Source organism: Mustelus asterias, chromosome 12 (genome assembly GCF_964213995.1).
Source record: "Mustelus asterias chromosome 12, sMusAst1.hap1.1, whole genome shotgun sequence".
Lineage (NCBI taxonomy): Eukaryota > Metazoa > Chordata > Chondrichthyes > Carcharhiniformes > Triakidae > Mustelus > Mustelus asterias.
The window spans coordinates 35,197,061-35,307,689 of NC_135812.1; the positions used below are offsets into that span (position 1 = coordinate 35,197,061).

General features: G+C 44.8%; 3 protein-coding genes across 4 annotated transcripts in view; 2 read left to right on the forward strand and 1 right to left on the reverse strand.

The window, feature by feature from the left end:
* The window catches only part of rnf43 (ring finger protein 43), a 180,867-nt gene extending 172,747 nt beyond the window's left edge, over positions 1-8,120 (forward strand). The window contains exon 9 of the mRNA XM_078225020.1: positions 7,270-8,120. Within this exon, the coding sequence (XP_078081146.1) occupies positions 7,270-7,313 (44 nt within the window). The 3' untranslated portion in view covers positions 7,314-8,120. The remainder of the gene's footprint in view (positions 1-7,269) is intronic.
* Positions 8,121-23,619: 15,499 nt separating this feature from the next.
* hpda (4-hydroxyphenylpyruvate dioxygenase a) lies at positions 23,620-89,821 on the reverse strand. The gene is made up of 14 exons (XM_078225021.1): positions 89,773-89,821; positions 87,020-87,046; positions 86,847-86,909; positions 77,833-77,937; positions 76,794-76,836; positions 68,997-69,079; positions 64,559-64,648; positions 63,110-63,216; positions 61,199-61,276; positions 59,611-59,773; positions 36,926-36,997; positions 35,153-35,275; positions 27,222-27,338; positions 23,620-23,977 (listed from the first exon to the last, which is right to left on the reverse strand). Exons 1-14 carry the CDS (start codon positions 89,773-89,775, stop codon positions 23,864-23,866), a joined length of 1,188 nt encoding a protein of 395 aa, XP_078081147.1. The 5' UTR covers positions 89,776-89,821; the 3' UTR covers positions 23,620-23,863.
* Positions 89,822-110,296: 20,475 nt separating this feature from the next.
* mtmr4 (myotubularin related protein 4) overlaps positions 110,297-110,629 on the forward strand; it is a 176,186-nt gene continuing 175,853 nt past the window's right edge. Inside the window, exon 1 of one of the 2 annotated variants that reach the window (XM_078225024.1) lies at positions 110,297-110,398. The gene's annotated coding sequence lies outside the window, so the exon portion shown is untranslated. The remainder of the gene's footprint in view (positions 110,399-110,629) is intronic. The other variant, XM_078225028.1, reaches the window with a different exon arrangement.

Genomic DNA, 110,629 nt, shown 5'->3' on the forward strand with positions numbered 1-110,629 from the left:
GCTCAGAGTACTGATGGAGGTTGGGAAACTGCTCCTGCTTTTATTATGATTCCCTATAACGATGAAATAGGCAGTTTACACTCGTCGTCTAGAATCACACATGATGAAAGTCTACTTGGGAAAGTATTGAAGAGTTTCTGTCACCTGGGACTGTACTTCTGCAAGCCTTGAGGGAGGGGATGCAGCAGGAAGCGAGGCTCTGGCTCCTGGCTTTGAGGGTATGAGTTGGGACCAATGAAGTTATCACTGCCATGTAAATATTGCCTTGTTGCAAATGATTAATTTGTCTGTTTATTAATCTCGGATGATTGTGCAGTCCCTCCTCGGTATTTAGAGCAACTGCTTTAATAGTAGGAGCACTGACACTCTGTTGGAGAGCACAGTGGGTGATCTGTGCTGTTACCCTGTTGGAGAGCACAGTGGGTGATCTGTGCTGTTACCCTGTTGGAGAGCACAGTGGGTGATCCATGCTGCCCATTACCCTGTTGGAGAGCACAGTGGGTGATCCATGCTGCTGTTACCCTGTTGGAGAGCACAGTGGGTGATCTGTGCTGTTACCCTGTTGGAGAGCACAGTGGGTGATCCATGCTGCCCTTTACCCTGTTGGAGAGCACAGTGGGTGATCCATGCTGCTGTTACCCTGTTGGAGAGCACAGTGGGTGATCTGTGCTGTTACCCTGTTGGAGAGCACAGTGGGTGATCCATGCTGCCCTTTACCCTGTTGGAGAGCACAGTGGGTGATCCATTCTGTTACCCTGTTGGAGAGCACAGTGGGTGATCCATGCTGTCACCCTGTTGGAGAGCACAATGGGTGATCCATGCTGCCCTTTACCCTGTTGGAGAGCACAGTGGGTGATCCATGCTGTTACCCTGTTGGAGAGCACAATGGGTGATCCATGCTGCCCTTTACCCTGTTGGAGAGCACAGTGGGTGATCCATGCTGCTGTTACCCTGTTGGAGAGCACAGTGGGTGATCTGTGCTGTTACCCTGTTGGAGAGCACAGTGGGTGATCCATGCTGCCCTTTACCCTGTTGGAGAGCACAGTGGGTGATCCATGCTGCTGTTACCCTGTTGGAGAGCACAGTGGGTGATCTGTGCTGTTACCCTGTTGGAGAGCACAGTGGGTGATCCATGCTGCCCTTTACCCTGTTGGAGAGCACAGTGGGTGATCCATTCTGTTACCCTGTTGGAGAGCACAGTGGGTGATCCATGCTGTCACCCTGTTGGAGAGCACAATGGGTGATCCATGCTGTTACCCTGTTGGAGAGCACAGTGGGTGATCCATGCTGTTACCCTGTTGGAGAGCACAATGGGTGATCCATGCTGTTACCCTGTTGGAGAGCACAGTGGGTGATCCATGCTGTTACCCTGTTGGAGAGCACAGTGGGTGATCTGTGCTGTTACCCTGTTGGAGAGCACAGTGGGTGATCCATGCTGCTGTTACCCTGTTGGAGAGCACAGTGGGTGATCCATGCTGTTACCCTGTTGGAGAGCACAATGGGTGATCCATGCTGTTACCCTGTTGGAGAGCACAGTGGGTGATCCATGCTGTTACCCTGTTGGAGAGCCCAGTGGGTGATCCATGCTGTTACCCTGTTGGAGAGCACAGTGGGTGATCCATGCTGTTACCCTGTTGGAGAGCACAGTGGGTGATCTGTGCTGTTACCCTGTTGGAGAGCACAGTGGGTGATCCATGCTGCTGTTACCCTGTTGGAGAGCACAGTGGGTGATCCATGCTGCTGTTACCCTGTTGGAGAGCACAGTGGGTGATCCATGCTGCCCTTTACCCTGTTGGAGAGCACAGTGGGTGATCCATTCTGTTACCCTGTTGGAGAGCACAGTGGGTGATCCATGCTGTCACCCTGTTGGAGAGCACAATGGGTGATCCATGCTGTTACCCTGTTGGAGAGCACAGTGGGTGATCCATGCTGTTACCCTGTTGGAGAGCACAGTGGGTGATCCATGCTGTTACCCTGTTGGAGAGCACAGTGGGTGATCTGTGCTGTTACCCTGTTGGAGAGCACAGTGGGTGATCCATGCTGCTGTTACCCTGTTGGAGAGCACAGTGGGTGATCCATGCTGTTACCCTGTTGGAGAGCACAATGGGTGATCCATGCTGTTACCCTGTTGGAGAGCACAGTGGGTGATCCATGCTGTTACCCTGTTGGAGAGCCCAGTGGGTGATCCATGCTGTTACCCTGTTGGAGAGCACAGTGGGTGATCCATGCTGTTACCCTGTTGGAGAGCACAGTGGGTGATCTGTGCTGTTACCCTGTTGGAGAGCACAGTGGGTGATCCATGCTGCTGTTACCCTGTTGGAGAGCACAGTGGGTGATCCATGCTGCTGTTACCCTGTTGGAGAGCACAGTGGGTGATCCATGCTGCCCTTTACCCTGTTGGAGAGCACAGTGGGTGATCCATTCTGTTACCCTGTTGGAGAGCACAGTGGGTGATCCATGCTGTCACCCTGTTGGAGAGCACAATGGGTGATCCATGCTGTTACCCTGTTGGAGAGCACAGTGGGTGATCCATGCTGTTACCCTGTTGGAGAGCACAATGGGTGATCCATGCTGTTACCCTGTTGGAGAGCACAGTGGGTGATCCATGCTGTTACCCTGTTGGAGAGCACAGTGGGTGATCTGTGCTGTTACGCTGTTGGAGAGCACAGTGGGTGATCCATGCTGCTGTTACCCTGTTGGAGAGCACAGTGGGTGATCCATGCTGTTACCCTGTTGGAGAGCACAATGGGTGATCCATGCTGTTACCCTGTTGGAGAGCACAGTGGGTGATCCATGCTGTTACCCTGTTGGAGAGCCCAGTGGGTGATCCATGCTGTTACCCTGTTGGAGAGCACAGTGGGTGATCCATGCTGTTACCCTGTTGGAGAGCACAGTGGGTGATCTGTGCTGTTACCCTGTTGGAGAGCACAGTGGGTGATCCATGCTGCTGTTACCCTGTTGGAGAGCACAGTGGGTGATCCATGCTGCCCTTTACCCTGTTGGAGAGCACAGTGGGTGATCCATTCTGTTACCCTGTTGGAGAGCACAGTGGGTGATCCATGCTGTTACCCTGTTGGAGAGCACAGTGGGTGATCCATTCTGTTACCCTGTTGGAGAGCACAGTGGGTGATCTGTGCTTGTTACCCTGTTGGAAAGCACAGTGAGTGATCCATTCTGTTACCCTTTTGGAGAGCACAGTGGGTGATCCATGCTGCTGTTACCCTGTTGGAGAGCACAGTGGGTGATCTGTGCTGTTACCCTGTTGGAGAGCACAGTGGGTGATCCATGCTGCCCTTTACCCTGTTGGAGAGCACAGTGGGTGATCCATGCTGCTGTTACCCTGTTGGAGAGCACAGTGGGTGATCTGTGCTGTTACCCTGTTGGAGAGCACAGTGGGTGATCCATGCTGCCCTTTACCCTGTTGGAGAGCACAGTGGGTGATCCATTCTGTTACCCTGTTGGAGAGCACAGTGGGTGATCCATGCTGTCACCCTGTTGGAGAGCACAATGGGTGATCCATGCTGTTACCCTGTTGGAGAGCACAGTGGGTGATCCATGCTGTTACCCTGTTGGAGAGCACAATGGGTGATCCATGCTGTTACCCTGTTGGAGAGCACAGTGGGTGATCCATGCTGTTACCCTGTTGGAGAGCACAGTGGGTGATCTGTGCTGTTACCCTGTTGTAGAGCACAGTGGGTGATCCATGCTGCTGTTACCCTGTTGGAGAGCACAGTGGGTGATCCATGCTGTTACCCTGTTGGAGAGCACAATGGGTGATCCATGCTGTTACCCTGTTGGAGAGCACAGTGGGTGATCCATGCTGTTACCCTGTTGGAGAGCCCAGTGGGTGATCCATGCTGTTACCCTGTTGGAGAGCACAGTGGGTGATCCATGCTGTTACCCTGTTGGAGAGCACAGTGGGTGATCTGTGCTGTTACCCTGTTGGAGAGCACAGTGGGTGATCCATGCTGCTGTTACCCTGTTGGAGAGCACAGTGGGTGATCCATGCTGCTGTTACCCTGTTGGAGAGCACAGTGGGTGATCCATGCTGCCCTTTACCCTGTTGGAGAGCACAGTGGGTGATCCATTCTGTTACCCTGTTGGAGAGCACAGTGGGTGATCCATGCTGTCACCCTGTTGGAGAGCACAATGGGTGATCCATGCTGTTACCCTGTTGGAGAGCACAGTGGGTGATCCATGCTGTTACCCTGTTGGAGAGCACAGTGGGTGATCCATGCTGTTACCCTGTTGGAGAGCACAGTGGGTGATCTGTGCTGTTACCCTGTTGGAGAGCACAGTGGGTGATCCATGCTGCTGTTACCCTGTTGGAGAGCACAGTGGGTGATCCATGCTGTTACCCTGTTGGAGAGCACAATGGGTGATCCATGCTGTTACCCTTTTGGAGAGCACAGTGGGTGATCCATGCTGTTACCCTGTTGGAGAGCCCAGTGGGTGATCCATGCTGTTACCCTGTTGGAGAGCACAGTGGGTGATCCATGCTGTTACCCTGTTGGAGAGCACAGTGGGTGATCTGTGCTGTTACCCTGTTGGAGAGCACAGTGGGTGATCCATGCTGCTGTTACCCTGTTGGAGAGCACAGTGGGTGATCCATGCTGCTGTTACCCTGTTGGAGAGCACAGTGGGTGATCCATGCTGCCCTTTACCCTGTTGGAGAGCACAGTGGGTGATCCATTCTGTTACCCTGTTGGAGAGCACAGTGGGTGATCCATGCTGTCACCCTGTTGGAGAGCACAATGGGTGATCCATGCTGTTACCCTGTTGGAGAGCACAGTGGGTGATCCATGCTGTTACCCTGTTGGAGAGCACAATGGGTGATCCATGCTGTTACCCTGTTGGAGAGCACAGTGGGTGATCCATGCTGTTACCCTGTTGGAGAGCACAGTGGGTGATCTGTGCTGTTACCCTGTTGGAGAGCACAGTGGGTGATCCATGCTGCTGTTACCCTGTTGGAGAGCACAGTGGGTGATCCATGCTGTTGCCCTGTTGGAGAGCACAATGGGTGATCCATGCTGTTACCCTGTTGGAGAGCACAGTGGGTGATCCATGCTGTTACCCTGTTGGAGAGCCCAGTGGGTGATCCATGCTGTTACCCTGTTGGAGAGCACAGTGGGTGATCCATGCTGTTACCCTGTTGGAGAGCACAGTGGGTGATCTGTGCTGTTACCCTGTTGGAGAGCACAGTGGGTGATCCATGCTGCTGTTACCCTGTTGGAGAGCACAGTGGGTGATCCATGCTGCCCTTTACCCTGTTGGAGAGCACAGTGGGTGATCCATTCTGTTACCCTGTTGGAGAGCACAGTGGGTGATCCATGCTGTTACCCTGTTGGAGAGCACAGTGGGTGATCCATTCTGTTACCCTGTTGGAGAGCACAGTGGGTGATCTGTGCTTGTTACCCTGTTGGAAAGCACAGTGAGTGATCCATTCTGTTACCCTGTTGGAGAGCCCAATGGGTGATCTGTGCTGTTACCCTGTTGGAGAGCACAGTGGGTGATCCATTCTGTTACCCTGTTGGAGAGCCCAGTGGGTGATCTGTGCTGTTACCCTGTTGGAGAGCACAGTGGGTGATCCATTCTGTTACCCTGTTGGAGAGCACAGTGGGTGCTCTGTACTGTTACCCTGTTGGAGAGCACAGTGGGTGCTCTGTACTGTTACCCTGTTGGAGAGCACAGTGTGTGATCCATGCTGCCCTTTACCCTGTTGGAGAGCACAGTGAGTGATCTGTGCTGCCCTTTACCCTGTTGGAGAGCACAGTGGGTGATCTGTGCTGCCATTCATTTCCAGAAAATTAGATTCCACCTTTCCTAAAGTGATGCTTGTATAAAAATCAGTAAGTACCTTGTTCCTCAATACCATTGAGGAATATAGCTACGTTTCAAAGTTGAAATCTATGCTAGATATTAATTACAAGTCACTGCTCTGATAAGCCCACACTGCATCCACATGGATAAAGAGTATACTTCCATTGTCCCAATATCTAGTTATATGGTCCAGGTGCGGAATAGCTTTGTTGTATGTAATGCATGCCTGATTATCTTACCTTCCACAAGACAGACAGAGCACACTCTGGCTGATTTCTTTCCCAATCAAAACTGCTTCAAATGGTTTAAACCATTAGAGAGAGAGAGAAAGTGAAAAGTTTCATCCTCCTTCTAACTCTGTGTCAAAGATTGCCTCACTGAACTGCTAATCAAAAATAGCATTGCATACCCCTCAGATGTTCTCATTGTGTTGCATCTCTGGAAACAGCAGATCAAAACCAGTCCAGATCAACAGCAACTTGCATTGATGAAGCGCCTTTAATGTAGTAAAATGTCCCAAAATATTTCACAGGAGGTTTATCAAACAAAATTCAACATCAAGCCACGTAAGGAGTTACTGGAGCAGGTGCCCAAAAGCATGGCCAGAGTTGGGCTTTAAGGAATATCTTAAAGGAGGAGAGAGAGTATGAGAGCTGATTTTTAAGGAGAGAATTCCAGAGCTTGTAAGACTGGATGAGCAACTCCTTTCTGTCCACTGGTTGTAAGCACCCTGCATGAAGGGTGTTTTGGCAGTCTCTATCCAATTCCTCATGTAGACGGGCCATAGCACAAAGTGCCCTCACTACAAGAATGTGGCTAGCGTGGAAAATGGAAACGTGGCAACTGTTACAGCCAGAATGCTCTTTTGTTGGGGATCTTTACTTTGTATCTAATTATATTTTTATCCTTTCATGGGCTGTGTGTGTCACTGGCAAGATCTGCATTTATTACCCATCGTATTGCCCTCGAGTAGGGGGTGATGAGCTGCCTTCTTAACCATAGTAGCCCATTTAGTGTGGGTATGCCCAGTGTGCTATAAGGAAGGGAACGCTAACTGTGCTATACTTTACCTAGACCGCTTGCTGATAACACTGTACAATAAAAATGGATAGTCATTTCCCAGAACTTATATACTTAATTTTAATCGTTTAGTCATAAAATAGGATTGAAACATTTTTGTTTTAGCATGGCGATTATACTCCCATGTCAAGGAAGGTGTCCATGTACAGAATACACCTTTAATTATGTTTTGGTGGGTGGATATCTGTTTAGTCTGGAAGTTCTCCTATCTTGTTACAAGGTTATTTCTGCAATTGTAGTCAGTGATTCCTCAGCTCAGGACGTACACTGTCCATGTTACTTAGGAGCTCAACTCAGCTGAACAGAATCATTCCTGTAATACACTAAAGGTTTTTCAAAATGCCTGAAAATGTTTTTCTGTCCAACCAGGTTCGGAATCAAACGTGGAAGAGATCTGTGAAGAAGCCGTGTAGTTAACTGGACAAAGAAAGCAAGTCTGAAGAAGCTGTATAGCTGGCAAGATGAAGGGCACAGGAGTGAGGAAACCATGAAGCTAGCAAAATGATGGACATTGGTGTGAAGAAGCTGCAAAGCTGGTGGGATACGGGGGCAGGTGTGAAAAAACTATGCAGCTGATGGGATGAGGGAGAGGTGTGAAGAGACCGTGTAGCTGGTGAGATGAGGGGCTTAGATGGTAGAATGAGCCTTAAAGGAGGATGTAGCAACAAGGCAAAGAACAAATTATTTCAAGGTTTGAAATACTCAATCCAGGAGCATGAATCTTCAGAAGCAGCTCTTCATGCATTGGTGCTTGTTATTCATTGCCAACTATCTACTTCACCAGAGACATGGGGACATATGTAACCTTCCATTAATTTGGAGAATTGAAGGGCTTTTTGAAGGGTTTATTCCAGGTTGTTTTTGTCTTCCAGAATAGCCCAAGGTATAGCAGACTTCCAGCACTTGTGACCAGACCCTAACTGTCAGATAGTAGAAGCACTTAAAAATAAATGTAGCCTTACAGAGCCTTGTATTTACCAGGGCTCCTCAGTATATTTTGGGTACTCTGAATTAAGAGAGAAACTTTTTAAAGTGTTGTATTATATTTGTATAGAAAGACATTTCATTATGGTAATATGTTCTTAATATATTTATTTACTAATATATTTATCCTCTGCCAGGGTGTGTAATGTAAAGTGCCTTATAAATGATCAGTGCTGTCACTAACCTGATGGTCTGGCCCTATTCAGATTATGCTCAAATAAATTATTTTCAATTACAAAGGTTGTTGGATTATTTTGTATACTGTGATTGTAGCTGGAATTCAAGATTTAGAACATAAGAACATAGGAAATAGGAGCAGGAGTAGGCCATCTAGCCCCTCGAGCCTGCCCCGCCATTCAATAAGATCATGGCTGATCTGAAGTGGATCAGTTCCACTTACCCGCCTGATCCCTATAACCCTAATTCCCTCACCGATCAGGAATCTATCTATCCATGATTTAAACATATTCAACGAGGTAGCCTCCACCACTTCAGTGGGCAGAGAATTCCAGAGATCCACCACCCTCTGAGAGAAGAAGTTCCTCCTCAACTCTGTCCTAAACTGACCCCCCTTTATTTTGAGGCTGTGCCTTCTAGTTTCCTTTCGAAGTGGAAAGAATCTCTCCATCTCTATCCTATCCAGCCCCTTCATTACCTTCTAGGTCTCTATAAGATCCCCCCTCAGCCTTCTAAATTCCAATGAATACAAACCCAATCTGCTCAGTCTCTCCTCATAATCAACACTCCTCATCTCAGGTATCAACCTGGTGAACCTTCTCTGCACTCCCTCCAAGGCCAATATATCCTTCCCCTGAGCTGATATTCAAGAACAAGACTGGCTTTGAGATCTTTGGGCTTTTACAACATGGTACTACTAAGTAACATATAACAATAGATACTACATGATCATAGGAACCCAGTGTTTATTGTAAGCGTATTAAAGTCCGATAAATGTATTTATTTTAAGAACAGACTTGAGAAATAAGGATTGCACTTAACTGAACAATTCTTCACGTCACTAAGTCATCTAACTGAGGTAAAGGCGCAAAGGGATCTAGGGAAACTAATTCCAGAAGTTCCACGATTTTGACCCAGTGACAGTGAAGGATTGGTGATAAAGTTCCAAGTCGGGATGATGTGAGATTTGGAGGTGTTGGAATTTAAATGCGTCTGCTGCCCTTGTTCCTTCAGGTGACAGAAGTCGTGAGTTTGGAAGCTACAGCTAAATGTGAAGCACAAATCTTTGGTATCACAGCAGGATCGTTGTCGAGGCCCGTAGACTTAGCTGTATCCAGTGTTTTCAACTGTTACTTGATGTCACATGGAGTGAACTGAACTGTCCAAAGACTGGAATTTTTGACAGTGGGGACCTTGGGAGGAGGCCAAGATGGATCATCAATCTTGCTGAAGATGGTTGCAAATGTCTTTTTTTGCCTTGATGTGGCACTGCCATCATTGAGGATGCAGATGTTTTTGAGCTGCCTTCTCCAGTTAATTGTTTAATTGCCCTTCACCATTCATGACTGTGGTAGGATTACAGAGTTTTGATTTGATCCATTGGGATCACTAAGCTTTGTTAGCATGCGGTTTCTGCTTTTTAGCATGCTTGTCCTCCTATGTTGTAGATTCACCAGTTGGTATCTCTTTCAGGATGCCTGGTGCTGCTCCTAGCATGCTCTCTTTCACTTCTCATTGAGCCGGGGCTGGGTCCTTGGCTTGATGCTAATGGAAAAGTGAAGGATTAGCTTGTGGTCGAATACAATTCTGTGCTACTTTGGAGACTAATGACATGGATACTAGATAAGTACATAAGGGTGAAAGGATAGAAGGATATGCTGATAGGGTTTGATATGGGGACAGTGGTGTAGTAGTAACATTACAGGAGAAAAATCCAGAGACCAGGCTAATGTTCTGGAGACATGCGGAGTCAATCCTGCTTAGGAGTGAAAGTAATAGGGCAATTGTTATGGGGGATTTTAACTTGACTAATATTGACTGGAATTGTTATAGCTCTAGCTCGTTAGAGGGGTCAGTTTTTGTTCAAAGCGTGCAGGAAGGTTTTTTGACTCAGTATGTAGACAGGCCAACTAGAGGTGAGGCTATATTGGATCTGGTGCTGGGAAATGAGCCAGACCAGGTGCTAGACTTGGAAGTTGGTGTGCATTTTGGTGATAGTGACCACAATTCGGTTACGTTCACCTTAGTGATGGAAAGGGATAGGCATGAACCTCGGGCCAGTGGTTTTAGCTGGGGGAAGGGTAATTATGAGGCTATTAGGAGAGAATTAGGAAACATAGGTTGGACTAGGAGATTACAGGGACTGGGAACGTCCGACATGTGGAGTTTTTTCAAGGAGCAGCTACTGCGAGTCTGTGATAGGTATGTCCCTGTCAGGCAAGGAGGAATTGGTAGGGCTAGGGAACCGTGGTGCACCAAAAAAGTTTCTTTGTTGGTTAAAAAGAAAAAGGAGGCTTATGTTCGGATGAGACGTGAGCACTCGGGTAGTGCACTAGAAAGCTTTAGATTGGCTAAGAGGGAGTTGAAGAGCGAGCTTAGAAGGGCTAAAAGGGGACATGAGAAGACTTTGGCGGATAGGGTTAAAGAGAATCCTAAGGCGTTCTATAGGTATGTCAAGAACAGAAGGTTGGTTAGGGCAAGTTTAGGGCCAGTTATAGATGGCAGAGGGAAGTTATGTGTGGAACCGGAGGAGATTGGTGAAGCATTGAACCAATATTTCTCTTCGGTGTTCACGCAAGGGGACATGAATATAGCTGAGGAGGACACTGGGTTGCAGGGGAGTAGAATAGACAGTATTACAGTTGATAAGGAGGATGTGCAGGATATTCTGGAGGGTCTGAAAATAGATAAATCCCCTGGTCCGGATGGGATTTATCCAAGGATTCTCTGGGAGGCAAGAGAAGTGATTGCAGAGCCTCTGGCTCTGATCTTCAGGTCGTCGTTGGCCTCTGGTATAGTACCAGAAGATTGGAGGTTAGCGAATGTTGTCCCATTGTTTAAGAAGGGGAACAGAGACTTCCCCGGGAATTATAGACCGGTGAGTCTCACTTCTGTTGTCGGCAAGATGTTGGAAAAAATTATAAGGGATAGGATTTATAGTTATTTGGAGAGTAATGAATTGATAGGTGATAGTCAGCATGGTTTTGTGGCAGGTAGGTCGTGCCTTACTAACCTTATTGAGTTTTTTGAGAAAGTGACCAAGGAGGTGGATGGGGGCAAGGCAGTGGACGTGGTATATATGGATTTTAGTAAGGCGTTTGATAAGGTTCACCATGGTAGGCTTCTGCAGAAAATGCAGATGTATGGGATTGGGGGTGATCTAGGAAATTGGATCAGGAATTGGCTAGCGGATAGGAAACAGAGGGTGGTGGTTGATAGTAAATATTCATCATGGAGTGCGGTTACAAGTGGTGTACCTCAGGGATCTGTTTTGGGGCCACTGCTGTTTGTAATATTTATTAATGATCTGGATGAGGGTATAGTTGGGTGGATTAGCAAATTTGCTGATGACACCAAAGTCGGTGGTGTGGTAGACAGTGAGGAAGGGTGTCGTAGTTTGCAGGAAGACTTAGACAGGTTGCAAAGTTGGGCCGAGAGGTGGCGGATGGAGTTTAATGCGGAGAAGTGTGAGGTAATTCACTTTGGTAGGAATAACAGATGTGTTGAGTATAGGGCTAACGGGAGGACTTTGAATAGTGTGGAGGAGCAGAGGGATCTAGGTGTATGTGTGCATAGATCCCTGAAAGTTGGGAATCAAGTAGATAAGGTTGTTAAGAAGGCATATGGTGTCTTGGCGTTTATTGGTAGGGGGATTGAATTTAGGAGTCGTAGCGTTATGTTGCAACTGTACACAACTCTGGTGCGGCCGCACTTGGAGTACTGTGTGCAGTTCTGGTCCCCACATTACAGGAAGGATGTGGAGGCTTTGGAGAGGGTGCAGAGGAGGTTTACCAGGATGTTGCCTGGTATGGAGGGGAGATCCTATGAGGAGAGGCTGAGGGATTTGGGATTGTTTTCGCTGGAAAGGCGGCGGCTAAGAGGGGATCTTATTGAAACATATAAGATGATTAGAGGTTTAGATAGGGTGGATAGTGATAGCCTTTTTCCTCTGATGGAGAAATCCAGCACGAGGGGGCATGGCTTTAAATTGAGGGGGGGTAGTTATAGAACGGATGTCAGGGGTAGGTTCTTTACCCAGAGGGTGGTGAGGGATTGGAATGCCCTGCCAGCATCAGTTGTAAATGCGCCTAGTTTGGGGGCGTTTAAGAGATCCGTAGATAGGTTCATGGACGAAAAGAAATTGGTTTAGGTTGGAGGGTCACAGTTTTTTTTTTTAACTGGTCGGTGCAACATCGTGGGCCGAAGGGCCTGTTCTGCGCTGTAATGTTCTATGTTCTATGTTCTATGAGTTCAAATCTCACCACGGTGTCTGGTAGAATTTAAATGCAGTTAATTATACTGGGGATTAAAAAGTTAGTCTCAGGAATGATGACCATAAAGCTATCAAATTGTCATTAAAAACCTGACTCTTTCACTAATGTCCTTTAGGAAAGGAAATCTGTCGTCCTTACCTGATCTGACCTTGTCACTCCAGATCCACAGCAATGTGGCTGACTCTAAAGTGCCCTCTAAAATGGCCGATTTGTACTAATGTACCACTCAGTTGTACCAAACTATTATAGAAATCATAGAAACCCTACAGTACAGAAAGAGGCCATTCGGCCCATCGAGTCTGCACCGACCACAATCCCACCCAGGCCCTACCCTCATATCCCTACATATTTTACCCGCTAATCCCTCTAATCTACGCATCCCAGGACACTAAGGGCAATTTTTAGCATAGCCAATCAACCTAACCCGCACATCTTTGGACTATGGGAGGAAACCGGAGCACCCAGAGGAAACCCACGCAGACACGAGGAGAATGTGCAAACTCCACACAGACAGTGACCCAAGCCGGGAATCGAACCCAGGTCCCTGGCGCTGTGAAGCAGCAGTGCTAACCACTATGCTACCGTGCCGCCCCAAATTATAGAAAAATTGAAAAAGAATAAACCCAGACAGACCACCTGGCAGCAACTTAGCACTGGAAAGATTGTGGTACACAACCTGACCAACTTGATCCTGCCAAGTCCTCCTCACGGACATCTAGAGGCTTGTGCCAAACTTGGGGAGAGCTGTCCACAGACCAATCGAGCAGCAGGCTGACATCATCCAGGCCAAACTGTACCTTACAACCAATGTCCCAGCCTCCACCATTGCCAGGGTGTTATTTGTTAACCAGTTGTGAAGAAAGCCTGGAAAGTTACATTATCAGAACTGTAATGACCCGAGGGGGAGAGTTTTGTTGAAATGTGCCTTGCTTATGATACCAATGAAACTTGACAATGAAAGCTGTTGTCGGGTAGTACTCCCGACCTACCCCACATGAACAAAGAACAGCACTGTGCAGCTATGAACTGCCATGTTTGCGTGGGAGTGATGTGAGGACCCCTGTGATTGTGTAAGATGTATCTTTGTTGTATTGACTATTGAAAGTGAAATTTACCTTTTTATTTAAAGTATAATTTGCCCGTTAATTCATCTTTAATTTGGGTTGGTTCTAATTCCTGTTAAAGGATACAAAAGGGGAATCTTGTTGGTAATTTCTTCATTGAGGGCTATTTGATAAATTTAGTTCGTTTGGTTTAGGATTCCCCATGGAAATCGTAATATCGTATCTCGCATAAGATGGCTGTGGTGATTAGAAACCAATCATCTGAGCCCCAGGACATCTCTGCGAGAGTTCTGGGTACTTTCCTTGCACTAGTCATTTTCAGCTACTTCATCAATGACCTTCCCTCCATAATAATAATGTTGGAAGTTGAGATGTTTGCTAATGATTGCAAAATATTCAGTACCATTTGCAACTCCTCAGATACTGAAACGGTCAGAGTCCATATGCAGCAGGACCAGGACAACATTAAGATTTGAGCAACCACACAAGTGCCAACAATCATCTCCAGCAAGAGAGAATATAACCATCTCCCCTTGACAGTCAGCAGCATTGCCTTCACTGAATTCCTCACTATCAACAGTCTGAAGGTTAGCATTGACCAGAAAGTGAACTGGGTCAACGTATAAACACTGTGACAACAATGAGAGGTCAGAGGCTGGGGATTCTGTTGCGAGTAACTCGTCTCCTGACTCCCAAAAGCCTGTCCAAAGCACAATTCAGGGATATAACGAAATACCACTTGTCTAGATGAGTGTGGGTTCAACGACGCTCAAGAAAACAATCCAGAACCAAGCTGATTTGATCAGCAGCACATGCCCTCCCTCCACCCCTGGCTCTCAGTGGCAGTAGCACACCACACACAAGATGCACGGCAGTGGCTTGCCAACCTCCTTTGATAGCACAAACAAAACCCATGATTGCTACCACCGTGAAGGACAAGAGCAGCAGATGCCTGGGAGCACTTCCAGTAAGTTCCCATCCAAGCCACACAATGTCCTGACCTGGAACTATTATCACTCTTCCTTCACCCTTCCTGGGTCAAATCCTGCAACTTCCTTCCCAGCAGCACTGTGGGTATATCTACACCAGATGAATGGCAGCGATTCAGGAAGGTGCCACACTACTAGCACTTCGAGGGCAATAGAGGATGGGCAACAAATGCTGCTTTGTCAGTGACACTCACGTACATGAAAGAATATGAAAAGGTGGGTTGTAGCTTAGGCAAAGCACACAAACGATAGCATTGACCAGCTGGGCCAAAAGGCCCGTTTATGTAAATTCTATGACATTGTGTACTAGCTGCACTTAGTAATTTGGCTAGGAAGATGGTTCTGATACACGTGCTTGAGCTCCACAGCGTGGTGTTGTAGGGGCCCATGACCCTCTCCGGTGTACTCAACTGTTTCTTAATAACATTTTGGACTGAGTTGGATATCAACATCTGTGATAGAGACCACCAGGAGCCAGAGGAGGATCTTTACGCTTTGTATTTTTGATTGAAGATTCTTACAAACACTTCAGCTTTTTGTCTTGCCAGTAATGTGGGAGGGAGAGTAGATATGTGATTCAGGCATGAACATATTCTGTATTGTTCCATGCTGAACAGAAGTTTATCGATAACCAATTCAGCAAATATTGCAACCCAGGTTCAGGTAGGTCACCATCTGGCAGATTTGTCAGCCCCTTTAAAGGACAGAACAAATGAAAGAGGGAAAAGCCTAAAGCTAACAATCGCAAATGGGGAATCGGGGCTGAGAGAGATACTTTAGAAATAAAAATGGATGGAAGACTGTAGGTTGCTTTACAATTATCTCATCAGGAATTGAAAAAGCATTAGAAAGATAAATGTGGTGTGAAATTTCTCCATATTGAAAGGGGATGAATTAAAGTTGGATTGGAGCAATGTACAAGGAGACAGGGAGACGTAAGGTCTGAAGGCTTTTGATGTAATAGTGTGGTAGTTCAGGTCTGAAGAAGTCTTTGCAGTCATGAGTAGGTTAACTGTAAGTTTCTATTGGCTGCAATTTAATGGCCCCACCCACCCCTGGGGGGATATTATGGACCCGCCAAAGTAAATGCTAATTTAAATGGCCAACTCCGTCCACTGGGGAGGGCCACCTGGTCATAAAATAATGACCATTCACTTTTCCAAATATTTATAAGCTAGGAGCTGTCTCCGTGCTGGCTGGTACACACAGTTCTGTCAAACACTAGGCTGACTCTAGCTGTAGATCATACGTTCTCTTGCATCACTATGGACAGTACTGAACTCAGTCTCCGTTCCACGTTAACCCTATACGTGCCAGATCCTTACAACAATCATTCTCACCCCCTCCCCCCGCCCACCCCAATCTCTGCATTGCATTTGACATCTATGACATCATTCCTTACTTTATGTCTTATGTTATTATGATCACACATTTACAGTGTCATTGCTACATTATCACCACCCCATTTCTCTCCTTCAGGTCCTTGAATTCAATGGTTCAGCTGGTTTAGAAGCCTTTATAACCCTCCCATTTCTCCCGGCAGATGGTGAAATTTGAATTCAATTTTTAAAAATCTGGAATTAAGAATCTACTGATGACCATGAAACCATTGTCGATTATTGGAAAACCCATCTGGTTCACTAATGTCTTTTAGGGAAGGAAATCTGCCGTCCTTATCTGGTCTGGCCAACATGTGACCCCAGAGCCACAGCAATGTGGTTGACCCTCAACTGCCCTCGGGCAACTCGGAATGGGCAATAAATGCTGGCCAGCCAGCGACGCCCATGTCCCACAAATGAATAAAAAAGACTCCAAGATATTTTACTCAATATTCTATCTGGAAACCTGGTAAACTTCATTGTTGTGTGTGAGGATTCAAGTTTTAACTGGGATAATAATTCTCATTCCTGTATGTTGTTATATTTTTATCTATTTATTTCAACAGAAATATCAATGTAAATTACTTTGACAAAGATCCTGAGATGGGAGAGTTTTTAATTAAAGGAGTGGGTTTTGAATCTTTAACTTCCTGTTTGAGAGTTATAAACTATGACATTTGTTCTACAGTACATAACAAATAAGGATTCATAGAATCCCGACAGTGCAAAAGGAGGCCATTTGGCCCATCGAGTCTGCACCGACCGGAATCCCATCCAGGTCCTATTCCCGTAACCCCACATATTTACCCTGCTAATCCCCTGACACTAAGGTCAATTTAGCATAGCCAATCCACCTAACCCACACATTTTTAGAGTGTGGGAGGAAACTGGAACACCCGGACGAATGTGCAAACTCCACACAGACAGTGACCCGAGGCCGGAATTGAACCTGGGTTCCTGGCGCTGTGAGGCAGCAGTGCTAACCACTGTGTTGCCGTTTGAGGGAGGAAAACTTCAAGTTTGAGGGGGGAAAACTTCAAGTTTGCTTTTCAGGCTGTACTGTCATTTCATCTCCCTTCACCTTTAAATTCAAATTAAAATGCACTTTCTTTATAAAATTAATGTAGCAAATTCTGAGGTAGTTCAATGTGTGCTGTTTTTGACCTTGCTGTACATTCTGCCTTGCTGAGGTTGGAAAACAGAAAGCCCGATACAAATCATTTAAATATGTTGATTGGATATGTTTGGGCTGGTAGCTCCCCCTTTACCTTATAGCACACGTGTGTTTAAAAAAACAGCCTACATTAACATGTGGTGTGCAATATACTGTTACCATGATAATGGACTTGAGAAAGGAACCACACACACTTCAAAAATATGCAGCCTGACCATTTCAGTTATACATCTATAACTCATTTAAAATGGTGCTGAAAACCTAAAAAGCCTTGGTAAGTCTTCGAGCTCGATTAGAGGTTAGTCCTTTTTGGGTCCATGTTTTTTGGTGAAACTTTCAGTTAATTTCTATGCTTGGGGAAATTGGGGTAAAAATACTTTGTGTATTAAAGCTATTTTATAAAATGCTTGCTTACTGATCAGGTCTTTGACTCTTATATAAATAACTAATAGAATTTTCACTATAAATATATAGCATGGCATACTTGCTTATCCTTTGTTTAATTAATGTAATAGTTTAAATGGAGAACACGGTCCAATAATGTGCTCTTAGGCTTTTCAGGCACTGGAGTAAGACCCTATAGAGGCATCGGATAATTCCAATAAAAATAATGAACAGATATTACCAAACACAAGTTCAATAATCTAGTGAAGTTTACACACAAACCATAGGGAGTTCATGAGAGTTATCTAGGGTACAAGGGTTTAAAAGAAATGCAGCACAGTCAAGAGTAAAAAATACCCAGACAGTAAAACCTCACTTTAAGTTGCCCCACTGAACGTTGTTTCATCTTAACATTGTGTGTTGTTTACAGCCAGACTTTTCCCATTTGCATTGTCATTCCATTTGCACTGTACCTGCCGTCCCGACCTCTCACCACCACCACGACGATGCACTCTGGGTCAGTTCTGAGGTGTCACTAGAAGCTGAGGCTGCAGGGAGAGGACGAAGACCATGACCCAGGAACAGGGAGCAGGAAGCTGCTGATTAGATGGCGATATGAGAGTAACCTGGGCTGGGGGGAGAACGAGTTGGAAAGGAGAGAGAGAGAGAGAGAGACCGAGTGGGAAAGGAGAGAGACCGAGTGGGAAAGGAGAGAGACCAAGTTAGAAAGGAAAGCAAGCTAAAAGTTGAGCTAAGTTTCAGGAGTGCTGTGTTACTTGGGGATTGTTTAGGTAGTTTAGTATTATCTAACATAAATTTTTACACTATTTCTGTTATAGCAGTGATTTATTAGGCAAGTTATTCCAGGTAGTCTGATGGCAGCAGGGAAGAAGCTGTTCTTGAGTCAGTTTGTATGTGACCTCAGACTTTTGGATCTTTTTCCTGTCAGTAGGTAAAGAGAGAATGTCCAGGGTACGTGGGATGCCTGGTGTGCTGCGTTGACCTCCACAAGAACGGGTTACACGTAGACAACTAGAGTTAAGCTGCCCCTCAATCTGGCTTTTACGTAGGAGCAGAAGAATTTGTAGAGAGTTAAAGACTTGCTCAGACTGTTGAGCCTCATTTTAGACTCTGGCAAGTGCATTGTTGTAATGTTAAGTCCCAAATACTCAAAATCTCAACTTTATCTGTCACTCTATTGCCTGAGATTTAACCTTGATCTCCAACAGTGGAAATCTTTCATCTTCTTTTGAAAGCCCCAGCAGGCTTTGTGTTCACTGCACCAGGTGGTAGCTTATTGCTCAAGTCAACAGCCCTGAGCCAGCACTCTCCTGTGTTTGAAACAATGACCCTCATCGTTTATTCAATGTAAAGAATTTTACTCATTTCCACCTTTGTCTGCTTTCTTCATTCTTTCTGAATATGAATCACATACATTCTTTATACCAGTTAGACAAAGCTTTGTTCTCCAGACCTGCCTCCACAACTCAGGAACTTTCTTTTTCATGTGTCAACCAGGCTCCCCATGTCTTGCCAGGTGGACAAGGCAAAAGATGAGATCATGGTTCCAATGTTTGGTTTGTTGATCGTGCTCAGAAGTGTTTATCACCATAGTGTGTTAGTGGGGTAAAGATGAACCACTTTTTAAAAGCAGAATTTTTGAGTGCACTTAACATTTTAGAAATTTCTCTTCAGCTCACTTAAAACTGCAAATTCTAGGAATTGGCAATCCTGTTTTAAATGTATTTTTCTTGCCACTTTCCCTCCCTCTTTCTCAGCAACTTATTGACTGTGTTGTCCAGCACTACTACCTTGCTTAGGTGTCATTATTCAGAGAGCCTTGGCTACTGGTCTTGGTCTTCGTTTTGGGGGGGGGGGGGGGGGGGTGTCTTGTCTTTCCTTTCCTTTCCTTTTTCCTTTTCTTTCGTGATGGGCACTGGTGTGGGCTCAGCCATGATGCCCTCCATTGTTGAATAGTCTACCAGATTCTCAGTGGCAAAACACCAAAGAGCAGCGAGTACCCAGGGAAGCTTTCTCATGTCAATACATGGGGCAGGGAGCAGATTAGCAAGGAAAAGTGTATTGTAAAGGGGAAATAAGCATTAAAGCTTTAGATCATTCCGTCCTTTGGCATTCTATAGAACTTAATAGATTCTTCCTCATATACACGATATCTAGATACAGTTGAACACACTTTAAAATGATGGAAATTACTGGGACAGCCATTTGAGTTTGACATGTAGGGGTTCTTGTGGATAGCCAATTCTCCTCTCCAAGAGATACAGATTGGATTGTGACCCATGAGGAAATGCTTAGAGTAGTTCATGGCTTCATCCAAGAGTTCAGGGTTTTTGCAAGACTGTCAACCACAGCCTCATTCTTCCTCCTTAAGGAAAGTGGAATCTTTGCAAGTGTAATCATAATCATATCTTGCATTTTATCCAGGACGTCCACTCTAATTCCCAAGAATGGTGTAAGGATAAATGGGAGACTTAATGAAGTTCTTTCTGTTGAAGGAGGAAGGAGAAAAGTTTGTTCACTGTCACTTGTTTATTAACTCAGATGGAAAGAAGAATCTGGAGCAATATAAAACGGGCTGTTGATTTAATGTCATTCGTGCTGTTTAAAATGATAGACAACATCTGGGAATGAAGGAGGAGGAAAGACCAGCTTGTCATGGTATAATTTCCAGCACCCAGCCAATCACTTTCAAGGGACAGAAAACCAAAAAGTTTTTTTAAATTACCCTAATGTTGGGAAAATGCTGGAAAATTCCTTTCTGCTATCAGCGTCAATCAAATGATTTTCAGATAATTATAGTGTCAGAGTGGCACTCGCTATCCAACATTCACCTACATCCTGCACGAGGTTATATTGACCACGCACAGGAACTTGTCCAGCTCCTTTTTGATGCACTCACTGCTTCCTTCAGGTGTACACTCTTCTATTGTTGAAGCACTATTGTGCTAACTAAGTGTTTTTTAAACCCGGCATTACTCTGTTGGACATTGTCAAATCTTTTCCAGCAACTTTATTAATCACCATGTGAGGGGACAAAATACTGGACCTGATCTGAGGTGAGGCCTCCTCATTTTGTTTTTAGTCATGATGGCAATACATCCTAACACACTATTTTCTTTGTTCTTTTAGTGGCTTTTAAGGGGCGTCTTGACAAGTACATGAATAGGATGGGAATAGAGGGATATGGTCCCCGAAAGGGTAGGGGATTTTAGTTAAGTTGGGCAGTATGGTCGGTGCAGGTTTGGAGGGCCGAAGGGCCTGTTCCTGCGTTGTAACTTTCTTTGTTCTTTGTTCTTTATTTGTAATAGCCTCACAGCACTAACCGCAATCTTCCAATCATTAATCACTCTCAGGTCTTTCATCTACTCATCAGCCTTGTACATGCATTCCTGTAGGGTGTATATATCATTGATTTTGTCCCTATCTAGGTATCTAATGTATGTAAAAAGACAGCTGCCAGATATGAACCCATTTCTCCATCGTACCTGGATCTTCCTGCAATCTATTTTTCTCATGATGTGGACATGCCATCGTTGGACTCGGGTGGGCACAGTAAGAAGCCTCACAACACTAGATTAAAGTCCAACAGGTTCATTTGGAATCATGAACTTTTAGAGCGCTGCTTCTTCATCAGGTGAGTCTTTAACCTGGTGTTGTGAGACTTCTTACTATTTTTTTCATCTAAGTACTTTGATGTTTGTATCATCTGTGGGCCTGCAGACAGTTCCTTAGCATCTTTGTGGCCATACGGGCCACCTAAAATGGCAATTTGTAAAGCACTCTGGGACAATTGGGCAAGAACTAAAATGACAGGCTGCAGCCTAAAAGACAGCGATAAACAGGCTGCAACCCAGACGACTGAATACACAGGATCTGGGCCATCTCCCGGACTAAAGGGACTTTCTGGTCAAACTGGGTTGTTTACCAGACATAGGGGCGCCGTAACCCCTTTGGGAGGGAGGTGTGTGACCTTCGTGCTTCCAGCACCTACAGGCATGGCCGTTGGGTACACACCCAGAGATCGGTATGGCAGCACCTGATTGGACTCTTATCGATCAGGGTGATCAAGCCCTGATCGATTCATTGACAAGAATCAGGAGACCGCCCTAAAAGGACACAAAACCAAGGAGGGATAAAAGGTGCTGTACAACAGAAGAAGCTCTCTCTCTCTCTCTCTCTCACACCCCACGAATGAGCTACAACAACGGTGACCGTTGCCAGCAACGACCAGCATGAGGAGAGCCACCACACCTGAGAAGGAAGGAAGACCAGTGCCAGAGTGCCAGACCAGACCAAAGGACCAGACTACGCAGAGGACTACAGAGACCAGCGCACAGATAAAGACCAATATCTGCTTGGGTACTTGCCAGTCACGCAAAGTTAAGTCAAGGTCTCGTATTGGACTTAAACTTTAGTATTTTCTGTAAGATAATTTATTGTTTGGTTGGGTGGGTGATTATTGATTGTGTGTTTTAAATAAATATTGATTGTACTAACAAGAAGTCTACTCGCAATTTTTTGTCCATCGTATAAGGGTTAAAACAGACTGTGCGGCAGGCAGAACGCCTTCATCCAGATTACTGATAAACGTGGCGAGCAATAGCCCTGATGCTAATATCTGCAAGACTCCATTACGACCAGCCCCTGACAAAGCCATTGCTGTCTATGTGAATTCAGTAACACATTGTACAGAAACATGTGAGAGTTTCTTTTGAAAATAAAGGTACAAAGTCGACTGGACTATTGACCACTACCAAGCTAGGAATTTATTTCAAATAATTCCGCCAGTTTGGTGAGCTAGGAGCCATGTTGAGACTCTACGAGCTCTTTCTCTCTGGAGGTTTTGGTACAATGGAGCTATAATGATTCTTTCTGGAAATTTGCCAATCATCAATTATTGTCCCAATATCTTTGAGCAGCTTCTGCTGAATGTCTTCAGGGCCAGCAACCAATGTGTTTCAAGATCCTTTCTTCTGGTCTAGGACTATGTCATCTATATTTATGATGAACTTTTGGCTTCTAACTTAAAGTCTTGCGTTCATGTTATGCTTTTCACGCCTCAGGACATACTATTACTTTCTGAAGGGCAGTTACTGTTGTAGGAAACATGGCAGCCAATTTGCCCACGGCAGGCTCCCAAAAACAGCAATGTGCTCAATACCAAATAATGTTTGGGTGATGCTGAATGATTGGTCGAGATCATTGAGAAAGACCATGCTATTGCTGCCACAGCAATCTCCCATAGTCATCTGTCCCAACATCACCTGCTGTGGGTTAGTGCCAAGTTTTGCTTTATAATGCTCTTGTGAGGCACCGTGGCTTGTTTTGTTTTAATTAAGACTGTCTTTGAATATAAGTTGTTTTATAGGGTCTTGTGGACCTTCGCTGGAGTGTGAATTAATACACACGGGGTTACTGTAACTGTCCATGAATGCTTCTCAGTAAAATATAGATAGAACGGTTTGTGAAAATGTTAAAATGATTAAATTCAAAACTGTGTCATTGAGTATGAATATTAATGAGCTCCCCCCCCGCCCCAGTATCAACTATGAAGTAAAATGCACAAAAGCAGGTGTTGGGGCCATTGTGAAGAACAGGATATACAATATCCTAGGCTGATCTGAGAGTATATTTCCCATTAAATACAAATATAGGAATGAATAAGGCTTTGGAAATGCATAGAATGCACTGGACTAATACCCTACACAAAGCATCTTAAATATCAAAACTGATAAAACTGGTATTGAGTTCCAAATGGTAAAGTGTTCCATTTGGCAATTTGTTAGGAAGGACCAAGGGTCACAAATTTAATTTGTTAGATATCAGGAGCCTGTTCTTAATGAATAGCTCGTTCTGATGTTTTGTGTGGCAATCACCAACTTGCTAAGTTCCTTCCAAGTAGAACTTGTTTCTGGTTGGATGAGCACATTACCTCTAAAGGTAAGGGTTTCAGGGCCTGTGTGATCTCTTGGATTAGCTTTGATCGCCCAGATAGCCGAGAGAGGGATTTCCGCAATTCCGCTCCCCATAGTTGGCCTGGATTTTTCTCTAGTTTGTCACCTCATCCAAGAGGCTGCATGGTTTTGGGTGGAATTGGGAGTGTGTACATCACAATCATGTGGGTCAAGCTAAACAGAGCAAAAGGTCACTGTTGTATGTGTGTATCACCAAATTGCCATAACTTCTCTTTAACCAGTTGAGGAGACACAGAGATTTGGGTGTTCCAGGTCCATCTCCACTGTTAAAGTTATAATATTGAATAAGAGTCACCAGTGAAGCAGGTAGGTGGTTAGGTTTATTAAATACACTTGTTTCACAAGTTAAATTCAGCCATTATCCAGTCGGGAATTCCTGTCTGATTGTGGGTGCAAGAAAGATGAATTAAAGACAAAAATTAAGTGGTGCCAGGGTCATGTTTAAGTTCCAGAAGACTATACCATGAAGGAACGGCTGAAGAACGTGAAGAGTTCCTCAGCACAGAGCTCCTCTTTCTAAGCAGGTTTGCTGGCTGACTATTTCAGTAATATCGATGCTCTTTTCTGTTAGCCGTGAAAACAGTGAGGTTTCCCCTTGCCTCCTGATCATTTTCAATAGCTTCAAACAATGATTTGAAGTTTCCAGCCCCAAAGCCCTGCAAAGAGAAAAGGAATCCCGTATAAAATACATTGTTAGTTAAAGATGATCTTCACAGACAGTTTAGCAGCTAAACATTTGTATACGGTTTTAATGTGAGAGTGTGGAAAAGAGTAATAACTTGGGTTTAAAGGGCGGCACGGTGGTTAGGCTGAATGGGCTGAATGGCCTCCTTCTGCACTGTAGGGATTCTATGATAAACATGATGGCCACTCCACGATGCACCAGCAATGAATATTTTGTGTTACTGAGTTCTCTGTGAGTCATTGATTATTGTCTGGTGAGATCTGTCCATCAATTTAGTTGCATTTGTACATTTCCTTTTCACTTGCTGACACTCACAGCCAAGTGAAATGTCCAGGCATTGACTTAAGCTCCAAACCTCTTCCCCCAACAATGGTTTAGTGAATAAAAACACCAAACTATAAAAGTCAGAACGCTGAGGTTCACACTCTATGGTCAGTTATCATTTGCAGGGATTGGCTCCAATCTCCCTTGATCAGCGTCTTCCTGCTCCTGATCACTATCCAGTGACTCCGACCAGAAAATGTGTTGGATGAGGCTCAGCTGATAGTCCCCACAAGTGAAGAGTCTGCCCTAAGTCAGGGTCTAGTCTCACACCTGAAGCATGGTCACAGTGGTCTGGGAACGGTGAGGTAGGTCACGATCAGTGTGGAGTTTGCGGTTTCTGGTAGGGTGAGGGAGACGGAACAGGAAATGTGTGGTCCGCCCATTCCCGCCCCTGCCATTTCCACACAACGAGTGTCGGACAGCGTTGGGAAGAAGGGGCTCAGTGTCCCATCAGCATTTAGGGCAGGACTTGAGTTAGAAGAAGAATTAGGCCATGCCTGGAATTTGGTCACGGCCTCCAATTTAAAGGCCCTCTGCCCTCTCACTCCTTATTTGTTGTTGGCCAAAAAAAAACCTGAAGAAATAAAGTCTACCAGCAGCCAGACTCTGCCACCTTCACCAGCCAGACTCTGCCACCTTCACCAGCCAGACTCTGCCACCTTCACCAGCCAGACTCTGCCACCTTCACCAGCCAGACTCTGCTGCTACCTGCAGCCATGGTCCCATTTGCCGGCCTTTTAATCTGCCCTTGTGTCACCTCCTCATTCCTGGCATAAATCATTCCCAACATTTTTCCAATACAACTATTGAAAAATGGAATGCACAAGATAGAATTGCATCAATTTGCCTCTTTAATAAGTTTAGCAGTCTGTTCACTGTGCTTTTCAAAATTTCAGGTGGGCTTCAGGTTTTGGTGCTGACTCGCCCTCCCGAATATCGGAGTCTGGAGAATGACGTTGGATTGGTGATCCGACATCATCACACTATATTTTACATAAGCACAGGGGTGTGCTTGCCTGATTGATAGACATATAATCCAGCCTATGGAAATATACCTCAGCAATTGTCTGCAGCTTCAAGGAAAGGAAACAAGGATTGATGACCTGGGTACAGTGAGGGCCTGGCCACAGTGAGGGCCTGGCCTCCGACACAAACGGGTCAGACTTGTGATTAACTTTCTTGTAGTCGTGAAAGGATGTAGAGAACGCAGTTACTTATGATAAATAATGTCTACACTTGGGATATGTTGTCCCTGGTGCAATATACAGATATCCACATTATATCACTATACACAGTTCTAAGTTCAAACTCGAAGCGACTGGGCAAAGTGAGCAAGGGGAAGTTGAGGTCAGGGTACGTCCTAAACACTTGGATGGAATGGAACAATAAGGAAGTTGGGAAAGATCAGTTTTTGGAGATGTTCAGAGAGGAATGAGATTGAAAAAGAAAATGATGGTTTAGGAATGGACATGACAATACTGTTTATTAAGGTGATGAATTTAAAAGGAACCTGCACAGTATTTATTTACATGATCACATATGGGACGTAGAAATACGATTACATAATAAAGGAGAGATGGTGGTAATATCCATTTAATGCACATCATTACAGGTAAAGAACATTAATGTGCAGCTCTGCAGGTCAACCTACATGATTGCTAATAGGTGATGTAACATTCTGGGTAAGGGCTGGGGTGGCAGGGGTATCAATGCTGTGGGTGGCCACTGCAGGGTGAGGGAATGGCATCACATGGTGATGATGTTATCAAGCAAGGAGACATCATCGTGCCTGGAGAGCCACAGTGCTTTGAGATGGAAGAGACACACCGGACATCATCGCGCCTGGAGAGTGGACGGGATTTTACGATCTCACTCGTCCCAAAACTGTAATAACCCGCCCGAGGTCAAAGAGACCTTTCCATGGTCCGCCCGTGCCTGCTCCAATTCCCATGGCAGGTGGGGCGGTAAAATCCCAGCCAATGGGCAGCAGATAAAGCTGATTTGCAGGTAAATACAGTAAGAAGTCTCAGAACACCAGGTTAAAGTCCAACAGGTTTATTTGGTAGCAAATACCATAAGCTTTCGGAGCACTGCTCCTTCGTCAGATGGAGTGGTCTCTGTTCTCAAACAGTGCACAGACACAGAAATCAAATTACAGAATACTGATTAGAATGCAAATCTCTACAGCCAGCCAGGTCTTAAATGTACAGACAATGTGGGTGGAGGGAGCATTCAACACAGGTTAAAGAGATGTGTATTGTCTCCAGACAGTACAGCTTGTGAAATTGTGCAAGTCCAGGAGCCCCACAGCTTGCCTCCTGGACTTGCACAATTTCACAAGCTGTACTGTCTGGAGACAATACACATCTCTTTAACCTGTGTTGAATGCTCCCTCCACCCACATTGTCTGTACATTTAAGACCTGGCTGGCTTTAGAGATTTGCATTCTAATCAGTATTCTGTAATTTGATTTCTGTGTCTGTGCCCTGTTTGAGAACAGAGACCACTCCATCTGACGAAGGAGCATTGCTCCGAAAGCTTATGGTATTTGCTACCAAATAAACCTGTTGGACTTTAACCTGGTGTTGTGAGACTTCTTACTGTGCTTACCCCAGTCCAACGCCGGCATCTCCACATCATTGCAGGTAAATGACAGACGGTGCGAGTGGGAAAGGGCGGTTGGAAAACCAATGTTCTGTTTTCAGTGTTGCAATCAGTTTGGGAAGGTAATGATCAGAGGGAGGCCCCTGCCTGTGCTTCACAGGTTTACTAAGCTGCAAAATACCAGACCTAAAACCTTCCAACATTGGCGCAAAACCAAGCTGTCCAGTATCAAATTGGACAAATAGACATCCTACGCACAGGTGCACTGTTGGATGGACTGTACTCACGTTGTGATTATTTCTCTGTATCACCTCCAGGAAAAGTGTGGGCCTGTCTTGGACAGGTTTGGTGAAGATCTGCAGCAGATAACCTTTATCATCAAAATCCACAAGAATCTTGAGTTCCTGTTACATACAATGAACAGTTCTCATTATACACACTCCCTCACATCAGTAACTATTTATCATACTATAGACTAAAGGAAATTACACTAACTATTGCAGACACAGTGCTCTGTGTGGCAGCTTCCAATAGCAGACCCAGTCACTTTGAGCATGTAATGTTCATATTCATCTGGCACACTGTGATTGGAAAACAAGATCGACAGAGCAGCCCATCACAGTTTCCTATGGGTAACAGTGCCAGCCTTCAGGCATCCACTGGGGAAGTGGAGGAGCTGGAGCAGCCATGCCCCATCTTACAAAAAGAAAATGCTGGAAAATCTCAGCAAGCTTGGCAGCATCTGTGGAGAGAGTAAGAGTTAACAGGCAGAATTTTCCCAAAATTGCACAGAGTGCTGGATCAGGTGAAAAAAGCAGTGTGAGACTCGCTGGTTTCACAGCTACTTTTTCACCAGATCAAACTGCAATTTAATTGTGGTGGCGAGGGTCACACAGCCAGCTGGGGGAAAGGGTGGGGGGGGAGGTGAGGGCAGGGCCTGAACTCAGCGGCAAAGCTAGCATTCAGAGATCAGGCTCCCCCAACCCCATGGATATTGGGACCCCCCCCCCCCACGAACTTCGGGACCCCCAGCAGAACACCTCTAACCTTAGCACATGAGGGCAAATCCCCTGTCACTGAAAGGTTGGGGCAACAATACCCAACCTACACTAGGTAAGCATCAAGGTGATCCGACCGACGCTCCCCCACTAGCATCAGGGCACCCTCCCCTCTTCACAGTATCTGGCCCCCATCATTTAATGCCCACCCCCCCCCCAACACATAAGAGGAAGCCCCCACCTCCCCCCTCACAATGGGGCTGCACAGAGGGCCTGCCCCTGGCATTGCTAACATAAGAACATAAGATCATAAGAACATAAGAAATAGGAGCAGGAGTAGGCCATCTAGCCCCTTGAGCCTGCCCTGCCATTCAATAAGATCATGGCTGATCTGAAGTGGATCAGTTCCACTTACCCGCCTGATCCTTATAACCCCTAATTCCCTTACCGATCAGGAATCCATCTATCCGTGATTTAAACATATTCAACGAGGTAGCCTCCACCACTTCAGTGGGCAGAGAATTCCAGAGATTCACCACCCTCTGAGAGAAGAAGTTCCTCCTCAACTCTGTTCTAAACTGACCCCCCTTTATTTTGAGGCTGTGCCCTCAAGTTCTAGTTTCCTTTCTAAGTGGAAAGAATCTCTCCACCTCTACCCTATCCAGCCCCTTCATTATCTTATAGGTCTCTATAAGATCCCCCCTCAGCCTTCTAAATTCCAATGAGGACAAACCCAATCTGCTCAGTCTCTCCTCATAATCAACACCCCTCATCTCTGGTATCAACCTGGTGAACCTTCTCTGTACTCCCTCCAAGGCCAATATATCCTTCCACAATTAAGGGGACCAATACTGCACACAGTATTCCAGCTGCGGCCTCACCAATGCCCTGTACAGATGCAGCATGACATCTCTGCTTTTATATTCTATCCCCCTTGCAATATAGGCCAACATCCCATTTGCCTTCTTGATCATCTGTTGCACCTGCAGACTGGGTTTTTGCGTCTCATGTACAAGGACCCCCAGGTCTCTCTGCACAGCAGCATGTTGTAATCTCTTTCCATTTAGATAATAATCCAATTTGCTATTATTTCTTTCAAAGTGAATAACCTCGCATTTGTTAACGTTATACTCCATCTGCCAGATCCTCGCCCACTCACTCAGCCTGTCCAAATCTCTCTGCAGACCTTCTACGCCCTCCACACGATTAACTTTTCCACTTATCTTTGTATCGTCTGCAAACTTTGTTACCCTACACTCAGTCCCCTCCTCCAGATCGTCTATATAAATGGTAAATAGTTGAGGCCCCAGTACCGATCCCTGCGGCACGCCACTAGTTACCATCTGCCAACCAGAAAAGCACCCATTTATTCCGACTCTCTGCTTCCTGTCGGATAGCCAATCCCCAATCCACGCTAACACCCTACCCCCAACTCCGTGTGACCCAATCTTCTTCAGCAACCTTTTGTGAGGCACCTTATCAAACGCCTTTCGGAAATCCAAATACACCGCATCCACCGGTTCCCCTCCGTCAACCGCACTAGTCACATCTTCATAAAGATCCAACAAGTTCGTCAAGCACGACTTTCCCCTCATGAATCCATGCTGCGTCTGCTTAATCGAACCATTCCAATCCAGATGGCCTGCTATTTCTTCTTTAATGATGGATTCCAGCATTTTCCCAACTACAGACGTTAAGCTAACCGGCCTGTAGTTACCCGCCTTTTGTCTATTTCCTTTTTTAAACAGTGGCGTAACAGTAGCTGTTTTCCAATCAGCCGGCACTACCCCAGAATCCAACGAATTTTGATAAATAACCACTGACGCGTCCGCTATTACCTCTGACTTTTGTTTCAGTACCCTGGGATGCATTCCATCCGGGCCCAGGGACTTGTCCACCTTCAGTCCTGTTAGTCTACCAAGCACTGCCTCCCTGGTAACATTAATTGTATTGAGTACCTCTCCTCCTACCAGCCCTCTATCGTTAATATTCGGTAAACTATTTGTGTCTTCCACCGTGAAGACCGACACAAAAAACTTATTTAAAGTTTCAGCCATTTCCTCATTTCCCACTATTAAATCTCCCCTCTCGTCCTCCAAGGGTCCAACATTCATTCTTGCCACTCTATTCCTTTTTATATATTTGTAAAAGCTTTTATTATCATTTTTTATATTTAGAGCTAGCCTAGCTTCATAACCTATCTTTCCTTTCTTTATCGCTTTCTTAGTCGTTCTTTGTTGTTTCTTAAAGTTTTCCCAATCTTCTGATTCTCCACTATTTTTGGCCACTCTGTACGCATCGGTCTTTAATTTAATACTCTCCTTAATTTTCTTCGTTATCCTCGGCCGGTTATCCCTTTTCTTACAGTCCTTCTTTATCACCGGAATATATTGTTGCTGAGTACTGAAAAGGATCTCCTTAAAAATCCTCCACTGATCCTCAGCTGTCCTACCTACCAGTCTGCTCTCCCAGTCCACCTTAGCCAATTCAGCCCTCATCCTATCGTACTTCCCTCTGTTCAAACAGAGGACAGTGGTATGGGACCCTACTTTCTCCTCTTCCATTTGTATCAGAAATTTGACCATATTGTGATCACTTGACCCAAGAGGGTCCTTCACAAGAACATCCTTAATTCTACCTACCTCGTTACACATTACCAGATCTAAGATAACTTGTTCCCTCATCGGTTCTGTAACATACTGTTCAAGGTAACTACCCCGACAGCATTCTAAAAACTCTTCCTCCATCCCACCCCTTCCAACTTGAGTCAGCCAATCAATATGCAGGTTGAAGTCCCCCATGATTATTGCCGTTCCGTTTTTGCACGCATCCATTATTTGCTTGTTTATTGCCCTCCCCAACTCAACATTATTATTTGGGGGCCTATAGACCACACCTACTAGTGTCTTTCTCCCCCTACTATTCCTTATCTCTACCCATAACGATTCCACGTTTTGTTCCTTAGAGCCTATGTCATCCCTCACTACTACCCTGATATTATCTTTTATTGTTGTGGCGATGCCGGCGTTGGACTGGGGTAAACACAGCAAGAAGTTTAACAACACCAGGTTAAAGTCCAACAGGTTTATTTGGTAGCAAAAGCCACACTGGCTTTTGCTACCAAATAAACCTGTTGGACTTTAACCTGGTGTTGTTAAACTTCTTGCATTATCTTTTATTAACAGAGCTACCCCACCACCTTTTCCTTCCTGTCTATTCTTCCTAAATGCCTGATACCCCTGGAAATTCATCTCCTAGTCCTGGTCTCCCTGCAGCCACATTTCTGTAATGGCCACTAGATCATACCCATTTGTGCTGATTTGCACCATCAACTTTGTTCCGAATGCTTCTTGCATTCAGGCAAAGTGTCTTTATTCTAACTTTCATCTGGACCCAATTTGATGAAACGCTATCAACCTCTCCCTCACCCTCTACTCCTTTAACTACTTGAATGCCCTCATTCACTTGCACTCGCTCCCTCTCCTCTCCCATTGATTTTGTAATTCCTCTTACCTCTGCACCCTCCCCCCCATAAATTAGTTTAAAGCCCTATCTACAGCCCTAGTGATACGATTCGCTAGGACTCTGGTCCCAGCACGGTTCAAACGGAGACCATCCCATCTATACAGGTCCCATCTGCCCAAATACTGGTGCCAATGCCCCATGAATTCGAACCCATTCCTCCCACACCAGTCCTTGAGCCACGCATTCGTCTCCTTAATCCTATTAACCTTGCGCCAATTCGCGCGTGGCTCAGGTAGTAATCCAGAGATTACCACCTTGTTGGTTCTGCTTTTTAATTTGTTCCCCAGCTCTTCGTACTCCCTCTGCAGATCCTTAGTTCCTGTTTTGTCTATGTCATTGGCACCTACATGGACCACGACAACTGGATTTTCACCCTCCCACTCCAGATTCCTCTGCAGCCCAGATGATACATCCTGGACCCGAGCACCAGGCAGGCAACACAACCTACGGTATTGCTTCTCTTGGTCACAGAGAATAGTGTCTATGCCCTTAACTACACTATCCCCAATTACTACTACATTTCTCTTTGATTTCTCCGTTGCAGCAGCGCCCTGCACCCTGGTACTGCCGACAGTTTGCTCGTCCTTCTCGCAGTCATTTTTCCCATCTACACTGCTGGCAAGAACCTCAAATCTGTTGCAAAGATTTAAGGGCTGAGGTTGTTGGGACTTTACCCCCCGCAAACTACTTCCTTTCTTCCCCCCACTGCCCGCCTTCTTCCCCCCACTGCCCGCCTCACCTGCAGCCACTCCCTGTTGTCCCTGACCCCCAGCTAAGTTAGTCAGTCTAAGGGGCGTGACTTTCTCTTTATACACATTATCCAGATAGCTCGCCCCTTCCCTGATAAGCCTCAGTGTCTGTAGCTCAGAGTCCAGTTCATCTACCTTGAGCTGGAGATCCTCCAGCAACCAGCACTTACTGCAGACATGGTCCCTGGGGTCCACCTTGGGGTCCACTTGTTCCCACATCATGTAGAAACAGCACATTACATATCCCGCCATACCAATTTACCTTGTATGAGTTGGTGTAATTTAAAAGTGAAACCCTACCCTGCCTCTGCCTGTCCTCGCCGAAGCCCTGTGAGCCAAAGCCAGTTCACACTCTACTCCCCACTCACTCTGCTGCCCGTTCCCGACGCTGCCCGTTGTATAGAGTGAGTTTTATACTAAAAAAACATTCTCCTAGAATCCCCTGCGGCCTACTCCCACTTCCCTTAGTTTAAACCCTTGAAAAAAAGCCTGCGAAAAAACGGATTAAATAAATAAATCACAGCACTTTACTAACCTAGCAATGCCAGGTGTCCTGCCATGAATCTTACCACCTGGGGCTGTACTCACCTCTGTCCGCCCCCCCCCAACCCCCCATGTGGTGATCGTTGTTTTCGAAAGCCAGTCATGGTTCCTGCCGGTGTGACATGATGTCAGCGGCGGGGGTGGGGGGGGGAGCATTCAACGGTCAAAGAACAAAGAACAATACAGCACAGGAACAGGCCCTTCGGCCCTCCAAGCCTGCGCTGCTCCCTGGTCCAAACTAGACCATTCTTTTGTATCCCTCCATTCCCACTCCGTTCATGTGGCTATCTAGATAAGTCTTAAACGTTCCCAGTATGTCCGCCTCCACCACCTTGCCCGGCAGCGCATTCCAGGCCCCCACCACCCTCTGTGTAAAATACGTCCTTCTGATATCCGTGTTAAACCTCCCCCCTCCTCACCTTGAACCTATGACCCCTCATGAACGTCACCACCGACCTGGGAAAAAGCTTCTCACTGTTCACCCTATCTATGCCTTTCATAATTTTATACACCTCTATTAGGTCACCCCTCATCCTCCGTCTTTCCAGTGAGAACAACCCCAGTTTACCCAATCCCTCCTCATAACTAAGCCCTTCCATACCAGGCAACATCCTGGTAAACCTCCTCTGCACTCTCTCTAAAGCTTCCACGTCCTTCTGGTAGTGTGGCGACCAGAACTGGGCGCAGTATTCCAAATGTGGCCGAACCAACGTTCTATACAACTGCAACATCAGACCCCAACTTTTATACTCCATGCCCTGTCCTATAAAGGCAAGCATGCCATATGCCTTATTCACTACCTTCTCCACCTGTGACGTCACCTTCAAGGATCTGTGGACTTGCACACCCAGGTCCCTCTGCGTATCTACACCCTTTATGGCTCTGCCATTTATCGTATAGCTCCTTTCTGGGCATGGTCCTAATTACATTGCCAGCTGGGGGTGGTGGTGGGATAGATCTCAAAACTGAGATCTGGCTGCCACAAATCCCGTTTTGGCCCTCTCGCCAGAGTTAACGGCCTGTGGATCCTGAGAATCTCACCCAACATTTCATATCTGTGTGACTCTTCACTCAACGCTGTTTCTCTCTTGATTTAAATGCCTCGTGTTGGTTTGGTATAGTCACGGGGTGGAGCTGTTCTTTCCTGTCCCACAACGACGAACAGTAACTTACCTACTGGATCTTTGTTTGCCAAACCACCAGCTGATATTCGCACTCTGCCCAGCACTCTGTATATGTCATCAGGCTCCACGCCACCCCATTTATTTCTAAACGTGCTGACCGCGTGACTCACGCAGGCAATCTGACCACTCAGCAGTAGGCCTGAGGGGGCTGGGTTGGTCACAGTGATGACCGTTTCTGGTCCAAAAGGGCTCAGTTAAAGCGAGACAAAATCCCTCAGAATCTACCCCTGGTCTCTGTGACCTACTGAATGAGGCATTTTCGTTCCATCTTCTTTCTCAATGATATTTCCCAATAACCTGATGTCTGGACAAGCAGAACCTCCGGAAGTTGTGGCGTGGGTGGAGTGCTTATTCAACCTGTTGCTCCATTCTTTGGGACAATGACGGGTCTGTGCATTTCGAAATACGGGTTAGTTTGAAGGGTTTCCTCTCATTTTAAGAAATGCTCCAATGGACATTTATTACTGACAGGAATTGGTCGCAGCAACTTGGAGCACGTGGTTGACAATTTGTTGCAGTCTCAGGGTTCGAGACAGAAGTTCAGCCTCTGACAGGTGTCAAAGAAACAGCTGGACATTTCCGCAGATAGACAGTCTGTACTGCCAGGATTGTTGACTCTACAATGCATAAGTTCTTTAGCATTGCATTACAATTCCAGGCACTAATTCAGCAATGGCATGTGGCCCAGGAAGCTTCAAATATACAGGAGTTTATTTTTTATTTCTTTGTGAACGTTGTGGGAACACAAAGGCTAATTTTATGCTGTTATGGTGGAAATCAATAAAATGAAACATTTGAAAACCTTTATGACCAATGTTTGTCAAAGCGTGACTGAAGGTTTGGTAGAAATTAATGTCATACATGGATTTGCTCAAAAGTTGAATTTGTAGTCCAGCTCGTGCCCAAAAAAATTTAAACACTGGAACAGAGACTGTTCCTACCCATCACCATTAGCACTTTGAGCCTGCTGGAAGGGGATGGTGTTCCTTTGTTGGAGGTTGTGGTGTTGTTTCTTTCATATACCAACTTGCCTTCCAGAACAGGTTTGCACCACCCCCCACTGAGGATTGTACAAGCATCATCAGTGCACATGTCCAAGTTCCTTTTTGTGAAACCTAATGCCACTTTTGATGTTTCCTCATTGCTGGGACTTGCCTGTTGAATTGTTGGGCTGTGCAGTAGATTTAGACTCTGCCCTGTGGGGTCACTTCAGACGTACCTGTAACTTCTTCAGGTCCTCTTTCACCTTGATCTTTGCAGTCTTTAATTTTTCTTTCAGCTGCTCGTAGTAGGAATCTGGAGCCAACAGGAACTCCAGCCCTCGACTTTTTAAACTTATGATCTACCAACAGATGGGAACAGTTTTCAGTGCGAGTTATAACCACAGCTCTCTGCTCTCGATAATTAGAAATGCCACCAAAACTTGAGGATGCTACAAAATCACTGCATCGTAACACAGTCCTAGGAGGGGGTAGGAGAGAGTCACACAATCCAAGCGATGGCCACTGGGAGACAGTCACAGTATCAGCCCCTCTTAAAGCAACCTAAGAAAATGGCACTGGGGGACAGGCAAATTATCACTCGCTCTTCACATAATCAATGATTTGAAAAGGTAATTCGATAGGCATTAAGGGCTATGGGTATAGAGTGGGGGAATGGCATTGACTGGATAGCTCAACAGGGAACCAGCATGGCGTAAATGGGCTGAATGGCCTCCACGATCATAGGGAAAAGGTCTCTTGCACCAAATGCAAGTCGCACCAGATATTCCTGCAACTGTTCTCTCTCAGAGGTCTCTGTCCTTAATTTAGATTTAAAGTGCAGCAGAGAAATGGGAGGGGCTCGGGGGGATGGGAAGGGGAGAATGAGGAGGGGCTCGGGGGGAATGGGGAGGGGTTCGGGGGAATGGGGAGGGGCTCGGGGGATGGGAAGGGGGGAATGAGGAGGGGCTCGGGGGGAATGGGGGATGCTCGGGGGGAATGGGAGGGGCTCGGGGGGAATGGGAGGGGCTCGGGGGGAATGGGAGGGGCTCGGGGGGAAAGGGAGGGGCTCGGGGGGAATGGGAGGGGCTCGGGGGGAATGGGAGGGGCTCAGGGGGAATGGGAGGGGCTCGGGGGGAATGGGAGGGGCTCGGGGGAATGGGAGGGGCGCTCAGGGGGAATGGGAGGGGTGCTCAGGGGGAATGGGAGGGGTACTCAGGGGGAATGGGAGGGGCGCTCGGAGAATGGGAGGGGCGCTCAGGGAGAATGGGAGGGGCGCTCAGGGGGAATGGGAGGGGCGCTCAGGGGGAATGGGAGGGGCGCTCAGGGGGAATGGGAGGGGCGCTCAGGGGGAATGGGAGGTTCAGCAGGGTGGATGTTGTTCCAGTTGCTGCCAGCAGGGAGCAGAGTGTTTGTTTAGTGATTTGTCAAAAGCCTCACCACAGTGTAAAGGCGCCACCTGCTGGTGGGGGTAGGGTACTACACAGTGAAGCTGAGAATCAGAACCTTGCTCCATTTATTTTATCACCCTGTCCCAGCCAAGACAATCATTACCCCCACTGTCTGAGTGCTCCCACTCCCTATAACAGGGAAGAGACATTAGGAGGACTTCGCTCTTGCCTCTGCATAGTGAAGAATTTGGGCTTGAAATAAATTGTATGCTTTAGTATTTCTTAAAGTTGTTAAATGACTGATACTGCAATTGTAGCAGTAGGGAATGGGAAAAAAAACAAGATAGCATTTAATGGGAGGCAACAATAGACCAAGTGTTAATATTGAGTGAAATACAGAGTGAAGTCCATCATAAAGCCAACCATTGCTGTTCCGGTACAAAGGTTCATTGGATTCATCTTTACGACGGAGCTGCTCTCAGGAAAAACTATCTGCCATTAAATACGTTTTGTCTCTATTTGCCTCGACATATAAGTGATACAAAGCACAGTGCAAAGATTACGTTGGGGCTGCATTGGATGAATTGAGGACGAAGGAGGAAATATAATCATTTGACTCACAGACTGAATGATATCAGGGGTATTCAGAGCAATGTGCTGAACTCCAGGACCCCCATAGAAATCCACAAACTCCTAAAGTGAATGAAGGACAGAAAATGAGAGAAATCATTCAACCACGAGGCCCTCCCAATTCAAACACTGTCGGGACACAAGGGTTTCACTGCCTTTCACTGACATTCCAAGTCACACTGCCATCCCCAATCACACTCTATATAATAGACACTGCCATCCCTTACCACAGTAAGAAGTCTCACAACACCAGGTTAAAGTCCAACAGGTTTATTTGGTAGCAAATACCATAAGCTTTCGGAGCGCTGCCCCTTCGTCAGATGGAGTGGATATCTGCTCTAAAACAGTGCACAGACACAGAAATCAAGTTACAGAATACAAATTAGAATGCGAATCTCCAAAGCCAGCCAGGTCTCAAAAGGTACAGACAATGTGGGTGGAGGAAGCATTCAACACAGGTTAAAGAGATGTGTATTGTCTCCAGACAGAACAGCTAGTAAGATTCTACAAGCCCAGGAGGCAAGCTGTGGGGGTTACTGATAATGTGACATAAATCCAACATCCCGGTTTAGGCCGTCCTCATGTGTGCGGAACTTGGCTATCAGTTTCTGCTCAGCGACTCTGCGCTGTCGTGTGTCGTGAAGGCCGCCTTGGAGAACGCTCACCTGAAGATCCAAGGCTGAATGCCCGTGACTGCTGAAGTGCTCCCCCACAGGAAGAGAACAGTCTTGCCTGGTGATTGTCGAGCGGTGTTCATTCATCCGTTGTCGTAGCGTCTGCATGGTTTCCCCAATGTACCATGCCTCGGGACATCCTTTCCTGCAGCGTATCAGGTAGACAACGTTGGCCGAGTTGCAAGAGTAGGTACCGTGTACCTGGTGGATGGTGTTCTCACGTGAGATGATGGCATCCATGTCGATGATCCGGCACGTCTTGCAGAGGTTGCTGTTGCAGGGTTGTGTGGTGTCGTGGTCACTGTTCTCCTGAAGGCTGGGTAGTTTGCTGCGGACAATGGTCTGTTTGAGGTTGTGTGGTTGTTTGAAGGCAAGAAGTGGGGGTGTGGGGATGGCCTTGGCGAAGACGAACATCTCGCCAAGGCCATCCCCACACCCCCACTTCTTGCCTTCAAACAACCACGCAACCTCAAACAGACCATTGTCCGCAGCAAACTACCCAGCCTTCAGGAGAACAGTGACCACGACACCACACAACCCTGCAACAGCAACCTCTGCAAGACATGTCGGAGGGATCATCGACACGGATGCCATCATCTCACGTGAGAACACCATCCACCAGGTACACGGTACCTACTCTTGCAACTCGGCCAACGTTGTCTACCTGATACGCTGCAGGAAAGGATGTCCTGAGGCATGGGCATTCAGCCTTGGATCTTCAGGTAAGCGTTCTCCAAGGCAGCCTTCACGACACACGACAGCGCAGAGTCGCTGAGCAGAAACTGATAGCCAAGTTCCGCACACATGAGGACGGCCTAAACCGGGATGTTGGATTTATGTCACATTATCAGTAACCCCCACAGCTTGCCTCCTGGGCTTGTAGAATCTCACTAGCTGTTCAGTCTGGAGACAATACACATCTCTTTAACCTGTGTTGAATGCTCCCTTCACCCACATTGTCTGTACCTTTGAGACCTGGCTGGCTTTGGAGATTCGCATTCTAATTAGTATTCTGTAACTTGATTTCTGTGTCTGTGCACTGTTTGAGAGCAGATATCCACTCCATCTGACGAAGGAGCAGTGGTCCGAAAGCTTATGGTATTTGCTACCAAATAAACCTGTTGGACTTTAACCTGGTGTTGTCAGACTTCTTACTGTGTTCACCCCAGTCCAACGCCAGCATCTCCACATCATCCCTTACCACACTCAATAGAAGAGACACTGCCATCCCTTAAAAAACTCTATACAATAGACACTGCCATCCTCACCACATGCCATATAATAGACATTGTCATCCCCAATCACACTCTATATAATAGACACTGCCATCCCTCACCACACTCTATATAATAAACATTGCCATCCCCAATCACACTCTATATAATAGACACTGCCATCCCTCACCACACTCTATATAATAGACACTGCCATCCCTCACCACACTCTATATAATAGACACTGCCATCCCTCACCACACTCTATATAATAGACACTGCCTTCCCTCACCACACTCTATATAATAGACACTGCCTTCCCTCACCACACTCTATATAATAGACACTGCCATCCCTCACCACACTCTATATAATAGACACTGCCATCCCCAATCACACTCTATATAATAGACACTGCCATCCCTCACCACACTCTATATAATAGACACTGCCATCCCCAATCACACTCTATATAATAGACACTGCCATCCCTCACCACACTCTATATAATAGACACTGCCTTCCCTCACCACACTCTATATAATAGACACTGCCTTCCCTCACCACACTCTATATAATAGACACTGCCATCCCTCACCACACTCTATATAATAGACATTGCCATCCCTCACCACACTCTATATAATAGACATTGCCATCCCCAATCACACTCTATATAATAGACACTGCCATCCCTCACCACACTCTATATAATAGACACTGCCTTCCCTCACCACACTCTATATAATAGACACTGCCTTCCCTCACCACACTCTATATAATAGACACTGCCTTCCCTCACCACACTCTATATAATAGACACTGCCATCCCTCACCACACTCTATATAATAGACACTGCCATCCCTCACCTCACTCTATATAATAGACACTGCCTTCCCTCACCACACTCTATATAATAGACACTGCCTTCCCTCACCACACTCTATATAATAGACACTGCCATCCCCAATCACACTCTATATAATAGACACTGCCTTCCCTCACCACACTCTATATAATAGACACTGCCTTCCCTCACCACACTCTATATAATAGACACTGCCATCCCTCACCACACTCTATATAATAGACATTGCCATCCCCAATCACACTCTATATAATAGACACTGCCATCCCTCACCACACTCTATATAATAGACACTGCCATCCCTCACCACACTCTATATAATAGACACTGCCATCCCTCACCACACTCTATATAATAGACACTGCCATCCCTCACCACACTCTATATAATAGACATTGCCATCCCTCACCACACTCTATATAATAGACACTGCCTTCCCTCACCACACTCTATATAATAGACATTGCCATCCCTCACCACACTCTATATAATAGACACTGCCATCCCTCACCACACTCTATATAATAGACATTGCCATCCCTCACCACACTCTATATAATAGACACTGCCATCCCCAATCACACTCTATATAATAGACACTGCCATCCCTCACCACACTCTATATAATAGACACTGCCATCCCTCACCACACTCTATATAATAGACACTGCCATCCCTCACCACACTCTATATAATAGACACTGCCATCCCTCACCTCACTCTATATAATAGACACTGCCATCCCTCACCACACTCTATATAATAGACACTGCCATCCCTCACCACACTCTATATAATAGACACTGCCTTCCCTCACCACACTCTATATAATAGACACTGCCATCCCCAATCACACTCTATATAATAGACACTGCCATCCCTCACCACACTCTATATAATAGACACTGCCATCCCTCACCTCACTCTATATAATAGACATTGCCATCCCTCACCACACTCTATATAATAGACACTGCCATCCCTCACCACACTCTATATAATAGACATTGCCATCCCTCACCACACTCTATATAATAGACACTGCCATCCCTCACCACACTCTATATAATAGACACTGCCATCCCTCACCACACTCTATATAATAGACACTGCCATCCCTCACCACACTCTATATAATAGACACTGCCTTCCCTCACCACACTCTATATAATAGACACTGCCATCCCCAATCACACTCTATATAATAGACACTGCCATCCCTCACCACATTCTATATAATAGACATTGCCATCCCTCACCACACTCTATATAATAGACACTGCCATCCCTCACCACACTCTATATAATAGACACTGCCATCCCTCACCACACTCTATATAATAGACACTGCCTTCCCTCACCACACTCTATATAATAGACACTGCCATCCCCAATCACACTCTATATAATAGACACTGCCATCCCTCACCACACTCTATATAATAGACATTGCCATCCCTCACCACACTCTATATAATAGACACTGCCATCCCCAATCACACTCTATATAATAGACACTGCCATCCCTCACCACACTCTATATAATAGACACTGCCATCCCTCACCACACTCTATATAATAGACACTGCCATCCCTCACCACACTCTATATAATAGACACTGCCATCCCTCACCTCACTCTATATAATAGACACTGCCATCCCCAATCACACTCTATATAATAGACACTGCCATCCCCAATCACACTCTATATAATAGACACTGCCATCCCTCACCACACTCTATATAATAGACACTGCCTTCCCTCACCACACTCTATATAATAGACACTGCCTTCCCTCACCACACTCTATATAATAGACACTGCCATCCCTCACCACACTCTATATAATACACACTGCCATCCCTCACCACACTCTATATAATAGACACTGCCATCCCTCACCACACTCTATATAATAGACACTGCCATCCCTCACCACACTCTATATAATAGACACTGCCTTCCCTCACCACACTCTATATAATAGACACTGCCATCCCCAATCACATTCTATATAATAGACACTGCCATCCCTCACCACACTCTATATAATACACACTGCCATCCCTCACCACACTCTATATAATAGACACTGCCATCCCTCACCACACTCTATATAATAGACACTGCCATCCCTCACCACACTCTATATAATAGACACTGCCATCCCTCACCACACTCTATATAATAGACACTGCCTTCCCTCACCTCACTCTATATAATAGACACTGCCATCCCTCACCACACTCTATATAATAGACACTGCCTTCCCTCACCACACTCTATATAATAGACACTGCCATCCCTCACCACACTCTATATAATAGACACTGCCTTCCCTCACCACACTCTATATAATAGACACTGCCATCCCCAATCACACTCTATATAATAGACACTGCCATCCCCAATCACACTCTATATAATAGACACTGCCATCCCCAATCACACTCTATATAATAGACACTGCCATCCCCAATCACACTCTATATAATAGACACTGCCTTCCCCAATCACACTCTATATAATAGACACTGCCTTCCCTCACCACACTCTATATAATAGACACTGCCATCCCTCACCACACTCTATATAATAGACACTGCCATCCCTCACCACACTCTATATAATAGACACTGCCATCCCTCACCACACTCTATATAATAGACACTGCCTTCCCTCACCACACTCTATATAATAGACACTGCCATCCCTCACCTCACTCTATATAATAGACACTGCCATCCCTCACCACACTCTATATAATAGACACTGCCATCCCCAATCACACTCTATATAATAGACACTGCCATCCCTCACCTCACTCTATATAATAGACACTGCCATCCCTCACCACACTCTATATAATAGACACTGCCATCCCCAATCACACTCTATATAATAGACACTGCCATCCCTCACCTCACTCTATATAATAGACACTGCCATCCCTCACCTCACTCTATATAATAGACACTGCCATCCCTCACCACACTCTATATAATAGACACTGCCATCCCTCACCACACTCTATATAATAGACACTGCCATCCCCAATCACACTCTATATAATAGACACTGCCTTCCCTCACCACACTCTATATAATAGACACTGCCTTCCCTCACCACACTCTATATAATAGACACTGCCTTCCCTCACCTCACTCTATATAATAGACACTGCCTTCCCTCACCACACTCTATATAATAGACACTGCCATCCCTCACCTCACTCTATATAATAGACACTGCCTTCCCTCACCACACTCTATATAATAGACACTGCCTTCCCTCACCACACTCTATATAATAGACACTGCCTTCCCTCACCACACTCTATACAATAGACACTGCCATCCCCAATCACACTCTATATAATAGACACTGCCATCCCTCACCACACTCTATATAATAGACACTGCCATCCCTCACCACACTCTATATAATAGACACTGCCATCCCTCACCTCACTCTATATAATAGACACTGCCATCCCTCACCACACTCTATATAATAGACACTGCCTTCCCTCACCACACTCTATATAATAGACACTGCCATCCCTCACCACACTCTATATAATAGACACTGCCTTCCCTCACCACACTCTATATAATAGACACTGCCATCCCCAATCACACTCTATATAATAGACACTGCCATCCCCAATCACACTCTATATAATAGACACTGCCATCCCCAATCACACTCTATATAATAGACACTGCCATCCCCAATCACACTCTATATAATAGACACTGCCATCCCCAATCACACTCTATATAATAGACACTGCCTTCCCTCACCAAACTCTATATAATAGACACTGCCATCCCTCACCACACTCTATATAATAGACACTGCCATCCCTCACCACACTCTATATAATAGACACTGCCATCCCTCACCACACTCTATATAATAGACACTGCCTTCCCTCACCACACTCTATATAATAGACACTGCCATCCCTCACCTCACTCTATATAATAGACACTGCCATCCCTCACCACACTCTATATAATAGACACTGCCTTCCCTCACCACACTCTATATAATAGACACTGCCTTCCCTCACCACACTCTATACAATAGACACTGCCATCCCTCACCACACTCTATATAATAGACACTGCCATCCCTCAACTCACTCTATATAATAGACACTGCCATCCCTCACCACACTCTATATAATAGACACTGCCATCCCTCACCACACTCTATATAATAGACACTGCCTTCCCTCACCACACTCTATATAATAGACACTGCCATCCCTCACCACACTCTATATAATAGACACTGCCATCCCCAATCACACTCTATATAATAGACACTGCCATCCCTCACCACACTCTATATAATAGACACTGCCATCCCTCACCTCACTCTATATAATAGACACTGCCATCCCTCACCACACTCTATATAATAGACACTGCCTTCCCTCACCACACTCTATATAATAGACACTGCCATCCCCAATCACACTCTATATAATAGGCACTGCCATCCCTCACCTCACTCTATATAATAGACACTGCCATCCCTCACCACACTCTATATAATAGACACTGCCATCCCTCACCACACTCTATATAATAGACACTGCCATCCCCAATGACACTCTATATAATAGACACTGCCATCCCTCACCTCACTCTATATAATAGACACTGCCATCCCTCACCTCACTCTATATAATAGACACTGCCATCCCTCACCACACTCTATATAATAGACACTGCCATCCCTCACCACACTCTATATAATAGACACTGCCATCCCCAATCACACTCTATATAATAGACACTGCCTTCCCTCACCACACTCTATATAATAGACACTGCCTTCCCTCACCACACTCTATATAATAGACACTGCCTTCCCTCACCTCACTCTATATAATAGACACTGCCTTCCCTCACCACACTCTATATAATAGACACTGCCATCCCTCACCTCACTCTATATAATAGACACTGCCTTCCCTCACCACACTCTATATAATAGACACTGCCTTCCCTCACCACACTCTATATAATAGACACTGCCTTCCCTCACCACACTCTATACAATAGACACTGCCATCCCCAATCACACTCTATATAATAGACACTGCCATCCCTCACCACACTCTATATAATAGACACTGCCATCCCTCACCACACTCTATATAATAGACACTGCCATCCCTCACCTCACTCTATATAATAGACACTGCCATCCCTCACCACACTCTATATAATAGACACTGCCATCCCTCACCACACTCTATATAATAGACACTGCCTTCCCTCACCACACTCTATATGATAGACACTGCCATCCCTCACCACACTCTATATAATAGACACTGCCATCCCTCACCACACTCTATATAATAGACACTGCCTTCCCTCACCACACTCTATATAATAGACACTGCCTTCCCTCACCACACTCTATATAATAGACACTGCCATCCCTCACCACACTCTATATAATAGACACTGCCTTCCCTCACCACACTCTATATAATAGACACTGCCATCCCTCACCACACTCTATATAATAGACACTGCCATCCCCAATCACACTCTATATAATAGACACTGCCATCCCTCACCACACTCTATATAATAGACACTGCCTTCCCTCACCACACTCTATATAATAGACACTGCCATCCCTCACCACACTCTATATAATAGACACTGCCATCCCCAATCACACTCTATATAATAGACACTGCCATCCCTCACCACACTCTATATAATAGACACTGCCTTCCCTCACCACACTCTATATAATAGACACTGCCATCCCTCACCACACTCTATATAATAGACACTGCCTTCCCTCACCACACTCTATATAATAGACACTGCCATCCCTCACCTCACTCTATATAATAGACACTGCCATCCCTCACCACACTCTATATAATAGACACTGCCTTCCCTCACCACACTCTATATAATAGACACTGCCTTCCCTCACCACACTCTATACAATAGACACTGCCATCCCCAATCACACTCTATATAATAGACACTGCCATCCCTCACCACACTCTATATAATAGACACTGCCATCCCTCACCACACTCTATATAATAGACACTGCCATCCCTCACCTCACTCTATATAATAGACACTGCCATCCCTTACCACACTCTATATAATAGACACTGCCATCCCTCACCACACTCTATATAATAGACACTGCCTTCCCTCACCACACTCTATATAATAGACACTGCCATCCCTCACCACACTCTATATAATAGACACTGCCATCCCCAATCACACTCTATATAATAGACACTGCCATCCCTCACCACACTCTATATAATAGACACTGCCTTCCCTCACCACACTCTATATAATAGACACTGCCATCCCTCACCACACTCTATATAATAGACACTGCCATCCCTCACCACACTCTATATAATAGACACTGCCATCCCCAATTAAACTCTATATAATAGACACTGCCATCCCTCACCACACTCTATATAATAGACACTGCCTTCCCTCACCACACTCTATATAATAGACACTGCCATCCCTCACCACACTCTATATAATAGACACTGCCATCCCCAATCACACTCTATATAATAGACACTGCCTTCCCTCACCACACTCTATATAATAGACACTGCCATCCCCAATCACACTCTATATAATAGACACTGCCATCCCTCACCACACTCTATATAATAGACACTGCCATCCCTCACCACACTCTATATAATAGACACTGCCATCCCCAATCACACTCTATATAATAGACACTGCCATCCCCAATCACACTCTATATAATAGACACTGCCATCCCCAATCGCACTCTATATAATAGACACTGCCATCCCTCACCACACTCTATATAATAGACACTGCCATCCCTTACCACACTCTATATAATAGACACTGCCATCCCTCACCACACTCTATATAATAGACACTGCCATCCCTTACCACACTCTATATAATAGACACTGCCATCCCTCACCACACTCTATATAATAGACACTGCCATCCCTCACCACACTCTATATAATAGACACTGCCGTCCCTTACCACACTCTATATAATAGACACTGCCTTCCCTCACCACACTCTATATAATAGACACTGCCATCCCTCACCACACTCTATATAATAGACACTGCCATCCCTTACCACACTCTATATAATAGACACTGCCATCCCTCACCACACTCTATATAATAGACACTGCCATCCCTCACCACACTCTATATAATAGACACTGCCATCCCTCACCTCACTCTATATAATAGACACTGCCATCCCCAATCACACTCTATATAATAGACACTGCCATCCCCAATCACACTCTATATAATAGACACTGCCATCCCTCACCACACTCTATATAATAGACACTGCCTTCCCTCACCACACTCTATATAATAGACACTGCCTTCCCTCACCACACTCTATATAATAGACACTGCCATCCCTCACCACACTCTATATAATACACACTGCCATCCCTCACCACACTCTATATAATAGACACTGCCATCCCTCACCACACTCTATATAATAGACACTGCCATCCCTCACCACACTCTATATAATAGACACTGCCTTCCCTCACCACACTCTATATAATAGACACTGCCATCCCCAATCACATTCTATATAATAGACACTGCCATCCCTCACCACACTCTATATAATACACACTGCCATCCCTCACCACACTCTATATAATAGACACTGCCATCCCTCACCACACTCTATATAATAGACACTGCCATCCCTCACCACACTCTATAAAATAGACACTGCCATCCCTCACCACACTCTATATAATAGACACTGCCTTCCCTCACCTCACTCTATATAATAGACACTGCCATCCCTCACCACACTCTATATAATAGACACTGCCTTCCCTCACCACACTCTATATAATAGACACTGCCATCCCTCACCACACTCTATATAATAGACACTGCCATCCCTCACCACACTCTATATAATAGACACTGCCTTCCCTCACCACACTCTATATAATAGACACTGCCATCCCCAATCACACTCTATATAATAGACACTGCCATCCCCAATCACACTCTATATAATAGACACTGCCATCCCCAATCACACTCTATATAATAGACACTGCCATCCCCAATCACACTCTATATAATAGACACTGCCATCCCCAATCACACTCTATATAATAGACACTGCCTTCCCTCACCACACTCTATATAATAGACACTGCCATCCCTCACCACACTCTATATAATAGACACTGCCATCCCTCACCACACTCTATATAATAGACACTGCCATCCCTCACCACACTCTATATAATAGACACTGCCTTCCCTCACCACACTCTATATAATAGACACTGCCATCCCTCACCTCACTCTATATAATAGACACTGCCATCCTTCACCACACTCTATATAATAGACACTCCCTTCCCTCACCACACTCTATATAATAGACACTGCCTTCCCTCACCACACTCTATACAATAGACACTGCCATCCCTCACCACACTCTATATAATAGACACTGCCATCCCTCAACTCACTCTATATAATAGACACTGCCATCCCCAATCACACTCTATATAATAGACACTGCCTTCCCTCACCACACTCTATATAATAGACACTGCCTTCCCTCACCACACTCTATATAATAGACACTGCCATCCCTCACCTCACTCTATATAATAGACACTGCCATCCCTCACCACACTCTATATAATAGACACTGCCATCCCTCACCACACTCTATATAATAGACACTGCCATCCCTCACCTCACTCTATATAATAGACACTGCCTTCCCTCACCACACTCTATATAATAGACACTGCCTTCCCTCACCACACTCTATACAATAGACACTGCCATCCCCAATCACACTCTATATAATAGACACTGCCATCCCTCACCACACTCTATATAATAGACACTGCCATCCCTCACCACACTCTATATAATAGACACTGCCATCCCTCACCTCACTCTATATAATAGACACTGCCATCCCTCACCACACTCTATATAATAGACACTGCCATCCCTCACCACACTCTATATAATAGACACTGCCTTCCCTCACCACACTCTATATAATAGACACTGCCATCCCTCACCACACTCTATATAATAGACACTGCCATCCCGCACCACACTCTATATAATAGACACTGCCTTCCCTCACCACACTCTATATAATAGACACTGCCTTCCCTCACCACACTCTATATAATAGACACTGCCATCCCTCACCACACTCTATATAATAGACACTGCCTTCCCTCACCACACTCTATATAATAGACACTGCCATCCCTCACCACACTCTATATAATAGACACTGCCATCCCTCACCACACTCTATATAATAGACACTGCCTTCCCTCACCACACTCTATATAATAGACACTGCCTTCCCTCACCACACTCTATATAATAGACACTGCCATCCCTCACCACACTCTATATAATAGACACAGCCATCCCCAATCACACTCTATATAATAGACACTGCCATCCCTCACCACACTCTATATAATAGACACTGCCTTCCCTCACCACACTCTATATAATAGACACTGCCATCCCTCACCACACTCTATATAATAGACACTGCCTTCCCTCACCACACTCTATATAATAGACACTGCCATCCCTCACCTCACTCTATATAATAGACACTGCCATCCCTCACCACACTCTATATAATAGACACTGCCTTCCCTCACCACACTCTATATAATAGACACTGCCATCCCTCACCACACTCTATATAATAGACACTGCCATCCCCAATCACACTCTATATAATAGACACTGCCATCACTCACCACACTCTATATAATAGACACTGCCTTCCCTCACCACACTCTATATAATAGACACTGCCATCCCTCACCACACTCTATATAATAGACACTGCCATCCCTCACCACACTCTATATAATAGACACTGCCATCCCCAATTACACTCTATATAATAGACACTGCCATCCCTCACCACACTCTATATAATAGACACTGCCTTCCCTCACCACACTCTATATAATAGACACTGCCATCCCTCACCACACTCTATATAATAGACACTGCCATCCCCAATCACACTCTATATAATAGACACTGCCTTCCCTCACCACACTCTATATAATAGACACTGCCATCCCCAATCACACTCTATATAATAGACACTGCCATCCCTCACCACACTCTATATAATAGACACTGCCATCCCTCACCACACTCTATATAATAGACACTGCCATCCCCAATCACACTCTATATAATAGACACTGCCATCCCCAATCACACTCTATATAATAGACACTGCCATCCCCAATCGCACTCTATATAATAGACACTGCCATCCCTCACCACACTCTATATAATAGACACTGCCATCCCTTACCACACTCTATATAATAGACACTGCCATCCCTCACCACACTCTATATAATAGACACTGCCATCCCTTACCACACTCTATATAATAGACACTGCCATCCCTCACCACACTCTATATAATAGACACTGCCATCCCTCACCACACTCTATATAATAGACACTGCCATCCCTTACCACACTCTATATAATAGACACTGCCTTCCCTCACCACACTCTATATAATAGACACTGCCATCCCTCACCACACTCTATATAATAGACACTGCCATCCCTTACCACACTCTATATAATAGACACTGCCATCCCTCACCACACTCTATATAATAGACACTGCCATCCCTCACCACACTCTATATAATAGACACTGCCATCCCTCACCTCACTCTATATAATAGACACTGCCATCCCCAATCACACTCTATATAATAGACACTGCCATCCCCAATCACACTCTATATAATAGACACTGCCATCCCTCACCACACTCTATATAATAGACACTGCCTTCCCTCACCACACTCTATATAATAGACACTGCCTTCCCTCACCACACTCTATATAATAGACACTGCCATCCCTCACCACACTCTATATAATACACACTGCCATCCCTCACCACACTCTATATAATAGACACTGCCATCCCTCACCACACTCTATATAATAGACACTGCCATCCCTCACCACACTCTATATAATAGACACTGCCTTCCCTCACCACACTCTATATAATAGACACTGCCATCCCCAATCACATTCTATATAATAGACACTGCCATCCCTCACCACACTCTATATAATACACACTGCCATCCCTCACCACACTCTATATAATAGACACTGCCATCCCTCACCACACTCTATATAATAGACACTGCCATCCCTCACCACACTCTATAAAATAGACACTGCCATCCCTCACCACACTCTATATAATAGACACTGCCTTCCCTCACCTCACTCTATATAATAGACACTGCCATCCCTCACCACACTCTATATAATAGACACTGCCTTCCCTCACCACACTCTATATAATAGACACTGCCATCCCTCACCACACTCTATATAATAGACACTGCCATCCCTCACCACACTCTATATAATAGACACTGCCTTCCCTCACCACACTCTATATAATAGACACTGCCATCCCCAATCACACTCTATATAATAGACACTGCCATCCCCAATCACACTCTATATAATAGACACTGCCATCCCCAATCACACTCTATATAATAGACACTGCCATCCCCAATCACACTCTATATAATAGACACTGCCATCCCCAATCACACTCTATATAATAGACACTGCCTTCCCTCACCACACTCTATATAATAGACACTGCCATCCCTCACCACACTCTATATAATAGACACTGCCATCCCTCACCACACTCTATATAATAGACACTGCCATCCCTCACCACACTCTATATAATAGACACTGCCTTCCCTCACCACACTCTATATAATAGACACTGCCATCCCTCACCTCACTCTATATAATAGACACTGCCATCCCTCACCACACTCTATATAATAGACACTGCCTTCCCTCACCACACTCTATATAATAGACACTGCCTTCCCTCACCACACTCTATACAATAGACACTGCCATCCCTCACCACACTCTATATAATAGACACTGCCATCCCTCAACTCACTCTATATAATAGACACTGCCATCCCCAATCACACTCTATATAATAGACACTGCCATCCCTCACCACACTCTATATAATAGACACTGCCATCCCTCACCTCACTCTATATAATAGACACTGCCATCCCTCACCACACTCTATATAATAGACACTGCCATCCCTCACCACACTCTATATAATAGACACTGCCATCCCCAATCACACTCTATATAATAGACACTGCCATCCCTCACCTCACTCTATATAATAGACACTGCCATCCCTCACCTCACTCTATATAATAGACACTGCCATCCCTCACCACACTCTATATAATAGACACTGCCATCCCTCACCACACTCTATATAATAGACACTGCCATCCCCAATCACACTCTATATAATAGACACTGCCTTCCCTCACCACACTCTATATAATAGACACTGCCTTCCCTCACCACACTCTATATAATAGACACTGCCATCCCTCACCTCACTCTATATAATAGACACTGCCATCCCTCACCACACTCTATATAATAGACACTGCCATCCCTCACCACACTCTATATAATAGACACTGCCATCCCTCACCTCACTCTATATAATAGACACTGCCTTCCCTCACCACACTCTATATAATAGACACTGCCTTCCCTCACCACACTCTATACAATAGACACTGCCATCCCCAATCACACTCTATATAATAGACACTGCCATCCCTCACCACACTCTATATAATAGACACTGCCATCCCTCACCACACTCTATATAATAGACACTGCCATCCCTCACCTCACTCTATATAATAGACACTGCCATCCCTCACCACACTCTATATAATAGACACTGCCATCCCTCACCACACTCTATATAATAGACACTGCCTTCCCTCACCACACTCTATATAATAGACACTGCCATCCCTCACCACACTCTATATAATAGACACTGCCATCCCTCACCACACTCTATATAATAGACACTGCCTTCCCTCACCACACTCTATATAATAGACACTGCCTTCCCTCACCACACTCTATATAATAGACACTGCCATCCCTCACCACACTCTATATAATAGACACTGCCTTCCCTCACCACACTCTATATAATAGACACTGCCATCCCTCACCACACTCTATATAATAGACACTGCCATCCCTCACCACACTCTATATAATAGACACTGCCTTCCCTCACCACACTCTATATAATAGACACTGCCTTCCCTCACCACACTCTATATAATAGACACTGCCATCCCTCACCACACTCTATATAATAGACACTGCCATCCCCAATCACACTCTATATAATAGACACTGCCATCCCTCACCACACTCTATATAATAGACACTGCCTTCCCTCACCACACTCTATATAATAGACACTGCCATCCCTCACCACACTCTATATAATAGACACTGCCTTCCCTCACCACACTCTATATAATAGACACTGCCATCCCTCACCTCACTCTATATAATAGACACTGCCATCCCTCACCACACTCTATACAATAGACACTGCCATCCCCAATCACACTCTATATAATAGACACTGCCATCCCTCACCACACTCTATATAATAGACACTGCCATCCCTCACCACACTCTATATAATAGACACTGCCATCCCTCACCTCACTCTATATAATAGACACTGCCATCCCTTACCACACTCTATATAATAGACACTGCCATCCCTCACCACACTCTATATAATAGACACTGCCTTCCCTCACCACACTCTATATAATAGACACTGCCATCCCTCACCACACTCTATATAATAGACACTGCCATCCCCAATCACACTCTATATAATAGACACTGCCATCCCTCACCACACTCTATATAATAGACACTGCCTTCCCTCACCACACTCTATATAATAGACACTGCCATCCCTCACCACACTCTATATAATAGACACTGCCATCCCTCACCACACTCTATATAATAGACACTGCCATCCCCAATCACACTCTACATAATAGACACTGCCATCCCTCACCACACTCTATATAATAGACACTGCCTTCCCTCACCACACTCTATATAATAGACACTGCCATCCCTCACCACACTCTATATAATAGACACTGCCATCCCCAATCACACTCTATATAATAGACACTGCCTTCCCTCACCACACTCTATATAATAGACACTGCCATCCCCAATCACACTCTATATAATAGACACTGCCATCCCTCACCACACTCTATATAATAGACACTGCCATCCCTCACCACACTCTATATAATAGACACTGCCATCCCCAATCACACTCTATATAATAGACACTGCCATCCCCAATCACACTCTATATAATAGACACTGCCATCCCCAATCGCACTCTATATAATAGACACTGCCATCCCTCACCACACTCTATATAATAGACACTGCCATCCCTTACCACACTCTATATAATAGACACTGCCATCCCTCACCACACTCTATATAATAGACACTGCCATCCCTTACCACACTCTATATAATAGACACTGCCATCCCTCACCACACTCTATATAATAGACACTGCCATCCCTCACCACACTCTATATAATAGACACTGCCATCCCTTACCACACTCTATATAATAGACACTGCCTTCCCTCACCACACTCTATATAATAGACACTGCCATCCCTCACCACACTCTATATAATAGACACTGCCATCCCTTACCACACTCTATATAATAGACACTGCCATCCCTCACCACACTCTATATAATAGACACTGCCTTCCCTCACCACACTCTATATAATAGACACTGCCATCCCTCACCACACTCTATATAATAGACACTGCCTTCCCTCACCACACTCTATATAATAGACACTGCCATCCCTCACCACACTCTATATAATAGACACTGCCATCCCTTACCACACTCTATATAATAGACACTGCCATCCCTCACCACACTCTATATAATAGACACTGCCATCCCTCACCTCACTCTATATAATAGACACTGCCATCCCTCACCTCACTCTATATAATAGACACTGCCATCCCTCACCTCACTCTATATAATAGACACTGCCATCCCTCACCTCACTCTATATAATAGACACTGCCTTCCCTCACCTCACTCTATATAATAGACACTGCCATCCCCAATCACACTCTATATAATAGACACTGCCATCCCTCACCACACTCTATATAATAGACACTGCCATCCCTCACCTCACTCTATATAATAGACACTGCCATCCCTCACCACACTCTATATAATAGACATTGCCATCCCCAATCACACTCTATATAATAGACACTGCCATCCCTCACCACACTCTATATAATAGACACTGCCATCCCTCACCTCACTCTATATAATAGACACTGCCATCCCTCACCACACTCTATATAATAGACACTGCCATCCCTCACCACACTCTATATAATAGACACTGCCATCCCTCACCACACTCTATATAATAGACACTGCCTTCCCTCACCACACTCTATATAATAGACACTGCCATCCCTCACCACACTCTATATAATAGACACTGCCATCCCTTACCACACTCTATATAATAGACACTGCCATCCCTCACCACACTCTATATAATAGACACTGCCATCCCTCACCTCACTCTATATAATAGACACTGCCATCCCTCACCTCACTCTATATAATAGACACTGCCATCCCTCACCACACTCTATATAATAGACATTGCCATCCCTCACCTCACTCTATATAATAGACACTGCCATCCCTCACCACACTCTATATAATGGACACTGCCATCCCTCACCTCACTCTATATAATAGACACTGCCATCCCTCACCTCACTCTATATAATAGACACTGCCATCCCTCACCTCACTCTATATAATAGACACTGCCATCCCTCACCTCACTCTATATAATAGACACTGCCTTCCCTCACCTCACTCTATATAATAGACACTGCCATCCCCAATCACACTCTATATAATAGACACTGCCATCCCTCACCACACTCTATATAATAGACACTGCCATCCCTCACCTCACTCTATATAATAGACACTGCCATCCCTCACCACACTCTATATAATAGACATTGCCATCCCCAATCACACTCTATATAATAGACACTGCCATCCCTCACCACACTCTATATAATAGACACTGCCATCCCTCACCTCACTCTATATAATAGACACTGCCATCCCTCACCACACTCTATATAATAGACACTGCCATCCCTCACCACACTCTATATAATAGACACTGCCATCCCTCACCACACTCTATATAATAGACACTGCCATCCCTCACCACACTCTATATAATAGACACTGCCATCCCTCACCACACTCTATATAATAGACATTGCCATCCCCAATCACACTCTATATAATAGACACTGCCATCCCTCACCACACTCTATATAATAGACACTGCCTTCCCTCACCACACTCTATATAATAGACACTGCCATCCCTCACCACACTCTATATAATAGACACTGCCATCCCTCACCACACTCTATATAATAGACACTGCCATCCCCAATCACACTCTATATAATAGACACTGCCATCCCTCACCACACTCTATATAATAGACACTGCCTTCCCTCACCACACTCTATATAATAGACACTGCCATCCCTCACCACACTCTATATAATAGACACTGCCATCCCCAATCACACTCTATATAATAGACACTGCCTTCCCTCACCACACTCTATATAATAGACACTGCCATCCCCAATCACACTCTATATAATAGACACTGCCATCCCTCACCACACTCTATATAATAGACACTGCCATCCCTCACCACACTCTATATAATAGACACTGCCATCCCCAATCACACTCTATATAATAGACACTGCCATCCCCAATCACACTCTATATAATAGACACTGCCATCCCCAATCGCACTCTATATAATAGACACTGCCATCCCTCACCACACTCTATATAATAGACACTGCCATCCCTTACCACACTCTATATAATAGACACTGCCATCCCTCACCACACTCTATATAATAGACACTGCCATCCCTTACCACACTCTATATAATAGACACTGCCATCCCTCACCACACTCTATATAATAGACACTGCCATCCCTCACCACACTCTATATAATAGACACTGCCATCCCTCACCACACTCCATATAATAGACACTGCCATCCCTTACCACACTCTATATAATAGACACTGCCATCCCTCACCACACTCTATATAATAGACACTGCCATCCCTCACCACACTCTATATAATAGACACTGCCTTCCCTCACCACACTCTATATAATAGACACTGCCATCCCTCACCACACTCTATATAATAGACACTGCCTTCCCTCACCACACTCTATATAATAGACACTGCCATCCCTTACCACACTCTATATAATAGACACTGCCATCCCTCACCACACTCTATATAATAGACACTGCCATCCCTCACCTCACTCTATATAATAGACACTGCCATCCCTCACCTCACTCTATATAATAGACACTGCCATCCCTCACCACACTCTATATAATAGACACTGCCATCCCTCACCACACTCTATATAATAGACACTGCCATCCCTCACCTCACTCTATATAATAGACACTGCCATCCCTCACCTCACTCTATATAATAGACACTGCCATCCCTCACCACACTCTATATAATAGACACTGCCATCCCTCACCACACTCTATATAATAGACACTGCCATCCCTCACCTCACTCTATATAATAGACACTGCCATCCCTCACCTCACTCTATATAATAGACACTGCCATCCCTCACCTCACTCTATATAATAGACACTGCCTTCCCTCACCTCACTCTATATAATAGACACTGCCATCCCCAATCACACTCTATATAATAGACACTGCCATCCCTCACCTCACTCTATATAATAGACACTGCCATCCCTCACCTCACTCTATATAATAGACACTGCCTTCCCTCACCTCACTCTATATAATAGACACTGCCATCCCCAATCACACTCTATATAATAGACACTGCCATCCCTCACCACACTCTATATAATAGACACTGCCATCCCTCACCTCACTCTATATAATAGACACTGCCATCCCTCACCACACTCTATATAATAGACACTGCCATCCCCAATCACACTCTATATAATAGACACTGCCATCCCTCACCACACTCTATATAATAGACACTGCCATCCCTCACCTCACTCTATATAATAGACACTGCCATCCCTCACCACACTCTATATAATAGACACTGCCATCCCTCACCACACTCTATATAATAGACACTGCCATCCCTCACCACACTCTATATAATAGACACTGCCATCCCTCACCTCACTCTATATAATAGACACTGCCATCCCTCACCACACTCTATATAATAGACACTGCCATCCCTCACCTCACTCTATATAATAGACACTGCCATCCCTCACCACACTCTATATAATAGACACTGCCATCCCTCACCACACTCTATATAATAGACACTGCCTTCCCTCACCACACTCTATATAATAGACACTGCCATCCCTCACCACACTCTATATAATACACACTGCCATCCCTCACCTCACTCTATATAATACACACTGCCATCCCTCACCACACTCTATATAATAGACACTGCCTTCCCTCACCACACTCTATATAATAGACACTGCCATCCCTCACCACACTCTATATAATAGACACTGCCATCCCTCACCTCACTCTATATAATAGACACTGCCATCCCTCACCACACTCTATATAATAGACACTGCCATCCCCAATCACACTCTATATAATAGACACTGCCATCCCCAATCACACTCTATATAATAGACACTGCCATCCCTCACCTCACTCTATATAATAGACACTGCCTTCCCTCACCACACTCTATATAATAGACACTGCCATCCCTCACCACACTCTATATAATACACACTGCCATCCCTCACCTCACTCTATATAATACACACTGCCATCCCTCACCACACTCTATATAATAGACACTGCCTTCCCTCACCACACTCTATATAATAGACACTGCCATCCCTCACCACACTCTATATAATAGACACTGCCATCCCTCACCTCACTCTATATAATAGACACTGCCATCCCTCACCACACTCTATATAATAGACACTGCCATCCCCAATCACACTCTATATAATAGACACTGCCATCCCCAATCACACTCTATATAATAGACACTGCCATCCCTCACCTCACTCTATATAATAGACACTGCCTTCCCTCACCACACTCTATATAATAGACACTGCCATCCCTCACCACACTCTATATAATAGACACTGCCTTCCCTCACCACACTCTATATAATAGACATTGCCATCCCTCACCACACTCTATATAATAGACACTGCCATCCCTCACCACACTCTATATAAGAGACACTGCCTTCCCTCACCACACTCTATATAATAGACACTGCCATCCCTCACCACACTCTATATAATAGACACTGCCATCCCTCACCACACTCTATATAATAGACACTGCCATCCCTCACCACACTCTATATAATAGACACTGCCTTCCCTCACCACACTCTATATAATAGACACTGCCATCCCTCACCACACTCTATATAATAGACACTGCCATCCCCAATCACACTCTATATAATAGACACTGCCATCCCTCACCACACTCTATATAATAGACACTGCCTTCCCTCACCACACTCTATATAATAGACACTGCCATCCCTCACCACACTCTATATAATAGTCACTGTCATCAGATATTGGTGTTGGTTCATGTGTGTCAGAGAGAGAATTGCTGACAAAGCAGCTATTGGTGTTCTCACCTGGATTTGGGATTTTCTCTTCCCTGTCGCTGGCTCGTTGATGGGCATTTTGATGGTCTCTTCATAGTTGCTCACAACTACGGACCGCAAGGAGCTGAAATTCGTATGGATCTGTTTGTCATCCACTGACCAGTACCGATGAAACATCAGACACTTCTGGTACCTGAGATAATGATCAGAGTTTGTTTATTTTACGGAGTTACAGTCACTTTGTACCACGAGGTGCAATATTACCGCTGCAGGGAACAGTACTGAATGGAAGAACAAAACCTTTGGTCTCTAAGCATCCCTAAGATCCCGTGTTTGCAAAGGATCCAGCTTACACAGGGTCTCCTTCTGATCTGTAACAGTATATTGTTCTCTCTCTGGGTTCTGGTTCTGTTGTGCCATGTACATGTGAGGATTTGCTGAGTATACAGGATTATACACTGATTGAGGATTTTTTACAAGACCACAATGTGAACTCCATGACCCACCTTGTCCTCGCTTGCTGCGTGGGCTCTGAACCCCAAACCGTGTTGCCCTCACCCATCACGTTTTTTAAACTAATTTATAGGATGTGGGTGTCGCTGGCTGGGCCAGCATTTATTGCCCATCCATAATTGCTCTTGAACTGAATGGCTTGCTAGGCTATTTCAGAGGGCACTTAAGAGCCAACCATATTGCTGTGGGTCTGAAGTCACATATAGGCCAGACCTGGTAAAGATGGCAGATTTCCAGTATTAATGGACCAGGTGGGTTTTGAAGACAATTGACAATGGTTTTATGGTCATCATTAGACTTTTAATTCCATATTTCAATCCAAATTTCACCATCTGCCAGGGTAGGATTCAAACCCGGGTCCCCAGAGCATTACACTGGGTCTCTGGATTACTCGTCCTGTGACAATATCGATATGTCCCTGGGAGTTTCGAACCCTTCATGGGGGTTCAAGATTAAGATGGCCTGTTTTGTCTTCACTACATCTCGACTGCACCAGTCTCGCCATATGGAGTTCACACATCCACTTTCAATGCGAATGGTCTGCCAGGAAAATATTGGGAAGATTGAAGCCATTGTCTTAGGCAGTGACACAAGCTGTGTGCCCTCGGCCACCACCATATTCCATTGTCTTCTTTGATCACTGTCTCCAGTTCACAACCTGGTACATTCTGCACCCCCCCCCCCCCCGCCCCCGCATTTTCCTCACAGTTCATGGCTGTTTCTTCAGCTACTCAGCTCTTAAACTTTGGGATTAAACCTCTCTAACTCTCCTACTTTTAAAACTAACATCAAAGCCTACCTCTTTGACCAGGTTTTCGATCATTTCCTTCCCACTTTCCCCTATAAACCTGTAACGTGGCTTTTATTTTTCTTATGCTTTTGTGAAGCCATGTGGAATATTTTTTCCTGCCTTAAAAGGTACATAAATGCTATTTGTCATTGTTGGTGGTGTTATCCCGAGCTGCATGTCTAGAGCACCCCATGCTCGCAACAAAGGGACCATGTTTCAAACCATCTTTCCCTGTATGGGGTCAGCATTCATTTTTGATTACATGGGATAAAACAACAGATGCAGTTCGCTGTTATGTAAGAGACTGGCTCATACCATTCCACCACGGGCACCATCTCATCATCTGGCTGGTTCCCCACAATGTGGTCAATTACTTTCAAATTCACAGGGGGCCTGGGACAGAGATACAAATATCAGAACAATACAGCAGCAATCAAGACAATAATCATTTCACAAAGTGCACTGTCTGTGATTATACATTAGTGCCTCATCTGAGTCTATGACATACATGTACCTTCCCTGAATATGGTATTCACAGTAAGAAGTTTAACAACACCAGGTTAAAGTCCAACAGGTTTATTTGGTAGCAAAAGCCACACAAGCTTTCGGAGCTCCAAGCCCCTTCTTCAGGTGAGTGGGAATTCTGTTCACAAACAGAGCATATAAAGACACAAACTCAATTTACATGAATAATGGTTGGAATGCGAATACTTACAACTAACCAAGTCTTTAAGAAACAAAACAACGTGAGTGGAGAGAGCATCAAGACAGGCTAAAAAGATGTGTATTGTCTCCAGACAAGACAGCCAGTGAAACTCTGTGGGGGTTACAAATAGTGTGACATGAACCCAATATCCCGGTTGAGGCCGTCCTCGTGTGTGCGGAACTTGGCTATCAGTTTCTGCTCAGCGACTCTGCGCTGTCGTGTGTCGCGAAGGCCGCCTTGGAGAACGCTTACCCGAATATCAGAGGCCGAATGCCCGTGACCGCTGAAGTGCTCCCCAACAGGAAGAAAACAGTCTTGCCTGGTGATTGTCGAGCAGTGTTCATTCATCCGTTGTCGCAGCGTCTGCATAGTTTCCCCAATGTACCATGCCTCGGGACATGGTACATTGGGGAAACTATGCAGACGCTGCGACAACGGATGAATGAACACCGCTCGACAATCACCAGGCAAGACTGTTCTCTTCCTGTTGGGGAGCACTTCAGCGGTCACGGGCATTCGGCCTCTGATATTCGGGTAAGCGTTCTCCAAGGCGGCCTTCGCGACACACGACAGCGCAGAGTCGCTGAGCAGAAACTGATAGCCAAGTTCTGCACACACGAGGACGGCCTCAACCAGGATACTGGGTTCATGTCACACTATTTGTAACCCCCACAGAGTTTCACTGGCTGTCTTGTCTGGAGACAATACACATCTTTTTAGCCTGTCTTGATGCTCTCTCCACTCACGTTGTTTTGTTTCTTAAAGACTTGATTAGTTGTAAGTATTCGCATTCCAACCATTATTCATGTAAATTGAGTTTGTGTCTTTATATGCTCTGTTTGTGAACAGAATTCCCACTCACCTGAAGAAGGGGCTTGGAGCTCCGAAAGCTTGTGTGGCTTTTGCTACCAAATAAACCTGTTGGACTTTAACCTGGTGTTGTTAAACTTCTTACTGTGTTTACCCCAGTCCAACGCCGGCATCTCCACATTATGGTATTCACAGCATATAACTGCACTCATCGCTGTGTGTTACAGTATTCCCGCAAATGAGGCACTGGCTGTAATAATGGTCCTGAACAAAACATTAGTAACCACAGTGCAATTTCAGCTGTGGTAATCCCCTCTGACTTTGGCTTCACCTCAGTCTGCTCCAACCATACTGCATTGTATGTATACATTGAGAAGCAGCGAGGGAGGGCGGGTGGTCATGTCTCCAGCTTTAACTTCTAACATGATGCAGCACAGAGAATTTGGACACATGTTGATTTATTCGAAATCCTGAGGCTAATTACATTTCAGGATTCAGATAATTCCGGTTTTTGGATGAGTTTGATTTCTGGATGTATGGATAAAGGATATTCGACTGTAGCAGAAACAGAGTCTTCAACATGCTGAGGGTCATGTGCTCACCAGAGGAAATGGGAGAGCATCTCTTACAGATTGCTGAAGTCTTATTTTGCTGATGCCCCAACCCTTTTATTGTCCTTTAAAACCTTCCAAAGGTATTGATTCACTCACAGTGTGGCAAGAGATGGATCCCTGAAGAGAGGTTCCTTGTATCCTGGCAGAAAGTTGCCACGGTAAGGCCCCAGAAACTCCACAAATGTATGTGTTGTGTCCCCATACTGAAAGTAAGAGCAGCGGAAAAGCTGTTAGAAACGCAATGTATCGTCCATGATTTTTGGATTGAGAGACTTTGTGAAGGTGGACTGAATGGAAATCATCAATGTTGAAAACAAGATGTAGGTAGAAAGACAAAAAAATCAGGAAGTAATAATGAGATCACATAAAGCCTGTGGACTTTAAGAGGTATTTGTCGAGGTTCATCCTGAGCAGTTCTATGACACAGAACCCTAGCTGCTCTACGGGCTGTTCTCAGGGACACCAAGACACACAGCAACTGCTGCTGGAGGATCATCAACTCAGTGAAAGACGCTCTTTGGTCTGCCCGAAACTTGTCAATCTTCCAGTGCAAAGAATTGTCCTTGACCAGGTTTTGCAGGCTGGCACATTCCAAAGTCCCGGACTACATGCTAAGGGATGCACTCAGGCTTGGGCCAGCTGGACAATGTGCTTAATCCTAACTGTATGTAACTGTATTGAAGCACCTCAGAGTGCAACATAACCAATGTGTACAGTTAGGACAGAACTGTACTCCCTGTAATGAAAATATTGAAATGGATCCATAGAACCCCCTCAGTGCAGTAGGAGACCATTCAGCCCATCGAGTCTGCACCGACTCTCCAAAACAACATTTTACCCAGGCCCAAACCCCTGCCCTATCTCTGTAACCCCACCCATTTTACCATGGCCAATCCATCTAACCTGCACATCGTTAAAAACTAAGGGGCAATTTAACAAAACCAATCCACTTAACCCGCACACCTTTGGGCTGTGGGAGGAAACTGGAGCATGGGCGCTATGGAGAGAACCCACAGAGACATGGAGAGAACATGCAAACTCCACACAGACAGTCACCCAAGGCCAGAATAGAACCGGGTTCCCTTCGCTGTGAGGTAGCAGTGCTAACCATTGTGCCACCATGCCAACCTTTACTGAATTATTGAATTGAAGCACCTCAGAGTGCATCTTAATCTCTGAAGGAAATGTGAATATCTTTGCACTTTCCTGTTATAACAAATTGAAATGTTTTTTTAATGCCTCTTTCAGATGTTTTATAAATAAAGTATATTTTTGCCAAAAAAAGTGCACAGTGCAAAGTGATGATTCCTCTGTTACCTAGACAGTGAATGTCAGCAGAATATTTGAGTGCTCTTAGCTCCACATGCCCACACAGTTCCCAATGGGAATCACTTGCCAATCATTGTGAATGGGAGCATTGCCTGTTTTAATTACCCCCTCCCTATCCCAGCACCATTGGCTCAGTCTGATAGCGGGAGTTTGAGTGTGTTTACTGTTGAAGTATTAGTCTTGGAGGGATGATCAAGAATTTCCTGCAATACTTACGGTTTTTACAACAGCATACTTCACTTTGCCATAGTTATCCTCCTCAGTCCATGGCTCTTTCACAACGATGGCTCCATGCTCCTTTGCTTTCTGCCAATAGAGGTCAACCATCAGCATCAGCCTCATTCCCTCTCCACTCAGTCAATCTAACACCAATCAGTATCAAAAGTAATTCAGGTTAAAGAATTCTAATGAAACGGGACAGATCGATGTTGGGATTAAGTCACCTCAACAATTAAAAGCTGTAAAGCACAGCCTTTAAGAGAAGGACAATGAGAGAGTCAAAGACAATCATAGAGAGTGAGTTCTGAATGTTCACATCCCTTTCAGATGTCGACAGACTTGCTGTACAATTCCAACAATTTCTGTTCTATTTCAGTGTCAGGATTTGCAATTTTGCTCTTTACAGATGATTCTCAATCTAAACATTCAGGTAATTTCAGTTCTGACTGCAGTCTCTGATTTACCAGAGCCTGCTGGAACTCTACCAAGGCCCAGTTACAACATGCCTGATAGAAAGGGGGAGGGCAGATCTTTAACCACCTCGAGCTATACATAGCATAGTCATTGCGCACTCAGTAAACTGCAGATAATGGGACTTGGGTTAGGTGCAGTAATTGTGATTTTCCATTTTAGATAATTCCTTAGATTTCCAGTTGAAGTCAATCTCATGCTCGAGACATCATCTTGGGCCACAACACAACCAGGACAAAACGATAACTTGCTGCTAAAATGCTAGAATCTCCTAGCTAACAGTAGCTTATCAAATGGCAAAGGTCTGAAACAGTTCAGCATCACTACCTTCTCCTCAGTACAGTGACGCCCAAGAATCATAGAATCATAGAATTCTACAGTGCAGAAGGCGGCCATTCGGCCCATCGAGTCTGCACTGACCACAATCCCACCCAAGCCCTATCCCCATAACCCCATGTATTTACCCTAGCTAGTCCCCCTGACACTCGGGTCAATTTAGCATGGCCAATCCCCCTAACCCGCACATCTTTGGACTGTGGGAGGCGGCACGGTAGCACAGTGGTTAGCACTGCTGCTTCACAGCTCCAGGGTCCCAGGTTCGATTCCCGGCTCGGAGTTTGCACATTCTCCTCGTGTCTGCATGGGTTTCCTCTGGGTGCTCCGGTTTCCTCCCACAGTCCAAAGATGTGCGGGTTAGGTTGATTGGCCAGGTTAAAAATTGCCCCTTAGAGTCCAGAGATGCGTAGGTTAGAGGGATTAGCAGGGTGGGATTGTGGTCGGTGCAGACTCGATGGGCCGAATGGCCTCCTTCTGCATTGTAGGGTTTCTATGATTTCTATGAAACCGGAGCACCCAGAGAAAACCCACGCAGACACGGGGAGACTGCATATTCCACACAGACAGTGATCCAAGGCCAGAATTGAACCCGGGTCTCTGGCGCTGTGAGACAGCAGTGCTAACCACTGTGCCACCCCTGAACCAACACCTTTATGCAATTCTGGAACCAACAACAATGAACTAACTAACCAGTGAAACAAAATAGTCACTTTTTCTCATGATTCAATTAGTTTAAACACAAAGGTGCAGATCTTTGCTTCTGGGTCGGGTGCTGAGAGACGGGAAAATTCCTCGCTCTCCAAACATGAACTTTAAAATAGGTCTTGGGCAGGTCAGATATTTGACCTGGGGGAGTGCAGGCTGGATTAAAAGGTGAACCCCTGGCCCCTGACTGAATGCAGAGACTGCTGGGTGTAGAGGAGGCTGGGCAGAACGCTTTCTTCTGTTCTATGTCACTGTGTGAAATTACATTTTTAAAAACAATTTTAAAAAGCCAGCCCCCAAGCCTCCACATCCCCATATGCTCCCCATGCCCATCCATGTCCACTTATGCCACCTTATGCCCCCATTCATGCCCATATCCCATCAGACTCCATATTCCCTTCATATCCCTATGGCCCTTAATAGTCCGTATGTCAACTTATCACCAATTCATGCAAAATCTATGCCTCCACCCTTTGCCCTTACCTCTTCTAACCTAGTACCTTTTGACAGTTCCTTAATAGCTTTGACAGTTCTTTGACAGTACACACAAAATATTAATATATCTCTTCCTTGCCAAGACTGATTTATCTGAGGAATCTATTCCTGATCTTTGTCACCCATAAGCAACCCCTTAGCAAAAATATCCATTGTCTCAAGTCAACTTTCACAAAACTGTTCATGACATCTAGTTCTACCTCTTCATCACTGAACTCAACTGCTTGACTGTTTCTGTACTGTCAGACTGCTGGTCTGAAACCAAATCTTGAATGCGTCATAACTTCCTCCAGGTTAACTCTGGAAAGACTGAAGCCATACCTTCAGTCTGCATCAAACTCTTTCCCCCCTGTCACTGACTCTATCCCTTCCCTGGCCATCATCTTGGGGTTAAACCAAACTATTCACAACTGTTCCATCCTGTTCAACCTTAAGCTTCAACTTCCCACATCATCTCTATCACCAAGATCATTTATTTCCACTTCCACAACATTACTCATCTCTGTCTCATCTAAGCCCTCTGTCACTAAAGCTTTTGTGCATGTTTATAGAATTGATTACAATAACACTCGCCTTTCCGTCCTCTACCCTCCATATATCCTAACTTGTATAAAACTCTGAAGACTGTATCATGGCCACACTAAATTGTATTCACACAGAACCCTTGCTTTTGTTGACTTACACTAGCTCTCCACCCTCCAACTTCATTATTATAACCCCCATAAGGCCCATGTGGAATCACTGACTGAACTCCCTGTGGGGCTCATTGAGTATAAGTTCCACTGGTAACAGGCAGTGGCCTACCCAGCTGGAACTCATTATTTGAGCCTTTTAGAAGGCAGGCCCAGGACTGGGCCTTCTGCACTATAGTACACAGCAGGGACAAGTGTGTGTACACCATGGTAGTGGTTTTATTTTGCATTCTGTGAATAAATTATGTTCCTTTCCAGTTGGGCTTCTTGAATTATTACATTCATATTCACCTTTATATCCTTACATGTCTCACCACACCCTATGCTGAAATCTCCTCCAGCCTTTTATCCTATCCAAGAAGCTCCACTCCTCTGTTTCTGGTCTTCTGTATTTTGTTTTTTCCAATTGCTCTCTCCACCCTCCTCACTGCCCAGAGCCTTAAGCAACTTGCATCTTACACTCTCGAACAGCCTCCCAAAAGCTCTCTGTTTCTCTCTCCACCTTTTAAGATCATATCAAAACCCATCTCTTGAGTCAAGTTATCTGTCATCTCACTTAATCCTTCCCCTCCTGGCCTGATTTAAATTAAAAGTATTTAGAAAATGTTTTGGGACATTTCTTTAAGTTAAGGGCATTAGATAAATGCAAGTTTTTGCAAAGCATTAGCCCTCACAATAATGATAGCAGCAGGAGAATTCCCTGGGTTCAGAGTTCTGGGTGATCCGGGATATGCTTTTCCCACAGGAAGGATGGAATATTCCGACAAACCAGCACAGAGTCCTTCCCGATTCCTTCGGCTGGAGAATGGTTTGTGGCACCAGAAAGGATCGAATTAAAATGCGGACAGACACTGACCTCGAACTGCATAGCAAAGGGAGTGCACACCTAGAAAATCTATGGCACTGGAGGAGGCCATTTGGCCCATTATATTTGTGCCGGCCAAAGAAAGAGCTATCTAACCTCTCCCAACTTTCCAGAACAAAAAACAGAAAATGTTGGAAAATTTCAGCAGGTCTGACAGCCTCGTCATCCAGACTCGAAACGCTGGTTCTGTTCTCTCTCCACAGATGCTGTCAGGCCTGCTGAATTTTCCCCAGCATTTTCTGTTTTTGTTTCAGATTCCAGCATCCGCAGTATTTTGCTTCCAACTTTCCAGCTCTTGATCCATTGCCCTGTAGGTTACAGTGCTTCAAATGCATAGTCAACACTACAAACAGCAGCTGTTTGAAGAAGGATTGGGAAATATCTGGTGTGTGGACGATGAACTCTGAGATTCTGCAATGTCTCAGACAGAAGTGAATCATTAACTCAGAGTGACTAGCAGAGCAGCACATCACGGAGGACCTGCTGGTAATGGAAGCTTGGTATATCATACTTAGCCAAGTCTCCAAGTGCACAGAAGGGGAGTTTTTAAAACAATGTTGTGCACTTAACAACACCAATATGGAAAGCAAAACAAGTGCTCAATTCAATGCGTACTCACTGTTCTTTTAAAGGAGCACCGTTTACTTTCCTTTAATCATCAACCAACCCTGAATTCACAGAATCAAGTTCAATCCTGAACGAGTGGATACTGTAACACGGATCTGTTTCCAAGCAAAATCCATCACGTTCCCCAGCCATCCCGCCCTGCCCACCCCCCACCCCACATTCATATGGTAGAACCCAAAGAGAATGCTCCTCCTGATGGATGAAATGGACATGGGCCTTTCTGACTCTGTTCTTTAGTTCCTACCTGCACCAGGAAGTTGCAGTCTTCTACTTGGAATGCGATATCCTTCACACCATCACCGTGCTTCCCTAAATGTTCGGTCATTTCTAAAGCAGACACACAACTTGTCAGAACACAGCTTTGGGAAGAAGGAGGAGCAGAATAACAAACACAGTCAGGGTACAGACAAAGACCAAACGTCCCAGACATGGAGAGGGCAACACAGAAATTAATTGGATAGTCCAGGTACAAAGCCAGCAGCGCAGACACAGAGTTAACACTGTCACTCATAGAATCATAGAATAGAATGGGTAGAATGGTTACAGCACAGTAGAAGACCACTTAGAGACATCTGTGCTCACTCTCTGCAAGAGCAACTCACGTAGATCCACTCCCCCAACTTTTCCCTTTAGTCTGGCAATTTTTTCCTCTTCAGATAGTTATCCAATTCTGCTTTAAAAGTCTCAGTTGAATCTGTCTCCACCACACTCTCAGGCAGTACATTCCAGATCACAACCACTCAGCGTAAGAAAGCATTTCTTCGTGTCGTCTTTGCTCCTTTTGCCAATCACCTTAAATTCGCGTCCCACTGATTCTAGATTCTTCTGCCAATGGAAACAGTTTCTCCCTATCTACTCTGTTCAGACCCCTCTTGGTTTTGAATACATCGTCTCCAAATTCTCCAATATTCACATAACTCAGGTTCTAAGTCTCTGGACCCATTTCCCAAATCTTTACCGAGAATCATAGAATTCCTACAGTGCAGGAGGAGGCCATTCAGCCCATCAAACCTGCACTGACAACAGTCCCACCCAGACCCTATCCCCATAACTCCACGTATTTACCCTGTTCATTCCCTGGCATTAAGGGACAATTTAATATGGCCAATTAACCTAATGCAGACACAAGAAGAATGTGCAAATTCGACACAGTGACCCAAAGTCAGAATTGAACCTGGGACCCTGGCACTGTGAAGCAGCAGTGTTAACCACTGCGCCACCATGCCTCTTGTCTAATGCTTACACATTTTTTCTAAAATGTGGAGCCCAGAATTGGACATAATACTCCAATTGAGGCCAAAGAAGTGTTTTGTATAGAACCTACAGCAAAGACATGCATTCAACAGTGCAGACATGGAACAAACAGAAAGGCACAGATCGGGCAACACACAGAGAACCCAGACCGTGCAGCAAACACCCTCCACCGAGAAAAATAAGTCTGTACCAATCATCGGATCATAAGGTTTAGATTGGTAGTGGAGTAAGTAAGGAACAAAGTCAAGCGGTACTTCTAAATTGAAAGAGAGCTAACTTCAGTGTGATGAAAGGGGATAAAATAGAACCAAAGTTTGACAGAACAGTGGGTGGTCTTTGAAGAGGAGATGTTTCAGGAATGGGTTAGGTATATTCCAACAAGAGGGAAAGGTAGGGGAAACCAAAGCCCGGCCTCCTTGGATGATGAGGGAGTTAGAGAATATAATGATCTAGGGCAGGTCAAGCAAAAACCAGGCCAAATGCAAGTTGAGAGGGGAAGTGAAGATGAAAATAAGACTGGCAAAAAGGGAATATGAGAATAAAATAGCATTTACCATAAAGGGGTACTCAAAAATCTTCTACTGGTATGTAATTAGTAAGTGGGTAAGTTGTAAGAGGTGGGGTGGGGCCTAGTAAGGAGAAAGAAGATGCTTCGAGGCACAAAGCTAAAATGAATATTTTGCATCAGTATTCACCAAGGTGGGTCACCGCAGCTTGGATAAAACATTTGCTTAGGGACAGAAAACAGCAAGTTGTGTGTGATAAATGGTTGTTTTGCAGGCTGGAGATGGTAGGCAGGGTGTTCCTCAATGACTAATGCTAGGACCATTGTTTCTTTGATCTACATAAATGACTTGGATATTGGAATACAGAGTAAAATTTCAAAATGTGCTGATGATATCAAACTTAGAGGTAACAATGAGGTTGATTGACTGCAACAGGATACAGTTAAGCTAGAAGAATGAGTAGGCTAGTGGCTGCTGGAATTTCATGCAAAGACGTGTGAGGATTACATTTTGGCCGAAGGGATGGGGAGGGGCAATATAGATTTAGTGACACAGTTCAAAAGAGGTTGCAGGAAGAGAGGATCTGGGGCTTCTTGTGCATCGATTTTCGAAATTGGCAAGACATATTCAGAGAGGTGGCAGTAAAACATATAGGATCTTGGACAAATAGAGGCATTGAGCTCAAAAGCAGGAAAGTTATGATGAACCTGTGTAAAACTCTGGTTAGGCCACAACTAGAGTATTGTGTTCAGTTCTGGTCACCACATTTGAAGAAGGATGTAAAACTCTCTGCGAGGGTGCAGAGATTATTTACCAGAATGGTTCCAGGGCTGAGGGATTGTAGCAATGAGCTGATGGTACAATGACTAGGAAAACCAGAGATATACAGGGAGAATCTGAGGAAGATGTTTTTTTTTATGCAGCAAGAGGTATTGACATGAAACTCCCTGCCCCAAGGGGTGGAAGTGGAGACAAACAATTATTTTAAAAGGAAATTGGTTAGGTATTGGAAATAAACTCACAGGGCTGGGGGGATAGAGCAGGGAAATGGGACTGAATGGGTTGCTCCATAGATAGCCAACAAGGATTTGATGAGCCAAATGGTCTCCTTCTGTGCTGTAAGGACTCTATGGGCTTGATTAACTAGCTATGGCAATGGGCCTGTCCACGAGCCAGTCAGTTCTGGGAGACGCAAAGCACCTTAAATCCAATTGAGCTGCCTGCTGCCTGAATGCCCAGCGCTTTCAGTGCACATGCCTTGCCTCCCAAGAACTGCCAGTCAACCGGAGACGGACAGTTCTCAGTGCCAACAGCACCACCAGGAGCAGTGGCCACTAATGTTATTGCAGGATGCCCGGGTAGAGGAAAAGCACTGGAGACCTCAGAAACCTGGACAAATGAGACTGCGTCTCAGGGGCCTCCATAGGTCACAGGGTGCCTGAGCAGGAGGGACCCCTCCACAGACCCCAACATGACCTACCACAGTCTACCTGGCAGCCTGTCCACATGGAATGGCACTCCCCTCTCACCTGTAGCAAGTAAAATACCAGTAACAGTGATTTAAGTGCCTTAAGTGGCCATTATTTTGTCATTTAAGGGCCTCAATTGGCCTTGGGGCAGGAAGGCTGACCTCGACCTTCACTACCCTGGGCATCATTGGGGATTGGGGACAGTCAGTAAGGTAACAGGATCTCCACCGCATGCCTTCCTGCTCCATTAATTACCCTACCTCACCTCTTAGCCTGCTTCTGGGGGACAATACATTCTACCTGATCACTCAATGATTTATAATCTAGTGAGAAATTCCATGGATCATGTTCTTCAGAGTTTGGCAAATAGGAATAATTCAATGATTCCCCACTTGCAATGGGAAACTGCATACAGTGAATATGGATTGCAGAATTGGGTCAACAATGTTCTAGGCCAATGTTCAGTTCACACTATTGATGATATTCCTTCTGGACACAAAACTGGCAGGACTTGCAGATAGTGAGGAACATTGTCAGAGGCTACAGAAGGATATAGATAGGCTGGAAATTTGGGCAAGGAAATGGCAGATGGAGTTCAATCCTGATAAATGCGAAGTGATGCATTTTGGTGGGAATAATGTAGGGAGGAGCTACACGATAAATGGAAGAACCATAAAGGGTGTAGAGACGCAGAGGGACCTGGGTGTGCAAGTCCACAGATCTTTGAAGGTGACGTCACAGGTGGAGAAGGTGGTGAAGAAGGCATATGGCATGCTTGCCTTTATAGGACGGGGCATAGAGTATAAGAGTTGGGGTCTGATGTTGCAGATGTATAGAACGTTGGTTCGGCCGCATTTGGAATACTGCGTCCAGTTCTGGTCGCCACACTACCAGAAGGACGTGGAGGCTTTGGAGAGAGTACAGAGGAGGTTTACCAGGATGTTGCCTGGTATGGAGGGGCTTGGTTATGAGGAGAGATTGGGGAAACTGGGGTTGTTCTCCTTGGAAAGACGGAAGATGAGGGGAGACTTAATAGAGGTGTATAAAATTATGAAAGGCATAGATAGGGTGAACGGTGGGAAGCTTTTCCCCGGGTCGGTGGTGACGTTCACGAGGGGTCATAGGTTCAAGGTGAAGGGGGGGAGGTTTAACACAGATATCAGAAGGACATATTTTACACAGAGGGTCGTGGGGGCCTGGAATGTGTTGCCGGGCAAGGTGGTGGAGGCGGACACACTGGGAACGTTTAAGACTTATCTAGACAGCTATATGAACGGAGTGGGAATGGAGGGATACAAAAGAGTGGTCTAGTTTGGACCAGTGAGCGGCGCGGGCTAATTGTTCCTTGTTTCTCGTTTCAAGGCTTCATTCTATGATCATCTTGATGGTGCCAGTACAGAGCGAGACTGCGGATAGTTGGGAACTTGTCTCGGAGGCAGGGAATTCATATGGTGTTCGTGGAAGTGGAAATGACTAGGGTTGGGAAGCATTTTCCGATCAGGGCCAGTGTGATCTCCTGGACTCGTTTCGATCGCCTCAGGGGGTCGGAGAGGAATTTCCCAGATTTTTTTTCCCCATATTGGCCCTGGGGTTTTCACTCTGGGTTTTCGCCTCTCCCTGGAGATCACATGGTCTGGAATGGGGGGGTGGGGGTGAGTTAATAGGTTGTGATGAACAAAGCATTGTAGCTGTGAGGGACAGCTCGGTGGATAGGACATTGGTATGTAGATAGGCTGGAAAATTGGGCGGGGATCCTGGATTCAGGATTCAATCCTGGACCGGGGAGCGGCGCGGGCTTGGAGGGCCGAAGGGCCTGTTCCTGTGCTGTATTGTTCTTTGTTCTTTGTTCTTTGGATATATGGAAGTAGCTATTTTCCAAAACACACATTGCTGCAGATGTCAATGTTGTATCTATTGGGGCTGTACACCACTTAGACACCAACAATATACCTCCACAGAGTGTTCTCCAAACACTAACAATGTACCTCCACAGTGCGTTATCCAAACACTAACAATGTACCTCCACAGAGTGTCATCCAAACACTAACAATGTACCTCCACAGAGCGTTATCCAAACACTAACAATGTACCTCCACAGAGCGTTATCCAAACACTAACAATGTACCTCCACAGAGCGTTATCCAAACACTAACAATGTACCTCCACAGAGTGTTATCCAAACACTAACAATGTCCCTGCACAGAGTGTTATGCAAACACTAACAATGTACCTCCACAGTGCGTTATCCAAACACTAACAATGTACCTCCACAGAGTGTTATGCAAACACTAACAATGTACCTCCACAGAGTGTTCTCCAAACACTAACAATGTACCTCCTCACAGCATTATCCAAACACTAACAATGAACCTCCACAGAGTGTCATCCAAACACTAACAATGTACCTCCACAGAGCGTTATCCAAACACTAACAATGTACCTCCACAGAGCGTTATCCAAACACTAACAATGTACCTCCACAGAGCGTTATCCAAACACTAACAATGTACCTCCACAGAGCGTTATCCAAACACTAACAATGTACCTCCACAGAGCGTTATCCAAACACTAACAATGTCCCTCCACAGAGTGTTATGCAAACACTAACAATGTACCTCCACAGTGCGTTATCCAAACACTAACAATGTACCTCCACAGAGTGTTATGCAAACACTAACAATGTACCTCCACAGAGCGTTATCCAAACACTAACAATGTACCTCCACAGAGTGTTATGCAAACACTAACAATGTACCTCCACAGAGCGTTATCCAAACACTAACAATGTACCTCCACAGAGTGTTATGCAAACACTAACAATGTACCTCCACAGAGCGTTATCCAAACACTAACAATGTACCTCCACAGAGCGTTATCCAAACACTAACAATGTACCTCCACAGAGTGTTCTCCAAACACTAACAATGTACCTCCTCACAGCATTATCCAAACACTAACAATGTACCTCCACAGAGTGTCATCCAAACACTAACAATGTCCCTCCACAGAGCGTTATCCAAACACTAACAATGTACCTCCACAGAGCGTTATCCAAACACTAACAATGTACCTCCACAGAGCGTTATCCAAACACTAACAATGTACCTCCACAGAGTGTTCTCCAAACACTAACAATGTACCTCCTCACAGCATTATCCAAACACTAACAATGTACCTCCACAGAGTGTCATCCAAACACTAACAATGTCCCTCCACAGAGTGTTCTCCAAACACTAACAATGTACCTCCTCACAGCATTATCCAAACACTAACAATGTACCTCCACAGAGTGTCCTCCAAACATCAACAACGTACCTCCACAGAGCGTTATCTAAACATCAACTATGTACCTCCACAGAGTGTTCTCCAAACACTAACAATGTACCTCCACAGAGTATTCTCCAAACACTAACAATGTACCTCCACAGAGGCTAAAACAGAAAATGCTGGAAAATCTCAGCAGGTCTGACAGCATCTGTGGGGAGAGAGTAGAGCCAATGTTTCGAGTCATAGAATCCTACAGTGCAGAAGGAGGTCATTCGGCACATCAGGTCTGCACTGACACAATCGCACCCAGGCCCTATCCCCATAATCCCATGCATTTACCCTAGCTAGTCCCCCTGGCTAGCAGGGCCAATCTACCTGACCCGTATATCTTTCGACTATGGGAGGAAACTAGAGCACCCGGAGGAAACCCACGCAGGCACGGGGATGATGTGCAAACTCCACAGTCAGTGGCCCGAGGCTGGAGTTGAACCCGGGTCCCTGGTGCTGTGAGGCAGCAGTGCTAACCACTATGCCACCATGCAGCCCAAGTCTAGATGATGCTTCGTCAGAACCCAACTTCCCAGAACAAAAAACAAAATGCTGGAAAATCTCAGCAGGTCTGACAGCATCATCATTCAGACTCGAAACATTGGCTCTATTCTTTCTCCAGAGATGCTGTCAGACCTGCTGAGATTTTCCACCATTTTCTGTTTTTATTTCAGATTTCCTCATCCGCAGTATTTTGCTTTTATCCTTAGAGCCTACTTCAATTCACCGAGATTGTAATGACACAGCTTTATATCTCAGTTCACCATCATAGTACCTCAATTTATCATCACCTTTACATAGGCTATATCCAAGCTTAGAAACTACTGATCCAGCACAGGCTGTAGTCCATCTCAATAATAACACAAGCTGTTCCCCAGTATACAGGCTATATTGCATCTCATTAACTCTCTGCTAACATAGAATGTATGTGGAGATGCCGGCGTTGGACTGGGGTAAACACAGTAAGAAGTTTAACAACACCAGGTTAAAGTCCAACAGGTTTATTTGGTAGCAAAAGCCACACAAGCTTTCGAAGCTCTAAGCCCCTTCTTCAGGTGAGTGGGAATTCTGTTCACAAACAGAGTTTATAAAGACACAGACTCAATTTACATGAATAATGGTTGGAATGCGAATACTTACAACTAATCAAGTCTTTAAGAAACAAAACAATGGGAGTGGAGAGAGCATCAAGACAGGCTAAAAAGATGTGTATTGTCTCCAGACAAGACAGCCAGTGAAACTCTGTAGGTCCACGCAACTGTGGGCGTTACAAATAGTGTGACATGAACCCAATATCCCGGTTGAGGCCGTCCGCATGTGTGCGGAACCCAACAAAACAACTAAGGGCCCATTGCCCCGAAATCAACAGCAAGCAAAGTCTTTATTGTCAGGTTTTTAAGTTCCATCTACCTCATATTTAAAAGCTCTTTACAGGAGCTCTTTAACTTGCTTAATTTCCTATCTTAAACCTGATATGATGCAAAATATCATCCTCACCCTTTGAATCAGGATTCAGTGCTGACTGGAAAACAAAGAAAATCTGTTGAAAAAAAGGAATGTAGGATTAAGTTTGGAACTGACTTTCTCTCAAGTTCTAAAAATTCTGAGCAATAGAAAATGACGGAAAGTGGGCAGTATAGTTAACGAAAAGCACAGAAGTCTATCTCATGCAATACCAGGCCTAATTCTGGTAACATAGTAGGACTGTGTCCAGAGGAGGTTCACAAGAATGATCCCTGGAATGAAGAGCTTGTCGTATGAGGAACGGTTGAGGACTCTGTGTCTGTACTCGTTGGAGTTTATAAGGATGAGGGGGGATCTTATCGAAACTTACAGGATACTGCGAGGCCTGGTTAGAGTGGACGTGGAGAGGATGTTTCCACCAGTAAGAATAACTAGAACCAGAGGGCACAACCTCAGGCTAAAGGGACGATCCTTTAAAACAGAGATGAGGAGAATTTTCTTCAGCTAGAGAGTGGTGAATCTGTGGAACTCTTTGCTGCAGAAGGCTGTGGAAGCCAGGTCATTGAGTGTCTTTAAGACAGAGGTAGATAGGTTCTTGATTAATAAGGGGATCAGGGGTTTTGGGGAAAAGGCAGGAGAATGGGGATGAGAAAAATGTCAGCCATGATTGAATGGCGGAGCAGACTCAAAGGGCCGAGTGGCCTAATTCTGCTCCTATGTCTTATGGTCTTAGGATTCAGGGGCCTATGTCATGTAATAGTGCCATTGTAAGTGAAACACTGGAGGTCAGTGGGATGCATAGGTGCAGCAATGCCAAGAGTATAATAAAGAAAATAGTCTTTTGATGTATTTCTTTCATTTACACTGGATTGTTATATGACCATTCACTAAGGCACAGGAATTTCCAACAATATCGGCATAAGATTCCTGCTAGATCTAGGTTTCACCCCTGATTTCAGACTTTTCCTCAGCCCTGCATCTGCTGCATTTCCAATCCCAGAATTCTGAGGCCAAAATGTTGTGATGTAATGTCAACATTTAGTAACATCCTTCTCAGTAAGCGGGTCCTTACCTTATTCTGTCGAATGACATGTGACACCATCTCACGATTCCCCGTCTCTAGTCCTTTGTATGCCATAGGCTCAAATCCAAACTTGTCACAGTAATACGCTGCAGCCTGCAATGTCAGATAAATGCGCACCATGTGATTGACATTGGCTTAGTTCTATTCACAGTAAACTGGGTTGTCTTGCCATAAAGGTCATTATTTATAAGAGCCTATTCTGATTCCTACTCCCCAGTGTCCACAATGACTGCCATTTTGTGTTAGGAATAGGTTAACAGACCTTTCCAATTAAATCCTAATTTGATGTCAATTTTCATTAGAAGTCACTGGTGTGTATAAAGCAGCCCCAGGTGGCACTGGTTTGGTGGTGGAGAGTTGTGTGTGGAGTTGGATCAAAGAAATAAAGGTATTTTATGAAGAAGTTGAACTCATGTCTCCTTTACTGAACAGTAACTGGGAGGCTCAAACAATGGTAGCAGAGGATGGTTGTTGGTTCCAAGCAAAGGGCTGGAAGTTATGACTTTTTTGATGAAGGTAAAAAAGAAGACTTCACTCAAATTCTGAATCAACAAAGGAGTGAGTAGGAGACAGAAAAATGGTGGTGGAACCCAGAGTAAAAGTGTCAGGATTTGACTATCCTCCATTATTTTCAAAAACTAAACCTTGTGACCAATGGAGAAGTGAAGTCATCATGTAGACTTTAGTAACTGCTTTGGGGAAAAGGAAACAAGGTATGGCCTTGGCCCTTTCTTTAACATAGAAGTAAAATGATTTTCCAAATTGGAGTTGGAACATTTGAACTCTGAAGAAGGTCTGGACAATTTATTAAACTTTATAGATAAAATTTATCAAAAGGATGACTTGAGTGTTTATGAAGCCTGGTCAGAATTTGATAGATTTTGGAAATCAGAGGATATTTCTATTGAAGTAACTGATGGCATTTAGCAGATCATATATAAGACTGTAAAAACACCACCTGGAAATTCCACAGTCTTGTTGGCATTTAAGTTACTGGACTGTGCTAAAATTACAAATATGGATAGGCTCCTGGTTTTGACTGGAGTTAAATTTGCAGACAAAGATACCTTATATGATCAAATGTCAGAGGCTTTAAAAAACTTTTTAGGGAAACATTCTGTCCCCATGGCTTTTATGACATAAATGGGTCAGTCAGTGATAAAACAGACTAGCAGATACACTGTTAACAAGATGGTGAGATTGTACAGGCACAAGCTGGATATGGGAATATGGTAGAAGATTGGGACCCAGAAATTGAGGACAGATACCCCTTTAATGGCTATAACAGGAGAATGGTAACTGGAAAATGAACCCCAGAAATGCCCAGGGTATGATAAATCGGTGGTTTCAGTGTACCCCTAATTTCATTATGCTTTCAACTGTCTGAAATGGTCTAATAGTGTTTGAAGCTACACATGACATGGAAGATTCAGAAGAGGAAAGAGATAGTGACCAGAAAGAAGGCATTGTCTTATTAACAAGAAGTTTTACTCCTGTAATGAGCGTTCTGGTTGCAGAATCCTTTAATTGTGCTGTATTGGACAGTGTGGAATTGACTGGTTAAAATGTTACCTGGACTCTTTAACTGCTGAAAATCAGAACAGGGTTAAGGAATTTGAAAGTTCCACAAGTTTCAGGTTTGGGGATGATAATACCCTGAAGTCACTGAAAAGAGAGGTGATCCCTTGCAATATTGCTGGAGCGAATCATTTCATCAGCACAGATGTTGTGTCAAGTGAGATTCCTTTGCTTCTGAGTAGAGTGTTGATGAAGAAAGCACACGTGAAACTGGATATGAAAAGTGATAAGGCAACAATTTTTGGAAAAATGGTGGACTTACAATTTGCATAGTTGGGACATTATTGTATTCCATTAGTGACTAATTTGTCAGGTAAAGAGGTTAAGGAAGTGTTATTGGCATCTGGAAATGGGACTTTAGCAGATAAAAAGCTCATTGTGTTGAAGTTGCATCAGCAATTTGCGCATCTGTCTTCTCTCACTGCAAATTTTATTAAAGGATGCAGGTGTAAGAGATGAAGACTATACTAAGCTTATTGAACAGGTCAGTGATCAGTGAGGTTTGTAGGAAGTACAGAAGGACAACTCCACAACCGATAGTAACTCTACCTTTGGCCAGAAATTTTAACAATGTAGTGGTCATGGGCCTTAAGATCTGGGATAAAGCAAAAAATATATTCATTTTACACTTTGTAGATTTAGTCAATCAACCGTTTGTACATAGTAAAGAAAAGAGAGTAATCCTGGATCAGGTCATGAAAAAATGGATAGGAATGGGGCCACCGGCAAAGTTCCTTACAGACGATAGATGCTCTGGAAAATTTTGGCAGATAGACCAAATTGCAATTTAAATGTAGCCTTCGCATGGATGGTACATGCAAAGAATTCATTGCAGATGGTTGGGGACTATAGTCCCTATCAATTAATATTTGGTACAAATCCTAAAATTCCGTCCATTTTGAATGACCAGCCTCCAGCTTGGGAAAGGACTACAATTGGCTCAGCCTTCGCTGAGCATTTAAATGGATTGCATGTAAGTAGAAGAGCATTTTTGGAAGCGCAAGTCTCTAAGATTTTGCAGAGTATTATGGCATAATGTGCCATCAAATACTGCTTTTCAGCAAGGAGACATTGTTATACTAAGACAATTTTAATGACTGGAAGGGCCCAGGGAAGGTTATGGGCATAGATGGCAAAACGATTGTTCTGCAACATTGTAATCAGACTATTAGGGTATGTTCATCAAGGATAATGGTTACAGATTACAAACTTGTGAATTTAGAGCAGACAAACATGATGAGGAACCAGGGTCATCTGAAACTCGTGTTACAGAATTATGAGGACCAGTTAGCTGAAATCAACAGGGTATCTGTAGAGGAACACAATACTTCTGATGAACTAGAACAGGCCATTTTTTTTAAAGGACAACTGCCAAAGGTTGGTACAAAAGTGACTTGCTTGTTTGAAGGGTCTAGTCAATGGAAGGATGCAACTGTCATTAGTAGAGCAGGGAAGGCCACTGGAAAATATAAACATTGGTTGAATGTACAGAATACTCTGGAGGATGTCAGGACTATGGATTGGGAACACAAAGTTCAAAAATAGTAGGCACAGAAACATAGCGTCAGTTCGGACAGTAAGTCTGATAGTTCACAGGAAGAGATCGCAAACTATAGGAAGAACATTCCACGAAGGGAGGGAAAGATCAAGCAGTGGTAGTTTCATTGTGAGAGGTTTCGAGTACAGGAGCAGGGATGTGTTGTTGCAATTATACAGGGCCTTGGTGAGGCCACACCTAGAGTATTGTGTGCAGTTTTGGGCTCCTTTTCTGAGGAAGGATGTTCTTGCGCTTGAGGGAGTGCAGTGAAGGTTAGTGGCTGATTCTGGGGATGGTGGGACTGATGTATGAGGAGGTATTGTTTTCGCTGGAGTCCAGACGAATGAGGGGGAGATTTCATAGAGACTTATAAAATTCTAACAGGACTAGACAGGGTAGATGCAGGGAGGATGTTCCCGGTGGTGGGGGAGTCCAGAATCAGGGGTCGCAGTCTGAGGATTCGGGGTAGACCAGTTAGGACAGAGGTGAGAAGACATTTCTCCACCCAAAGAGTAGTGAGCCTGTGGAATTCATTACCACAGGAAGTAGTTGATGCCAAAACATTGAATGTATTCAAGAGGCAGCTAGATATAGCACTTGGGGGCAAATGGGATCAAAGGTTATGGGGGGAAAAAGCTGGATTAGGCTATTGAGTTGGATGATCAGCCATGATTGTAATGAATGGTGGAGCAGGCTCAAAGGGCCAAATAGTCTCCCCATACTCCTATCTTCTACGTTTCTATGTAGAACAAAATATCAGGCAAGATAGTGTAGCTTGACAAGGTCTCAGAATAGGAGTAAGATTAAGAATGCTACTAGAAGCAGAAGCCCACATGCTTGAGATTTTGGTGGCTTCCAAAAATTGGATGAAAAAGTTATAAAAGATGCCAAACAGCAAGAACTGCATAGCTGGAGTGAATTTGGGGTATACAGATAAGGGACAAAGAGCTCTATCTCACAGATGGATTTGCATGGAAAAAGTGCTTTCTGATGGAACTTGAGGCAAAGGCCAGGTTCATGACAAGGGATTTGAAGAAAACTTAAAAGACCAGGATTTAGGAGTGGATTCACCTACAGCAGGAAAGGTTATTTTAAAAATCTTCTTGGCTCTGTTAGCTACAAAAGCATGGGAATGCATATTAAAGCTGCCTTTTTACAGGGGCATCAGTTTCAAAGACATTTTTCTCTGTCCTCCCAAAAAGGCAGCTAACACAGAAGAGGTAATCTGGAGATTGAATCGATGTATATATGGGCTAAATGATGCATCTAGAGTTTGGTATTTTTCGGTAAGTTTTGTTAGTTAGGCTGTTGCCAGTTGAAAGCAGACCCTGCGATGGTTTACTGGCATTATGAAGGAAATCTTTATGGTGCATGTCAATGATTTTTTGTGGAGTGCTAGTAACGATTTTGAAGCTATAGTAATCTCTGGGTTGAGGAAGGAATTCAGGGTTGGAAGTCAGACTTCAGGCGCTTTCAAATATATTGGGCTGGAAATTGGACAGACTGAGTCAGGTATCACTTTACGTCAGTAATCTTATTTGGGGAGTATCAGACCAAAAGCAATTAGTCGTGGTAGGGCTTCACAAAAGGATGCAGTGGTTTCTAAGATGGAAACAGAGGAACTCCCAAGTTTAATTGTGCAACTGAATTGGCTAGGTAGACAGACCAGAGGGTACGTTAGTTTTGATGTCCTAGAGTTGAGTACAAAAATGATTGATCCTATGGTGGAAGGCATAATGAGAGCAAACAAAATGTTGGACAAACTAAAAATGCAGGAGTGTATTTTGAGGTTCCTGTTTTTGGGTGATCTTGGGCACCTGAAGCTCAGTTTATAGTCTCTCATCCTATGCCAATTTGTGATGGGTTCTCAAGCGTGGGAAGTTTTATAATATTTCTTTTGAGGGAAAATGGGCGGCACGGTAGCACAGTGGTTAGCACTGCTGCTTCACAGCTCCAAGGACCTGGGTTCGATTCCCGGCTTGGGTCTCTGTCTGTGTGGAGTTTGCACATTCTCCTCGTGCCTGCATGGGTTTCCTCCGGGTGCTCCGGTTTCCTCCCACAGTCCAACGATGTGTGGGTTAGGTTGATTGGCCATGCTAAAATTGCCCTTAGTGTCCTGGGATGCGTAGGTTAGAGGGATTAGTGGGTAAATATGTAGGGATATGGGGTTAGGGCCTGGGTGGGATTGTGGTCGGTGCAGACTCGATGGGCCGAATGGCCTCTTTCTGTGCTGTAGGGTTTCTAAGATTCTAAGAAAATGAAAAATGTTGCCCTCTTGTATGGGAAAATGAAAATAAGGAAAGTGGTTAAAAAGTACATTGGCCACCGAGACACTAACCCTTGTAGTGGCAGTGGATATGGCCTTTTATATATGCCAGATATTAACAGAAATTTTGGGGTTAGGGGATTTGGATAAAATACCCATTGAGTGTCACATTGACAATAAATCCCTGTGGGAAAATGTGCACTCCACAAAGTGTAAATGAGGAGATTGAGGATCGACATAGCCAGCTTAAAGCAGATGCTGGAGAAAGGAGAAATATCAAAAATTAAATGGGTTGATAGTAGTTATTAGATTTACTAAGAGGGGCTAGTTCGAAGAAACCTTTGGACATTATTAAGGAAGGACATATCTTCCTGTGAATGTATGATTTCTCAAGAAATGTATTTTTTTTTAAAAGAAAGGGGAAATGGTGTTTTCTGTTTTTTTTGTGCGGGAAAACGATATTCATCAAAATATCCTTTTCTCTCCAAGGAAAGGGAGACTGTTGGGAATCGGTTAACAGACTAACAATTAAGTCTTAATTTGGTGTCAATTATTCAATAGAAGTCACTGATATGTAAAGGGCACTGTGGTTGGCGAAGAATTGTGTGGAGTTGGATCAAAGAAATAAAGGTACTTTGTGAAGAAGCAGAACTCGTGTCTCCTTTACTGAACAGCAACCAAGAGGCTCACACACTTTGAACATATAGAAAAGAAAATTGTTTGCCTTAAACACTGCATGGCTTAATGTCAGAATCAGCCTAACTGTAGAGACTTTAGTCTATCAATTCACCTTGCTACACTTCACCAGCACCTAATGCTATACAAGGATCAGGGTAGCAGGTGCATGGAAACACCATTGCCTTCAAGTTTTCCCCTCTAAGTCATACATCATCCTGACTTGGAACTTCATTGTTGCTGAGTTAACATCATGGAATTTCCCCTCTAAATCATCGACTTGAGTCATCCATGAAGAAGGATCATGACTATTTTCTCGAGGGCAGCTAGGAATGGACAATAATTGTTGACCTTGATAGCGATGCTCATGTCCCAAAAATTATTTTTAAAGTAATTTTTCCATATAAAACATAACTATCACCACTTTGTGATTTTTGTACTTAACTCACTTCCAACTTATTGCTCTAATTAGTCATTGTGCCACTCATTAATTTCTCTTTATCTTGGCTTTAATTTAAAGAGGTGTACCGAGCCAGAGAGAACTTGTGGTGTTCTGCAATAGTAAGTGGGTTGATGATTTGTGTATGTGTTTTAGTCAAACCGTTTTAATGTAATGCCCTTCATGTTTGGTAAATTAATTAGCTCTTATACAATTTCTAATTTAAAAATTAAATTGAGACAATATGAAGGGCCATAGCACAATTGAAGTTTAAAAGACTAGTGGTGAATGAGACCAATCAGAGAATATTAAACTTGAGATTTGGAAAATCAATGATTATATGAAGGGGAGAAAGTAAAATGGGATCTGGTGGAAATTATTGCACAACATGGGAACTTACTGGTGAAGTTAACTGCACTTATGGGAGATGGCACTGATGTTCACCCAGGTCAAAATTGTCCACCATTCATCAAATATGTGGTCAAAGCAAAATTCCAGCACATAATCAAAGTTGGCACCTTGGAGCAGTACAGTAGGAGAAGGGTTGAATTTGGGGCATGCAGTTAAGATGTTCATCTGAAGCTTTGCCTACCTATTAAGATGGATATGAAAGATTCCTACATTCATCCCGCAATGATTCACTACCATAAATGCATAACAGGTCATTTATCTGATTGCGGCACCTTACTGTGTGCAAATGAACTGTTTGTCTACATAAGAGTGGCTCAATTTCATTGACTCTAAAACGTGTTGGGACATGCAAAGGGCCATGTGGATACAAGTTATTTTTTCTTTGTTAGGAATGGTAAACAGAAATCTTGTATATTTGGCAATGTTGAAGAGGATTGTGAGGTTGTGTAGGTAACAGGTGTTGCAATGTTGTGTGCTCTGACATGTTTGCACAGTGTACATACTGTCCTTGATACATTTCTAGGTAAAGAGCTGTCAGCACCCAGAGGGTGAATGAACCTTCAAACTGGAACTGGTTCAGAATCTTATTGAACTTCTGGACTTCAAGTGAAGTTTCTGGAAGAGGGCTGAACCTTGTCAGATTTTGAGGTGGCACTATTTAGTCCCATAAAGATCTCCAAATTTCCTGATGTTACCATCTCCCAACATGTTGCAGCAATCTCTCTTGAAAACCCAAGCATTCTGTCACTTAACTGCTAATTCCTGAATTACACCACTTTCTCTCTAACCTTTCTAAACCTTTGTTTTGTCATTGTGTTTCTTTACTTTTCAGTGCATGCTTTCAAAAAACATGACACATATGAAAAGGCAAAAACAACAGAAAACACCTAGAATCCACAACAGGTCTGCCTGCATCTGAAACATACTCATTTTTTTGCTATCAACTCTGATAAATAAAATGTGAACTTGTTGTTTTTCTCTTTTCAGGTGTTGATAGATTGAATGTGTGTTTCCAGCATTAGCAATATTTCTTTCTCTTTTAATCTAGCATCTCACTCCAGAAACAGCCCTTCCCACTCTCACATCTCCACAAACATCCACCTTCCTCCTCTTAAAAACTCAACTCTTGTTTGACAAGCAGTTTCTTTCCTAACCACCTTCTATATTTTCTCATTTGTTCTTGCTCTTATTATTTCCATCATATTTATAGGCATTATCTTCCCTCTTTTTCCATTTAGGTTTGTTTCTAAGATTTTTAGATACTAAATTTAAAGTAATCTGGTTTTTCATTTTGTGAATAGCCAATGGAATGCAATAAAATGGAAGGTGGTGTACCATTTTGCATACATGTATGTGGTGTGTGAAATTAGTTGCACGGACTTTGCTGTCTGCAGATTGTACCAGATGTGGTTAATCACATTTCCTCACCTTCGCTAAGACCGCCTATTTCCACCTCCATAACATTGGCCAACTTCACCCCTACCTCCACTCGTTTTGCTGCTGAAATACTCATCCATGTCTTTGTTTCCTGTAGATTTGACTACTTCAACACAATCCTTGCTGACCTCCCAATTCTATCCTCCGTAAACTAGTCATGATCCAAAACTATGTTGCCCATGTCCTAATTTGAACTAATGTCCATCAACCAGTGCTCACTGACCAACATTGTCTCCCAATTAAGCAATTAATTATAAGATTCTCATCCTTGTTTTCAAAACCCTCCATGGTCTCGCACCTCTCTATCTCTGTAATCTCCCCCAGCCCTACAATTCCATGAAATATTTGTATTCCTCTAACTCTTGCCTCTTGAGCTTCCCCAATTTTAAATATTGGCAATTGTACTTTAAGTTGCCTCAACCCCAAGCTCTGGAATTTTCCCTCAACCACTCTACCTCTCTACCTCATGTTCCTCTTTAAAGACACTCTCTAAAACTTACTTCTGACCAAGTTTTTGATCAAATCGCTATGTGGCTTGGTGTTATATTTAGTTTCATAATGCACCTACAAAGTGCCTTGATGTTTTATTACATTAAGAGTACATGCTGTTGAGTGCAGATTTAGTTGTGTGTGGATGTGCTCCTTGCTACACACCTCACCTGTTTAGCATTTCCGACCCAGAATGTGATGTGATGAAAGCTGATAAATCGACCTTTTTCTGGCTGTAACAGAAGAGCTTTGGGTTATTCTCTTTTTATCTATTTTAGACAGAATTCAGTAAAACAGAAACACTAATTTATTTGGAAGTTTTTAAGTAACAGGTGTACAATACCTTCTCTCCTTTTTCAGTGTAGCTAGTCTGCAAAAATGCAAAAAAAAAGAATGTTTTAGTATGTTACAATGTAGGAGTGCTACACTCCATTCCCTTCATTTGGTAGCAAGTTTGGCACAATATTGCTGTCACCTTGCAGAGCATACTGTGATGGATATATCTGATAAGAAATCCAGGGCTCTCACCATGGCTTGTCTCTCTATAGAAGTTGGTGAATTTCTATCCCACCTATGACATTGAAAGCACTCTGATCACATTCAATAGCAATAGTCAATTGTCCTTCCATATTCTGACCTGTTCAGAGACAATCAATTATTCAAACCTTCTCCAGGAGGTCCCCTCCAAACTACTTTGTATGACAGTAGCTGCAATATTGACTACAAATGAATGAAAAATATAGATAGACTGATTTCTCTAAACTTTTGTCTTGTTTCAGGCTAGTTGGTTTTAATTGTGTTCACTATTTCTAACACAGTTCAAGTCAAAAACCCAATCACCAGAATTTGACCGTCCTGCCTCCACAGAATCAGTGGGTGAGGGGTGGACAATGGAAATGTCCGTTGACCTCAGGTGGGATTTGCCTGTCTTGGGTTGAGCCAGGCCACAAAATCCCACCCAATGGGGTGAACTTTCCCTTCCACCCACCACGGGAATATAGCAGGCGAGGGACATGTCAAGATCTGTTGACCTTGAGCAGGATTTTCTGGTGATGGGGCAAGGGCAGCCAGAAAATCCCGTCCAATGTGTCAACATTATCTGTCTCTTGGATTTTCATCAGCTGAATCGCACCACTTTAATACATTTTCTAATTCATTCCTTCCCCAAGGCCTAAATTCTAGAATCATCCTGGTCACACTTCTCTGGACACTCCAAAAAAATAACAGTATATAAATGTGGTTTCAGCAGAAATCTATGAAAGGCTAAATGAATTTGATCTGACTTCAAGTCAAATATCTTGAGATATATCCTACTTGTGTTGGTCTTGTTCCCTCCATAACTGCAAGAACTTTACATTGAAACCTCTTGTAATTGATAGATAATTGCACCCAGATTCTTTTCTTTTCTTCTGCCTTTGCTGATAGGTACCCTTTCATTTTGCCTCATTCAACGTTTGTATTATGTCCTACAATAACACCCAGTCATGATATTTTGGGTGGCTAAACTGCTAGCAATATTGCCACTTTAGGAAGTACTTAATATATCCTGGTGGTGGTAGGCAAACCCATTGTCATGGATTTGCTAAACTTCCAGTGGTGTAGAGATTAAATTGTATTCCATAATTCCTACCTTCATTGAGAGCCTCCCCCCCTCCCTCCCTTAGGGGAGACACTTGTGTATCCCATTGGGGCGAGGACTTGCTAACCTCAAATATTCTCGAGCCAATTTAAAATAGCACTTCTTCATTGTGTACACTTTCACTGTTTCAATCTGCCTGGCCCTGGGTTAATTGCTATTAAAATATTTTTGCCATGTCTTTGTTACACTGAAAACTAGTGACTTGGCAACACAGTTCAGACCTCCAGTTTCTGTGCTGGTGTTGTATAACCCTCACTCTGCTGGAAGCTGAATAAACAAAGGAAAGTCATTAGAAAACTTACTGCATACATTAAACTGTACCTCAACCAGCTCTTTGCTATTTGTTGGTGGGGGTTTGGGGGCAGGGGACAGTGGTTATTGGTTATGGTGGAAGGGGCATTGCTACTTTAGGGAACTTGGAGCTTTACGCTGCCAGTTTAGTCCATTGACTTAGATGAGGATCATTTGGGGTATGTAATATAACAGATCTAGATATGTGAAAGTTCACCATGAGTAATTTTTTTAACAATCACTATTTACTTTCTAAAAATCCAAATCAATTCTATCCTCTGGCTAACTCTCATACACTCGTTACACCCTCAATGAATTTCAACAGATTAATGACATTTGGCAGGTTGCTTTTGAATTCATGATGCACTCTCCTGATAGCCTCTGCATTCTGAAGTTGAGCGTCAAGAAATTTAGTGCAATGCTCTTTAGGATTTACCCTACATACTGTGCAATGCTCTCCAGAATTTTCCATTACCCTTTGCAATGCTCTCTGGAATATTTCTTTTTACCCCATGCAACAAACTCTGGGATTTATTTCTACCCATAGGTGAGCATTAGAATCACATTCACTTTCCTCATGCACAATCCCAGCAGAATCACTAAAAACATTAGAAATGTAATTTATTTTGTCACTGCCATTCTGAGAAATCAGGTGGGATCTCACTGGGTCCAGGATATTTGCTGAAGTTCCCAGACGCCTGTTTAATGGTGTCTACCTATGGGCCAAAATGATTAGATGTACAATTTGGCTTCATTTGTGAAGATTGGTCTGAAGAATTATTTGACACATTAGCCAGTTACTGATCATTGTTTCCATCCAATTACTCCAGGATGGAATTTTGAGGTGATTTTTAATTGCTGCAGCCGTCTTTCCTGATCGAGTGATTTAAATTGGTCGGCCTCTGGATCCTTCTGCTGCTTTCCACATTCTGTCTTTATCTTTGGTAAGGAATTAATCTGAGGCAGAAGAGGCTGAAATGGATTCTGTCTCAGAGTAAGTTGAATATGACAATGACCATTTCCCTTGAGCTGATGAGACACTGAAATTATATTTGTAAACATACCGTCAGTGCACCCCTGCCATCTTTCCTACCATACTCTGCCACCAAACTAATTCACTTAACAATAACATTTGTACTGAATGTATCATAAAGGGCTATACTCACCATGATGAAACAGAGTTAATAGAGGCACCTCGGTGAAGTTAGAAGAACAAAATATCCACCTGGCTCAATCTTATATGCACAAAGTATTTGGCTGGAATTCAACCCTGCCCCTCACTGGCTGCTGTGAATCCACCCACTGTACCTCCCCAGATTCCAATTCAAATTCAGTCACGTTGTGCGCCTATTTGTGGTTGTGGTAGGCAGTGTAAGCTCTTGGACTTTGTACCGTGCTTTGTTACTCAGTAATCGTAAGGCTTTTTCTCATTTCTCATATACCCCTGAATAATGGCATCAGTCCCAGATCTCTGCCAATTTTCAGTGTTATTTTCACTCCAGTTTACCCTCTCCCCGCCTGATATGGCTTCTATTGTTCACACCTTTTCCTTCTCCTTCACCCAGAAGGATAATGCAGATTTTCATAAAGTTTGAGCAACAGATCAAATTGCATTGAGATTGACTCTGTAACATGGTTATTCAGATCTTTATTTAATCCATCATAAATGTTAACTTACAATTTTTAGTAGTGAGTGTGCAAATAGAGGCATTCCTAGTCAAGATATAAAGCTGAATTGAGGTCTGATTCAGGTCATCAGTAATAATGTGATAATGCTCTTGTCGGTCAGAATTCTCTGGCCATTCACACCAGTGGGATTTTCTGGTCCCGCTGGCAGCACACCCCTGTCCACAGGTTTCCTGCAGGTGTGGGGTGATGTCAATGGGAATCCCGATTGAGAGCAGTGGCACCAGAGAATCCTGCCACTAGCAAACAACGCACCACCTCCTGGCAGGAAACAAGGAGCTAAGAGGTTAGAGAATCTCACACATTTACTCAACAATATTATCAGAATGTGTTTGGAGTCACTTTATACGTAGATAGAAGAAAGAAAGAGTTTGCATTTTAAACAGTCTCATAGGCATCCCAAAGTACTCCACTGTACTGTCGAAGTGTAGTCACTGTTTTGATGCAGGGAAAAGTAACAGCTAATTTGTGTACAGCAAGGTACTAGAAATAGCAATAAGATGATGACCAGGAAGTTGTGTTTGGTAGCTGGATATTGAAAATCAAGTAAAGCATCGAGATCAATGCCAATCACAACAAACACTGCCTTAAGCTCACTTGCATTCGTGGACGTGACCCAGTTAACTTTGGGCATGGTTACATGTGGATTTCACTGATTCTTTTATGGACACCATGTTCCTAATTATCACTGATGCCTATTCCAAGTGGCTCGATATTCATGAAATGAAAACAACATCATCCTCAACGATTGAAAAACTATGATCAATGTTTGCATGGTTCCTTTCAAAGTTTTGGTCTCTAACAGCACTGCCTTTACAGGAGCCTAGTTTCAGCAATTTATGAAAAATAACAGAATAAAATGGGGGATTTTCCCAACCCGCTGCACTGCTAAAGCAGCGTAGTGGGCCAGGAGACAAGTGGAGGCCGTTTCACAGGCTTGCTGCTGGGCATCATGGCTACCATGAGTTTCCGGCTGCTGGACTTCTGGCGCTGTCAGCTCCATGCCAGAAATCGGACTGGAGTTTCTGCCCCCACCAGGAGTGTTTCAGTCCAGCCTCACTTGTGGGGATCCAGCGGCCCAACTCCGCTGGAGTGAAGGGAGGCCCCCAGGAGGTGGGGTGGGGGGGGGGTGACTGGGTGCCCCCTGGCATTGCCAGCTTGGCAGTGCAGCCTGGCCCTTGGCACTGCCCAAGGGGCAATGCTGATGGGGCACCTTGGCACTGCCCACTGGGCAGTGCAAAAGGGGGGGGCCTAATGGGGGTGGGGCCTATAGGGCAGGCCATCTGGGGGGAGATTGGTGGCTCCCACTGCCACTCTGCACTCAGTGGTGACAGCAGGAGGGAGGCCAGTGATCAGGATTGGACATCGGGGTGGGTGGGGGGAGGGTCAAGGCTGGCCTGGATGATTGGGAGGCTGGCAGTGCAGGGCTACAGCGCATGCACCAATCTCAGCACTGACAGATCAGTATATGCGCAGTGGGAATAGGCCCTGCCCACCAGACTTTTCGCGTGATTCACACTAGTAAACTCTGCAGTGCAGTGTGGAAGATTCATTTTGTAAATCTTGCTGAAAAAACCAGCATGATTTACTCCAGTTTTCACGAGAATTCAACACTTAGAATTTTTTTGGGAGAATCCCAGTGTGTGTACCCATCTTGAATGGCTTATTAGAAACAGCTGCCCAGGTTTTCATGTCGGCAATGAAAAGCAGCTGTGAGCACCATTACGATTGAAGCTTGTTAGATTCCTACTCAAGGACAGCACTACGTTACTATGGGACTATCCCCCACAGAGCTACAAATGGGGAGGCACCTCCAGAGAAGATTGACCTGGTGTTTTCAAGAGTATGGAGGTCTTTGTTGTTCTCTTTTTTTTATATATAGTCTGCTTCGAATAAATAATTCCATTACTTTCACCTGCCAAGTAATTGTAGAGCTTTGCAATTATTACATCTCTCTACAATCTCTGAAGTTTCTGGAGGTAATAAATTAAATGTAGTTCACAACTTTCTCCAAGAGTAGTAATGCAGGTGAACTTTGAATAATCACGAGTCATGTTTCTGAGATGCCAAAAAGCTACTTGCTCGGTGATGGCATAGCTTGCTCTTTTGAAGTTTTTAAAGACTGCCTCAAGGATTGTATGAATCTTTCAGCTAATCCAATGCTTGATGGATGACAAAGTGTGGACTTTATATGCTGAGTACCATTTACTTTGAGATAATTCTCAAACTCTTGTCAAGTAAACTGTGAACCGTTATCACTAACAATCTGTTCCAATTTACCAAGTCATGCAAAAAATTTCATCAAGTTTATCAATGGTTTGTTCAGGTGCAGCAGATTTCATGATCACAATTTCTGCCTACTTCGAGTGTGCATCAATTATGGATGATGTAAGCCTCATGGCCCAGCAAAATCAACATGCAATCATTGCCATGGCATCTTGGGCTCCTCCCAAGCGTGTAAAAGAGACAACAGTGGTGTATTTCTTTGTGCACAGGTTTGACAACGTCCCACATTTTCTTCAATCTGAGCATCCCGACATGGTCACCAAAAATAGCTATATCCACACAAATGTCCTTCATGTAGTTGTTCAAGAACTCTTCTATGCAGGAGTGATCACTTGGATTCCCCACAAGAGACACCTACCTTGGACAGTCAATTCAAGCTTTCTTGCTGTGTATGGTTTGAAATCAGGACGTGTACAATGCCTTCCTATCATTCCTTTCAATACCATATCCATCACCTTCCCCATCACAGGATCATTTCTGGTATGTCTCTGATCTTGAAGTTGTCACAGTCAAACTATCTGAGTGAAAAAAAAACTAGTTGGCAGCATCTACTCAATAGGTAAAGGTAAGCATTACATTAGCATGGCACTGTGACGTTGCTTTTTATCCCAAGAATATGCAGATAAGTTGTGGCCATCCTTGCAATCGGCTAGCAGCTAATCAAGTAATGCCTTTATCCAGCCCAGTGATCAATCTTGCTGAATTTCTGCCCATCTGATAACCCAGCAAACAAGTCTTCAATTAAGAGGTGAATATTGATCAGCACAAACTGGATTTATGATGTTTTACAATCACCACAAATGCAAACTGAACCACCTGATTTCATGACGGGTACAATATGGGTAGCTCACACACTCATTGTAACCGGCTCTAACACTACTGTTATCATACTAATTCTTCTTTGACCTTGGGAAAAATTGCATATACTTTGAGAGTTTGTGGTCAACTATTAGGCTTTATCTTGAGCTTCACTTGAACTCCCTTTATTGAGCCCAGTGTCTCTTTGAATACACTCTTGTATTTATTGAGGATCGCCCAATCTGTTGACAACACTCCAGTTAGGCCTTGTCTCCAATCACAATCTCCCAGAGCAGGAAAATTACCACATACCACATGGAGAGGCAACTCCACTGTTTGTTCACTCAACGGGGTGGCACGGTAGCACAGTGGTTAGCACTGCTGCTTCACAGCTCCAGGGACCTGGGTTCGATTCCTGGTTTGGGTCACTATCTGTGTGGAGTTTGCACATTCTCCTCGTGTCTGTGTGGGTTTCCTCCGGGTGCTCCGGTTTCCTCCCACAGTCCAAAGATGTGCGGGTTAGGTTGATTGGCCATGCTAAAATTGCCCCTTAGTGTCCTGAGATGTGTAGGTTAGAGGGATTAGTGGGTAAAATATATGTCGGGATCTGGGGGTAGGGCCTGAGTGGGATTGTGGTCAGTGCAGACTTGATGGGCCGAATGGCCTCTTTCTGTACTGTAGGGTTTCTATGATTTCTATGAACTCTACATTGACCATGATGTAACCATTTAACAGCACAATGTCTTCTGTGCATTTCCTTAAATACATCAGCTGGTTTTAAAGGAAGATGCTTTAGCTTTTCTGGTACATAGTCTCAGGAATTAAAGGTACAGCAGCACCAATATCAACCTCCATTCTAATATGTTGTCCACTTAATTTCAGAATCACCCAGAATCTGTAATTGACCCTGTATGCATAAGACATTCAGTTGGAGCTCTTCATATCTCTGGACATTCTCTTCTTAGTCATTCTTTTCTTCTGTTGTAAATTATTTTTGTAGAATGCAACCTTTTCTTGAAGGTATCTTCTCAGGAGAAGCTGGTCTAGACCAACAAGCTTTTGCAATGTGACTTATTTTGCCACATTTCTCTCTTTGACCATCCTTGCTCCATTTTGGCTCATCCGTGACATGCCTGTTGCTGTTTTGACTTATGGGCAGTTCCCAATTTGTGGATCTTCATTCTTGTACCAAATTATGAAATCCTGAAGGGTATGCCAGGAGCAGCACCATGCATACCTAAAAGTGAGGTGTCAACCTGTGAAGTTACCAAACAGGACTACTTGCATGCCAAACAGCAAGTGATAGAAAGAGCTAAGCAATCCCACCATCAACGGATCAGATCTAAGCTCTGCAGTCCATCCGTATCCAGTCGTGAATGGTGGTGGACAATTAAACAACTCACTGGAGGAGGAGATGCCACAAATATCCCCATCCTCAATGATGGAGGAGCCCCGCACACCAGTGCAAAAGATAAGGCTGAAGTATTTGCAGCAATCTTCAGCGAGAAGTGCCGAGTGGATGATCCTCCTGTGGTTCCCAGCATCTCCGATGCCAGTCTTCAGCCAATTTAATTCACTCCACGTAATATCAAGAAAGGGTTTGAGGCACTGGATACTGTAAAGGCAACGGGCCCAGATAACATTCCAGCAATAATACTCAAGGCTTGTGCTCCAGAACTTACCGATCCCCTAGCCAAGCTCTTCCAGTACAGTTACAACACTGACATCTACGCAACATGTGGAAAATTGCCCAGGTATGTCCTATACACGAAGCAGGACAAATCCAACCCAGCCAATTACCAGTCTACACTCGAACATCAGTAAAGTAATGGAAGGGGTCATCAACAGTGCTATCAAGCAGCACCTGCTCAGTAACACCCAGTTTGCGTTTTGCCAGGGTCACTCAGCTCCCGACCTCATGACAGCCTTGGTTCAAACATGGACAAAAGAGCTGAATTCCTGAGGTGAGAGTGACAGCCCTTGATGTCAAGGCTGCATTCGACTAAGTGTGGCATCAAGGAGCCGTAGAAAAACTGGAATCAATGGGTATCGGAGGCAAACTGGAGTCATACCCGGTACATAGCAAGCTGGTTGTGGAGGTTAGTCATCTTAGCTCCAGGACATCTCTGCAGGAGTCCCTCAGGGTAGTGTCCTAGACCCAACTGATGCGCGATTAAATCACTCGGGAGGCTGGATCGTACCCGGGAAATAAAGGCTTTTATTAGTAACAAGAATGGAGCATACTATATAACAATACAAACCCAGACTAAAGGGTCACCCGGCAGTGCAGTGACCTTTATACTCCTACAGGTAGGCAGAGCCAACCGGAGTGTACCACAGAACAATACCCTTTAGGTAGAACACCCCAACAGTGACGACAGTAACATATGTACAAGTACCCATAGTGCTAACCATCTATGGTTCAGTACCCATAGTGGTAACCATCTATGGTTCACCACATTCACCCCTCCTTTAAAACAAAGGCCAGTGGGGCAAAAAAACAGTACGAACTGTCCATATATTCACAAGTTTAGTCGTATCGGAGGGCTGCACCGTCTCTGCGACCTCCTCAACACTGGCGGTAGCGCCGGTTCTGGTGACCGTGATGACCCTCTCTCCAAGGCGGTGTCCAGTGACTCCTCCAGTTCCTCATGGACAGGTGGACCACGAGGTGGCGACAATCTCCTGGACTCGAACACGCCCCGAGGTGGCGACAATCTCCTGGACTCAGGCAAACTCTATGCCCATCATTGACTTGTCGAGTCTGTGAGGCTTGGCCTGGTCCAGGATGATTGATGCCACCGTTGAGTCTTGAGTGCAACTGCAGGCAGCTGAGATGGTTGATGACGATGACCCCTGCTGGTCGTCTGCGGTTGGTGCCGACCAAAATGGCTGCGCCCATGGATTGCACGTGGTCGGTGGCACTGAAAGTGGCGGCACCTGCAGGTCGCACGTGTCTTGCGTCGTCGTCGTCAGGAATGGCGGCGCTCGTGAATCGCACGTGGTGGAAGACCTCAATGAAGCCGGAGACAAGGAAACAGATTCTGGAGAATCACACGCCGCACTGCTAGGCTTCAAGAGTGGTTTAGCTCTGCACACTTTGGCATAGTGCCCTTTCTTCCCACACGCGGAGCAAAATACCGTTCTGGCCGGACATCGCTGCCGTGGGTGTTTCGCCAATCCACAGAAATAGCACCGCGGGCCTCCTGGAGCTTCCGCCATCGTCCGGTCCGAGGTTGAAAGCACGATCGCGCAGTTTCTCGGAGCTGCTGGGTAGAGTTGAGTCGGTGGCTGTACTTGCCACGATGTTCCCATGTGGTCGGTGGGGTAAGTTTCTAGACTTCTGGAGGCCGTTTCCATCGTGTCAGCCAATTCCACCGTCTTAGCTAGGTCTAAGTTACCTTGCTCTAGCAGCCGCAGGCGAATATAGGATGAGCCGATTCCCGCCACGAACGCATCTCGGATCAAATCGTTAGTATACTGGGTCGCCAACACTGGCTTGCAATTGCAGGCTCTAGCTAGCTGCTGAAGTTCGTGCAGGTACTGTCCCGTCGTTTCACCGGGCTGCCGCCGTCGAGTGGCTAGAAGGTGTCGAGCATGGATCTCGTTTGGCGGTTTGTTGTACAGTTTCTTAAGTAGTTCGATGGCCCCTTTGTAGTCTTGGGCATCGCGGATTGATGAATATACAGTGTCGCTTACCCTTGCGTGGAGGACCCGCAATCTATCGGCGTCGTTTTGAATGGCTGTTGAGGCATCGATATAGTCTTGAAAACACTTCAACCAATGGTCGAAAGTGTTCAACGCTCCAGCTGCACGCGGATCTAAGGTAAGCCGATTGGGTTTTAACATTTGCTCCATGGTTTGTTTTTTTTAACCAAAATTGTTACTAATAAAATTGATGCGCGATTAAATCACTCGGGAGGCTGGATTGTACCCGGGAAATAAAGGCTTTTATTAGTAACAAGAATGGAGCATACTATATAACAATACAAACCCAGACTAAAGGGTCACCCAGCAGTGCAGTGACCTTTATACTCCTACAGGTAGGCGGAGCCAACCGGAGTGTGCCACAGAACAATACCCTTTAGGTAGAACACCCCAACAGTGACGACAGTAACATATGTACAAGTACCCATAGTGCTAACTATCTATGGTTCAGTACCCATAGTGGTAACCATCTATGGTTCACATCAACAATCTTCAACTGTTTCAATGACCTTCCTCTGTCATAAGGTCAGAAGTGGGATGTGCAATCATTGGGGAACAATGTACAGCACCATTCACGACTCAGATACTGAAGCAGTCCGTGTTCAAATGCAACAAGATCTGGACAATATCCAGGCTTGGGCTGACCAATGGCAAGTAACAATCGCACCACACAAATGCCAGGCAATGACAATCACCAATAAGAAACACTCTAACTATTGCCCCTTGACACTCAATGGTATAACCATCACTGAATTGTGATAACCCACTGTCAACATCCTTAGGGTTACCATTGTGGTCAAACGGGCCACCTACAATGGCCATTTGTAAAGCACTCTGGGACAATTGGGCAAGAACTAAAACAGCAGGCTGCAGCCTAAAAGACAGAGATAAACAGGCTGCAGCTCAGACAACTGAATATTCAGGATATGGGCCATCTCCAGGACAAAAGGGACTTTCTGGTCAAACTGGGTTGTTTACCATAGGGGCGCCGTAACCCCTTATTTGGGAGGGAGGTGTGCATCCTACGTGCCCCCAGCACCTACAGACATGGTGTGCCAGCACCCGATTGGACTTTATCGATCAAGTCCTGATCGATTGGCAATGGCCAAAAGGGGCGCGAAATCCAACGGGGTATAAAGGATGCTGCGTAACCAAGAATCACAAACGAGCTATAACAACTCTGACCACACCCAGGAAGGAAGACCAGAGTCTCGGACCAGACTACGCAGAGGACTACAGAGGCCAGCGCACAGATAAAGGCCAATATCTGTCTGGGTACTTGCCAGTCATGCAAAAGTTAAGTCAAGGTCTAGTATTGGACTTGAACTTTAGTATTTTCTGTAAGATAACTTATTTTTGGGTGGGTGATTGTTGATTGTGTTTAAATAAATATTGGTTGTACTAACAAAGTCTACTCACAATTCTTTGTCCACCGTATAAGGGTTAAAACAGACTGTGCGGCAGGCACAATACCATTGACCAGAAACTCAACTGGACCCACCACATAAACACAATGGCTACAGAGCAGGTCAGAGGCTAGGAATACTGCGGCGAGTAACTCGCCTCCTGACTCCCCAAGGCCTATCCACCATCTACAAGGCACAAATCAGGAGTGTGATGGAATACTCCCCACTTGCCTGGATGGGTGCAGCTCCAACAACTCGAAGCTTGACACCATCCTGGACAAAGCAGCCTGCTTGATTGGCACTACGTCCACAAACATCCGCTCCCTCCATCACTGACGCTCAGTAGCAGCAGTGTGTACTGTCTACAAGATGCACTGCAGCAATTCACCAAAGATCCTTAGACAGCACCTTCCAAACCCACGACCACTTCCATCTAGAAGGACAAGGGCAGCAGATACATGGGAACACTCCCGCCTACAAGTTTCCCTCCAAGCCACTCACCATCCTAACTTGGAAATATATCACCGTTCCTTCAGTCGCTGGGTCCTGGAAATTCCCTTCCTAACAGCATTGTGGGTCAACCCACAGCACATGGACTGCAGCGATTCAAGAAGGCAGCTCACCACTACCTTTAAGGGCAATTAGGGATGGGCAATAAATGCTGGCCAGTCAGCAATACCCATGTCCCACGAATGAATAAAAATTGTTAACGGGGTTCCCACCATGGAGGTTAAGCCGACAGGTCTGTAGTTGCTGGGTTTATCCTAGCACCACAATTCTTCAGTCCTCTGGTACCTGAATCTAAGTAGGATTGGAAAATTATGGCCAGTGCCTCTGAATTCTCCACCCTTACTTCCCTCAGCATTTCATCTGGGCTTATCAATTTTAAATTCAGCACGTCTTTCTAAAACCCCTGTATCAATTTTTAGCCCATCCAGTGTATCAGCCCCTCTTTCAGAATGACTTTGACCGCATCATCTTCCTTGGTCGAGAAAGGTACAAAGTATTCATTTAATACCTCCGTCACATCCATGTATAAATGCCCTTTTTGGTCCCTATCTGGCCCCACTCTTCCTTTCACCACATTTTTACTCCTTTATATGCCGATAAAACATTTCTGGATTCACTTTGTTAGCTGCAAATCTTTTCACATCTTTTCTTCTTGCTTCTCATTTATTTTTTCACTTTCCCCCACTGAACTTTCTAAATTCGACCTGGTCCTTAATTTATTACCATGGAATCATAGAATTCCTACAGTGCAGAAGGAAGCCATTCGGCCCATCAAGCCTGCATCGACAACAGTCCCACCCAGGTTTTATCCCCACATATTTACCCTGCTAATCCCCCTGACACTAAGGGGCAATTTACCATGGGCCAAGACACCTAATCCTTGGACTGGAAATCATAGAGGAAACCTACGCAGTCACGGGGAGAACGTACAAACTCCACACAATCACCCGGGGCCGGAATTGAACTCCGGGTCCCTGGCACTGTGAGGCAGCAGTGCTAACCAGTGTGCCACCATGACATCTGTCATATGCACCCCTATTCTAGTTTCATTTTTACACTCCATCACTTTCATAATCTAGGGATTTCTGAATTCATTTGTCGAACCTTTGGCTTTGTGATAATGTACCTTGACTGTATCCAAACTTTTTCCCCTTTGTTTGCCCACTATTTCATTATCTTTGCCTTCCAGTCTTTGGTTCCAATTTCTTGGACCAGATGTGTTCTCTCCCCACTGAAGTTGGCCCTTCCCCAATTAATTCTTTTTCACCGGATTGCTCCTTGTCTTTTTCCATAGCTAACTTAAACATTCTGATACAATGATCGCTGTCTCCTAATGCACCTCTGCTGACTCATAATCTGCTTGACCCTCCTCATTTCCCAGATTCGGATCTCACAGTGCTTCCTTCTTTGTTGCACCAGGAACATACTGATCAAGAGCATTCTCCTGAATACAATTCAAACTCTTCCCCCCCTCTCTGTGCTTTAAGTTATTACATCCCAGTCTATATTTAGATAATTAAAATCCTCAGTTATAACACTCTATTGTTCTTGCATCTCTTTGCAAGGATATTACAAAGTTCAGCTTCTATATCTCTCCCACTAGTCGGTGGCCCATTGAAAACCCACAGTAATTTAAATGGCTTCTCGGCTCCAACCAGAGATTCTATTCTTGACCCCTCCAGCACTCCTCGAATGGTACTGATTTCCATGTCCTTTCTTTCTTTTCTGAACACCATTTTTCTAGGCATATTTAAGGCTGGATTTTACGGCCCCAATGCCAGTTAGCTGGGTGATAGGGTGCAGGTGAGGAGAACAGTATTGTTCTCCTCACCTGCACCCTGCATCTAACATCACATAAAGCTAGCCTGTGCTACTTTTGGTTAGTCTGCACCGCTTAAAGTGTTATATTGTAACTGAAGAATGTGCATGAAGTAAATGACACTGGTCTGGGAATCATCAAAGAATGACAAAATGCCGGAGAGTAGTGCAAAGGATTTTGGGAGCTGCACTAGAGCTGTGGATGTTGGAAGTGCAAAGGAAGAGATATTCTGTATCCTCAGGGATCAAGAGACCCTCCAGACACAAACTCAAAGGGTAGTAGGACCAAATAGCACTGGAGGTCAATGCCAGGAGACAAGCAAGGAACTGGGTGTGGTGTGGAAAGATGGTCAAGGCCAATGAATGGATCTTCATTTGTCAATCTTACTAACCATACCATTAGCCTTGGGTACTGCTGGGTTCATCACATCTCCATCACTCCTACCAACAATCTCGGTCAATCAGGACTCGTATCTGACATTCCTACGCTTCATCTCACTTTCACATGCTTACCACTGCAACAAGCCGCATACACTGATAGCTTTCAAACTATAGCAGCCACATCATCCAAGTTGATTGTGTTTTGTGTTGTCACTGAGTTTTGGTGAGGTTTTAATGTTACCCTACCTTATTGTCTTGCTATACCATGATGAGTCTTTGCTTATTCTGTGACAGTCTTGAGATACAGTTTCACCATTTATTAAGAACTATTTACAAAGATCTCAGGGTAAGCGCATTTATTCAGGACACAGGACTGCACCATGGAGCCTCTTGATCATCTGACTTCTTATGTCATGCTCACATCATTAATAAAATTGTGAAATCCATTCAGTGAATGTCAAGGGGTTGAATTCTCTCTTGTTCAAGATGGTCATTGCCTGGCACTTGTGCGGTACCAATGTTAATTGCCACTTGTCCGCCCAGTTGGGGTTGCAGTTACAGGTAGTGCACTTGAAATACTTTACAGAGAGCCTGGTGAGAAAGAGGCTTACTAGGTTGCCTCCTCCCTTCCTTGTCCTCCTCTTCCTCATGCTCACCAAGAGAGCTGATGGCAAATGATGCAAACAGCAGACCACCACAAATCTGGACAGCCGCTCTGCTGAGTGGTGCAGGATCCTCCACATGGTCGAGCCAGTGGACAACCGTTGCAATGCAGCATGATTTCATAGAATCATAGAGCCACCACTCTGCTCTGCCACATTTTGTATGGCAGAATGTTTTTCATTGTATGCATGTTATGCATCTGTTCATGGATTGCACATCAGAGTCACCGGCTCTGACATCACCCTGTCACCATCCTTGTGGTGTTGGCTCAAATGCAGCTGGCACAGCTAGCTGCCACAGAATGAAGTCATCACGGCTGTAGCCAGGATACTGGACATTGACTGCATCATTCACCATCTATGATCACAAACTGACTGGGCAATGATGGAGTCAAACCTTTGTTGATTCCAGTATAGGATGGAGTTGGTGAGCCCACAATGTAATGTGCATGCAGTCATAGAATCATACAGTGCAGAGGAGGCCCTTCGGCCCATTGGATCTGCACTGACACATGAGAAACACCTGACCTCCGACCTAATTCCATTTACCTTGAATGTTATGACGTGCCAAGTGCTCATCCAGGTACTTTTAAAAGGATGTGAAGTAACTCGCCTCTACCACTCTCCCAGGCAGCGCATTCCAGACTGTCACCACCCTCTGGGTAAAAAGATTTTTCCTCACATCCCCCTAAACCTCCTGTCCCTCACCTTGAACCTATGTCCCCTCGTAACTGACCCTTCAACTAAGGGGAACAGCTGCTCCTTATCTACTCTGTTCATGTACCTCATAATCTTCTACACCTCAATCAGGTCACCCCTCAGTCTTTTCTGCTCCAATGAAAACAACCAAAGCCAACCCAACCTCTCAAGTTAAATGTTCGATCCCAGGCAGCATCCTTATGAATCTCCTCTGCACCCCGTCCAGTGCAATCTTATCCTTCCGGAACTGCACACAGTACTCTAGCTGTGGCCTCACCAAAGTTCTATACAGTTCCAAAATGATTTCCCTGCTTTTATAATCTATGCCACGATTGATAAAAGCAAGTATCTCATATGCCTTTTTCACCACCCTACTAACATGCCCTTCTGCCTTCAGAAATCTATGGACAAACACGCCAAGGTCCCTTGTTCCACAAACCCTCTTAATGTCATGCCATTTATTGAATATTTCCTTGTTAAATTACTCTTTACAAAGTGTATCACCTCACACTTTTCAAGGTTAAATTCCATCTGCTACTTATCTGACCTTTTGACCACCCTGTCTTTATCTTCTTGTAGCCCAAGGCACTCAACCTCACTGTTAGCCACCTGGCTAATCTTTGTCATCTGAAAACTTACTAACCCTACACCACATAGTCATCCATGTCGTTTATATAAATGACGAATAATAGGGGACCAAGCACAGATTCTTGTGGTACATCACTAGACACTGGCTTCCAGTCACTAAGAAGTCTCACAACACCAGGTTAAAGTCCAACAGGTTTATTTGGTAGCACAAGCCACAAGCTTTCGGAGCGCTGCCCCTTCATCAGGTGAGTGTCCTCCATGTGCTACCAACTAAACCTGTTGGACTTTAACCTGGTGTTGTGAAACTTCTTACTGTGTTTACTCCAGTCCAACACCGGCATCTCCACAATCATTCCAGTTACTAAAGCAGCCTCCTGCATTAATCTTCTGTCTCCTACAACTAAACCAATTTTGAATCCACTTTATCAACTTACCCTGTATCCCATGTACATTTGCCCTTTTTATAAGTCTCCCATATGGGACCATGTCAAAGGCTTTGCTAATATCCATATAAACTACATCAACTGCACTACCCTCATCTACACACCTGGTTACTTCCTCAAAAAAATAATCAAATTTATTAGGCATGACCTCCCTCTGACAAAGCCATGCTGACTATCCCTAATCAAGGCTTGCCCCTCCAAATGGAGATAGATGCTCTCCTTCAAAATGTTCTCATAGTTTCCCTACCACTGAAGTGAGACTCACCATTCTGTAGCTCCCAGGCTTATCTCTGGCTTAAAGTTTTTATTTATTTATTAGTGTAATTAGCTTATATTAACACTGCAATAAAGTTACTTTTAAAAAAAATCCCCTCGCCGCCACATTCCAGCACCTGTTTGAGTACACTGAGGGAGAATTTAGCTTGCACAATGCACTGAACCAGTATGTCTTTCGGACTGTGGGAGGAAACCAGAACACCTGGAGGAAATCCACACACACGCAGGTATAATGTGCAGACTCCACACAGACAGTGACCCAAGCCAGGAATCGAACCTGGGTCCCTAGCGCTGTGAGGCAGCAGTGCCAACCACTGTGCTGCTGTTCCCCGCCCCCCCATCCCTCCAACAACCCTTCTTAAATAGCAGAACCATATTAGCTGTTCTCCAGCCCTCTGGCACCTCCCCCATGGCCAGAGAGGAATTAAAAATTTGGGTCAAAGCCCCAGCAATCTCCTCCCTTGTCTCTCACAGCAGCCTGGGACACAATTCATCTGGACTTGGATATTTATCCACTTTTATAGCTGCCAATGCATTGTCCTTCCCCATGTCAATCTGTTCAAGCACCTCAGTCTGTCTCTCTCTGATTTTCATTCCGTCATCCTCATTCTCTTGGGTGAAGACAGATGTGAAGTATTTGTTCAATGCTCCACCCACAGATTGCCCCCCTTGGTCCCTAGTGGGCCCTACTCTTTCCCTGGTTATCCTCTTCCCATTGATATACTTATCTTGGGATTTTCTCAGCTTTTACCAGCCAGAGCTTTGTCATATCTCTTCTTTGCTTTCCTAATTGCTTTAAGCTCCGCCCAGCACATCCTGTACACTTTCTGTAGTCAGTGGCACCTTGCAGCATGGGGAGTTTGCAAACCTAGCGGAACCAGGTGCTCGCTTCAGCTACTGGTCTCTGCCAAGAGAAAATGAAATGTCCTCAGCTCTAAAAGAATAGAGAGCATCAGTGACCTTCCCCACCATCCAACAGTGGACAGAAAAATGTAGCAATATCTCCAGCTTGAAAGAATCAATTGATCTGAAGTTGAATATCACAGACACCCTCACCGCTACAGATCATACAATGTCTGCCTTGCTCTGAAGTTCCAGTGGTGGCTGCAGTAAGTTGCAGATCTCTGAGAGTATACCTTTACTGAAGTCACATGTTAGCTGGCAGCGAGATTGGCATTGCAATCTTCCCGGAGCTAGACTTCTAACAGGCTGCATTCACACTCGTCACCCGACTAATGATGACTGCCCTGCCATCGTTTCTACTGCCCAATCAAGTTTACAACCTTGGCAGCTCCACTGTCAGATGTGGATGCTGCTAAAAATATGTAGGGAGGTATGAGGAACCGAAAATCTCACCCCTGGAATTGAAGTTGAACCCACAACCATCTGAGTCCAGGGTGCTGGTCATTGAGTCGTGGCTGACACAAAGGAGAGAATCTTCCCTATCCTTAGGTTTCCAATTCTTTGTTGTTTTGACTTGCTGTGTTGAGTCTCCCCTCCAACCATCAGTATAGAGTTTTTGGTTGCAGCTGTCTCTGGAGTGTTGGAGCAATGGAATTCTTTGTGTTGTAATAATAGAATTCGGTTCTCTCCATGTTGTCTGGCATCGTGGCGGCACCATCGCACAGTGGATAGCGCTGCTCCCTCACAGAGCCAAGGACCCAGGTTCAATTCCGGCCTTGGGTGACTGTGTGGAGTTTGCACGTTCTCCCCGTGTCTGCATGGGTTTCCTCCAAGTGCTCTGGTTTCCTCCCACAGCGCAAAGTGTGCAGGTTAGGTTGATTGGCCATGCTAAATTGACCCTAGTGTCGGGGGATTAGCAGGGTAAATGTGTGGGGTTACAGGAATAGGGCATGGGTAGGATTGTGATCTATACAGACTCAATGGGCTGAATGCATCTTTCTGTGCTGTCGAGATTCCATGATCTGCTCATTCCTGCTTTCTCTTTCAGCTCTTTCCTTTTAGGTTTAATACATGCTCTGTGTCCTCAGTTGTCCTTCTTTTCTCCGAATGCACTATTTTGGTATTGTCTATGAAATTGGAAATGGCATCAGATATGATCCATAGCAGTTCTGAAGAAGAATCATATTTGACTTGAAAATGTGAACTCTGTTTCTCTCTCCGCCACTGCAGCCAGATCTGCTGAGTATTTCCAGCAATTTCTGTTTTTATTTCGGATTTCCGGCAGCTGCAGTATTTTACTTTTTAAGATCTATAGATGCCTGGACGATTTGGATGAAGTGGCAGGTTACTGGTGAATTGCAGAAAATAATAATACATATTGTTCTCTCAAAGTAGCAAGAACAAAGAATGGTTCGTTAGAATTTGGCGGTTGTCAAACCCAATCAAGCTGACAGCTGAACTCTGGTGTGAATTTGCAGAAACATTTGTCTTGCATGCAGTACATTGTCAACACCACCACCATGAGGGTTTCAACCTGGCAGATCAAATGACGAGCCCTCAGCCCTCTGAGCATGGAGTCAGAACTTTGCTCAGACTCTACAGAGGTTGCATCTGTCTAATCTGGGACACCCTGCAGCACACCAAATCAACCACCGATTGAGAGGTTTAGAAATGATCTGGAACTGAGCAAACAAATGCAGAAAAAACACCTCCTCTGTTTTATCTGTACAACCTGTTTGTTGGTGCAACATTTGTGGACTCCAAAAAAATGAAAGAAGGTCCACTGGAACGATGACCTACGCAGGTCATTGTCATAGAAATCGGAAGATCAAAGGAACAAACCTACTCTGATATATTTGCAACATTGAACTGTCTGTGGGCCTGCAGTAGGTGGCAGACCTCTGCAACATTCATTTAAGCAGAGAGGATTTTGGCAGCAGTCCAAGGGTTGGCAGTGACATCCCTACACTGACCCTGACGACTGCTCCAAATTCCAGGTTATATAGAGATTGTGAAAAGTTCAGTAAACTCTGATCTATCTTTATTAAGCCTCAATGCTACTAAATGGTTAATTCTCACACCACAATTATTCCAGTGTTATCAGTTATAGTTCAATCACAGATTGCTGAGTAATGAAAGAAACTTTTATATACAGTGACACTCATTATTTTTCTCAGGCCGACCTAAGGCAGTATATAATTGCGGCAAATATATATTTTGCCAGTATTAGATTATTTATTTTAATTCTTCAATGCTGGTAACAGTAGACACAAGGTTAACTGCAGTTTGTAGGATCCTGTCAAAGTAAAGTTTATTTATTCGTGTCACAAGTAGTCTTACTTTAACACTGCAATGAAGTTACTGTGAAAATCCCCGAGTCGCCACACTCTGGTTCGGGTACACTGAGGGAGAATTTAGCATGGCCAATGCACCTAAACAGCACATCTTTCGGACTGTGGGAGGAAACCGAAGCACCCGGAGGAAAACCACGCAGACTCCACACAGACAGTGACCCAAGCCGGGAATCGAACCTGGGTCTCTGGTGCTGTGAGGCAGCAGTGCTAACCGCTGTGCCAGGTGCAAGAAGTACACATTTCATTTAGAATGGGCAAGAATTAGTGAATATGTGGCTGATTCCAATAACCATGATGCTAATGTGCTAATTACTAATTCAATCTTTTCGTTTTGAAGTCCTGAACCATGGAAGGTTCCAGGTATATTTCTCACGCATTGCATGTGCTTGAACACTGGCAATTAAAGGAAATTGATTGATAATGTCTTCTGTCCTGATGTGTCTTCACAGGATCTTGCGAAAAGATTGGCAAAAGCATCTGACATAATTAGTGTTAAACATTAGGGTGATCTTATCAGCTTGTCTGGCTAGTTGATAGGTGGGATGAGCCAGTAAGATCATGAGCGAGGCGAAATACCAGGTTCACGCCCTGTTTCCTGCCTCTCGCACCCAGCAATGGCACGAGGCTGATTTAAATATTTGAATCTTTATTTAAATATTATTAGTGAGTCCTGGATGCAATCGTCCAGGCTCACTTGCCTTAACGGACTCGCCAGTGGAGGTCCTCACTGGTGAGCATCATATATGGTCCCCACCAAAGGAGACCTGACATGGTGGCCTCGTCGGTGGGACCGGAGGCCACTGAAGTCCCCTGGCTGGTCAGGGGCAGTGCCCCTTGGGCAGTTCCAGCCTGGGACCCTGGCAGTGCCAGCCTGGCACTGCCCACTGGGCACCCTGGCATTGTCCACCAAGCAGTCCCAAGGGGCAGGGACATAATGGGGCAGGGCCATGATGGGGTGGGGCCTAAGAGGAGGCGGGGGGAGCTGCACACTCTGCATTCGGGCATCAGCTGGGATGGTGATCGACAGGGCTGGGGGTTTGGGGGTTGGCAGTTGGCTGGGCATTGGGGTGGTTGATCGGCCGGTGTGGATATTGGTGTGGTGGAGGGGGGCAACGTCCAGGGGAATGGGGGGACTGACAGATCTCTCTCTTCTTTTGCACAGAACATTGGCTTCAACATTGGACCTATCATTGGCTTCAGTTCAAACGATGTCTTAACTTTAAAATTATTATCCTTGTTTTCAAATCCCTCCATGGCCTTGTCCCTCCCTATCTCTGTAATCTCCTCCAACCCCACAAACCTCTGAGGTATTGACAATAAATAAACTTTTTTAAAATGTAAAAACTTTATAAGTGACACAAGTAGGCTTGCATTAATACTGCAATGAAGATATCTTCTCCTCTAATTCTGGCTGCTTGTGCATTCCCACTCATAATTGCTCCATTATTGACGACCATGCCTTCAGTTTCCCAAGCCCCACAGGTCTGGAGCTCCCCACATATACCTCTGTACCTCACTTGCATCCTTTAACCACTCCTTAAAACCAATTTGTACGTTTAAGATCAGAAGGCATGTGGGCCAGAAGAACTCTCTTGAACAAAACCTTTTGGTCATCTGACCTAATATCATCTTATGTGCCTTGGTGTCAAGTTTTGTTTTATTTAATGCTCCTGTGTAGTTAAATAAGAGGCACTATATAGTTGCTGTTATGCTCTTCTGTCTGTGAGTCTAGCTTCTTTAAGTCAAGTTACCTGGTCTCTTGCTACGATCGCCACCTCTGGCGTTTTATTATCTGAGTGTCCACTTCCGGAATGAAATGAAATGCAGGGTATAGACTAACGCGTCTTTGTCATAGATGATGGAGGAGGAAGGACCAATCTCACCCTGCACAGTCAAAATCTTTTTCTCCAATGTTTTAACAACTAATAAAGCATTCCAAGAAAATTGAAAAAAAAACATAACTTTGATATTTCTCTGCACAGGAGCCTCTCTCCGTACTCTGCCTCATCTTTCCAGTTCCCCTGAAGGCACTGACTCCCTGTCTGGGTATAAATTAATGGGTATCACATACACTTTACATAGCACAATCCCAATCCTCATTTACACAGAGGAAAGGTGCAAATCTTAGTATTTCTTTTAAATTATTAATTGGGTTCTTCAATGCTGGAGCAGATTATTGGGCACAATCAGGGGCAGCATGCTGGCACAGTGGTTAGCACTGCTGCCTCACAGCACCAGGGACCCAGGTTTGATTCCTGGCTTGGGTGACTGTTCGGAGTCTGCACCTTCTCCCCGTGACTGCGTGAGTTTCCTCTGGGTGCTCCGGTTTCCTCCCACAGTCCAAAAGAGAAAATATTGGAAAATCTCAACAGGTCTGCAAGGAAAGGAGCTGGCGTTTCGAGCCAGATGACCTTTTGTCAAAGCCCTGTGCTCGTTAGCTGCTGCATCAGCCATGCTAAATTCTCCCATAGTGGACCCGAACAGGCGCCGGAGTGTGGTGACCAGGAGATTTTCACAGTAACTTCATTGCAATGTGAATGTAAGCCGACTTGTGACACTAATAATAATTAAACTTAAAGGGATCAAGTGATATGGAGGGAGGGGGGTCAGGGTACTGAATTTGATGATCAGTCATGGTCATAATGAATGGCGGAGCAGGCTTGAATAGCCTATTTCTGCTTCTATTTTCTATAACGCGCAGGAAATTATACTTTACACTGTATTCCAGTACATCAAATCGAATGAGATGAATGTTCAATTCCTGCAGACTGCAGGACAGCCTAAAGAGGGAGTTGGTAACCGCTGTGTGTGAGCTTTTCATTCCCTGGGGGGCACAACTGGACACAGTGAAGCCTTTACCCAGACAATCATTGTCAAGAAGCTTCGCCACCAGGGGGCGCGCCCCGCGCCTCTGATTGGCTGAAACTTGCCGCGCTGTGCATTCTGATTGGATAGTGACTGAAACACATCATCATCATTTGGCCAATGAACGCCCACCAATGCAGCAGGCGCTGACCCCTGTGGCCACTTTCTATTGGTCAGCCCGGCAGCGCCGCTCGCTGATTGGTTAATCAGATCAGGCAACTGCCAATCGGTGAGAGGTGTTCTCTGATTGGTGAAGCTCTCCAGGCCGGGGTATCAGCTCTCTCCTGATTGGCTGGCCGCTCTCCGGCTCCGGGTGTCGCTGCCAATTGGAGGGTTGGCGCGCGCGCGCCCATCGCCATGTTGTGTTGCTGAGGGGAACCGAGTGAGGCCTGAGGGGGAGGCGGAAACTGTGAGTAACTCAGCAACAGAGCCGGTGCGGGCAGTGCACCGGGAGTGAGGTCATCAACTGGGGAGGGAGAGGGGAGGAAGGAGGAAGGAGGAGGAGAGGGGAGGGAGGAGGAGAGGGGAGGGAGGAGGAGAGGGGAGGGAGGAGGAGAGGGGAGGGAGGAGGAGAGGGGAGGGAGGAGGAGAGGGGAGGGAGGAGGAGAGGGGGAGGGAGGAGGAGAGGGGAGAGGGGAGG

What these genes read in the sequence shown, in the direction of transcription:
- hpda (XM_078225021.1), bottom strand. An exon ending in GGGTCGGAAATGCTAAACAG is followed by an intron (nt 77,938 to 86,846) that starts GTGAGGTGTGTA and finishes CTGACATTGCAG; the next exon opens with GCTGCAGCGTATTACTGTGA. An exon ending in AGTATGCTGTTGTAAAAACC is followed by an intron (nt 63,217 to 64,558) that starts GTAAGTATTGCA and finishes TCTTACTTTCAG; the next exon opens with TATGGGGACACAACACATAC.